Source organism: Polyodon spathula, chromosome 11, assembly GCF_017654505.1.
Source record: "Polyodon spathula isolate WHYD16114869_AA chromosome 11, ASM1765450v1, whole genome shotgun sequence".
In the NCBI taxonomy this organism is placed as follows: Eukaryota; Metazoa; Chordata; class Actinopteri; order Acipenseriformes; family Polyodontidae; genus Polyodon; species Polyodon spathula.
Window position 1 is genome coordinate 18,695,261 of NC_054544.1, and position 120,076 is coordinate 18,815,336.

At 39.1% G+C, this 120,076-nt stretch overlaps 5 protein-coding genes across 9 annotated transcripts in view; 4 read left to right on the forward strand and 1 right to left on the reverse strand.

Moving 5' to 3' along the window:
- Positions 1–4,462: 4,462 nt before the first annotated feature.
- On the forward strand, positions 4,463–11,459 carry LOC121323378 (high choriolytic enzyme 2). Its single transcript, XM_041264412.1, has 8 exons — positions 4,463–4,504; positions 5,339–5,404; positions 6,811–6,963; positions 7,058–7,175; positions 9,494–9,672; positions 10,134–10,215; positions 10,403–10,527; positions 11,325–11,459. The coding sequence occupies exons 2-8, from the start codon at positions 5,347–5,349 to the stop codon at positions 11,330–11,332; spliced, it is 723 nt and encodes a 240-aa protein (XP_041120346.1). The 5' UTR covers positions 4,463–4,504; positions 5,339–5,346; the 3' UTR covers positions 11,333–11,459.
- A 1,583-nt stretch (positions 11,460–13,042) lies between these two features.
- pcnt (pericentrin) lies at positions 13,043–63,883 on the reverse strand. 4 transcript variants are annotated; one of them, XM_041263351.1, is made up of 55 exons: positions 63,702–63,883; positions 59,986–60,192; positions 59,287–59,337; positions 58,817–58,993; positions 57,642–57,791; positions 56,997–57,161; positions 54,606–56,759; positions 54,053–54,148; positions 53,374–53,550; positions 52,717–52,972; positions 52,549–52,628; positions 52,171–52,342; positions 51,885–52,021; positions 51,251–51,362; positions 50,804–51,035; positions 49,168–49,246; positions 48,061–48,277; positions 47,440–47,681; positions 46,542–47,029; positions 45,705–46,290; positions 42,450–42,683; positions 41,956–42,120; positions 40,991–41,137; positions 38,790–38,941; positions 38,047–38,246; positions 37,469–37,686; positions 36,411–36,573; positions 33,186–33,377; positions 31,110–31,342; positions 30,898–31,020; positions 30,542–30,562; positions 28,645–28,881; positions 27,554–27,721; positions 26,574–26,726; positions 25,782–25,952; positions 24,210–25,214; positions 22,789–22,959; positions 21,986–22,522; positions 21,522–21,624; positions 20,862–21,034; positions 20,234–20,413; positions 19,715–19,888; positions 19,137–19,332; positions 18,516–18,738; positions 18,027–18,177; positions 17,040–17,759; positions 16,587–16,855; positions 16,338–16,443; positions 15,936–16,106; positions 15,515–15,682; positions 14,872–15,110; positions 14,672–14,760; positions 14,190–14,334; positions 13,611–13,720; positions 13,043–13,380 (listed from the first exon to the last, which is right to left on the reverse strand). In XM_041263351.1, the coding sequence occupies exons 1-55, from the start codon at positions 63,747–63,749 to the stop codon at positions 13,337–13,339; spliced, it is 13,377 nt and encodes a 4,458-aa protein (XP_041119285.1). In that variant the 5' UTR covers positions 63,750–63,883; the 3' UTR covers positions 13,043–13,336. The 4 variants fall into 4 exon arrangements, with proteins under 4 accessions (XP_041119285.1, XP_041119284.1, XP_041119287.1 ...); XM_041263350.1 differs by having other exon boundaries at positions 14,872–15,113; XM_041263353.1 differs by lacking the exon at positions 30,542–30,562.
- A 2,068-nt stretch (positions 63,884–65,951) lies between these two features.
- On the forward strand, positions 65,952–77,970 carry LOC121323667 (uncharacterized protein C21orf58-like). Of its 2 annotated transcripts, XM_041264859.1 has the most exons (8): positions 65,952–66,169; positions 69,407–69,467; positions 70,851–70,924; positions 72,969–73,139; positions 73,916–74,030; positions 74,502–74,644; positions 75,114–75,355; positions 77,651–77,970. In XM_041264859.1, the coding sequence occupies exons 1-8, from the start codon at positions 66,113–66,115 to the stop codon at positions 77,661–77,663; spliced, it is 876 nt and encodes a 291-aa protein (XP_041120793.1). In that variant the 5' UTR covers positions 65,952–66,112; the 3' UTR covers positions 77,664–77,970. The 2 variants fall into 2 exon arrangements, with proteins under 2 accessions (XP_041120793.1, XP_041120794.1); XM_041264860.1 differs by lacking the exons at positions 65,952–66,169; positions 69,407–69,467; positions 70,851–70,924 and adding an exon at positions 71,431–71,535 and having other exon boundaries at positions 77,651–77,969.
- A 3,229-nt stretch (positions 77,971–81,199) lies between these two features.
- LOC121322611 (sentrin-specific protease 2-like) lies at positions 81,200–102,269 on the forward strand. Its single transcript, XM_041262776.1, has 18 exons — positions 81,200–81,431; positions 83,094–83,149; positions 83,460–83,575; positions 83,903–83,987; positions 84,069–84,156; positions 87,312–87,477; positions 91,174–91,283; positions 92,937–93,025; positions 93,603–93,660; positions 94,332–94,392; positions 95,258–95,356; positions 96,060–96,218; positions 96,481–96,612; positions 96,858–97,061; positions 98,816–98,895; positions 99,800–99,884; positions 100,025–100,120; positions 101,334–102,269. Exons 1-18 carry the CDS (start codon positions 81,214–81,216, stop codon positions 101,394–101,396), a joined length of 1,965 nt encoding a protein of 654 aa, XP_041118710.1. The 5' UTR covers positions 81,200–81,213; the 3' UTR covers positions 101,397–102,269.
- Positions 102,270–118,514: 16,245 nt separating this feature from the next.
- Positions 118,515–120,076, forward strand: part of LOC121322924 (transformer-2 protein homolog beta-like) — a 10,383-nt gene continuing 8,821 nt past the window's right edge. The window contains exon 1 of the mRNA XM_041263544.1: positions 118,515–118,646. Within this exon, the coding sequence (XP_041119478.1) occupies positions 118,611–118,646 (36 nt within the window). The 5' untranslated portion in view covers positions 118,515–118,610. The remainder of the gene's footprint in view (positions 118,647–120,076) is intronic.

A 120,076-nucleotide genomic window follows, 5' to 3' on the forward strand; every position in this document is an offset into this window, starting at 1 on the left:
TCTAGGAGTTTCAAGTGTTAGATTTTGGGGTATCATCTATGTTTTCTAGTTGCAGATCACACCGAAACTACTGGTGGAACTTTACTGGTTATAGAAGTTTGGAAATTATGCTCTTTCTTTTTGCTGTTTTAATAATATTCATAAGGAAGTTTAGAGTACTGACAAAATGACCAGCTATGCACTTTTTTATTGCAGTATTTTGAATACGTTCTTGTTAAAACATTTTCTCAATTTGTATTCCAGGAAAGCGATCAACCCAAACTAGCTTGAATTTATATTTATTAAACTGTTCTAGATTGTCTGTATGAAAAAGAATATGCAACAATTTGTTCATTTGAATTTTAGATTATATATAAAATCATATTCGCCAGCCTTGTTTCAGCGAACATTTTCAGAAAATATTTTAGATGTTTCTTGATGTTGCTCAATAGCTGCATATTGGTCACTCTGTCCACTCTGCGGTTTAGCTTAGTTTTGCTTATGAAGTCAAACGGAAATCTTTGCCTCTCATTACTGGACATTTCACAGCCAAGTGTCACGTAGCGTAACCACAAAGAAGTGTCACGTAGAGTTACCGCATCAACAAAGTGATTTGGACAGAAAATTCAAAAGCTAAACCATACAGGGCTGGGAATTGATAAGAAACGTGTCTATTGCAGTACAAAACGGACACGAGGAACTAGTGGCGGCTGGTGGCCAAAATTTTTGGGTGTTCACACCTCAGATGTAGCTGACGGGGTGGGGTCTGTGGGGGTGGTGACCTCAGTGGTAGATGCTCTATCTAGTGCATCTGTTTCTTGCTGGAAGCGATACAAAAAGTTTGCTCTGCAATGTCTTATCGTGGCAAACTTTTCAATTACTTTATTAATAAAGTCAGGAATGTCAGTCGTCTTGTCTTTTTCGATTGATAACATGGCTAAAGCATTTAATCATTCAGTTTTCATACTGTTTCTCAAGAAGGTTTTTATCCGTTTGTGTTGAGAAGCACCTTTCAGCCTCTGGTGTAGTCATTGGAGTGGTAATAACTATCTTCAGTAGTTTTGTAATCTCCGGAAATGTTTTGTCCAAGTTGTTATATATCATCAGTTCAAGCATACTTAATGCATTTTCAGCACTTTTAAAATCTTTAGTTTCATACACTGTTTGTAAGTCAATGCATAAAGAGGTCTTTCCAAGCATTGGATATGCTTGAACTGTTTCTTCTAGTACACTGTCTGGGAAAGCTACCTGATACTCATCAAAATGATCACTGCAGCAATTTTGCAGCAACAAGGTGCTTTCATTAAGGCAAACCGTTCCTTGGCATGAGAGATTATGATGTCACAAATTTTCAAGGCAGCTGTGTCACAATCTTCAGTGGTATTTGGGCCTCTTCTTTTTCACATTGGTGGCAGGTTCTCAGGGAGGCTGGATTCTAGTGTTCCAACAGATGCTCGGATGTCCTGAATGCTTTCAACAAATTGACTGACTGCTGCAACAGATGTGATACTTATTGCCTGAAGTTTCCCATAAAAAAATATCCACTTTCAGCATTATCTTTTGGAACAAGTACAGGGAGTACAGAAAATCTCTGTCATTGAGGCTATGGCAAAAAAACATTTGCTTGTCTAACTGTGATGCAGTCAAAGTTTCCTGAATTGCTTATTGTTTGAGAACACTCACTGTCCTCACTGCTCAACTACGAAAATTCCACCTGGTTTGAGGAGCAGTTGGAAGTCTTTTCTTTATGACTTCATCCAAAACAGCAGTTTTCTTTGGAGAGCGAGAGAAAAATGTTGAAAAACCAGAGACGGTCTGAAAAAAAATTTGAGCCTCTGAAACTTGACTTGCTGCTTGACCCATTATTAGATTTAGTTGATGGGCATAGCAATGGACATAATGTGCATTTGGATATTTGTCCCTTACAAACTTCTGGACCCCACCAGTCTCGCCACGCATTACACTAGCTCCATCATAGCTCTGTGCAATTATTTTAGCCTTTTCACTTTCTTCTGTGAATATGGCATCTAGCTGTTGCATAATGGCAGTGGAAATAGCTTCAGCATTTCCATGTTTCAACTCAATGAATCCAAAAAAATGCTCAACAACACGTCCAGTTTTGGGAACAATGTACCTAAAAACTAGTACACTTTGGGAAATATTTATAATGTCACTGGTTTCATCCACTTGAATAGCAACACAATCAGTCTGTTTCAGTTCTTTCACAATATTTTCCCTGCAAACCTCTAACATGCAGCCTAGAAGTTCATTTTGAACAGTCTTTGAGGTGCCTTTAAAGACTGTGGCCATCTTCAAGTGTGTTTCCATGGCCTGGTCAATCTTTGAAACAAAATCTACCAGTCCAAGAAAGACACCAGGATTAGATGATGATGATATTTCATCATGACCTCGTAGGGCCAATTCAAAAGCTCCACAAAACTTTATGCACTCAATGATGCATGTAAGTATGTGTCGGTTTTTAGACACGTCTTCATTGTGCTTCTTTATGGTGTTTCGGTAAGTTGGACAGCAATATTCACTCTACCTAACACACCTAGACGCATTTCACATGTTTTATGAACTCTAGAAACCTCATGCTTCATTGATTTGGAGGACAGATGTTGCAGGTTTGTAACATCTCACGAGACCTCAAGCCAAATGTATCTTTCACTCAGGCCCTGAGTGCCCTCCACAGTCATCGAGACATGAGCACCCTTCACAGTTCATAAATCATCATCATTCATTCATTGCCATTCATTCACAGCGGATTCTCCGTGCTGAATTGCTGTATTAGTAAGACTCGTATTTTAGTATAAGTCACAAGAAGTTATCAATACAGCCAGCAATGCTTTACCTGGGTGAGTGTGCCCTGACATGTTTTATTTGTTATGTAGGCGTGTGCTTGGCAGATGATGATATGACTACGATGGACAAAATTGCGGGATACCAATGAATACCAGAGTATGTGTTTCAGCGTGACTATCACACACACACATGGTGATGATAGTATTTCTGAGTGCGCATTAACAAAATGAGTGTTTTGCAAAGCCCAGTAAACGCACGGTGTAATAAGCTTGGGGAAAGTAGGGTCAACAACATATGTCCTGTGTGATTTAAAAAGGCAAACACAAGATGTATTTATTGTTATAAATCTAGTTAAGGATTCATCACAATTCCAGTTCATCTTGTCCGATGCACAGATGTCATCCCTGCATTGAGCATACAGTACAGCTCAATTTGAAAGTTAAAATATCAACACTGTTTTCTGTTTCATGGTAGTTCCTGGCTACATTATCAGGTTTCATGATTTTAAATAAGCTCATGCCATTATGTTTTATATCCATAATCAATAAGATACCCATATGGAAAATGGAGTTCATCCTTTTGTTTCATATTTAAGCCCATGCCCCATTCTCCATGCATAGGGGCAAATAGGTTATAAATCAACATTACTGTACAACAGCATGGACATTTACGCTAAAGCCTTGCAAGTGGATCTCTGTGTTGCTCCTTCTGCAGCTCTTTTCTACCTGCAAGCACACCCTCTATAAACTGAGGTGTGCCATTATACAGCCACTGTCCTGTAGCATGGCTATTGACTGTGCAGGGAACTTGCATACATGTTTCCCTTATAAAAGATGATGTGTTTTAATATTTTTTTACCTTTCACTGATGCTGACTGAAGAAGTGCATAGCGAAGGCAAAGTGAATACTTAGCTCTGCACCCTTCAGAGTCTACACAGGGATCATTAAAGCATGTAAAGGCTGTTTAGGCTGTAACTATGCTATATCAGAGGCATAGCAAAACTAACAGCTGCCGCTGCTACCTCTGATCCTGATACACACTCAAGTCTAACCTGAGGTTATTATAAAGGACAACATATACAATACGATGCTTTATTTTGCCAGGGTCAAGTACAGGACATCCTGTGCTTAACGGTCAGTTTGATAAACATGGGACTTGAAGCCTTGAAGACTAGAAGTCTTTGCAATAAAGCAATATCTAGCGACAATCACGCAATGTGACATGTCAGGTGGAGGTATTCACACTGTTTTAATCTTACAATACCTATGGAAGGCTGATCCTCTCAAAGTGTATGGTGTGCTGTCCCTTTGCAAAGTCCCTCTGACTCATGGAGTTTTATAATGAAGGGCTTGTGGTGATCTCAGGGTATAGTTACAGTTCATCTTGAGTAGGCAATTCAAGTTTTGGGGGGGGGGTACCAGCGCATCAGCAACTCCTTTAAGAGTCAGAGTATAAATGTGTGGAGTCTGTGCAGTTTCAGAGCACTAGTGTTGGCATCACACCTGTGTGGAACTACAAGATGAACTCCACAGCAATCGTCATCCTCCTCGGTCTGGCTTCACAGACAGGCACACTTCCACTTCAGGTACACGCTGTTGATCACATCAGGGCTACAGATTGTTAATGCAGGTACTGTATCATTACTAACATATGTCTCTCTCTTTAAGAATTCTTCTGCACTGAATGAAGAATCCACAAGATTTAAAAGAGCCTTCTCAGGTAACCAGAAAATATAAATCTTGTCAACTTTATTCTGTTAGTTGTGTGCTTACATTGCCTGATTAAACTACTTTATAAGAAGTAATACTTCAAGTTGCTTCTCAATCTAATTATACAGTGTTGTACTATTATACTCCTATAATTCAATGTAGAATATTACAGATTATGAACTATTTATTCAGCAAGACTGTATAATTCAGTAATTAAGTTTGAACTGACCATTTTCTATAGAATATATAGCTGATTAATTAGAATAAAACATTAATTCATGAAACATTCTACGCTTTCTCTAATTTCTTATGCTTGAATATATCCCCCTTTATAACGTTGTAGTCAGGAGCCATAGTTAACAGACCGTACTGTTTGTGTTCCACCTTGTAACGAGAATACTAGTGTAAGTATACTGGCATTGTGGGGCAAATGGGAGCCACGCCCGTACCGCCTTATAACCTGTAAAATGGGTCACCTTACACAGGGGGAGCAGTGTCTGTGTGTGTGTTTATATATATATATATATATATATATATATATATATATATATATATATATATATATATATATATATATATATATAATATATATGAACCACCTTTCCTTTCCTAACCAAGTAATTTTCTTAACAATGGTTACTAAAGGGTGGTCAATGTTAGTTTTAGACTGAATGAGATAAAATACTAAATGAAACAATGTTTAGATTGATGTATGTAAAATGACTAAATTTCAGTAGGCCATAAAAGCAAAATTATTTCTCACTAATGATATTTCACCAAGTTGTCAAAATAGCATTCGGTGCTTTTCTCAGATAGACACACACTGACAGAATTCTGTTTGCAGATGAGCGAATGGCATTGGAGGACAGGACTGCAATGGACAAAATCCTGGAGCTGAATGAATACGAGTGTAAGGGTCCCACTGCAAATAGGGTGAAGCATCGTATGAGACCGGCAGGGCTCTCTTCACAAAGCCTTAGAGACAGACAGGGCTTTCTTCACAAAGCCTTAGAGACAGACAGGGCTTTCTTCACAAAGCTTTAGAGACAGACAGGGATCTCTTCACAAAGAGACAGACAGGACTCTCTTCACAAAGAGACAGGCAGGACTCTCTTCACAAAGCCTTAGAGACAGGCAGGACTCTCTTCACAAAGCCTTAGAGACAGACAGGACTCTCTTCACAAAGAGACAGGCAGGACTCTCTTCACAAAGCCTTAGAGACAGGCAGGACTCTCTTCACAAAGCCTTAGAGACAGGCAGGACTTTCTTCACAAAGCCTTAGGGACAGGCAGGACACTCTTCACAAAGCCTTAGAGACAGGCAGGACTTTCTTCACAAAGCCTTAGAGACAGCCAGGACACTCTTCACAAAGCCTTAGAGACAGGAAGGACTCTCTTCACAAAGCCTTAGAGACAGGAAGGACTCTCTTCACAAAGCCTTAGAGACAGGCAGAACTTTCTTCACAAAGCCTTAGAGACAGGCTGGACTCTCTTCACAAAGAGACAGGCAGGACTCTCTTCACAAAGCCTTAGAGACAGGCAGGACTCTCTTCACAAAGCCTTAGAGACAGGCAGGACTCTCTTCACAAAGCCTTAGAGACAGGCAGGACTTTCTTCACAAAGCCTTAGAGACAGGCAGGACACTCTTCACAAAGCCTTGGAGACAGGCAGGACTTTCTTCACAAAGCCTTAGAGACAGCCAGGACACTCTTCACAAAGCCTTAGAGACAGGAAGGACTCTCTTCACAAAGCCTTAGAGACAGGAAGGACACTCTTCACAAAGCCTTAGAGACAGGCAGGACTTTCTTCACAATGCCTTAGAGACAGCCAGGACACTCTTCACAATGCCTTAGAGACAGGAAGGACTCTCTTCACAAAGCCTTAGAGACAGGAGTTATTAAAGAATGTTCTTCAAAGTCAACTTTTAGAAATAAAATGAAGAACCCAACAACAGTGTACAAAATATTCATGAATATCAAACTATCAAATGCAACATGTTGAACTTTACGAACGGGCTGTTGTGCAGCTTACTGTATTTGGGTTTTGTTTTCTTAAAGTTTTGTAGTTATGTGTTGGAGTTTTAATGGTAGTTATTAATATTAGTTCTATGATCTTAAAACGCACGTATTTCAATAAATACGGACACGTTATCAAACTAAAACATGCATTAAAATAATGATGATCATTTTAATTTGGATCTGGCTGAAACTAAAAGCGAAAGGGTTAGTTGTATCAGAAAACTGCAGCCACAATTAAGAGCTGCAAACAACACTGACTTGTTGTTCTGAAATAACCCTGTGCTCTCGTTGCATTCCAGTGACTAGCAATCCAGCAGGTCTAACTTTCACAGAGGGCGACATTGTAGTCCCAAACAAAAGAAGCGCCATTACTTGTACTGGAAACAGCTGTTTGTGGCCGAAATCTGTCGACGGTTTTGTATATGTTCCGTACATAATATCACCACAGTACAGTGAGTATACTGAACACTATTTCATATCAGGCTTTTTCCCTGACCGCACACCAGCTCAGCACTAAAACACTTTGTTTTACTATTTATCTTGCAGACAATAGGGACAGAATTACAATTGAAATTGGAATGCAGGATATCTCTACTGGTACCTGTATCAGGTTTGTCCCACGCACGCACCAGGCCGATTATCTTGACATCCAACCAAGATTTGGGTGAGTCCTTTTCTTCAGAACTTCAGCAGAACCAAAAATGGAGCTTGCCTGGACTATCCCTCTAGCCAGTTACAGTACTGTGATAAAGTATTTGCCCCCTGTCTGATTTTCTGCATTTTTGCACATTTTTCACATTAAATTTGGTCAGATCTTTTTATGGGTTGTAATAGTATATAGAGGAAGTCTGAGAGAAAAAAATGACACCAGTTTGGTGCTTCTTTCATTTGTTTGGTGTGCAAGGTAAGCAAACATGCAATCATCAGGTGTGAAAAAGTTATTGCCCCCCAAGTTAACTCAACCAAATTAAAGGGATAATTAGGGTCAGCTGTTTGAATACATTGGTTAACAATCAGGCCTGATTTGGGCCAGCCCTGCCCAATACAAATCTGACTAACTTTGGCCCTTGCCATCAGAGTGAAGTTGTCAGCACACAGAGGCACAGCATGCCATGATCAAAAGAAATTCCTGAAGACCTCTGGAAAAAAGTTGTTGATGCCTATTAGTCTGGAAAGGGTTACAAAGCCATTTCTAAGTCTCTGGGGCTCTACCATACCACAGTCAGAGCCATATTGTCCAAATGGAGAAAGTTTGGGACAGTAGTGAATCTTCCCAGGAGTGGCCGTCCTGCCAAAATCTCTCCAAGAGCAAGGCGTAAAATCGTCCAGGAAGTCACAAAGAACCCTAGAACAACATCCAGGGATCTGCAGGCCTCTCTCACCTTGACTAAGGTCAGTGCTCATGACTCTACCATCAGAAAGACACTGAGCAAAAATGGGATTCATGGCAGAGTAGCAAGGCGGAAACCACTGCTCACTAAGAAGAACATGAATAATCGTCTTAAGTTTGCCAAAAAGCACCTGGATGATCCTCAAGAGTTCTGGAACAAAGTTCTATGGACAGATCAGTCAAAAGTGGAACTTTTTGGCCAAAATGGTCCCTGTTATGTTTGGCGAAAATCAAACACTGCATTCCACAGTAAGAACCTCATACCAATGGTCAAGCATGGTGGTGGTGGTGTCATGATTTGGGGATTCTTTGCTGCATCAGGACCTGGATGACTTGCCATCATTGAAGGAACCATGAATTCTGCTCTGTATCAGAGAATTCTACAGGAGAATGTCAGGCCATCCATCCATGATCTGAAGCTGAAGCGCAGCTGGGTCATGCAGCAAGACAATGATCCAAAACACACAAGCAAGAATGATTGAACAACAACAAATTTAAAGTTTTGGAATGGCCTAGTCAAAGTCCAGACCTGAGATGTTGTGGCAGGACTTGAAACAAGCAGTTTATGCTCAAAAACCCACAAATGCCACTGAGTTGAAGCAGTTCTGCCTGAAGGAGTGGGCCAAAATTCCTCCACAGCGCTGTGAGAGACTGATCAATAACTACAGGAAGCGTTTGGTTGCAGTTATTGCTGCTGAAGGTAGCATAACCAGTTATTGAGTCTAAGGGGGAGATTACTTTTTCACACGGGGGCATTGGGTGTTGCATAACTTTCTTTAAAAAAATAAATGAAAAGTATCAAAATTGTGTTACTTGTTCACTCGGGATCCCTTTTATCTAATATTAGATTTTGGTTGAAGATCTGATAACAATCAGTGTCAAAAATATGCAAAAACGCAGAAAGTCAGACAGGGGCAAATACTTTTTCATGGTACTGTATAACTTGGCAGGGAAGGGTAGGGGACTGGAGCACTGGATTACATGATTCTATCCATGGCTATCCCAGGATTACCCCTTTAAATAAGTGGTTGTTAAAATCCAGGTGGATTCACCAGTGTTGGAAAATACTCAAAATCTAGGGGTGGCTTACCCTGGCAGGATATAAGTTGATCAAATCAGCCTCTAAGTGTTTAAAGATAACAAGTCACAACTCTCATCAGCATAAAGCTTTCTTCACTATTTTCCTGGAGATAGTTTTGTTTTTCAGACTTTAGGATAAATCCACATATCTTCCCACCACACTATAGATTCAAGGGACTTGTGAGAAAGTTCTCATTCCAATGAAAGGTCTATAGGTTTGTCGTAGATCCTTAAAGAAGGTCGTTCTTTCTTAATTCTCAGGAATACCAAGAGAATCTAAAAACGAACAGAGAAACATTTCAATTTTTTTTTTTTTGTGTTGTGTCTTTCTTTGACTAAGATAACCAAGCCCCCCCAAACTTATTTCCTAACAATTGTTATTAATGGTATGTCTAGACAAACCCAGTGTCTAAGCAAGAATTCTGTAACCATTCTACGAGTAAACGTTTTATTTGTGCATATATGCACATTGCTACGAGTTTACCCCCACCCCTCTCCCACCCTTCTTTCAGCTGCTGGTCCTATCTGGGTGTTAATGGAGGCCCTCAGGACCTGTCTCTCCAATCTCCGGGCTGCATGTGGTCTGGAATCGCCACTCACGAGCTGATGCACGCTCTGGGCTTCGTCCACGAACAGTCCCGCTCTGACAGAGACAACTACGTAACTATAATGTGGGACAACATTTTAAAAGGTTGCTGTTTCACATTAAAGTTTTTGGCTAAATTTAAATGCAAGTCTGTATTGAGGATTTGGAGGGTGTGATGTGATGCACAGAACCATATAAATATTTTTATTTTTTTTGGAATTCATAAAAAGCCTGAGGTTTAACACCTTGGAGTTGTCGGTTTCAGATACCTCTATAGTCTTCCCCCCTTACTGATAATGTACAATATACTGGTCCCATTAAAACCACTATAATGATGTAAACCACCAACACTTAACAAAACTCGATCAAGCGGCTATGCAGGACAATTGTAATTTATTACTAAATCCTGGGTAGAACAAATGGTTGAAGATTGAATCTGAACTCCCTTAGAAACATAATCTAGAACTATATTTACAGTGAAAAAAGTGAGAAATTAAAAGTATTCAAACTGGGGTTTGGTTTGAATAAAACATTAATATATACACCCCCCTTCTCCTCCAAAACAGATCGCGAGCATAATTTTGAAAAGTACAAGACTAACAACCTCAACACTGGATACGACTATGGATCCATTATGCATTACGGAAGGTGAGTCTTAAAGTACTATCTATTTGCACATTTAAACAGATCCGTTGTTGCACTCTCTCACACTTCCTCGGACTGCTGCAGACACTACAGTGGACGGTCAATGGGGATGTGGGCACATTCCTGTTCTCCGATGAATCAAGGGTCCAGCTCTGTTTCAGGGATGTGCTTGTTTAATCTTGTGCCGCAGGTTTGCTTTCTCCGAGGATGGTGCACCGACGATTATTCCAAAACCTGATCCACATGTACTAATTGGACAGAGAGATGGCCCTAGTGCTACTGACCTCCTGAAAATAAATAAACTCTACAGCTGTAGTGAGTATTAACATCTGAAAACATGTACACACAATAACCTGACAATTATAGTAAGAGTGTCTCTACTATTATTTGGTTCAATTCAACAATTTACAGTATTACCAAGTTATGGATACTACAGATTATATAAGACTCATGAAAGCATGTATTTTATTAAATCATTTCTTCCCTACTAAAAGACATTTTCAACTTTGAAAGACAATATACCTCTAGAATACAAAAAGAGGTATCCAAACACTCATATACTCCAGTTGCATTTGTACTATTGGAGCTGGAACTTCTGCTTAATTTTCAAATGAAAAATAGAATTAAGTTGCAAATGCTGCAATAAATCATATATACAATACAGTAAATTAACCAATTTAACAAATTATACTTTAAAATGTCACCATTCTTTATATTCTAGAATTTATTTGAAATTTGACTCATCTGAAGCCAATCTGTCCTGCCAAAACAAAACTCCACTCTCTCCCTGCCTGTCTGGGCCACACCCTAACCCTGCACACACAACACATTGGAAACTGTAGAATGAATGAATGGGGTCCCAATCCAGGCAACACAAGAAGAGATGAGGGGAGGAAGCTAGGTGCTTGCCAACAATGAACTGGGTCAGGATTAAATGGTTTTCACTCGAGTGACAAAGAAAATAATGTCCGAAAAACAATATAAAAGCAAACCTGGCAGTGGTTCACATACAACCACTGCTATTCCTATTCCCAACAATCGGCATTAACGTATATTAATGAATACATCTTTCTATACTGTAATAATGTTTTTTGTTTTGTTCTTTTGAATAGGCATGTAATGCAAAACAAGCCAACATGGGACTGACGTAACCTCCATTCCAACAAAAAAACTACAATCCCTTCTCTGTAGAATATAGCGCTACACTTGCATTTGTGAATAAAGACTACACACAGAATTGTACTGTTGCCTAATTTGTGTACAAAGAGGAAGTTAAATTACTTGCAGTATTCTGCATTCCAGCTATATACATACAAAACGTCACCTGTAGCGACAGTGCAAGTGTGGTTTTCTGAGGGTTTGATGTGGACATGTTTATTCATGGTCTGCTATTTTCCCCACGTTTTTACAGTAAATCAAATTGAACTGAAAGCATCGCTGCACAAGACCACCAAACTCCCCTCCAACTCTCACCACCCCATACTGACTGGATGCAATTGTTTTAGAGCTTCATATGTTCTTGCTCCACATACAGTGGCTCTCAAGTATTCACCCCCCTTGGACTTTTCCACATTTTATTGTGTTACAACATGGAATTAAAATGGATTTGAATTTGGATTTTTTGCCACTGATCAACACAAACATTGCTCTAAATTAATTACAAATACAAAACCGAAAATAATTGATTGCATAAGTATTCACCCCCTTGAGTCAATATTTGGTAGAGGCACCTTTGGTAGCAATAACAGCCATGAGTCTATTTGGATAAGTCTCTACCAGCTTTGCACATCTGGACACTGCAAGGTTTGCCTTTTCTTCTTTACAAAATTGCTCAAGTTCTGTCAAGTTGGATGGGGACCTTTGGTAAACAGTAGTTTTCAACTCTCCACATATTCTCAGATGGACTGAGGTTGGGGCTTTGACTGGGCCACTCCCAGGACATTGACCTTTTTGTTTTTATGCCACTCCAGTGTGGCTTTGGCTGTATGTTTGGGTCATTGTCCTGCTGGAAGATGAATCTCTCAAGTCCCAGCTCTCTTGCAGACTTCAGCAGGTTTTCCTCCAGGATTTCTCTGTACTTTGCTGCATTCATTTTGCCCTCTATCTTCACAAGCTTTCCAGGCCCCGACACAGAGAAGCATCCCCATAGCATGCTGCTGCCACAACCGTGCTTCACGGTAGGGATGGTGTACTCAGGATGATGTGCGGTGTTAGGCTTGCGCCAAACAGCGCTTAGCGTTGAGGCCAAAAAGCTCTATTTTGGTCTCAGACTACAGAATCTTCTTCCACTTGGTCTCAGAGTCTCCCACATGCCTTCTGGCAAACTCTAGCAGAGATTTGATGCAAGTTGAGAGCCACTGTAATGCTAATTGTTCTGTGGTATTTAAATTGCAAATGATGGAACTCTCAGAAGAGACTGTACATTAGTTAGACATAAAATTTAAAAAGTAAGACAACAGGCCTAACTAATAAATACACCCACCTCAAAAAAGCGTTTTACTTGTACAAGTCTTGAAGAGAAGCATGTACAAAAAAGTTAGAGAATACTGTTGTACGTTTACTTTGCACTCATTCAGGTCAGTTTACAAACGCAGTTTGCTGAAATCATACCAAAACTACCTACAACTTTAGTAATTAACTACACATCTGGTACATTCATCACATTTAAGACATTAAATTTGACCACAAAAAAGAGAAAAGGTTTTCTAAAAATATTTATTTGCTTTCTAGAAACATGGACAGAAAAAACATTTAAAAAACTGTTTACACCTCATCTGCCCTTCAAAGATTTTGGCTTAAAGGACAATACAAACAAATACAGTATATACAAAAATGTGCAGCAACCAGAAGATCTCGCATGAAAACAGTGAAAGTATTTAAAACACGCTCAAAACACTTTTAAACAAAACATACATGGTTTAAAAGGTGAAAGTGACCACCCGCTGTGGATAACTGCAAAACTTCAGTGCTTAATTATATTTGTAAAAAATGTGATTATTGCATATAGTGTACAGAAAATAATTGCCCATGGCTACCATTAAATCCCCTAGTATCTTATGTTTACAGTAACAGAACACAAGGGAAAGGATGGATTCAGTGTTGATTCTTCATAATAAAAGTTCCTTTATCTTTTAGAAATTCTGCTGTAAGGTGGTCCTGGGGAGGGACCTGCAGAATGAAACAGATGAAACAGATTCACATTCATACCCAAACGAAACAAATATTAAAAGTGAATCAGTCCTACGCATGGCTAGGATTAGGCAAAAGCTTTACACACCGTAGATACTCCACATTAGCATAGCATTTACTTATGAATGACACAATTTTGAAGTTACATGAATAAAAAGCAATAGTTTACTGTTAATGAAAGTGGTTTAACTTTTGGCTTGGTTTTTTACCTGATGAAAGGCCTCCTAACTGCTGCTGGACCACTTCTAAATGGTGAATATAGTCAGTCAGGGAGTCCTGAGAGGTGAATGATCGGGATGGCCCGGGAGAGTGGTACGACCTGGGCAACAGGACAAACAATCTCTTGAATTGAATTTCAGATCAAGATGCACATACGGAGGTAGGGGTACGCAGGCAGAAACAGCTATGCAACTTGCCTGTAGAACCAACAAGGACCACAATATAGCAGATTGCACCTATTTATACAGGAAACAAAGTTCCTGAAATCTAATCGATCATACTTGGGTCACAATCTAGAAATTCCATATTTCTGATTCCAATATACCATATGTTTTACCTTATTTTTGACTGTCTAAGAGTGCTTGTACATCAAATACATGTTTACTTCCTACAGCATTCATTTTTTAAAAGAAAGGTTATTCATGTTTTTCTGCATGAACGGAAATCTGTATCAATCTTAGATGATATAAAATATTTTATACTGTAATAATGGGTTTATATAAAAATCCATAAGAGTGGAGGATTTTCGTATCAATTTCTGCTCAGCTGTAAGATGTCTGAGTAGTTACCTGTTGTGGAGCCTGTAAGGTGATTTAGGGGGCTGATGCATGTGTGCAGTGGCACTTCTCTGGAGAATTTCAGCTTCTCGAGTCGGAGGAGAGTTAAAGGTAACTCCAGGGTGCTGCCTTAAGACTTCTGTCCTGAACCCAGGACCTGGAAAAGGGTTTCACAAAAATGAGGACTTAAGCGTGGTTAAACTATGCAGTATTCAAGTAAAATCTATTCTCCTTTTTGCGATTCAATATAGTTTATTGGTCACTAACATTTCTATGGATTGTTCCTTGCAATGACGACATTAAGTAAAACATCTACAAGTGAAGGACACAGGTTGCTTTAGCAACCCCTTGTGTAAGCAAACATTTCATCTTATTGTACATCCATGAAGCATGACAATGTTCTCTGGGACAGGAGCATAGCAAACCTTCTGCAGAGATTCACAAGCCTTTCTAAAATAGTAAGTTTGTTTGGGGTGAAAAAAAAAAAACTCTACCTTCACTGTGTGTGCTTCCATTCACAGCAACAACTTGGATCTGTCCTTTTTTGGTGGCTTTCTGCCATTTCTTCACCAAAAATCTCAACCTGTGGGTGAAGACAAAAGAATGATTGAAAAGTGAGCAACATTCAGATTAGAAAAGCCACTCCCATTGTCAAAATTAGCGGCGGCCTGTTTACAGTACACAATTAGATTACCGAGATATAGCGATGACAACTCGGACAGCAGATCTGAATTTGTTGATGGGTAGGGAGCGCGGTGTGGAGTCCTGGAGGTCTGCTGCAGAGGGATACACCCCCATTCTGGCAATGAGGGACAATGTTGCTTGCTCACAATCCTGAAAACCACCCAAGAGGAGCAGCAGGTATTTCTTCTGGTACACCAGAGCCTTCCTGAAACTCTCTGCTCTCATGTATCTCCCATACAGTCGGTTCATCTGCTTTCAATACAAAATTGGTTTCATGCAGTTCAAGTCACAAAAAACGTACACAAAAAATGCGTAACAGGATGTCCCATTTTGCAAGTGCCAATCCAACAAGTATTTAAAAACATACAAAAAGTAAATGTCCTTGTTGAACAACTCCAGTCATGATAGGAAAGACACAGGTCTTACAGTGACACACTGTTAACAGGTGCTTCTGTATCCAAGAAGACAAAAATTAATGTTTCACAAGGAAAAAAGTCTCACAAGCAAAAGACACAAGAAAGAATGGGAATAGGAATCTACTACTGACAGTGACAGGTGTTTTTGTCTACAGGCTGTATATGTTTGATTTCCATGCTCACTGTAGTAGACAATAAATACCAAGACTGCATGCTCTTGATTGAGGACAGGCTTACCTTAGCGTGGGAGACGTCAGCAGCCAGGGGCCTGTTTTCAATCTCGGCTGTCACTCTTGACAGCTCAGACTCTGCCTTCTTGAGGGCACTGTGCAGGAAGGCTCTTTCCTTCTGCCAGACTGTCCTTTCTGAGGCCTGAACTGAATCAACCATATCACGAGATCTGACCTGGAACAATAAAACCAAAAGTTAATGTTAGTTAATGTTAATGTTAGTATAATTTTACAAAACAAAAAAACACAAGTGTGGCAGGGGAGGAGGTAGCAGAAATTACTCAAGGTAATGATGTTTGTTATTTAAACTATTAAAGCTTGGGTTTATAATATTACTGCAACAGAATACTATAATGTTCAAGTCAATGGTTAATTGAGGGATTTTTTCAGGCTTGCAGAACCAGTGATGACTCCTCTATCCAGTTTACCTGTTCACTGCCTGCCCCCCTCTGCTTGTGGATTAGCAGTTCCTTTTCCAGTTTGGTTATTGTGCGTTTCAGGTCAATCTTTTCTTCGGTCAAAGCTCCCATACAAGTAGTCAGGTCTGCATTCTCCTTCAACAAACGCTCTGCAATTGTTGATGAGGTTTGTACCGGCCTCTGCAAGAGGATTTATTCACATCAGTAGCAGGTAGAAATTAAGACTTGGAATTACAGAACCATGTAAACATGCAGTGGGATCTCTATTGATAATCCTATGGCAACAGCTAATGTAGTGTTTTAAAATGATAAATTCTTGCAATGTTACAGGATGAAGACGTTTGTTAATGTAACGTACAACATTTCCTACAATCTTAAGATTGTGTTTGTGGATTAATTCTCTCTACCTACCTGTGTGCTTGAACACAGATTCAGTAAATCATTGTCCAGCCCAGTCAGTGTTTTCAACAAGAACTTCATATCCTCATCTTCAGTGTAGTTGCGACCATCCGCAGTCCTAAGGAAAAATTACAACTGAATTGTGTGAGCCTTACTAGTGGTAACTGACAATAGAGTGACATCTCAATTAGGTTCTTGTTTGTAGGAAACAAATTACATTACCAAGTCACGCAACCAGTTGTAAAAGTAAACATCACTTACCTAGCACTAGAACTGTGTACCAAGTCCTTCAGTCTGAGAATGGCCAGCTGTAGCTGCTGCCGAGTGAACTGCAGATGCTGCTGGTTAAGGAAGAAGCTCTCCCTGTCCGGAGACTGGGGGAAGGAGCAGCTGCGGCCCGTGCCCAGGACACCAGTCTGTTGCTGCTTACGAGAGGAGAGGTCTCGCTCCTGCTCCTCCAGTTCTGCAAGGGTCTGCTGTAGCTGTTTGATCCTCAGTTGGTCTCTTTGGTGCTGCAGCTCCATCTCATGCTGCAGGGCAAAGCATAGCACAACAGTTACTATCTCATGAATTATAACACTGTAGTCAGGCTTCCTCCCAATAAGATTTAGAAATGTGAAGCACCAAATCTCTATAAAAAACACAACAGAATTCCCTTACTATTTACAGATATTCAGACCAATAGTAAAATGACAGCAGTAGGGATGTGTTTACCAGTTTCTCACTGTCCCTCTCATGTCTGCGGTCTTTCTCAGCAAGTGCCTGGCGATCTTGCCTCCTCTGCGCCTCCCTTTGCTCCTCCCTGCTCCTCTCCTTCTGCTTTACAGACTGGATCTTTCCCTGAAGCTGCTCGAGATCAGCCTGCAGGCGGGCCCCCTGCTGTCTCTCCGTCTCCAGGCTGCACTCCAGCTCTTGTTTCTGCGTCCGCAGGGTCTCTAGAACAGTGCGGAGCTTGGCAGCAGTGTCGTGCTCTCTCTGCGCCTCCTCACGGCTCTGCTGAACTCCTGCCTCCAGTTGTCTCTTGGCCTGAATGGCCTGCTGCTGGGTCTTCTCCATCATGGCTGCCAGCTCCACAGTGTGCTCCCTCTCCTGGTCCAGCTGTGCCTGCAGCTGCTGGATGAAATTGTGTTCCTGAGTGGCCACCGTCTCCCTGCGGAGAGCCTCCTCCTCCAGCCTCTGCTTGTACTCCTGGGCTAGACGCTGCTGCTCGCGGGCCAGGCTGTCGCTCAGCTCGGTAGTGCGCCCCTTCTCAATCTCAAGGAGCCGCTGGATCTCACCGAGCTTGCTGCGCTCCTGGGAGAGCAGGGCCTCGCAGCGGGACTGCTCGATCTGCAGCTCCTTGCGCAGGTTGCCGTTGGCAATCCGCTCTTGCTCCAGAGCACTGCACAGCTGGCTGTTCTGGATATTTCGGTCTTCCAGAGATGTCTGCAGTAACTAAGGATTACAAAAAATAAATAAAAATTTCCGTAAAACTTCGAAACACTCAAACAAAAATGTAAAGCAAATGTATAAACTTTACTTGGTAATAGCTATCAACATCCAATCATAATTAAAGACTGTCATGCAGTACATAGAGAATAACTTCCCTAGAATAGAATACAAAAAGTTGAAATTTGTGTTCCACTTTTTCAATGCAGTATACCTGGATGATCAATAAGAACCAAAATAAAATAAAAAATAAAGTATTAGTTAAAAAAGTACCTCATGTGTCTGCCCTTCCTGAACGTTCCTCTGGATGTTTTTGAGTCTTTCCTGATCCAGGACATCCTGGATCTCTTTCACTCTTTGCTTCTCCTTCTCCAGACTCTCCACAGCTGAGCACAGGTCAGCTTCCTGGCTCTCTAGGTTAGCCCTGGGGGAGGAAATCCATACAAAAATAAAAGGTGATCAATTAACTCAAATTGAAATCAGAATTCTACAATAAAAGTCAGTCAAGCACACTGTCAAATGAAGTACACTTAAGGCAGCACTAGCCAAAATATTTGTCTCCTTAAAATAAATAAATGAACAAAATAAAAAAGATCACTGAACTAAATTACTGCTCAAAATCGCAACAACTTAGTGGGTTTAGGAGTTACCCTTCCAATGTGGGGATCCTTAGAAATTGTCAGATACTTTGTAAGGCAGGCGGTTGGTAAGGAATAAACTACAGTCTCTCATACAGAGGTCAGGTTGGAATCTACAGGTTACCTCAATTTTCTGATCTCCTTCTGCAGCTCTTGCTGAGCCTTCAAGGACCGTTCCAGCTCCTGACTGGTGACAGACAGCTCCTGTTTCAGGTCTGTAACTGCATCCAGTTCAGATCTGAAGTGTGATCGCTGTTCAGTTGATCGTGCCTGCTCTGCTCTGAGGGAGTTCTGCAGATCGTTCACTATTGCCTGCTCCTGCTGCAGCTTGTATTCTAGCAGCTCCACTAAAATAAAATAAGAAACACAACATTTGACATGTAGGTAGAAGAACAAAATTGTAGCACTTTCACCAATAGGGTCACCTAAACCTACTGCTTGAACCTACAACTAATATTTTGGTTCCTGGCATAAAATCGGAAGTTATCCATAACCTTTCCTCTATGCGGATCCGCCATAATTTCAGATTGGACACTATCTTTTGGTAATTGTCCTTCCCTTAATTGAGCGGTTCTGTTTTTAACATTCCTGGTAACATTACATTGAAAACAGAAGTCAGACTTGTAGGCTTTTCATTAAGCACATCTATTCTTTCCTATTGTTAAGTTGACAGGAAATTATTAGCACAGAGCACAACACAGACTCGAATGCTGCGGACGTCTCTCTCTGACTTTGTGCCCTTCACCTTGTCTGCGGAGCTGATGCTCCCGCTTGCTGGCCTGCTCCTCAGCAGTGGTCAGAGAGGCCTGCAGCTGCTGTAGCTGCTCCTGATTCTGCAGGTGGGAGATCCTCTGTTGGGCCTGCAGGCTCTGAATCTCTGAAAGCAGGCTGCTCCTGTCTGCAGAGAGGAGCTGCTCCAGAGCAACACGCTGCTGCTCATCCTAGAAGACAAAGCAAGCAGCAGAATTACAGCAGGCAGAGGACCACAGGTCACAAACATTCCCACACTTATTGTGCTAAACTGGCTGCCACTGAAAACACCAAGCTTCCTCTGTGACTCAATTGTCTTGGACTCTCTAGCAGAACTCACCCAGAACATTATCCATTCAAAACAGCTCAAGACATCTTACTGGTTGTGCAACTTGTATTAGAAGACGTACAGCTTCAACATAGATTTACTGTAAGAGAGGCCTAATTGTCAGAATGCATTTTAGTATCTTGCATATAAACAAAAAGGCCCACACGTAATAAGGCATGCTTTAACCTAGGGCTGTAGAGATGAAAAGCTTGGTGCACTAATCACCTGCACTAGTTTCCCCTCACCTGTTCTTTAACAATGCTCTCCATTCTTTCAATCAGGATGCTCATGTCCCCAGACCCCTGGCTGCACAGGTGGGACTGCAGCTCTGCACGAAGCCAGTCCCTCTCACCATCAAACACACTGCGCACTGCGTGGAGCAGCTCTCTTCTCCAATCGCTGTCTCGATTAGCAGCTACCTAAAATACGAACAGAGACAAAAAGCAGACACTTGTCTGAGCAGACTGACTTGCATTACCAGTTTACGAAGTGCATTCCACTCAATTGCATATTTATCCTAAAGCTTCTGAATATTATGCATGTCTCGGTTCTTGACAATTCCATATTGTAAATGTATGTTGAGTAAAAGGCGTTAGCAGATTAGTGTTATTTCTTTTTTCTATTCAGGAGGAAAATGGTCTGTAGCCAGAATACAATACAAATCAAGGGCTGGCAGATGTTTAATCTAGAGCCACACTCCTACTAGTACTGGTTCGAAATATGTTAAACTCATCTTAAATGCACATGAATGTAGCAATACATACATCGTCTCCTTTATCAACCATTTTGGAAAGGAGCTCTTTAAGAGACTGTATGGTTTCCTGTAGAGCCTGTTTCTCCTTCAGCCAGCTGTCAGACAATGTGCTGGGGAGAGAAACTGGCGGGGCCCGCTCAGAAAGAGCAAGCACTCGGCAACCCTCTTTGTAAACCTTCTTCAACAAGCTCTGAAGGAAGAGAAAACATTACAATATAAAGATCAAAAAATTGCTGTCTGCATATTTAAATATAAATAAAATACAACTCCTCCCTGTGCAGAGCCAGACTGGTCCCAAAACATGCTTTTTAACATTTAGGCTTGAACCTGGCAAGGTGCCAGCATACCTTGTAACTGGCTACACCCACAGGGATTCAAGTGACACTACTAGTCAAAGAATGTTACAAAAATACATCAAAGCTTACTAAAAATGAATTTAACAGAGCTGGATCAAAACCTGTGAAATATTTAGTGAAGTTTACCATTCTAAAATCACAATAATATAGAGAAGTCTCTAAAACAAACATGAGCAGGTATGGATGCTTGGTGGTCCAGCGTCTCCACTGGTACACTCAAAAACCTTCTAGAATCAACAGCCCTGTAGAGCTGTGGTTTACTTGTGCAGCCTGATGCTATACCTGTAGCTCATGAGAAAGCATGTCCTCACTCCCCAGTGAAAACTCTGCTGGCCTGTCAGGGTTGTCAGCAAGTGACATGCCACGCTGCCGCAGATACTCCACAAAATTAGCATCCAAGCGTTCTGTAGTTTCCAGCTCCACCTTTAGTTTTGCCCCCAAATCTGAACTTGCATCTAAATCATAAATAAAATTAAATTACAAAAAAGTGCAGAGACTTCATATATAACAAACATACTAAACCGTACTGCCTCAACTGCAATAAGTAAACTGGATTAATTCATTGCATCTTAGTACAGTCACTAGTTTATAAATAAAAAATTTATATATATATACACACACAATTGTTCAGCAGCAAGACAAATGATTTTAACCCTTTCAGTTCTGACGCCGTATGTGAACTTAAAGTATTGACGGGAGTCCCACTTACCAATATATATCAAATATTTTTGTCCTATTCTCTTGTATACTCAATAAAAGGAGGTTCTTTTCAGAATTTTATACCTTAAATTTCACATTTCTTCAGCTTAAAGAATTCAGGACCGAAAGGGTTAAGGACAATGTTCATTAACATTCAACCACCCAGTGTAGAAGCTAAAACACAAGGGTACTCTCCCAGTCGAAACCCCTGATAGAGACAGAACGCTGCTTGGTGCTACTCACTGCTTGCATATCCATCGCTGACACCCTCGTGGACAGAGAGTGTTGATTCTGTGCAAACAGGAGAGGCTGATGGAGTCAAGTCGAGGTTTTCAAGAGCTTTTGCCTGGGGGTGGGGGGTGGGGGGGAAGAGTTTCATTATTTTATAACTTAACTGGTATTGGATTACAGGGTGACTGTATTGAAATGCACCATGTCCAAAGAGGCAGACACTTTTTAGTTCTTCAGGTAAAACTGATAAGGACACAAACTATTCTAAAATATTCGTATTGGCATGTATTAAACCCATAAAGGGGGTCTTTCTGGGCTTGCTGCTTGCCTAATCACACAGTCAATGTGAAAGGCTATAGGGTGCACAATACACAATGGAGAGTTACAGGAAAAGCAGGAAAGGCTATCAAGCTGTAAAGCCAAAACAAATGAATATTATTTCTCTGTTACAAAATGCAGTACAATGTTTAAACAACCTTTTCCGTGTCAAGAGAGCCCAGGACGGAGTAAGTGCCCTCAGAGAAGGGTGGAGATGCTGCTGCCAAGTGGCTGCTGTGCTCCTCACTGTCGCAGGTGATGTGATCACCGGGCTCTGAGCAGTCCTGGTCCAGAGTAGGGGATTTGCTGTGCAGGTGATTCAGCCCAGTGCTATGCAAAGCGCTGAGCTCAGAGAGGTGGGTGGACTGGAACCCATACGTGTGCTCCATGCTGGCATCGTATTTCCTCATATGCTCAGGGGACCAGAGAGAGCTTTCGTCGGAGAAGTTGTACAACAAGCCAAGATGTGTGCCTGAGCCGATCTGGCTGGAGCGTTCCTCAGGTTTCATTGTATTGCTCTGTATTTTACACTGCTGATGTGCATGGAGTACATCCTGAGCTCTCAGCTCCTCCACCTCACTCTTCTGGTGCAATAGCTGCTCCTCCTGCTTCGTGAAATCTTCTTGGAGCTTTCTCAGTTCCGATTTTAAACTTCCGTTGTGGATCTCCAGGTCGGCAAGGGATCGATCTTTTTCCTAGTAAAGAAGTTGGAGGATTTTTAATGCGCTGTGCAAGAGATGCAATTCAGTTGCATGTATTTATTTATTTTAACTATTGTGATGTCTATCAAAAAAGGAGATTTAAGAGAGTCACTAATGTTCAGGCAAAAAGGAAAATCAAATTGAGGACAGGGGAAAGAACACAACATCCAGCTTCATGTAAAACTAGTAACTGGAGGAAATGATTAGAGGTCACTACAACAAAACATCATTCAATTATTTATTTTTATATCCCATCATACCTGTCCCTCCTCCAGGAGCCTCTGTGTCTTCTCTGTGCTGGAGCTCAGCTCCTCCTTCACAGCAGACAGCTCTGCCCTCAGCTGAGAAAGCACTGCTTGCTGGTCTCTCAGGGCCTCCTCCTTCTCCTTCAGGGCAGCCTCTGCTTTAGCCAGCGTTTCTTCAGCACAGCTCTGACAAAAAAAAAAAAAAAAAAAAAACACACAAATGTATAACTGACATAAATGTATAACTGTTAAACTGCCGCATTAACAGGCTCCTTAGCCGACAAGTAGTGAGGTTTGAAAAAACTAATTCCACCGTGCTTGCTCCACAGAACAATTCTAAAACCTCTAGATCAAAAATAATAAATAATAATAAGTAGTAGTCGTAGTAGTAAACTGAATTAATACCAATGGTTCTGGCTAGACAAGGTACAAAACTGGTTTGTTATCTTCAGAACAGCCAGCCAAGCAATAAAAGCAAGACAAAATGGAACGAATTCCATATATTGCAGAGATGTGAACCTCCCTTCTAAGAAGTTCCTCTCTCAAGGCCTATACTTCCTTTTCCTGTGTGTCAGAGCCAATAACTCCTTAAAACCCAAGCAAACGTGCCCATCCAAAAATTTAAACTGAAATTACATATGAAAACTATCAATACCTGAGCAACAAGTCATTGAGCTGCATCTGACACCACCCACAACACATAATTAACTTGCCCTGAACAGTGTATCTAGCAGATACCCGTCTGTCACTGACCCTCTGCAGTTCTGCTCCAGTTAGTTAATCCCATAATATAACCTGCCTTGAATCACTGCCTAAGCCATTTACTCTGCAATCAGGTACTAACATACAACAGGTTAGTCTGCTCTGGCATAACAGAAATACTACATTCACCTGACCTTGTAACATACTGCTTTGTAGCTTGAGTATATTTTAAGATGGCAGACTTGTAAACAGACAATACTAAAGCTTGCTCCAACATAGTACTTTTGTTTAGTTTAAGTTTAAAGCACCACTGAATACACATACTTTAGTTCCTATGTGTTTATACTGTGGTTCTGTTAACCATATTATTGCCAAAGAATCTTGCTTTCAGGCGTTTTATTGAATTTATTTTTTGAACTCTTAAACATGCCCCAGAAGCTGGTTACTAATTCCATTGGTAAGATTTAGCTGGGAGAGTCAGAAACTAGTGTTGCTTAAAAAGCTTTTGTCAATAGATGGCTTAATAAAACCTTGACAGGGTGTATTTTAATATTTCAAGTTCCGTAGCTGTTAGACACAAGACACAAACTTGTTTTACTGCTGTTTACTTGTTACTAACCACATGATCTTGAAGCAAAAGCTGTAGCCTTAATTTAATAAAATATTACTAAAAACTACCACACCAAGCCACTGCAAACAACCCTGAAAATCTGGACAATACAGGATGCACTTACCAGCACTTCTTTCTGTGCTGCAACATTCTTTGCTGACTTGTCTTCAAGCTGCGCACTCAGCTCTTGTACCAGTGTGTCCTTCTCGGCAACCTCCATCTTCAACCTTTCAATCTCTCCCTGGAGACGTTCCACATTCAGCTGAAGAGCCTGGCACTCCGAGGACAGCTCTGTCTTCTCCGAGCTCAGAGTCAGAATTTCCACCTGGCTGTCCTTCATGCGAGCTTCCAACTTCGCCACCTCAGCTTGCAGCTTCTCAATATCTCTCTGCTTCTTTACCTCTGCCTGCTTCAGATCCTGCAGCTGGGAGTGCAGCAGAGACTTCACATTGTGGAGCTCCTCACACTCCTCCTGCTTCTTGCTCAGCTCAGCCTCCAGACCTGCCCCCTTGGCCAGGATCTGCTCCTCCAGGGTCTTCACTTGCATCTCCGTCTCTAGAAGCTGATCCTCCCTCTCTCTCAGGATGTCCTCAAACTCCCGAGCCCGGGTGGACAGCATGCCCACCTCGGCTTCCCTCTGCGAGAGGCTGGCTCTCAGCAGGATGGACTCCTCTTGCAGGATGGAGAGTTGCTTGCGCTCATTGTGAAGGTCCTTCCCCAGCTTCTCCACCTCCGACCGGAAATGCGCTTCTTGCTTTTGTAGCAGCTGCTGAACTGCTTCTTTCTCTGTACACGCAAGATCGAGCTGCCCCTCCAGCTCTCTCAGCCTTGCCTTGGAGGACTGCAGGTGCTCGCTAGCCAATTCCCTCTGCAGGCTGTCCTCTTGGTTGGGGTGCTGCCACAGCTCACGCTCCAGGCTGTGCAGGGGTGACTCTGGGCTGTCCTGTGAGTCGCTGACCTCGTGGCAGTTGGGCCCCAGCTGGGCCAGCTCCTCCTGCAGCTTCTCAATGACCTCATGCAGCTGCTCCACCTCCTCGTCCTTGTCCCTGCGCAGGCGTTCCTGATCTCCGCGGAGGTGTTCGATCTGAGATCTCAAGTCCTCCATCTCCACATTCTTCTCTTCTAGAGCCTATGACAAAAAAAATAATAACTTGTCTTATCCTCCAACCACAACCAGTGCTGAAATACAAATATGAAAAGTAACAGTATGTATCTATTAAAAGGAGTGCAAACTAATGCTTCAAAATACATGTTCTTGTTTCTCTGAGAGAAGATTTTTAGTTCTTGTTTTATTTTTATGTTAATTCAGCATATGCAAATATTTCAAATTTGAACTAGAACACGGTAATTAGGTACTAGGAGGCAACAGCAGCAACGTTGTTATCTATAGCATTGTTTGACATATTTGCAGATTAAAACAAAAATAAAATATATATATATATATAAAAACCTGAATGTGTGTCTTTCAATTTAGTGGTCACTGAATGTACCACAGAGTACATCCTCTTGACGTGAACAAAAGACTGCATTGCTTTGTATGCATAATCATCATTTTCATCTCCTGCATGAAGCTTCAGTGTGGACAGGGAACTTATACAGAGAAAGACTGGAAAGTGGGGAATCTGTAGAACAAAATTAATTCAAAAGGACACTCAATAGATCTTGAGACAGGGTAGAGAGTGAAGAAAAAATGTACCTTGTTGTCTGTATTATTCTTCAGTTCCTGCTGTAGCCGAAAGATCTGTTCATTGAGATGGTCGATTTCTTGGTTCTTTTCCTCCATCAGTGCGTGTGGAAACTGCAGCATTGAGGTCCTGCTCTCATCTGTATCAACCCCCAGTTGCTTGTGCAAGCTGGCTACCTTCTCCTGGTAATGAGAAAGGGAATGTAGTTAACTGCAATGTATAACTGTACTAGAATAAGAGACATTCACCAAAGATATGTTCTCTTGACCTGAACTAAGCTTGTGTGCTGAAAACCTTTAAATGCATCTTTAAAAAAGCACAATAGCAGTCTTTGGCCAGTAGGTGGCTTCAATGATTACAAAACACAATAAAAAAAAAGTCATTCAAAACTACAAACAAGTACAATCTACTTATGAATATATATATATATATATATATATATATATATATATATATATATATATATATATATTGCTTGTATTTTTTTTATTTTTTTTTTATAGCACCTCAAAAGCATTGTACATAACTGCGGCCAGAGACACCAGACCTCACAAGCCACTAAGCTCTTGCCTAGTTTCATTATAGGTCGTAAATCTGAGCCATACACCATTACAAGGAAGAGCAAGCCTATCTGCACACAGCTCAGGGCAGTAACATTGGACTGACATTCAAGGCTAGTAAATGCACTGGATAGTAGCAGAATCATTTTCATATCGATTACATGCTGCTCATTCTTCCTCTTCTGTACCCTACTCCAAATCAGGATCCAGAGGTTCCCTATACGGCTTCTCCCTTCATCCTACCTTTAACTGCTTGCTCTCCTCCTGCACCCTGTCGATGCTGGCAGCACTCTGCTTCATCTGAATCTCCAGCTGCATGTTGAGCTGCATCACCTCCTCTGATTTGTTCACCAAGTCCTTCTGAAACTGATCCAGCTGATCAGCAAGCATTTCAACCTGGAGAAGTAAACTTCCAATTTAGCTACATGGATTCTTGCACCATTGTGGGAAGTACAAACCCAGCAGGACAGACGGCATATGCATTGGGATATAAAAAAAAATGTTGTTCATTTTATTTGGCACTACTGTGTGATCTAGTGTGATCTAAGTTAAATTAAGTTAGATTGATATTGCATTGGGTGATGCAATAAATGCAACTGCAATAAATTAAATGTTAAGCAGTTTGTTTTCTAGAGTACTGTGTGCTTATGGAATGTACCTATTCAGTATTGCCATAATACATTTATCAATGGAGACAAGTAGACAAAGTGTACTGTTGTAGTTAGAGTCAAGGGCTGGCAGCCATGAGAACCCAGGTCCAAATGTGTGCTTACGCAATACTCAACCCTTACAGTATTACGCGCATCAAATCTGTAGATTGCTTAAACGTAATTACTGCAAGGATTAAAACCAGTGGTCTAGAGTGTTTAAGACATAAATAACTAACTAAGTTAAAATGTTTTGTAAGCATTTACTTAAAAAAAAAAAAAAAAAAAAATTGTGTATAAGGCAATGAGTACAGCATTTCAGTGTACCTGGAAGCGACTTGAATAATCATTGAAAAAATAAGTGTACGACTGAGCACCCCTATATATGTACAATTGTTAAACAAAATCAATTTTTTTGGACACTTGGAAAGCATTTAAACTATTAACCTAATTTAAAATAAAATACAATACAATACTGCATATATCTTTTAGCACAGATGCACCCTTGTGCCTTAGTGTGCAGCAGAACCACTGGACTCTACATTACTGTATTGGCTTCACTTGGCATGAGCCTACCTCCTTCTCTTTGTTGAGTAGAGCCTCTCGCTCTGCCTCCAGCTGCTCCTTCAGCACCTGGTCAGAGGTGTTCTCCGGGAAGCGGTGTCTGGTCTCATCTAGTTTAGACTGCAGAGCAGAGATCTGCAGCCGGTTAGAATATTGCTGCTGCTGTAAAGCCTCCTTATCCTGCAATTGATCAATAAACAATATACAAATATCATGCGAATGGGACCTTAAATATATTTATTTATTACTTTAATACATCAGTTTACAAGTATGGCCAGCAAATGAATGCTAACTAGATTATATTCACATGAAATAAATGGAATTTGTTATCTAGCATCTTCGAGTGTCCCCTTGGACATAAAACTAAATTAAGTCAAATGACCCATTAGGTGCCCTGTTGAATTGACCAAGACCCAGGTGTATTCACACCTGTAAAGACTGATTACACCGTGTAACAATTTTTTTTCTTTTTGTTCCTGGGTAGTAAGTTATTTCCTAATTGCTTATGCCTCAAAAGTATAGAAAATGGTTATTATTCCCCACAAACTTTGCTTTTGTGACCAGGGCAGTGATATTTCAAAATATCACTATTTCCAATGGGAGAACGGGCAAATGTGTCTTTTCGTTCACATAAAGTCAGAAAACATATGAATCCAAATTAACATGTATTTATACTAAAGTAATACAAAAATGACTACAAAAGATTTAGAAGTGAGTAGTTTTGAGATTTACGATAAAAATGTAAATACAGTATAATTGTTTTTTTCTGACTTTATGTGAACGAAAAGACACACATTTGCCCATTTTCCCATTGGAAATAGTGATATTTTGAAATATCACTGTCCTGGTCACAAAAGCAAAGTTTGTGGGGAATAATAACCATTTTCTATACTTTTGAGGCATAAGCACTTAGGAAATAACACTTACTACCCAGGAACAAAAATTGTGTTACATAGTGTTATAAACACATACTGTGTGAACCAAAGAGCCACAAAAACTACCCAAATGCAACATGTTTTAAAACGCCAGTCCGTGACACCTGGAAAACACTCTGCTGGCTCCTATGTTTGATACACTGTTGTAATTGAGACTCTGTACTCTACCTGAAGATAATCTTGCTCCATTTTCTTCATCTGCTGCAGTTCTTGTTCTAGCTGGCTCACTTTCTTTGCTGCCTCAGCATTGCTCAGTGCAGCCTCTTCCAGCTCGCAGATTCGGGCTGCCATTTTCTCAATCTCTTCATTTTGCTCATTGATATCCCTCGCGTACTGCTCCTTAGCCAGCAGGAGAGTGTTGTAATCATCCATTTTCTCTTTGATTGTAGCCTGCAGCGTCTCCACCTTAACAGAAGGACACCTCACATCAGACTCTCCTCCTAGATTAACCCCTACCTAGCAGTGTCCTGGGTCTATCCGGGAGCCAATTTCTTTTTCTGGCTGACATAACAGATGACTTACTAAAAGGTCTCTTGTTTATTCATTTTGCATCTAAATGTCAGTACATCCTGGGAACTTTTTAAAACTCCAAGTACAATAATCAATAATACAACACACTGTCTAGTAGATGCAAGTAAATACATCAGTAAGTAATGACACCCACAGGGGGCAGCATGTTGTAAGGTGGGCTGGTTTATGGTACCACTCTGGAGTAACAGTTGCAGTTGGAGGGTAGACATGATTCTGAAAGCTGTGTTGAGGCCACAGGGGTGTTGTAAACTTCGAGTTTAAAAATCCCAGGATGTGAAGACAAACAGAAAATGATACACAATGAATCGAAACAAGACAAAAGACAACCGGGATATTAACATCTTGCTCTAAGCAACTAAACATTGAATTCTACTAGATATAAAATACTACATTTTTATTTTAGAAATAAGATGAAAATGTAAAGAAATCTTCAGGTCCTCTCCAGAGTAAAAAAAAAAAAGCTTCCTTTCATTCCCTAAACTGCCCCAGAATGTATCCATATCAAGTACTTTCCTAATTTACTGATTTCTAAACAATTAAGCAATATACATGTTCTATTGAAAGAGAATTAAAAAAAGACCCCCCCTCCCACCAATTTTGATTTAGCCGATTTGAGTAATGCAGCTAAAAGGATTATGTAGGCACTAGAAGAAAGAAAGCAGAATTAGGCTATGCAAGAAATTAAGCAGTGTAAACAGGCTAGAGACACTAAGATTTTTTTTTTGAAATGGCAGTCTTGTGTATTTTTGCTATGTACAGTCCTCCACTCCAAAGGCAGAGTGGCTCTTGAACAAAGGCTGCCATGAGACAGAACTCTTAAAACAAGGAGGGAGCACTGCAACATATATTATAAGCCATGTCGCTACAAAAGAATGTCGTGCATCAAATACTTAGAAAAAGCCAATAAAAACTGGCAGAAACTTGATTGAAAACCTCTAACTGAAACGTCTTGGGTTTGCCTCTTGGCTTCATCCATTTCGGATATAGGCTACTGTTGTTCTCGACTGATGTCACTAGGAGACTCAAATCAAGACAATTAAGTTTTAAATCCAAAATGAACGATTTACATTTTCCACTTTGGCATTTATGTTGCCAGTACAGAGGAATAGAGGTGTAATACATTAAAAGAGGGGAAGAAACACATGCTGGAAACAAAGACCACAATACAATATGTATCATGATATGTATCAAGATGCATGTGATCGTATACAAATATTGTGGAACATTCATTTTAACAGCAGCATTCAGGACTTGGGACTTCTGTGATGCATCCAGAACTTAAACGATTTAAAAGCTTAATGTCTCTAACTGCACCTTACATTCACGGTCCTGGTCACTGGGCTGGTAATGTCAAAAGTATTCAAAAGTCTTAACCAAACCACCGACAGGCCGCTGCTGTAAAGACAGTCACATGAGATGCACTCTGCTAAGCAGCGATTTAAAAAATAGTTTGCCTCAAAAAATGTGAAGACTTCTAAATCATGCAGAAAGGACACTGACTGGACCAAAGACAGGAACCAACATATTACTATACCTGGTAAACCAAGTCATCAATCTACAAAAATGTATTAAAAAAAAAGAGAAGATACATATTATATATAAGGATACTTATAACATATACATTCCAGCATAATTCTACTTTAAGTAAAATTCACAAAAGTCCTTTCAAGATCTGCATTTATACAATTCTTAAATCACATTATCCTTCATACTTGTTCAATGAAAAGCACTGCAATACTTCACTTCCTAGAAAGGTCCGAGCCATTTTAAATATCTGTAATTGCCACTAAATTGTACATGAAAAAAACAGTGTAATTTTCTCTGCCAGGCAGACAAATAAAAAGCAACATGGTTGCACTTTAACCTGCCTGAATTGACCAGAATATCTACCTTCTGCCCCTTGTAGTCTTCTCCTCCGGTATTAGATTTCATTGGATTCCTTAGCTGGGCTTCCAGTTTCTTAATTTCGATTTGAAATTCATCCCTCTCGTGCTCACGCTCCACTGCTTGTTCCTAGAAAGAAAACAAACCAGATTTGGTCATCTGCTGTGACTGGGCAGTAAAACCTCAGGAGATGGACATGCAGGACAAGTGCTCCTTACGTCTATGAAGTGTCGATCATTGCGCAGCTGTTTCTCTAGCGCCAGGATCTGCTGCTGCAGGTCAGCCAGCTCCAGCCTGTGCTTCTGCTCCAGCTCCAGGTTGTGGCTGATCTGCTCCTCCAGTTCAGTCTCTAGGAGCTTCAGTCGGGAGGTGAGGTTGGAGCGGTCCTTCTCCGCTTGGCACTGCAGATCCAGCTTCTCCTTCGCCAGGAGGTCCGCTTCCGCAAGCAGACCTGGAGATATGACATCAACCCAAAAATCCAAAAAAAGCAGTCAAAACACCCCTGCAGAATTAAAAAGTATTTCATAGCACACAATAACCGGCGAGGAGGAAAAGATTGCGCATTGTCTTTGAACTAAATTATAAAATGATAAAGATGGATTTTGATCCCCCCTCTAATTTGATAAGCAGCTATAAAATAAATTGAAGGACTCAAATCTGATTCCCTCCCCCTTCCAACACACATCTAAGACCTAATTAGCAATGCTCATAAATAGAGCAAAGCCACTTAATTTGACATATATTATCTAAATGTGCCATTATTGGGCGAGCTGCAGTGGCTATATATATATACACACACACACACACATTATATATATATATATATATATATATATATATATATATATATATATATATATATATATATATATATATATATATATATACACACACACACACACACACACACACACATACATATATACATACACACACACAATTATAAACATAATACAACGTAATAAAAAATTTAATCACATGCAGAATATCATGCACAGGGACACACAGTAACTTGGTATGTGACATGAAACCTTGTTAATTCATCAGAGCTGCACATGAACATCTACCGGTATTTAAAAGCACACCAATTTAATTAGTCTCATTAGCAGGCTGTTGTACCAAGTATCATACCCCACTGACAATACAGTATGTAAAATGCAACTTATAATCTATTTAAAACTACAGGAAAGGTAATGTGTTGATCAATGACACTATATAGCTTTGGATTGAAATTCACAGCAACACCATGCATTAAGAGAGCTTATTAAAAGAATTTCTGAAAAGCATATGTGTAAATTTGATTTAAGAACTAGTATAGGATTTACCCTGGTCCAAAATTAAAACAATGGATATCAGATTGATCAAAAAGGCCCCAAAAAAAGGCACAAACTAACAAAAAGAGAATGTAAATTACCAAACCAGTGAAATCTCTGTTACCATCACTTATGTTATGCTTATAATTCCCATTACTGTAAATCAAACTGTTTAATAACTAAGTGATTCCAGCAATGTTTTGTTTGAAGGAGAATGGAATTAAAATTGTTGCCAGTTTACTGTACAAGAGAATGTACCAACCACAGGAAGGTCTGCTATTACAGTACATTCTGTCTCCCCACAACTGCACTCTCAAAAGTGCAAGATTACTCTGTTGAAATGTTAGATTCCCTGATTTCTTTAAATTCAATTTCAATTGAATTAAAATCAATCAAAACCATAGCAAACCACGTCAAGACATGTTCAAAACCACAAACCTGTGTCCTTCACTGCAACTGCAGAACATCCTACAGACCAAGAAAACACAGCTTACTAAATTATTCATTGAAACACTGAAATAGTTTCTAGTTCATCATATTCTTTTTTATAAAAAGCTGGACAAATTCACTTCTGTTTTCTTTAATCTACCTCCTCCTAAATTTGATCAGACAAAGTTGTTCAACAAGTAAAAAGTATCAGTCTGTAGATCTTTAAAATGATTACAAACTGGAAGACTAGTCCTTTGGGTGAAAACATACCTTCAAAAAGTCCATTGTAAATTTAGCATGCCTTGATTTCTTAAATTGCCCACTATTCAATGAAAATAAATGTGTCCAGCCCTGCATTACCGAAAATAAATATGGAATACAAAACTGTAAATATTGCAAATATATATTAGAAAGAAATCTTGCATTGGATTACTTGAAAATGTGATGGGTAATTTCTTGGAGCAAGTGTCAAATTAATAAAGCAATAGTTGTGGGAAGTTCTGAAGCCAGGCATCCTTGGCAGGTGTTGGTTGCTGGTCTCGACTCCCTTACCCGTCTCGCGGTCCCCCATGTTGGCAGTGATGGCCTCTCTCTGGCGGACGAGCAGGCTGTGCTCCTCACTCAGCTCATGCAGCTGTCCCCTCAGTGTCTCCAGCTCCAGGACCAGACATTGCTCCGCATTCTCCTTTCGCTGAAGAGCATCTTCTAGAGTGGCCTTCTCCGCCACATAACCCTCAATCAGCCCTGAAACACACAGAGCAGCAGTCAAGAGAAATGATCAAAGTCACAAGCACTGGTTCCCCCCCCCAATGGCATCTGGTTTCAGATTCCAGATCATCCCTGGCTTATCACAAATCAATAAGAGTTATCTCCATGTTGTCTTATAATGACTAGGACTCTACTTAAATCGCGGTACGTATTTTTCACAAGTAGGTTGCGGAATAAAATTAGGATTTTGCGGACATTTTGTGGACCTGTTTAAACATTAAATAAACAGTATTTCAGAACACTATAAAGCCTAAAATAGTGGTGCTTGCTTCCTTACTAAAACAGAGTGCTGTCATTTGTTAAAGGAAAGCATGCAGCATCCTCCTGCAGTTGACTTGCCCATACACGTTCTGCATCTACTGAATTGGTTGGAAGTTAAGGTAAAGCTTTGCTAATTTATCCAGATGTGGAAATCAATAGGAAACATCCCCAAAACTCATTTACCCAAGGGTATCTGGTATACTTTATTAAAGGCAATGTATGCAGCACGTTTGTTGTCATGTTATTTGTCCCATCCGAGTCAAAACATAGAGAATGTGGCTATTCGGGTCTAAAATTCCAACTGCGTAAAAGTAAGCGGCAGGTTCAGAGGAGGTGGCTGTGCTAGATCGTTTAGTACTGATTTAACTTGCAGACAGGAATACATTGTCTGGGCTGACTTTCCAGTTTGGTTTCTGAAAGCAGTTTATTTTATATTCTGTTCAGCAGCCTCTGTACTAGCCTTGTTTAACGTGTGATTCTGAATCTAAACAGGGATCAATCGTATTTTCTCCAAATACATATTAAGATATGCAAAACAATTACCTCAGTCTGCATGTACAGTTTCTTTGGGAAATATCTTGAAACGATCATCAGCCAAAATACACTTTGGTTATTTTGGCGTCCATTTCTACTATTTTACCTCCAATGTTGAAAAATAGATTTTTAGCAACCTAAATCAAAACAATGCAGCACCAACTTTTGTCCCGCCCCTTACTGCACAGTACAGGTCACAGAAAAGCAGTAAAGACACACTGATAGGCACATTAAAACTGTTGTCATTTCAACTGTAAACAACATTTACTGCTTTGGAGAATTTTTTCTGTAAATGTTATTTGTAGACTTTGTTTTTTGCTTTAGTGCAATGCACACAGGACAGCAAAGGAATAAAAAAAAGGGCAATCTAAAGAAGGAAGATACATAGTTTGCATTGTTAGCATTGTGCAGTAGTTCATTTATAAACAAGGTTTCTTTTTTTTCCTCTTCATAATTGTTTGTATGCATTGGCCCCTAAAAGAGGTAATTTTCGCGGTGATCCCTCAATTTCACGATTTCTGTGAAATCGCAATTTAAGTAGACCCATAATAATGGCAATACTACTAAAATCGGTAATGGCTACAGCAACAGGCTATACAACTGTTCTCGCAAGCAGAACACATACTTGCTATCCTTGTAAATGCTTGATGAATCACCTGCCAATCTATATCCTCCCAGGATAAGCCACAGCATTTTACAACACCAGCTATTCCAGCAGCACTGCATCAAATCCCTTTTCAGGGTAATTCTAGCAGAGTTGGGGTAAATCCCTACTTAAGTAACACGTTACTGTAATAATACTTTTGTCATTTAATAACCTGTCCTCAGTTTAGCAAACTATTTTATGTTTTTATAACCAGCAGAATCTAAAATGAGCAAACTCCATGACAAACGCAATTATCGCTATTTCTTATCCTGCAATTATCATTTCACAGATTTTCAACACATTGTCCCAACCCTAGTTGTACTCTTGGATTGGTGATCTTTTCTTTAATCCCGACATGCCAAACTGCTCTAATGTTAATGTCTCGGTACCAATGACATGATCTCTCTTACGGGCAATAAAATCAGGCTTTGAGACTTGTACTTGAACAAGGCTAGGCACCTGACCAAAAAAAAAATCAGTATTCCTACATGGCAGCTTTGATGCAACACTTTAAAAACAGGTCACAGGAAAAGTGTCTGCCACTGCATATTTTCGTACTTGATTGTACGTACCACTTCAAGTTACAGTGGTGGCCACATTTAGTTTGTTTTTACTGCAGACCTTTTTTTGTTACTGTTGATTCACCTTTGGGGTTTATTGAATTCTAGCATTTGTACGATTCTTCATATTGCTAAATTATTTTAAGTCAGGAAATACAGCATTGTGTTTATACGCCAACAATGAAATGTATTTATGCTACAATCATTTTAAAAACCAGTTTGACAGTTAGTAAATGACTTAACAGACATAAAGTTAAAGTAAACAATAGTCTGTGAGGGTGAGCCCCTCATTAATATTTAAATGCCTGTTATTGTGTTTATTATTGTTATTCTACTGGCAACAGAGCTGTGGTTTATGCATCATGCCTGCTGTTGAGCAAGTGTACTTGATATAGAACGGCATTGCTGCTTTAGCGCGATTAATACAGTGTCTTTTTGGGTCATACGTGATCTTGTCTTTGTGAACATCAGTCATTTTGTGTTCAGTGTTAGTCTGTGAACATCAGTTGTAATTTGTGTAATGTTTTGCCAAAATAAATATTTATGTCTGTGAACACTGTCAAGTAGCCGTTTCCTGCGTTCCAAAAACCTCTGTTCCAAAATGTGAAATGTGTAATATAAAACACACTACTTTTTTATATTAAGTAATGAAGAACATTATATTACTTATTTCTGAAAAAACTAAATAACTAGTAGCAGGTTACTTTTTTTTCAGTAACATGCCCAACCTTTTAATTGTAGCATATGTGCTTAATGCAAACCAGGGGAATTCTCTAGTGCTGTAAAATACTGAAATACTAAATCCACCAGTTTACTTGCGACAGGTGTGGCTTATGTACAGACTGAAAACCCACTATACCCCAAGATTCATATATTCTCAACAAGTCTGTCAATTGGATAAGCAGTTCTCTAGCTCCATGTAACAATGTAAATGTGACAACAAATCTTTGCTGGCATCTCTCCATGGGGTATGAAACTTGCATAACTGATCTAGTGAAAATCACTGACCCTCTGCTTTGTGAAGCTCCAGCTCTAGCTGTGTTTTGGCCTTGGTTTCCTCGTCCAGTTGCTCGAGGAGGTTCTGGTGCTGGTTTACAAACCGGGCCGTTTCCTTGTTCTGACGACTGAACTGCTCCTCCAGGTGGACGTGGATACCGTGAGTCTGCTCCAGCTGCACAACCAGCAATTACAGTCAGCACTGTACACTCCCCTTTCAACTGTCACATGGAGCTAACAAAGCAAATACCTGGAGTACTGCATATGAGCTGCACTTCACAGCACTAGAGACTACAAACAAATATTTAAAATTGGTGAGGTAAATAAAGACCAAATATATCATCCTTATATCATTTAAAAATTGTAGTGAGGTATTGTTTGGATTAAAACAGTTAAAAAAAAAAAAAAAAAACTGCTTTTGCTGGTTAGTGGTATGCTACTGAATATTATTTGAAAACATGAAGCATCAGCAGGGCTCTTCGTTTTTGGTTTTTATTTTTGGTCACGTGATCTTAGTTTTCATAATTAAACTCTTAGAAAAGCACTGATTGTGAAACAAGTTCACTTCAATTTTTTCTCCCATAACTTGACTGATTCTTGTTTTATTCATAATGTAAAAAAAAAAAAAAAAAAACGCAGCTCCTTATTTTATTAAAAAAAGAACACAAACAGTTCAGTTAAATTTATTTTCCCGGACTTAATGACTTGTTGCAAAAACGTTCCAACCTGTTTTGCAAATAGTTCTCTTACCGATTTAATTCAATTAATTTAATTTCACTCACTGTCTACATTCAGTTTGAATTCAAAATATGGAGCTGCCTTTTTTAAATATACATTATCAATGAAACATAAAAGTAGTCTAGAAGTTGTGGGAGAAAAAACTAAAAAGTGAATTTGTTTCACAATCTCTTTTCCAAGAGTTTAATTGAATAGAGACAACAACAACAAAAAAAAAGGGGAGTTAGTTTAAATTATTATTTTTATATATACATATTAACAGGTAAACAAGGAGAAACAGGACTCTGTTCATTCTCAAGTGTATCTGTCCATTTTGTTCACTGTGATCTCACCTGTCTGGTGGACTCTGTAACCAGATCCAGGAGTTTCTCCACTGCGCTCCGGAGGCGTTCGCACACTCCCAGGATCATCTGCTCGGTCTCGTGCTCCAGCTCTGGGCCAGTAAAGATGCTTTCAGACAGTCGCTGGGACAGTTCAAAGCCTTCGTCTGTCAGGGCTGACCACAGGCTGGTTTCAGTGGCAGCTTCACTTGCTGGACTGTGGAAGTCATCTGTGAAAGAAATTGAAAACAGAGGCTGTCCAGGGTCTACTGGTGTGTAGGGAAGCCAGCCTTCTCCAATACATGCTCATTTTTGTACTTAAATGTAATTCACAAATCAGATTGTCTATACACTAACGCCCTTCCTATTGCTGGCAGGCAAAAATACAAAAAGCCTTATTACTATGCATTTTTTGGCCTATTAAAAGACTAAAGGTCCATCTGTTGTAGAACATGTCCTTTATCACAGGTCAGCTCTCTGACGAGTAGCCACTCAAAGTTGTGGTTTCAGTTCTCTCATATATTGCCTATCTCTGCCTTCATAACGAATGATGTTCGAGTGAGCTCTAATAACGTGTCTCCAGCTCATACCCTTTTCTTGGCCCTCTGGGTTCTTTCGATGAGGTTGTCCAGCTGTTCCCAAAACACTGAGGTTCTCTCCTCCAAGCATCTGACTACTGTCCACGCAGATGCCTATTCTTTGGCTGATAACATCTTCAGTGGCAATGGTACTCTTTGCAACTTCTAGCAGGAGTTTCAGTACTCGCTCATGAGCTTCTTGCAGACTTTTTCTTAATTGGGAGGAGGGGGAGAAGCAAACAACTTTACTCATTCATATGCATTCGGACATAAATATGGGAGCTTAAAACAAGCAAATAAAATGTCATGTAAAAACCCTCCACCACTGAACTGAACCCAGTTCAACTGACGGCTGAAGTCTGAAATCCTGTACAAAGATGCACCCTTTAATAAGACAACTCATGCAATCGGTTGTATACCAACACATTTATGCTAACCAGATTTCAGATAAAGACTAAAAAAGCTTGCCTCTCTCACGGGAATGTATGTTTGGAAACAAACAGTCAGTACTTTTAAACATGTTATGGCATGGAACTATTTTAGTTCATATGAATGTAAATATGTTCATGATGTTATTTAGTTCTATAGTTCAGTGACATTTCTTCTGTAATATCCAAGTAGACAGACATTTCAGCTGGTGCCTTCTTCAGTGTACTGACTTAGTTTCTTACAGTTGAACCTTACTAACAAATGCCACACTCCCATGAATCTCAAAGCAACAGGTCTACAGTCCCCACCCCCCCACAGGTCCTTACTGTTCCTCGGTCTTTCTGCTCAGGTCGGATCTCAGCATGGTTACCAGGTTTTCTCCCTCTTCGTTCTCCCTCTCTCTTCTCTGCAGGAGTGTCTCCAGCTCAGAATCTTTCTCCTCCATCTCCTTCTGGAGCACAGAAACTTCTTCCTTTAACTGTGAGAAACGCAACAGGGAGACAAGAGACAAGAATCCAGTCATCTCACCTTTGTGCTATGCAGGGGAAAAAAAGCACCCCGCTAAAAAAACCCAAAAAACCAACCATACACCAACAAGATCTGCAAACAAGCAAGCAGCTCTTAGGAAAAATGCAATTTAGCGCAAGCAAGGATAGCAGAATGTAGTGCAAATGTTATTTCAGTTCGCCACTGTTCAGAAATGTTTTAAAAGGGAAAAAAAACCCTCTTCCCTGCTAATGAAGCAGCAAAGATTTCCATATTCAACAGTTTTTTTTTGTGTGTTTTTTTTTGTTTTTTGGCACCAAGCCAAAAGAAAAAAATTCCTGCCGTCAATTCAACAAAGTAAACTGGTTTCTTCCTGTGGAGCAAAGCTTGGAGGCAAGCTTGTTTAAAAACGCAAGATCACAAACACCCACTTAGAAAGGAAGACACGGAGGATGAATGTACAGCAGAGCTAGCAGCTGAAGTTCTCATTCATGCCATTTCCAGAGACATTTGTTCAAAAAAATGCCTTTTAAAAACAGCTTGACAAGTTTGAATTCTTTGTAAACTAAAAATGTCAAAACACCAGATTGAAAACCTAGTATCTGCTCTTCCTGTACTTAACAATGCACTCCTGACCACCTGCTTTGCGTATCTACATTGATATTGCCGCGGCAACAGTGAGGACAAAGAAATAAGCCACAGGCTGACACCAACTGTACTGCAGAATGTTAAACACTACTCTGAATCTGCTTTGGAGCTGAAAGATTGCAAACTGGGAGTAAATTATATTTACTTTATACCCCTCACACAAATCCAACAACAAATGTGTAACTTAAGGAGCTGCTAGGTTCACTTGCATATTTAACCAGGTATTACTTGTTACTCATTAGCCATCTAATGAAGTTATCCACATACAGATAGACATTAAGGAAAAAAATGCAAGAACAGCTACAAAAAGTTTTTTGAAAGATCACCTTCCACGCAGCAAATTGCAAAATTAACCTAATAACACTAAAAGCGACACACTAACAACAAAATCAAATCTTATTAAAAAGCAGGAAACCACACATGTAGGCCCAAATACATAGGTCCAAAAGTTCTGAATATTAAACTTTTTCTACTGAAAATACTCTTAAACAAATAAACAGTTATCATTACACTTCCATATATAATTTTTATGCCCTTCTTAACTTAAGTACTTAAGTGCGTAATTCCTTAAAAGCACATATAGCATTAATTGTAGTGAGGGTTTTTTTGAAGCCAAGTGTGTTCTCCCACAGAGAGAGTAGCCACGCAAAACAAGCCTGTCTCAACTTGTCTAAAATCTGTGAAGGAGAGCGAGAAGGCTGTACTGTAACTTGAGAGGATCACTCTGGACAATGCTTCCAATCAAACCTGCTCTTCTCAGGATCCTGGGAAAGCTTTGAAACAAAGCAAAATTGCTGCTGGAGCAATTGCCCAATACAACAGGAACACTCACTCTACTTACAAACCCATTCCGAACCCGTGATTTTTGCAACAGGCATATTGCCATTTCGATTGTGATTTTGTTGTAATTCTAAAACGGAGCCCCTGTAGCTATGAAAGTTTTTAAACAAGAATGTGAAAAATCTGTATTAAAAATGACCAGAGGGGAAATAAAAATGAGAACTCTATACCAAATAGAGACTAAATGTAAACACCTCCAAAAAAGAAATATCACTACCTCAAATGGACTCTGACAGTGTGGTGATGGCAGCTTTCAAAAATGACATCCAGAAAGGAGGTGATGTTTTTTGTACAATACCCATGATTTGAAATTGTTTGTGTGATGGGAGCAGGTAGAAAGTTTATTCAGGAGAGACCGTAACCCAGTCATATTATTTATTATTTAATATATTTTTAATTTTGAATATTTATATTTATTTAAAAAAATTATAAAAATTATAAATAAATTAATTATTAATTTAAAAAAAATTTAAATAAACTTTACAAGGTTTTTTTTGTTTTTGTTTTTTTTAAAAGCAGGAAGGCAAAAAAAATTAACCAGCAAATGCATTACCTGTGTGAGCAAAGCTGCCTGCTCTCTGATCTGAGCAGTTAACTGGTCCTTCAGTTCTCTGTGAGTCTTGTCAGACAGCTCATGCTTTTCAGCAAACTCTACATCCTGTTTCTCCAGTGCAGCTTTCTTCTCTGCTTCAAACTCCTCCTGTATCAGATTGTGTTATATAGAAATGAAGGTGGTACACAAGGAGAGGGCATTCTACACTTAAAAAAACTGACTTGGGTCCCAAAGTATCAGAAGAACAGGAAGAAATTAATATTAGCACAATGCCATCAAGTTGCAGTAAATCAGACTACCAACTCATTTGACTACCTAAAAAACAGATATGAAGACACTGGAAATGAGGCTGTTGGCGATTACAGTTTACACCTGGCGTAGTTTTGCTATATGTGAATTCCCCCTGGAGAACCTGCTGATGCAATACAAACCACATCTACAAACTCAGTGTGCCAAGCTCATTATACAAATGAAAAGGCTTTCCATTACAGATCTGTTTCCCAGCAGCAGAGACACTACACCTAGTTAAAACAGGAGGGCACTGAAGGGAATGATCAGGTTTAAATGAAAGTTAGGGTATTAATACCTGTACCTAATCACAGCATGCAAATGTACAAGCCCCAAACGAATTTCAGCACCTGTATAATTATCAGTGCACTTGGACAAAGACAGAGGTTTTATGTTACCGTGCATTCAGTCCAAACAGATATTTAACTTATATATATATATTTTTTTAAATGGTAGATTTGCACACTGTCTACCACCATCAGCATGTATTTGCCAACTTGTGAATTTAGGTTTGAGCATAAAACTAGACACATTGTGTACGACAACCAAAAGAAAACAAACGTACAAAAATGAATATTGATAATTTGAATGAATAAAAATACATTTAGAAGAAATATTCCCGAACACAGGTACTATGCAAGGTCTTGAAACATTGATTTAACAGGTCTTTCTCTGACCTTGAGCTGTGTTATCTGCTGCTCCAGCAGCACCTCTGACTGGCACTTGAGCAGCTCAATCTCCTCCTGGAACTGACGGTACTGGCGAGATCTCTCCTCCTCAAACTGGGCTGCAAGCTGTTCCTGGACAGCCTCCATTTCAGAAGCAGAGGCAACGGAAAACTCCTGGAAACAAGACACAGCACAGCAGTATCCATGAACAACATGCCTATGGGTCTGAAAAGTTCAAACACTACATGGAACAGAAAAGACCTACAATGCTACAATGGTATAACATCTTACCAAACTGGTCTGCTGGTAATGCCCCTTGTATTGGGGCTTACTACATAAATTATACAGTACACCTGTGAACATTCCTTTTCTGATAAAAGTATAAAAACCTTTTAACACATCACTACAATGTAATACTTTTGAAATGATCACCACTAACAGCAATACGTCTCAACCTGGGTGAACATTAGAGTTTTGGACTGATTTGGAGAAATCCTCCTGACCCGTTGTTGTTCTTGGTGCAGTATTTTCAGCTTGTCTCTCTCTTGCTGCAGTTGCCTGCTGTACTCGTCCTGCTGCCTGTGCACCTCTGTGGTGTGGAGCTCCTGCAGCTCCTGCATGGCTCTCTGGTGCTGCTCCTCCAGCCTCAGCACTTCTGCTCCCAGCACATCCAGCGCCTTGCCCTGCTCCGCCTCCAGAACACTCCTCTGAGATTGCAGGGCAGCCTCCAGCTCCACCTGCACAAAGGCACAGTCGACAATGGGACCGGTTAGTTCAGGCAGTGCAAACACCATAAGGTTCAAGCCTCAAACAAGCAGTGAAATACAGTGGTTCCCCAACCATTCTACAGGCCCGGTGGCTTGCCGGGTCAAAAAGGCAGCCGTCGGGCCTACAAAACTGGAAAAAAAAAATTCGTAATTGCACGTGTGAAGTTAGTTTTAGCAGAACAGGCTCTGCAAGGCTCCTGCGCCACCTCGTCTCCCCACAAGCACCACTGGCCCGGTTACATTTAACTAGTAGTATTTGTATTTTTGTGTGTGTGTGTGTATATATATATATATATATATATATATATATATATATATATATATATATATATATATATATATATATATATATATATATATAAAGCTCAAAGAGCCAGCTGCCCTACAGATTGCTACAGTTTCATGAATCCAGGAAAATGGGCCAGTGTGCCAGAAAGCTGAAAATTAAATCACAAACCATGTTTTAAAAAACATAACTACTAACTAATCCTAAAGTCATATTTATTGTACAGACTCTGAGACTGCGTACCGGTGCTGTCTTGGTGGTACTCGTTCCCGTGACATGGCAAATCTTTTACAAAATCTGGTTTTCTATAACTAAGCAACCAATAAGCCATAAGGAAAGCGCTGAAATCAATAAATCATAAAAATTATGAAGACGAACAATTATACCTCGTTTCCAGTCAAGCCAACTCGAGTGCACTCAAATGCTCCCGGGTTAGCCTGAATTTTCAAAAACTCGAGTTAAGGCGCAACGTGAGTTGGCTATAAAAAAATAAATAAATAAAATAAAAAATAGCATTTCCAGGGTTTGAGTTATTACGTGAGCTGGACAAGTCTCACTCATGTTATCGCGAGAGGTGGCCAGATAGTAACCAGATTACTGTATCACCGTTATTGACATTGTAACACTGTTAAATCACCAAACAAGGCAATGGATGCTTTTCCAGAAAATCCACTGCAGACTATCTTGTGGCAGTGTCCTAAAATCACATCTAATCTGTCATAATAGCGGAATGTTTTGTGATTGATTTTTTTTTTTTCCCCTACATTGGAGCGCATTCCTGCTCACATCCATAAAGTAGAACTTGACTTGCACTTTGAAACACACTTTGATTTTGAAACTATCCTTGAAGCTGACTTTGAATGACCCGATCTCCCCAGACAGTAATCAGTGATCACGTTTCATCATGATTCCACGTTGCATAATGTGCTGTTAAATCGTTTTTTTGGATTAAATTACAGATAAGCTATTTTGTTTTTTCCAACCATAATTTGCAACTGGCTTTCATAGAGATTGTTGCTAAGACCAGGGATTCCATGATTAGCAATGGAATTAATTCGGGCCAGCCTGCATAGTGAAATGGTACCAAAGAACTCTGGTAAGCGCCCGAATTGGAGGCCAACTCGAGTTTTACAAAAACCATGGAAACGCAGCATTGGGGGAGCAATTAGGGCGTGTACTCAAGTTGGCTTGACTATGGAAATTAGATATTTAAGTGAAGGCTTCATCTGGCTTTTTTACGACTGGGGGAAAAAAAAAAAAAAGAAGTAGTTTCCCAGACTTGCAGATAAAACAGCAGCTTTATTTGTTATGAATTCAACATTTTGTTTACATTGTATCTAGTCTCACATTAAGATGTCCCGATGGATACTCAGATAAGCGATCGAATTGGCCAAGTTTTTGATTTGGGAGCCGATGTGTTCAGGTCCAAAATGCCATTCACAAGCTTTCCAGGACTCGTTCGTATCACTCAGCAAGATTGGAGCTGACTTGGGAGAGGCTACACAAGCGATAATGCTCTGAGAAGGACTTATTATTCTGTAATATGAATATTGTTTTAATTGTGTTTATTTCGAATAGTTTCCTATTTGAAGACACAGGGCACAACATTTTGGTGTATTCAGTTAAATGAACTCTGGTCCCTTACGCTACCAAGAATAAAAGATAAATGCGTGTGCACAAGCAGACAGCATAACAGTGCAAAACAGATAAAGTTCAGCCGGGTTCAAAGTGTACAAACAACGTCCAAAACGAAATTTCTTCGTTCAATACCCTATTTCCTTAGGCACAAGTTTCCCTTTGTTTACTGAATTAAAATACTGAACTCAATGAGCAGCAATGTCAATATTGTAATATTGTAACCTGGCCAAAACAATAGAAAATACATTCCAACATTACAATAGTTTAACATTATTAATTACAATTAGCCATCAAGTACTGACAACAGATTAATCCAAGTCAAGTTACTTTCTTTATTCAATAACCTGTAAATAATTAAAAACAAGGATACCTGGTTGTACTTTTAATGTTTAGTGCAAATGTTGACGTTACTCCATCCATTCACAGAGAGTCAACAGTAGATATTTTACATTGAACGGCAGTCAACACTGACCATGATATGTTTACAACCTTTAAAAAAATAAATAGGCTGACTTAACTCGAAAGGAAATGCTTTGTGTAGCTAACAATTCTACAACGTGAATAGCGTATATTACCAATAAAGTGGTATAATGCTGTTAATTTATAATAATTACCTATTATACTGCTTTGAAACAAATTTGGATTTGCATGCATATCAACATAATTACAGAACTAACTACATATTTTAGCAGTTTAATTTGAAGAGACAGCTTTGCATAGCAATTTAAGTTTTTAAACAATAAAGCATTAGAAATTCCCAACATTCTGTTATTGCAGTAAGAGTAAAGACAGACTTGCTCCGACTAGGTACCACCTAGTAACTAAACAGTTTTAGAAAAAGACATTGAAGAAAAAAAAAGTAAAAATGTAGTTTTGTGATCTTCATTCTATGTAATAAATGTATGAAGTGTTCATTACTTGTATATAACTGGCCTTATCCTTAGGACTTGAGACACTTAACTATCATTAATTAATTATCTACAAGGTCCTTACTATTGCATCTGACACTTCTGCTTAAATGCAGAAGAAATGCATAAAATGCTGGGACCAGTTAATTTTCCTATTACCTTATGAGCTTCCTCCAACTCAGCTGCCATGGCTTTGAATTTCTCCATGTAAACTGCTGCTAGCTCCTTCCTCAGCTCTTCTGTGCTAGACTTCAGCTCTGTCTCGTGCTCTCCCTTCAGCCTTTCCAGCTCCTGAGCTAGAGTCACCTCAGCATCCTGCTTCTCTCTCTGGAGATCCTCTCTGTGCTTCTGCAGCATCAGGTCAAAAGAGGACTTCAAATCCAGGACAGCTTGCGAGTGCTCATCCCGTATGGACTGGATTTCTGACAGGTAGGTCGTTTCCAAGGTGTCCATGTTAGACAAAAGCCTGGCCTCCAACTCGTCCATCTCAGTCTTGTGTTTAGTCTGGAGCTCTGTCTCCAAGGCTTCCATCTGAGCCCTGTGCCCCTCCTTCAGATCTTGTTCCAGTGTCTCCATGCTGGCCTGGAGCCTCTGCTGGAGCTCTGACAGTTGTTTCTGGTGCTGCTCTTGTAGCTGGCTGCTCTGGGCTTCCAGTTCTTCTGTGTGCCTTTCCCTCAGCTCACTAAGAAGAGTTTCTTGCTGTAAGGTGAGCTTTTCAGTTATCTCTTCTTTCTCTTTTGTGAACCTGAAAGAATAGGCTCATTAGGGGAATGTTCAGGGGAAAAATAGGATACTTAATCTTTGACATAACTTTACATTGAAAGCGCATTACTAACTAGACTCATTGGCGGTACTAATCGAATGTTGACTTTGTAACCAATGCCTGCCTTCTACTAACAATAAAAAGGATCCATGGTTGGTTATGTACCATTATAAAACTTGGACAGTACTGCACCAGTGTAAATAACAGGTCTGGGTTATGAACTTTATTCCTACCTGCTCTGTGCCTCCTGCAGTTTGGCTTCAGACTGCTCCTGAAGGTTTATGTTCAGCTGTTTCAGTTCCTCTGCCATGGTGGCTTTAGCAGTGGCGAGCTCGCTGTCACACTGAGCTTGGATCTTCTGCCTGAGCAGTGTGATCTGAGGAGACTGTTCATTCTCCAGGCTGTCCTGTAGCGCCTGCAGTCTGTTGCATTCCTCCTTGAGCTCCTTCTCCAGCTCTGTGATCACGACTTCCTGACCGGCTTGAAGTTTCTTCATTTCCAGCTCTCTGGCTCGGAACTCCTCCATCTGAGCCTGCCTCTCCCCCTCAGCAAGGCTGGTGAGCTCCTCTCGCAGGTCAGACAGCTTCTCTTCACAAAGGGACTGCAGCTGCACTGTCAGGAGCGCCAACTCCTCGGCCTTCTTCTCCGAGAACTCTTCAGCTTCTTTCGTTTTAGCTTCATCTAATTTTAGTTTAAGATCCTCCAGAAAGTTTAATTTAACCTTTGTAAAAGAAAAAAAAATTATTAATTCAGCGGTTAGAAATTATGTCTAACTATACTGTGTATCATTAAGACTTTTAACCATACACTTCATTAAATTGTAATGGTAATTTACATCACATATAGTTTTTCAGCTTCTGCCTTAAGGAATAGGAAGGTGGCAAAAAGGTATGTACTGTAGCAACATACCAATATGTGCTTGCCATTCTTCATTCAAAATAACACAAGTTCTAGTATTAACAAGACAACAGTATAGATGACATGTAGGGGACAATTGACTGTACTGACATTTACTTGCAAGCTTCTTTATTTTCAGTTCAGAACACTGAAAATGAGTAGGTATAAAGCCTCTACTACTAGACAACATGTGGATTTCTCTCCACCTCCTGCAAATGTTGATCTTTGTTTCACCTGTTCTATGCTTTGTTTCTGCTGCTCTTTATGCTGGGCAGTGATGCTCCTCATGTTTTCAGCATGCTCTTCTTGAAGATGCTCAATTCGTTCTTCCAGCTGTTGAATGTGCTCTTGCTCAGACTTCATCAGTGACAGTTTAGTGTGATGTTCCTCCTCCAGGGAGCGAACCCTGTTTATCACCTCCTCCTCAACCTGCCGGGCAGCCTCCTGGGCACTCTGCAGACGCAGCTTCGTGATTTCTGAAGGGACAGACATATGGTTAAATGGCAACAGCACTTACTCCCTTTTAAAAAGTAATGAAGACATGATTACCTGAAACCAATGCCATGAGGATTCTGGTTTCACAGCAAAGCTGTTGGTAACAAAACTATCCACTCTACCAGTGAACTGATGGACTGGCAGAAGGAGAAAATAAGTCACTTCAATTCAGGCTAGAGAAGTTTTTCTGATTACAAAATGTACCACCACAAGCACTGGTTATCAAGTTTTGTTTTTATAAATTTAAATGATGTAGTGTGCAAAAGTAGTTCAGCTTGTGCAAAACTGGCACTATATATTTACATACAATACCATGCTCATTAAACAAAACAAGATTCGCCTCCACTGATCACATCTAACCTTTGACATGGTTGTCTGACAGTTTAGCCCGCAACTGCTCCAGCTCTAGAGAATGCTTTGTTCTTAACTCTTGCATTTCTGAGAAGTAACGATCTGCAAGATCAGTTTTCACTTGCAATAATTCTTCTTTGTGCTGAAGGGATAAGGAGGATCTTAAGGTTTTCAGTTCATTTCTGTGTCTTTCTTCAAACTGTACACGAAGGGACTCCAACTCCATCTGTATAAACAAAAATAAAAAACACTGAAAGCTCATGTATGCAGTGCTCCCTTTTTATGTCATTCAATAATTTAAAAAAATTGGTTAATTCGCAGTATGCTGAGAGTACACTGACATGCAGTGTAATTTACAGGCCTCAATATATTTCACTTCGAGCTGAATGACATCACTATGTAACACAATTTTTGTTCCTGGGTAGTAAGTGTTATTTCCTAATTGCTTATGCCTCAAAAGTATAGAAAATGGCTATTATTCCCCACAAACTTTGCTTTTGTGACCAGGACAGTGATATTTCAAAATATCACTATTTCCGATGGGAAAATGGGCAATTTCCAATGGGAAAACAGGTATTTACAGTATAATTGTAAATCTCGAAAAACTACTCACTTCTAAATCTTTTGTAGTCATCTTTGTATTACTTTAGTATAAATACATGTTAATTTGGATTCATGTTGTTTTTTTCTGACTTTGTGAATGAAGACACACATTTGCCCATTTTCCCATTGGAAATAGTGATATTTTGAAATATCACTGTCCTGGTCACAAAAGCAAAGTTTGTGGGGAATAATAACCATTTTCTATACTTTTGAGGCATAAGCACTTAGGAAATAACACTTACTACCCAGGAACAAAATTTTTTTTTTTTTTTTGTTACACAGTGTAATTAAACAAAACTCTGATGACAATTAGTGAATGGCTCTATACAAAAGATCTATCGATCAATCTCTCTCTATATATATTTTAAATCCGATTCAAGACAAACATTTTCTAAAGCTTCCAATGTTAAAGCCTTGCCTAGTTTCATACTGTTTTCCCACAAGTGAACCATTTTGCTGCTAATGATGCATTCCATGCAGCCATTGGTTTCTGTAACAGCTGCAGCACCGTACCTTGTGTTGTTCCAGTTGTTGTGTTAGCTCCCCTAGAAGATCAGTTTGTTCTTCATTCAGTTTCTCCTCAGGAAGAGAACTACAATATATAAAAAAAAGCATAATTAAAGCTACCGTCATTGGTACACACCATTTATATTGAAACAGCTACACCAATAACAACTCCAGACATTGAATCTGTAATAGTGATACCAAATCTACCCGCTGTGTGGCCAATAAGTTTCTACACAGCAAAATAAAACCTAGACTTGTGAAGTGTTATGGATTTCCCACACACTAGGTTATTTAGGTTTGAAAATACATACTTTTGGAGAACACAATAATTGTTTTGCTTTACCACCATTATACAACTCTTAGCAACATAGACGTTAGTTGTAACCGCGTTTCCGCTAGTAAAAGCCTGTCACAGTGACCTGTTACTAAATATCTTACCGGTCACCACACAAAATGAACCGCTTATATCCAGTTCTGTTTCTTTTCACTTGCAGCTGTATTAGAAGCAGCATGTTTGAAAAATGTCCCTATTAATCCTTAGCGGTCCATTTATTCAGCGTCTGTCAGGCACGTCAGGTCCAATTTATTTTCACACACACCATTTAAAATATTCCCCCTCCCCAAAAGTAAAACTGGTTTAAAGGGCATTGCAATGCTAAGCGACATCAGTACTGCATCTCCAGCCAAGCCCCACCCAGTGTTCGCTTTATTTTTCACATACCTCTTTATAGACGTGCATACTGATAAATCCTCTCCTGATAACTTGTTTTATCAGCAAACTCCTCAATATTGCGATCCAAGTCATTATTTTATTACTGTAACATCTCAAAAAGCTCTGCAAATGTCGGTGATATTCTTTGAGCGCTGGATGCGGAAGCAACTACCTCCTCTGCTTGTCTCTGTATGGTGCAGCTGCAGCTGCTAGGGCTACTGCTCACACGCCCCCCTTTTTTTTCCCGGTTTCATTCGGCTCCTATCGGTCTCACTCGGCCATTGAATGGTTCTCTCTGCTTTTTCCGGCGAAAAAACGACTAGAGACCTGTACTTCACCTCTTTGATGATGTCGGACAGGGTCCGACATTGGACCGCAAAGTTTTAAACAAGACATATCGGCGCAGAACCACAGACATATGCTTAGGCTTACAGAAATGAGCGCTGGCTGATGGCAACTGTATGGGCGCGTTAAGTAAGAGAGCCACTCAAAAGAATTATTTTGCTGCCTCTTGCACATTTTGCTACCAGTCAATGTGACTCGAGGCTTCCGTCTCTGCCAGTCAACGAGCTTTTGAAACTGTCTCTGACCGGAATTTACCAGTTAACAGAAACTCTGTTGTAAGCATGTAGACTGCAGCAAATTAATTTTCATTTTACAAATACCATCCTATTGAGCTTTAACCTTTTGCAGCGAACAAGGGTTGCGGCTTGGCTGGAGATGCAGTACTGATGTCCTTTTTGCCATGCAATGCCTTTTAAACCTGTTTACTCTGAAAAAGAAAATATTTGAAACAGCTCGTGTGAAAATAAATTGGACCTGACACGCCTGACAAGCACCGAATAAAATGAACTGCAAAGGGTTGAAAAACTATACAAAGTCAAAGTGCTTTTAAAATGAAGATAACACTATTTTTAATTAATCCAGTACCTGGTGTCAGCAGTCTCCAGCACTCCTTCCTCTAGGCGCTGCTGCAGGTGTGCAACCTCCTCCTTGTGCCTGTCCTCCAGTTCACGCAGTTTCTGTTCAAAGTAAGTCCTCAGGTGCTCCAGTTCAATCTCATTCTGTGCCCGGAGCTCGAGGCGCTGCTGGTCAAACTCTTGTTTTAACTGTTCAATGTCATCAATGCGAGATGTACGGGCCAACAGCTGCTCTTTAAGCTCTGAAAAGTAACAGACCTTCAGCATTATGTCAGCTTCATAAATTGATAGACCAAAGAACTATATAAAAACTGTACGTTAGAAGAAAAAAAAAAAAACAATATTATATATATATAGACACACACACACACACACAATATATATATATATATATACAGAAACACACACACACACACATATTTGAATTCAAAGCAATATCATCACACACTACACATACCACCCAGCTCCTGACGGCTTGTCCGGGAGTTCTCAAGCTGGGACCACAGGTGTTCAATCTCCTGTTCTGAATGTGCCTTTAGATCATCATACATGGTCTGCAGCTTCTCTATCTGTTGACAAACAGAAAGGAGGAAAGCAGGGTAACATTAACAGCAGGCTCTTATCTATCTGCACGTCATGCCTGGATTAATAAAACCCTTCATCTTCGACTGCAGAAGTACCGCAACCATAATGAGCTGCTAATGGCCAGGTAGAAAGAACTGGTGCAAAAAAAAAAAAAAAGTTACAGGTAAGACTTTTCTGAAACAGAACTGGAAGTAAAATCATTATAAAAAACAATAAATAACTTAATATATTTTTCCAATACCAACTATAATAAATCTGCCAGAAAAACTATTTTAAATGCTTATCTAAATTAAAATACACAAAAAATAAATAAAACATACTAAGTTTTGCATGCAAGGCAAAACAAACACTGAAGATCAGGAAAAAAAAACCTAAGTGTAAAAACATGCAACAGGGATCCATCTGAACATGTTTTTTTCTATCCTTTAAAAGGGCACTAATTAATCTGCCTTGTACAGTATTTAACGGACTATTCATTTTATAGATTTCTTAAGAGCTTCTCTTACCTGTTTATGCAGTTCCTTTTCTTTTCCTTCAGTTTTTGCACTCAGTTCTTGAACACTATGGTCATACTCTTGCTGTAACTTTTCCTTGAGATCCACCATTGAAGTCCTGTGCAGCTCTTCCAGGTCCTTGAGCATAGCTAAAAAAAATTTTTTTTTAAATTAAAAACAGACAAGCAGTGCCACTTTGATAGTATGTATGCCTGCTCTGTGTCTAAATTGTGTTTCCTTGCATTACAATTCTGTAGAGCCCTTAATTTTAAAAAATCAATCAACTAGATAAACTCACATGCTGCCAGCTCTTTGTCAGCCTGTAGACGGCTCAGTTCAGCCAGCAGTCTCTCACGCTCTGCCTCCTGGGTACCCTGCAGCTCCTCCAACTCTGCTTGTTTTTCAGACAGCTTTTGCTGCAAATCCCCAAGGCTCTTCTCAGCATTGTCTTCCCACTCTTGCAACAGAGCCTACACACCGAACAGGAATGCAGGAATTTCAAGATTTTTTTCTTCAGTGCCATGCTTCCAGAAAAAGGCTTCAGCAACATGACCTGCCCTGTGCTAATCCCAATATCTTAATATGAAACAAGCTAGTTCTATTATTGTAATGGAAAAATCCAATACCAGGCTATTTAAGTGATAGTCTGGTATTGGCAGTACAATCATTTTTCTACCTCTATTTTCTGGCTATGTATTTTATCCATCTGGGTTTTCATTTCAGCCACTTTCAACACCCAGTCTTGCTTCACTTCATCTGAAAAAACAAACGAGCAGTAGTCACTTCAACATATATCAGTCTTTAGAAATGAACAAACTACTGATTAGGGGAAGTTCATACTGACCCATCTCCTGCAGATGTTTGTGTGTGAGCTGTTCAGTCTCAGCTCGGCGTTGCTCTTTAATTCGCTCCAGTTCAAACTGCTGCCGTGTCTGCAGCATTGCTATTTCCTGCGCCCGCTTGTCATTGAGGCTTTCCTGAAGCTCACTCAGCGCAGCTTCTTTCTCCCGCTGCAGGTTGGATTGGGACAGCTCCAGCTGGGCTGTGTTCAAGTTGGTCAGGCTGAGCCGCAAAGCCTCCAGCTCCAGGTTTTTCTCAATCTAACAAGACACAAATAGGAGGTGCCATTAAGTTGCTGAGAGAGTTGAATTGCATGCAATAATCCAAACCAACTGACACTTTAGAAGCTAGACACATTTTCAATGTTGCAGCATTCTATAGATAAGAAACCAAGCCAGAAAGACAAATGTTTCGTGTGGTATACTCTTTATTAATGAGGAACTATTTATTAATAATGTAGTTTATCGTTTTAGAATTCCGATTGAGTTCTGCAGTTACGGATGATTTTACTACAGATCTCGCTCAAATTCAGGTTTTCCAATATTTCTAGAGCTCACCTATGGTGACCTGGATTAGTACCAGAAGTGACACAAGAAAACTGTGGTGGTGGGGTGACAGGAGACGGCAAATGACAGTAGTGAGGGCTCTAATCGACTCTGACCTGGGCCTGCAGCTGTGTTTGATGGAGTTCAGCTCGGTGTGCTTCAGCCATTCGCTCTCTCAGGTCACTGAGCAGCTCCTGCTGCTGGGAGGTCAGCTCTGCTCGCAGGCGTTTCATCTCCTCCTTGTGTTTGTCAACGAGGACAGCAATCTCGCGGTCAAAGTCCCGCTCATGCACCTGGCCCAAAGAAAATAAACACCTCCAAATTAAAACAGGACCCTCCCGGACTAATAGCTGGCTTTAGAGGCATGTAATGCAATGGGTCCCATTTTGCATATATCGTACATCCAAACTAACTAAAAATACTTTTAAAAGACTTATAACAAAGGACAACAGTAGTCACAAAAAGGCAAAGCAATATTACTAAACCACTTAGATTTGTGATTGCCCTTCGTTAGTTTATAATTCTTATTAACACCCTTGGATCTCATACAGATTTTTTCTGATCAACTATTTAGCAAAGGGAACCCAAGACTCCACTTCCCGTCAGATGCACTCTCAAGGTCTACCAGTGTGAGGTACATGTCAGACCATGGAAATTAACCTTTATCACAGAAAGACAACCAGCTATGGTGTTGCCTGTGCTAATAAGAAATAACTAACTTTAAAGCCGTGGTTATTACTTTTAGCAGTCAGTTTCTACGGAGAAAGGTTCACTTAAGGCTGAAGCACATCCTACCTGTTTAATAAGAAGAATCTGCTTCTTTTGTTCTTCATCCAGTCCAGTCCTAAGGTCAGTCACCTTTTTCTCCATTTCCTCATTTAGTTCTTTAATCTGAAAAAACAAAATGATACTGCTACCTTTGCTGCTTTAAAAGGTTGCCAACATTTCTATAGAACAGCTAGCCTTATGCAACTTGGGATTACTTCCACCTGCCAGATTATGAAAAACCCTGTGATTAAACTAGAGTTAAAACTATTTGTTCACATGGATCTATTTCCATTTAAAAACGCATTAAAAACTGGTGGCCTAATTCAAATTCCTAAAATAAATGTTCAAAATCATGGCCTTCAAATGTGTATTCTTATACCATTTTTAGTCTGGGTGTTGATTCAATGCAAACTTTGGGATTTTATCATTATGATGCAGCCTTAAATATTTTCTTACTTGTGATTAATTGTTTTATCACTTATTGTTTCAACTGATTTTTTTAAAAATATTTATTTAAAATAAAACAAGTTGAATTTTGGTGAATAGGGCTGATACTACACTTAAATATCAGCTTCTTTACCTCAGACTGATGGTGTTCCTTCAGCTCGCTTTTCTCTTCCTCATAGCGCCTGCAGAGCTCTTCTTGAGCCTCACTGTGAGCTCTTACCAGGTCTGTGATGGACTTTTGAAGTTCAGCAACCTCTGTTTTCAAAGCACTTTCCTTTTGAAGATACTCCACTTCTGCATTCTTGAACTCCACTTCAATCTTTTGCAGTTCAAGACTCTTGCTCTTCAGCTGGTTTCCCAGATCTTGCCTTTCTGACTCCAGAATGTTTTCCAAGTTCTTTACCTTGATCTCCAGCTCTGAAACATTTTGCTCCAGTAGAGTCTTCTCTCTGGAGTTCTGATTCAGTGCTTCATCCGCATTCAGCAGATTTTGTTTGATGCACAAGAGTCTTGATTCCAAGTCTGCTTTCTCTTCTGCAAGACTCTTCAGAAGATCCTCTCTCTCGCAGCACTCTGTTTTAAGCAGATGAAGCTCTTTGCACAATGAATCCTCAAGTAAGGTTTTTTGACCGAGGAGCTCAGAGGTAGTTTGGTTTTTAGCTTTCTGGGCTTCAAGCTGCGCCTGAAGCTGGTCTCGCTGAGCTTGTAGAGCAGCTAGTTGTCGGCCAAACAGAGTCTGAACCTCACTGGTGACAGAATCACCTGCCAACTTCTGTGTCTGGACATCCTTAACCAGCTGTTCCTGCACCTGTAGCTGCGTCAATAGAAACTCTTTTTCCTGAGTCAGCTCTTTGATCAGGCATTCCATAGCCCCAGTATCTGAGGTGATTTTGTCCTCAGCAACAGCTCTGTCAGCACTGACTTTCTCATTCTGCTTTTCAAAGATTCTTAGTTTGTTCCTCAAGTCTTCCTCCTCTTGAGATTTTAGCTTGATAATTTCTTCACAATTCGCTCGCTCAAGTTTTTCTGCCTCCAGCTCTGAACACACGGCAAAGAACTCCTCTGTCACTTTCTTCCATTTTTCATGAACTTCCTGGATCTCCGTTTGAAGAACGTACAATTCTTTCTCTTTCTCATCCAGCTGCTCAGACAGCTCACTACATCTCTGTATTACAAATGCTTTTTCCACGTCAATGGCATCTGTACTTTCGTCCAGCTTGTTCATAGCTATGGTATATTTCTGCCACTGCAAAGCCTCTTCATCTGGTTCAAATCCCAGTTTATCTGCATCTCCATCAGGAAAAGACTGGCCAGTTAGATCTGCAGACCTCTCAAGGTCATCTTTGGTTGACCCAGACATTTTTTGTTCAAGAATCTCGCTATCTAGCTCAAACCTATAATGATCAGAATGCTCATTACTGCTACGATCTTCTAGACTGCCCTCAGCCCAATAGCTCTCCTGATGTACTGATGAAGCTAGGTATTTGTCCATGAGGATATTACCTTCCTCTGCATGACCCGATAACTCCAAGTTGAATTCCTCCCCTTGTGATTCATCAGTGGCTTCATGGTTTACTTGATCTTTTCTAGCTTTGATTTTGTTCAGGTTCTCCTTGAGGTTCTCTATTCCTTGCTTGTAGAAGACCACTCTGTCGTCATGTTGGGATTCCAGCTGCTCTCGAAGCAGACGGATCTCCTCGTCATGCTTGCTCAGCACCTCCTCTTTTTCCTGCTCCAATGCCTGCAGCTGCATGTTGTAGTTGGATATGTCTACTTCGTACTTTGCCCTCCAATGCTTATTGGCCTCCTCTTCGCCCGTCAGCCTTCCATTCAGCTCCTCTATGATAGTGTTGAGCTTGGAAATGTCCTCGTTCAGCATCTCCTTCTCGGTTTTGTATTGCACAGCTTCTCTCGCTTGATATTCTGCTCGATTCAGATCCTCCTGTAAGTGCTTCAGCCGGTCCTCCATTTCAGATCTCTCCCTCTGAAATTCCTCCATCTGCTCTTCTAGTTTTCTAGACAGCTCCTCATTATGGCAAAGCTCTGTACCTGGGTGTTGAAGTCCGACTGAATGTTGCTCTTGGTCTGCAGTCAAAGCTAGCATCTCATTCTTTAACTCCAGGACCTCCTTGTCCCGGAGTGAAAGTATACGGTGTAACTGGGATATGGTACGATCCAGTTCCTGAATCAGTTCCTCTTTTTCATCAATTATTTTATTTAGCTGGGCTTCTGTATTTTCCAGCTCATCTGTCATGTGGATAAGCAGATTTTCTTTATCCTTGGCATTCTATATAAAAAAAACATTATAAACAAGGATGTTTATTTATTTTTATTAAGGAATTCATACTATGTATTATTGGAAAATTGAATCACAATAGTACCAATTATAAGAAACGGTTATAGGCTTCCTCCAGCATGATGTTTTTTTCATTGTGGCAAAGTCCTTATCATTCAGTTTCCAACATACTAAAAAGGCAGCTCATGCCTTTACATCTTTCAGGCAGTAACTGTTCAAACACTTTACCTCTCGAGAGTCCTCTAGTTGCTGCTCCAGTTTTTGTGCCTTCTGTTCAAGAGTTTCAAGGTGCATGCTCTGGTCTTTCAAATTCATCTGAAAGACCTGCATCTGTTGCTGGGCTTGGGCAAGCTCCATTGAACCAGGGCTTTTGGTCCTTAGGAGTTCACTTGCCTGCAATTAAAGCGCAGCGTTGACTACACAGCAAGAGATTACTTTGATAAATAAAAAATCACTACAGAGCAATGGAACTTTGCAGGTGGAGACAACATATGATGGGCACCAGGATTCTTGAATCACCAATACAGGTTTTTGTTATTGAACTTACTTATTAAAATAGGTATAGTTTGTCTTGAGTAAAGGTTCCCCTGTTGGCTAGGAATTAGTTTTCTACAGCTGCACTTGAAATTATACTACTGACTATCACCCTGCAGATACAATACATTTCATGAATAGTTAAAAACATGCTCCAAAAGTTGGTTCATTTATATTATTTAATCAATAGAATACTGAAACAAATGGTTTTGTCTGAAACAGAACTAATTTGTATATATCAATATCAAATAGAAGACTGTGTTGCAAGCAATATATTTTAACACTTAAAATGCAAAGCTGATTCTGTAACCAGCTGAAGCTGTCCTGTTATAGGCTCACCTGCTGCAGCTGTAGCTGTAAAGCTTGGATTTGATTTGTGAGCTGCAAGGCTTCCTGCTGAAGTTCATCTCTATTCTCAATGGCCTTCTGTAGATTTGTTGTCAGCTGAGAAATGATATCATTGCGGTTCTGCACAGCTGTCTCTAGTTCCTATAGAAGTTAAACACAGCGACATAATATATTAGCCCCATCAAACACATAGGTTAATTCAAACATACATTGCACATTTAATTTATTCAACATTTTGCAAATTATAACAACTGATTGCAAAGCAGTTTACAATAAAGGAAGGTACTGCAAACAGACAGTCACAAAAAATACAGCAATTGTAATGTTTCCACACTTGCCAGTGTTCCTAAACTGACTTCAATGAACAATCTCTTATGCACAGACAGCTACAGTGAGAAGCATGCCTAATACAACCATACATATAATTCATGGTTCCTCAAATACCTTAGCAACTAATCTTATCTTTAGTGCTAAACACTTGGTTGCTTGTTGTTCAGCTCTCCCCAATTCCAGCAAAAACACCCTGCCCAGTCCCTGCACACTTCTATAAGCAACACGTGCCGCTTAAATGCAGTAGTAAGCTTTTCTCTGCTGGTATACAATCGTTGGCTGCATTAGGCTCATGTTTACTGTTTCAAGGTGTATCTCAAAGGGCTGTGGATATTGCTGTGAACTTTAGATATTTACTTGTGGGCTCACTAACTGATGGCTGAAGAATAATGTGCTGACGATTCACACTGAAACTTGAATTGCATACATTTCCTCATACCACAATTTTTTTAACAAGATAATGCCTTTAGCTTTAGATCCATTTTGAAAATAAACCTTGATTATTTTTATTTTAAATAACGTACATGTGTGTTAACTGTTAGTTTGTGTTTTATCTACAGTATACTTCCACGTATTAGTTCAGTGGATGCCACATCGATGCACAGTACTGCATGCATTTATTTTTTTAAATAAACGGATAAAAAAAAAAGGAACTTAAAATACTGTACATACAGCACTACGTAAGACATTATAACTGTTTCTGGAATGACAGTTACACTTTTCCCAAGAAGTTTCTTTTTTTTTTTTTTAAACTCTTATGTAAATATGTAGACAATTAGCTGCTCTTTAAAATACAGAAATACTTTAGACACAAACACACTTCTCTTCTCAGTTACCTGAAGTTGCTCAGTGCCTGCCTGAGCAACCAGTTCCTCTTGCAGCCTCTCTCCCTCTACAGTGAGCTGATCAAGAGTAGTCTGCTTTCCAAGGAGCCTCTCCTCTATGGTTGTTATCTGACCACCGCAGTCCTGAACCTCTAACCGAGCAAGCTCCGCCAAGCTCGAGGTCAGCTCCTAAACAAAAGGTTTCAATAAAACAAACCATATATTGCCTTCACGAGCATAATCACAAGCCAGGGAATAATCCACAAGTGTACCTGTACAAGCTAGAAGCTCTGATAAAGCAACTGGAAGCAAAGAGCTGGAACATCAACTTAATGGACTCCATCAAAGGAGTAAAAAAGAAAACTAGGAAGATTTGCTGAAGCAATCTCTACAGAGTCTGACAGAGACAGAGGTGGGATTTTTAAAAGAAATGCAATGAAAATGATAAGTGGTATGATTTTGAAAACTGTAGACAAACTTACTTCCGTAGTTGAGTCTCCCAGTGTACTTGAGCTTGAGAATTCACCATCAGTCTTTAAATTTAAAAAGATGCATAAATCATTAAGTTTAAATATAAAACAGTTCAATAGGGATATTGTGTTTGCTGAATAATTAACGGGCGTTATGATTAACTTCACTGCAGAACTATAGAAATTACCAATGACAAAATGCACAATGCACACATACAATTTCTTGGGCCAATCTATCTGAAATCCACTGTTCAACTGTACCTTTTACACTCACTTGATGTTTTGATGTAGAAGAACAAGCCAATCCTCCAGTTTGGAATGGTAATTGCATTGTATTTCAATTGGCAGCTTGGCTTTCAACAAGCTATATACTCTGTAGCAAGGCTACACCTCTCCAATTAAATTGCAATGCAAAGTCACAAGCAATGAGCTCAAATTGATAAGTTGATAAGGCCACGGTGAAGTATGATAGTTACTATAACACATACTCAAAACAGCAACTGACAAAAGTACACCATAACTACTGATACAAATATACTTGTATTATGCAAATAGACAAACGCATGATTCTTAGTAAATATGACAGTATTAACTATATGCATCTTCCTATTCTGAGTAAACCATAAAAGGACCTTTCAGTAAATAAAATAAATATCTACTCAATTGCAGCAATTTACGCTTTTTCTATAGATTATAAAAATGACTCATCACCTCAGTTGGTGTTGTGCTCTGTGGTCTCTGCGCTTTTTTTTCTACCTCTCCCTCTCTCTCTCTGTCACCCCCATCCTGCCCAGCAGCTAGTGGGCACTCTTGCGCTGGAAGGTCAAGCGAGTGGAGCGCCGTGCCCTTCCTCTTCGGCGTCTTTTTCGGCGGATTCGGGCCGTCACTTTTTGCTTTTCGTTGTCTGAAGTGAGCAAGCTGCGGATGAAGGTGAAGGACAGGTAGAGAGACAGGTAAGTGAGGAACAGGCAGCAAGACCAAAGGACCAGCATGGTTGCTGGAGACCACCTTGGCTGAACCACGCATACAAACAGAGGGTCATTCAGAGACGGTTGAAAGCCACATTGCAACAGATACTTCTGTAAGTACAGTCTCTGTAAAAGAGGTCAATCACAGCATTGCCATCAAAGACAACAAAGAATAAAAAAAACTGCTTTAAAGCAAATCATCCAGTGCATAAGTCCTCATTCACAGCACACATGCCATGCCATCTTATTGCAAACGAGCCAGTAGCAGATCCAGAGGCTTGTGTCAAATTTTCAGTTCACAGGAACAAGTTTGCAATTGATTTTTCCAAGACAATTTAAGGTTTGTTTAGTGGCGCAAATATTTGTCCGATTACCGTACAGCAGCAGAGTCTAATTCTGTTGCCCATCTCTCTACAGCGCTTTAAGCTGCTTAGGACAGATTACAGCATTTGAAACAGAGGCACTTGTGTGCAGGCAGCATCTCTCGTGATCGTCTCCCAGACAAAAAGATCTTGATATCTATCCAACAGGAAAACCTCTCCCAAGGTTAATAACAGTATATGTAATTGATAGATACAGATACTGATACTGTGCACCTCCGTAACAGACTGCCAGGGGCGAATTGGCATCTCTGCAAACGAAATCTGAATGAGAACACCTATTTTAGTATGACAAGCACTTCTAGTAATTACTGTACAAATGATGAACAATTCATTTTTTTAAATCTGGGGTCACAGCACACAACTGGTCAGGTGTCAGTGGCTTTAAAAAGTAATGCCCTACAGTCACCTTCATGCTTTTAATCACAAGAGATGCCCAAACACAAGACATTAATTGAAAAAAATGTAGACCTAGGTGGGACATTTGAATTATTGCCATGAAAAAAACATACAAAATGTGAAATTTTAGCAGATTGAGTTAAGCAGTGAAAATGTTTCTAAATGAGCTCTCTTTTTTAAACATACAATCTGGTATTGGTCGCTACTAAACTTACAGAAGGGTACATTTGATTACTCAAACTTGTTTAAACTAAAACACACATATATGGTTGTGCATCTAAATGCTTCACAAGGGTTTCTATAATGGTGACTACAATGACTGGTCCCACGTTTAATTCCATAGCTCTCTTGGTATTCATCATAGCTAAAACAGAATAGAAATGCATTTTTATACTAAAAGAACAAATTTCCCACCTATTACTGCACTGGTAATGAATGGCCTGCACAGCATATCATTTTGCAATTAAAACAGAAATGTATAGAAGGACATTTTAAACTGTGAGGTAAAACAGGCAACAATAGATTTATTAATTCCCAATACTGGTGTGTAGTTTCCATTGCAAAGATATAAGGGAGTGGGAAAACCACCAAAACTGAATTATACTGTATACTGCAGGTCTGCATACTGTATTGTTTTTAAAAGTAATGCTTAATATGTTGCAGTTTTGGCCATCAAGACATATCAATATGCACCATATGCTGGTGGGTGAATGGTTTGCATAAAGCTTTGTGATTGTATGTAGTATAGGCCAGATGTAAATCACAAAGGAAATCACACAGCTGTCTTTACACAATAAAGGCATTCATGCACCACCTACAGGGACTACCATGTAATGGCAATCAAGTACGGCTTAATGATCTCTCACAATTTAAGAAGCTGTTTTCAGACGCTGAGCTGTTTCAAGGTTTGAGAGACCAGTGAACTGAGCAGATATCAAGCTAGTATTCTTGCCGGTATGCACTAATTACACGACTGTGCTCCAACACTACCAACCCCCTGTTCACCACACTATTCTGATAAAAGTTATTTGCTGACATACAAGTTTCACAGTATGCTACGGAATTATTCCTCTGCAAATGAGAGAACAATTACAGGATAGAACTTAACAAAAAATGGCTTTTGGTAACTGCTTCAAGCATCTGCTCAAGGCAGTCATTCCCTCTGTAGCCCCACCTCTCCACTTGCGTCAGCTGTTACAATGTTACTATATTTACCAGCCACCTGTGGGAAGAAACGGTCTTACCCCAGAGACAGAAGTGTGTCAGTTTACTTGGTAAATACATGAGTGACCAAGACCAGAATAAAGCCAATCTCTGATGCTGGTAAACTTCAAAACACCAAAATACTTGTATACCGCCACCTCCCGCCTGAGAGTTATTCTGATCTAGACGAGTATTATCCAGTATGATTCTGATTCATTAAACAGCTGCTGGGATACTGAATAACCAAGGGGTAGGGGGTGCCGTTATGCTTTGAGCAGGTTTTGGCATGATGGGAAAGACAATAAATCTGACAGTGGGCTGATAGAGGGTGCTTGGCTGGCAGGCGTTTCCACATCCAGGTCTGCAAAAATGACTGCTGTATTAATAGGAACAAAAGCCTCAAAAGCGATGTAAAGCAAACACTGACATGGAGCTTCTTATTGTGTAGAACGGTTGCAGATACATCAAGAACAATATAAACACCTTGCAGATGTAGTCTTAGCTGATTATTATGGCAAGTGTGTCTTATTTACCACCCAACCTGTTCACAGTGGTTTCTCAATACAAGTAAAAACAGTGCTATGTAATATTTATCCTTACTGTATACTAAAAATACTTCTTTAAAACCTAACCATTTACTATTTCTCTTGGGTAGAGTATGAACTATTACTCCAATGCTAAACAAAGTTATATGCTACCAATTAAAAGTACTAGCAGTACAGTGTGCTACAAGAACAATAACCTATTGCACTGCATCAATATAGACGATTTAATTAGCTCATCAGAAACAAGGGCTTTGTTGACTGTAGAAGATAGGTATTCTGAAAAGTAGGGACACCTATGGTTTTTGAAAGTTTAGCAAAGTGGAAGTGTTGCATTAAATTACAAACTCAAGAGAACTACAAAAACTCAATAGCATATAACAAATAATAATAATAATAATAATAATAATAATAATAATAATAATAATAAAATACGGTACCCATACCAGCAATACACAGATTTATTGTTGGCAAGTAAAAGTAATGCATGCTCAATTTCATTTCGTCAAACAATGAAAGGTGGTCATTTAAAGCAGCTTTTGTTTATTGTTCCATGTATTCAGTAGCAACTTTACATTTCATATTTGATTCAAGTACCACAGAAACTCGAACCTGAATTCAGTCGGCAATCCGCACATCATAACAGAACTGTGGTAATGTATGGGTTTGTTGTTAAAATAAATGCGACGATTATACTGTTATTTAACACGTGACGTACAGAGGGTAAATTGTGACTTCAAGACAAAAAAACATTCTATTCAGTTAAACAATATCATCCATTGTTCTGTATAGGGATGGATTTTAAATGCGCACAAAAAATATATATTATTTCTTAACGATGCAAAAAATATATAGGACATGTTTTATCCAAATAACATGAATTAAGAAAAGTTATTTCTATTTTGCAAAGTTTAAATAATTATGCATGTACACACCTTGGCTCTACTGGCCTCCAGCTTCTTTTGTCGCTCGTCTTTATCCATTGCTAAACAAAAACATATAAATATTTATATATCTATAATAAATATAAAATATTGTTCTTTGATTTCCTCTGAAGTCTTTTCTCTGCTGTGCCTTTCCAGCGCACACTCAACTCTTCCCCATATTAACTGTCACTAACAATTTCAACATGGCCGCCTATCAACGTTAGCCACGCCCTTATAGAAATTTCGTTTTTATTGCGAGCCAATTGCGACGTCTTGGCTACCACTGCCCACCAATTAAAAGGGCGAACACTGTCTTTCTACCTGCCTTTTCAGAAAAGCTTTCTCTGCCTATGCGGAGTGTTGACTGCCATTGAATTAGCCAATCGCCACCCAGACTGTGTGGGACAAACTGTTGAAATTATTTGAGTGACAAGAACCTGGACCTATTGGATTACACAATCTAGAGCAAGTTTGTTTTTAAACAGTTTGTTCAGTTAAACTACACATTGTGGGAAATACAGCACTAAACAGCGTAGCGTACAGACCTTTTGGCCAAGAAAACGTTTATTATTATTTCACTGAATAGTTAAATAACTTTATATAGAAAATGTATACTTAATGTTATTGACAAAGCACATTTAATAAGTGGTTTGGTTTCACTCCCCGTTTACCTGAGCAAAATACACAATACATATTTCAGTTCATTCAAGTCACAGACACACAGACACACATACACTCGCATTGTTTCTCTCCTGGATAGGTAACCCGATCTCCCTCCAGTAACCCCGCCACTGGTGTACTTTAAATACATTTTCAGTGAACTACCGTGGAGGGAGGAGCGTAAGTATTTTACCGCCTTTTGCTAGCGCCAACCATAAATTACTCGTACAGTGCAGTAAAAACAAAACCGTTAAACCAGAACGTCATAAAAAAAATCATATGGTGTTTCTATTCTGTTTATTAATTATTTTTGAAGCACTAGAGAAATAAATTGTTTAACTTATGTAACTTATTTTACATGTAGTTCTACAGGTATTTTTTGTACTGGTATTTAAATGTATGTTCTAGTTTTATTTTAGAAGAGACTTGAAGATGAAGACAATATTACTTATTTTAATTATTAGAAATGTTACTAAACGTTTCTGATATACCTTACCTTAACTTTAATAGTGCACTTGAGGAACTTCATACAGTGATTCCCAAAAGGATTAAATCACTCCTGTCTTTTCAGGGCAAAATGCTCTAATCCAGGTGGATATACATGGGCAATGTGGATGGATATGTATGCAGGCCCCACAAAGTATGAAAAGTCTTGTAATTATTGATTTTTAAATTAGGAAGTGATGTTTGCTATAACCAGGGTTCTTTCGAAACTGCACATTTGAGACAAGAGGAGATGCAAGTCAGGTGAAATGTTTGGAATTATATTCTGTTAGCAGCAGTCACTTTAATGATTCTCTTTGGAACCCAGTGCTCCGTTGCTAAATTATATAGAATAGTTCACTATAGAACAAGCTAAATATGTGTTCCAGAGAAAGACCTGTAGTTCTATATAACCACTGGAACCATATATGACACACCTGTAAGTAGAGTATACGAACCATTTGCCTATTTGTGTAATTATACAGCATTATAAGATTAGCTAGGAATCCTTGAGGTTTTATAGATATCATTAAACAATGAACTCATTAAGAGCTGGTTAGAGGTTACGTTTACTTCTGTACTGTGTTTAGAATTTTTGCAATCATTTTTAGATCTGTTGTACAAATTATGTTCTTTTTCAATTTTCTTGAAATGGATTTTAAAACCCTGCTCCTCACTTGTAAGACTGTTCACGATTCTGGCCTTGCTTATCTGCATGATATACTTAATCCCTACAAAACTACTCATACTTTGAGATCAGCTAACAATGGTCCTGTGGTAATTCCAAGATCTCAATTAAAAAACTATGGTGCAAGGGCCTTTCATTCATACCCTAGCTTCATATCTGTGACTGTACCGTCATTCATCACGGTGCACACAGAGTGTCTGTTGACAGTGTATGCAGGTTTTATGTTCCTGGAGATGGAGTTGTTTACAGGCCAGTCCAAGGATAGCAACCAGCAACCAGAGAGCTGGGCTGGTCTAGGGGAAACATGCAGTGTCTAGCAACCAGGTGAATGACAAGGGCTTGAGACACGCAGAGAGAAACACAAGAAAAAACACAGGCAAGATCCCCAATACAGCGGCTTAGCTATCAAAGTGGTCCTTGCACTGCTGGCATGTTGAGGGAATAACAGCTTTGGGGCAACACAAAGGGGGCTTTCAGCTTTCGGTTTCTAGGAACTATAAAGAAAAGGTATTCCAAGCAGGAGAAGAGCTCCAGTGCATTTGAAGATCTGTTTAAAGATTTGATTTTCACCTTGCCAGCGTCTCGCATAATGGCTGATGCAATGATGGACCAGATGACGAGACTAAAACTCAAGCTTTTAGAAAAGGTAAGCATTTGCTAGTTGTAATTTGGCTCTTTTTTATTTTAACCACCCGTATAAATGACAAAACAAATTTAGGATATGTCAATTCTGTAGCAAATGTATATGTAAAAATGCAGATTTGTGGCCACTTTGGTATCTGTAGAGTATGCAGGTATGCTAAGCAATAAATATAACCCTTTCAGTCCAGGGGGAGATGGGAGGAGGGATCAGGTCAGTACATCCCCACGAGAGAAACACAATGAAAGCTCTTTTGTAGAAAAAGCAGAAGAATATATGTGCTTTCTGTCCATTTGAAGAAACATCAGCTGGTCAAACAGTGTTTCCCGACATCTATTATAGCTAAACCATAAGTCAATAATGCACATTGGAACCACAATGACAAACAACCCGAACCTCATGAATCAGTATCTGTATGTGTATTTGGATGGCAGTTCTACACACGTCATCATCTGTATGTATCATGCCTTCTGTATTCTTATCAAGCTTTCACATGCAGACTTGAGCCATGCTTTGTGGTGCTTTGCTGTGAAATACCCTCACATGTCTGATTCGTTTTTATGCAACTGGCATCCAATCAGTCAATCAATCAAATTTATTTTGTATATCACCTTTCATGCCAAGGCATCCCAAAGTGCTTCACATTACAAATAAATATACTATACAATAATATCATATAATATAATATACAATAAAATATAAAAAAGACATCCAAAAACAAATGGGAAAAGTAAATAAATAAATAAAATAAATGCATTCTAAACAAAATTCTAAAATAGGCCATCCAATCTTCATAAAAGGCCTCTGCATAAATATGTGTTTTAAGCTTTGACTTAAATTTACTGAGTCAGCATTATGGATTTCAATTTGAAGACTTCCACAATGACTAAAGGCTCTTCCACCACAAGAGCTACGCTTTAATCCCTGGCACCCTATAGTCAATTTCAGTCACAATGGGAAGACAGCAGATTTTTAAAAAGACTTTGACAGATGGCTAGCATTTGATTCCATAGCAAGACTGCACAAATGATCTTCTCATAGAGCTTTCATTCTTGGATCTGTTGTTCACCATAGAGACTGATGATAACGTTGTAAGTCATAATAGAATTACAATATGTTATGGCAAGGGTTGAGGTATTGCAAAGACACAATAGTGCCTCCATATTGTGCCATTAACACTGCTTCCTGCAGCATCGAGTTTTCCTTAGAAGTTACCCATCCAGTCCAGGCCCATTGTTGCTTAGCTTCTGTTCAGCTCTAACAACTTCGGTTGCCCTCAGCAAGCAGTCTGGTGACACCAAGTACTTTCCTCTGGCAACAGGGAGCTTCCAAAGCCATAGTTAGTTAACACTGCTTTTAACGTGTCTAACAAAGTCAATACAGGTGTTCTCCTTAACCAAGCTTCTTTTAGTATAAGTTAAGATCTTCCAAAGACCTGGCCGGTAGTTTGAAGGAAGGCCTGCAATAAATCCCAGGTGCTGCAGTACTGGTGGCGGCTCTGTAGGGAGCACGCTTCCCTATATCCAGACATCATGTGCTGGTGTCATTCACTACTTTGTGAGGACAATCAAGGGTGCAAACTCCAGTGTCTTAGATAAATATGATTTGTTTCACATTCCAAAAATCGGCACTGATGTCTTGGTCAAAAAACTGGTTGATAATGCTCAATGTGCTGACAAAAATGTGCAACCGCACAGCTCTTTGAGAAGCTGTCAAATGAAAAAACGCTTTAGAAATCAAACTTCTCTTTCCTTCTCTTTCACTTAGATTGAGATACAACACACACAGTCACACCTGAATCTGTTGGTAGATACATTTCTGGGCCTTGTTTTCATATCGAGCTCTAATGTCTGTTCAGTTCTTATGAGGTGAACTTGACTGGCCTTCACTAGATTGGCACCGCACACCAAGCTATAAATGACAGAATTCAACCAAACATCTAATATGAAAGGCAGAAGAGTCTAGTGAGTTAGCCACCTAGCCCCATCACTTCTGCAAATTCAGAGCTGTGCTCAACAGAGGGGTAATGCTTTGGGGCCAATGTGTTTGTTCTCCTCACTTTTGTACTGTGTTGGATACAAAGTGAGATCCCAAAAATTACAACATTTCCATGATCAGCATCCCCATATCAATCAGTTTTGTTTTCTCAGTAAATATTGGCACGACAGTCAGAGAAACCTGGAGGCCTGAGTCATGTTGCCATGGCAGCACTTGGCTTGTGTTTTAACACTGGCAGTCTCTTCACAGTCAACATAGCCAATCAGATGCAAAGATGTTTCTCTCATGCATTTTATCCCCTGTACATGTGGAAAAGGATTCACAAAGAAACGCTAAACCAAGTTTTGCTAAAGACCGCAATTGACGTTGAACTCTAGTTTGTTGTATGCTGAATTTTTTTTTCCTGAAGTCTTTTGTTTTGCTATGTTCTGAGAAATCACATGACACTGTGACTTCTCAACTCCGTCCACTTCTATACCATGAAACATCTTCTTTATCGAGATTGTGTGTTACTGTACTTAAAAACGGCAAAATAACATTCACTCTGTGTCTGGCAGTTTTTACCTCCTGGTGGCACCATTTCACTGAACAAATAAATAAAAGTGTATTAGGAAAATAATTATGGTAATGATGAAAAATTGCCAAATTAGTATTCAGTATGCACCCACCACTAATAACAGCACACCTCAATATAATGCATTTATTTAATATTATGGTCTAGTATTTGGCTCCCTTTTTAAAATTGATTTTCACATTTATCAAAAAATAACTGATGCTGCATCACACCCTAGACCTTAGAACATGGTGCAGTAATAGCTATTGACACCATATTTTATATTTCTTACCATGCTGTATTGAAAGCTGCATACAGTATAGGTGATTTATGATTTATTGTTTAGTCTGATAGATAGTATAAATATATAAAGTACATGTAGAGTAAGTAAATGTTTTGTTAAATAAAATATTGTTTGCTGACTTTATTCTGGTTCTTGATACATTACAGTTCTTGAAATATACACAGCAGCTTTATATTGGTCTCTGGACACCAGTGCTGTACACGATTAACAACTCGTAGAAACTATTTGGTGGAAAAATATAATTGCCAAGATTAAAAAAAAACTATTAAATGGGGTTTCCATCTAAATATAACAGAAAATGCTGAAATGATTGCATTAGTAAAGTGCTACGGTACAATAATCAAACTGCTGTTTTTTTCCAGTTTAATCCAACTCTCTTATTCCACAGAGACTGGAGAACGAGAGAGATAACATGGATGAGCGATCGGAAACAGCAAACTCCACAGCCAGTAAGGAACTCTTTTGCATTCAAATATTGTACCATTGTCAGTTCAGATTAGTAGTACTGTACAATACACACCTTTGTAAAAAGTTACCTCAGTAAATGTAAATGGCAATTTTGCTATTCTCCAATGCTTTTCACATGGTTATACTATGCATTTATCATAGCTTACCATGGTCAGCTGTGCAGACCTATGCTTTAGCGCACATTCACAAAGCTTTATTACACTTTACTATGCTTTTACTATGGTACATTTTTATGAAGGTCAAGTAAAAAGTACACATCCACACTTTAGAAAATCCAGCTAAATCAATGAGTGTACCTCAGGTTTATATGACAGTATATGACAATAGCAGTAGAAACACCTGCGTAACTCACTGACAGCAAATGGCAATAAGTCATCAAAACAAGCATTTCCTGTTATAACAAATGACATGAATGCAACTGAGCTATGAGGCCCCTTGCTCATGCTTCCTGAGAAATTGTATTTTGGTAAATTCGGTGCCAGACTTGACTTAGTACCTTGTGTCGTTCATTACTTTTTACAGTTCTATTCAAAAGTTTCATGTATACAACTAATTTGTAAAGTATAAAAAAACACACATAGTTTGGCCTGTTATAAAATAACAGTGCACAGCAGAGATAAGCTGTCCTAGTGTCGCACTTCAGTTTAACATGTATCTTTACTGGGTTTATTTCATGCATAAGGAATTGCCCTTTTAAAAGTTTCCCATAGTAAATGCATGGAAACATGTAATAAAACACAGTGAAAGCATGGTAAAGCCAATATGAGCTTTTTAAAGCCCAGAGAGGTATGATAAAGCATATTTAAAATAAATAAATAAATAAAATAAAACATGGTAAATGCATAAACCAAAAGCATGGGAAAACTGCAAAGCTACTGTGCAAAGTAGTTGTGGAAAACTTGTATAAGGGCGAACCCACCCACAGCATTGATCTTGTTAATAATCAACAACAGTAAAACAATTCATGAAATATGTTTTGTTAAGAACGTGGTCATCCTTTACTTGAACTGGACACAATGTAGCATTCACAAAGGCTATGTCTAACTACAGGCATAATCCTTCATAACCACTTTGAAACCTGCGTGAAAATAATTATTCATAACATGTTGCCAAATGTGTTGCAATTACATCTTTCACTATAATGGGACAAAATGTAGATATTTATAATTACAGTTAATGTGTTAATTGCTACAGCGAAAGCATACAGTGTTACATAGCCTTGGTGAAGGTGAAGACAGGATTGCTGGTTGTATAAAATATATATATATATACATACAGTATACAAATCCACTGTTACTGCCAACAGTGTTACCCTTCTTCTGTAATGCTGGAATCTTATATCATTGCCTCATCTCTTTGTACAGGGAGCTATGATGGGCAGCAGGATGCATTGCACAGTGCTCTGAGAAGAAAGAAGGATTTGCTCAAGAAGCTGAGGGTAAGAGTCCAGTTGAACTGTGCTGAATATTGCACACAGTTTAAACAGCGCTTAATGACTGCTCAAGAGGGGTCTTACACAAAGGTGGATAACAGTGTATAAACATGGTGATATATCATCACTGTGCTCAGAGGCTGCTTCTTTACAGGCTGCTATACAGTTATCTCTCCCTTCACTTTATGTTTGAGACCTTATTTTATCTGTGATTGATGCAAGAAAAAGCTTATATTTAATCCCAGTGCAAACATGTCGAGTATAGGTGGGCCAAGTGTCCTTTCCTCGTTCTTGAATGTCTATCAGGTGCCAAGCACCTGTTCATTGAGGTTATCTTTAACTTAGGTGGCCTGTGACTGCTAGAATGATTATGCTGTCAAGCCAGCCAGTCATAGAAAGGTATTTCTTGTTTGAAACCAGCACTTAGCAACCCAAAACACACCCAAGCTGAGTGAGTGGAGCTTTTTCTGAAAATTTTGACAGCGAGACCTGGGGTTTTAACAGAAGTAAGATACCAGAGAAGACAGCGAGGAACATTTTTTAAAAACTGGAATAGCTGGTGACAGTCTTGTGTTCTGTTGGATTCGATGTCTGGTTTATTTTATCAAGATCTTTACGTAAGTGACATAAGTTTCTTTTTGGGACTATGGAGGCCTGGGACTGGTTTATCTGATATAATACAACATAAAAAGCAGATGCATTTGCACACTTTAATGACAAAATCTCCAACAGTAGTTTTTAAAAATAAACTGACAAGACTGATTAATTTGAGTGAAATGCCAGTTGTGTCAGCTATGACTTATAGGAAGCATAGGGAGTTGATATGATCAGTATAAACTCTGCCGTATATAAAGTTTTCCACTGATAGTTTTGACTGTGCATCCTTGTCACACATTCTGAAGTGCCGCAAATCTTAAACAATTCTGGGTTTGTGTGTCACATACAATGAAAAAAATTATTTGGCAAACATCTAAATCTAAACACTTCTCTTTAAAAAAAAAAATTTGTGTTTTCTACTGTCTACTGTATATAACCACTTTGATTTTATGGGTTTGTAATCAAGGTGTTTAAAAACTTTTTAAAAACACCTGAATTTCTAGTATTTTCTTAAAGAAAATGTAATTTTCCCTAATAAGTACGCATGAAGACCACTTGTTATGTTGGTTTATTTTTACTTCAATGTTTATGAAATCAAAATCATCAAATGAACTTTGAATAGACTTTCACTGACTTCAAACACTGAGGAAATACACCTAAACTTTTCATATATATATATATATATATTTTTTAATTTAGTAGTCGCCGATTAATTTTACCCCATTTTTCTCCCAATTTGAAATGTCCAATTTTATTTAAGCTCAGCTCACCGCTACCACCCCTGCGCTGACTAAGGAACAGCGAAGACAAACACACGCTGTCCTCCGAAGAGTGTGCTGTCAGGCGACCGCTTCTTTTCACTCTGCAGGCCTGCCATGCAGCCAGCCCAGAGCTACAGCGTCGGTGGACAACGCAGCTCTGGGTAGCTTACAGGCAAGCCTCCAGGTGCCCAACCAAAATACATTGGTCGCTGGTGCACGATGAGCCGAGGACATCCTGGCTGACCTATCCTGGCCCCCCCCAGGCAGCACTCGGTCAATTGTGCGCTGCCTCCTGGGAGATCCCGTCCAGGGTCGGTAGTGGAATAGCCTGGACTCGAACCGGCAACATCCAGGCTATAGGGCGCATCCTGCGCTCCATGCAGAGCGCCTTTACTGGATGCGCTACTTGGGAGCCTCCTTGAATTTTTGCACTGATGTGGTAAACTTACTTTCTAATCACCCTGTACATCAGCATTCCTTTACAAAGTTTGCATTACAGAACACCTTTTATATACTGGATGGGTATGCCTATATTTTAGGGCTGAGACACAACATGCTGTACCTGCCTGTTGCTTTCATGCTGAGTTATTAATCATGCATAGTGCACAGTCAGTTCCACTCACCTCCGCCCACACTCACAGTATGTGACAGACTGCAGAGCTGAATCTCTTCTTCCTGTTTGTGTGACTCAGGAGCAGCACATGCTGGAGGAGATGAGCCGGCCTCAAACCTGGGGAGGGACTCAGAAGAAGTTCCACAGGCTGGATTCAGCTCCTGCACACCAGCCCGTATATATCTACCAGCCTCCACCACCACCCCTGCCACCACCACAGCCCCAGCCTCCCCGAATCATTCAGCAAATGGTGAGGGGACGTGCCCTGCCTCCGTGCATCTTCTGAGCTGTGCGCTGTTTGAGAGTAACAGCGGTCACTCTGACCAAGTCAGAATAAAGGGTGGAGGAAACTGCTGTGACTACCTATACAGGACCAAGAATTATGGGAAATCAATGGTATTGCAACAGCTATACCAGTTGTATCAGTTCAATTCAAATGATGTGGCTTGTTTTTCATTACATCTTTACAGGGCTGACCCTTGGTCTGTTTTGTAGCTACATCTTTATATGGCTGGTGTCTTTAGTCTACCTGGCCTTTTTTGTACAGAATGTCAAGGTATTAAAGTATTTTTGTTTTGCAACCCCTTTTAAAGTCCACATTGCACAATTTGCCCAAAATATGTTCCTGGACTTGTAACTATTGGGAGCAGTGATTGAAAAAAACCCCATAGAAAATGATCCCTTTGGGATTTTTAATACAGAAGATGCCAGTGTGAGCAAGATAAAAATCACTGTAGAGTAGCCAGACTGCTAATTTTGACGAAATGGTCAATTTGGGAATAGGGAAATTCACTGAATCATTCATAATATTATATCTGCCTGCACTGAGAGTGAATTATTATGATTGAGTAATATTATGAATGCATTGTGCCAATTGAAAGATGGCAGTCAGCTGTCTGCACAGAACATGAGTCCCTAGGTCCAGTAATGAGATTTTAAGACCATCTCTCTCTCTCTCTCTCTCTCTCTCTCTCTCTCTCTCTCTCTCTCTCTCTCTCTCTCTCTCTCTCTCTCTCTCTACCACAGGTGCCACAGCAGCCAGCTACAATCATCCAGCAGTTACCGCAGCAACAGCCACTGATAACACAAATCCCTCCTCCACAGCCCTATCCTCCAATCAAATCCGGCAGCATCAAAGAAGGTAGGTCTTGCTCACTGCTTTAGGTTCCACCGTGTGAGTAACGATGTGGCGGGCCATTCCATGATTTGTTTATTTTGGACGCATACAGTATATATTTTAACGTTTAAAAATGCTTTTCAAACATATAATTTTAATGTAATTTATGGATTCATACTACCTGTGGGTCCTCTTTGCTAACAAAATAATCTCATTATCATAAAATTCCCTCATTCATTAACCTGAAATACATTTTCTTACTCACACACTCCCCTGAAAAGTTTTTGGATAGGTGTGATTCTAATGTAAAGTATATTACAGTAACGGTGTTCAAGAAATAGCTAAATATATGCTCCTTTTTAGAGAGAAAACATATTTTCAAGGTTGTTACAGCCGACATCTTTGGCAAATGCTTCCAGTGTAAAAAGTCACAGCTACTTCATTATTTTCAATGAGTTTAACATATGTTCCCTATGCCTGTCTTTCCCTATCCAGACATGGTGGAGTTGATGCTGATGCAGAATGCCCAGATGCACCAGATCATTATGCACAACATGATGCTGAAAGCCATTCCTCCAATGGCCCTCTCCCCCCCTGGTACTGGGAACCCCCCTCCCCCTCCTGCTCAACACAGCCAGGTAGGCTTCAACAGGGCTTTTCCATCCACACCTGCTTCTGGCTGGATCTTTTGCTTCCGTGCAGTCTGAGCATGAGCCTTGGTGCTTCTGGTTCTATTCCTCCAGAATTTCTGCTTCTGAAACTTCTCTGCTCGACAAGTTTGCTTCCCTGTTCTCCCTGCCTCGCATCCTGGCTCTGCTTCTCAGTGCCAGTGCCCACGTGTTTTCAGCCTCTCATTGTTATGAAAAGTGACCCTTTGAAGCACAAAAAAGATGTTAATATAAACTAGAAATACTAAAAGAAATGTAATAAATGTAATGTCAATTGTTTTGAGTATAAGTCTTTTTCAATGACATTGAAAAAGACCTCGTCATTTATTTTAGTATTTCTAAATGTAGTACTATTTTGTTAGGTTTTGATGACAGTATATCTTTTGTGAACGCAGACACTGATTTGAAGCCATTTGAAATAAACACTTCTTTTTTTTAGGACCATCACTTTGGGGGCCCCATCATAGTGAAGTCTGACAAGCCCAGGGGATCCTCAGTACATCACCATCATCACTACAGCCCACCCGAGCTCCAGGGCCCGCCCCCTCCCGCACAGATTCCACCCATTGGCTACCCTATGTGGCCGCCGATGATGCCACAGAATCCTATGGGACAGGCAGGTGGCTACCAGCCTGCAGTACACCACATGACCGGCCCCACAACACTTCCTCCACTGCATGCGTAAGTAGCTACAAAACAGCCATGACAACGTGTGGCTTGACAAATAGTACATGCAGGTACTTCAGTGGCGGAGCAGTAGCAGGTGCAGCTGCACTCGGGAAAATGCCCTCAGAGGGCCTTGGAGGTGTTCAAATGTTTTTATTTATTAATTTAATTTTTTAACAATGATAATATCCTTCGCATTTCTATTTGCGGATGTTACACATTTGTATCACTGTAGCTGGCCGTGTGCAGTGCCGGTAATTCAGATTGTACCCTCCCTCATTTCAACAGGTAACGCTATTGCCTTCATGGAAGGTTTTTCGCTACTATCTATTCAGCACAGACATTTGCAGTTATATTCTCTGTGCACAATTCATCCTATAGTATAGACAGAAGCTATTGGGTGTTGCTGCGGGCACCAAAATAAACTACAGCAAATCAACATGCCTGTTTTTCAGATTTAAAAATAATAATAATAAACAAATGGTTTCCTATGTGAGACAATTTCTGCAAATGTCTGTGCAGAATTGTAAATTCTGTAATCATTTCTGTGATCACAGAATTGGGGAATCCTGGTGGGATTGGTGATTTAAAGCTTGTGCAAAAAGCTTTTGTTTGTGCAAAATAAAATAACACAGGCGAGTAGAAAACGTTCTTATTACATACTGTTTCATACATGCTAACATTCTGACAGTTGAATACAGTTCAATACTGAACACTTGATTTGGTGTGTTTGATGATTTTTCCAGTTTTTATTGAAATTTAGGCAGTTTAATGTCTCAGTGTACTCTGAAATTTAAGCATAGAACAAATAAACAATTGGAGATAAAAAAGAAATCATGGAATCGTTTTGTTTAACAAAATTTAATCTAAATATTTGACTCATCAAAGTAGCCACCTTTTGCAGATATAACAGCCGAACACACTTGTGGCATTCTTTCTACAATGGAAATCAAATATTGTTCGGAAAGTTCTTCCCAACACTGTTGCAGAAGTTCCCACAAATGTGTTGCACTTGTAGGTTGCTTTTGCTTTCTTGTTAGCCTCAACTTTCAAGGCTTAATTTACTTCCATTGCTGCAGAACAGTTGTAGTTGTTAACCCATTACTTGTTCCCTGAAAAAGGCCTTTTTGTATAACTCTGAAATGTACATTATTTTTCAGTTTTTGGTAACCTAAACTTTGTTTTTAACCTCTGGCAGTTTACTGCTTACCTTTGTACGATTTCAGGTTATTCACTGGACTTGAACTGCTTAAATTTCAATAAAAACTGGAAAATGGGGGTATTCTAAGACTTTTGACCAGTAGTGTAAATAAGGGTTAAATTAACTTTTGGGGAGGGGGAACCACAATAAGGTCTTGCAGTGGAGCCCATCTTCCTCTTCCTCCGCCACTGTGAGCAATGTTGGCAGCAAAGCATCTAGAAATCAAACGTAATGTTGTACAGAAATATATGGTCCATGGTCGTCTTTGCTTAGGGTTTAATACATGTATTTTCCTTAGGATTCACCAGAACAAAAAGGATTACCTCCTTCCTCTCGCTTCCATTGCATTCCTCTTCACCCCCTTCCTCACCTCAGCCACACTCACACACACCTATAATATTTGTTAAGCCAGAACTGAAAATAAAGTTTAAGAGTATTTTTTATGGGTATGAAAAGTTATCTTTACTAAGTTTAGATTCACTTTGTTTCATTTTCTGTTTCAGTGATCACTTACTAGAGACTTTTTAAATCCCAGAAATTCAAAGTTGTGGCCTCAACATAATGACTCATGTCATACCTGCAAATACATCATGTACATCAGAGTGTAACCATTAGCCTGTCCCCCGGCAACACTCTGCATCTAGTAGCTGTAAATAATACAACAGGAAGGAAATACCACATAGAACAGATATTGTATTTCTTCTATCTGGTAGGGATAGAATGTTGCAGGGGGACAGGCTAATGGTTACACACGGGTATACCTGATGTACTTAGAGGTTAGACATGAATGTAGGCCATGGTCACTTTTGCATGAGATCTGTTCTCTAAATTGGGTTATTGAGGGATACCTGTATGTTCAGTACCGTTTGCCCAAATGTGTTAAACTGCATCAACATTTGTTATAGTGTGTTCCTCATACAGTGCTGCACCAGGCTGACTATATCTTGGAAACAGATTTGATAAAACTAAATATGAGGATGTTGTGTATGTAGGTCACAGTGAACTACTTTTCATGATTCTGACGCCTGTCATCCATTATTTATAACCTTGTCAGGGCATATTAACATTATTGCATATCTGTTTAATAAAACACTGTTTATTTTTGACAGATCTTACAGGTAAATCTAAATCTAAATCACAGCTTGAAACAGAAGATGGAGTCAGACATTTACCTGTGCAACCTACAGAAGATAACCTCAGTATTCAACACACTATTCACTGAAGGTCTAAAGATGTATAACACAGCCCCTTTAAGGACCTTAATCTAAACAAAAATGACTGTTTAATACAGAAAGTCATACAAGTGTATTATTGTGTTAACATTTAGCAAGAATATGTTTTGCTCATTTATTGATCATTCATATGACTGGGAAGCTGAACATAAGAACATAAGAACATAAGAAAGTTTACAAACGAGAGGAGGCCATTCGGCCCTTCTTGCTCGTTTGGTTGTTAGTAGCTTATTGATCCCAAAATCTCATCAAGCAGCTTCTTGAAGGATCCCAGGGTGTCAGCTTCAACAACATTACATGTCAGCTTCAACAACATTACTGTCAGCTTCAACAACATTACATACATCACATGAAAAGATTCCAGGAAGCAGATCTATAGTGTTGCGTTTGTAAAATATGCATTCTGTTTCTTTAGGTGGTTTGCTGCATTTGTTACAGCATATCTTTTTACACAACCTCCAACATACAGAGCATGGGTACATTTATATACCTTTTTTAATTTTTCTGCTGATATCTGTATAAGTTTTGTATGTGTTTGTCATGGAATGGACATGTTAGATTTTCCAGGAAAAAATAGATTGGGGCATTTCCCCACAGTCATAAATGGACATTGCACATTCAATTAAATGCTATTTTGTTATTAATTTACATGCATTTGAAATAACATTTTTTTTAAAAAAAGAAAAAACACCTTAAAGCAAACAAAACAAAAATAATTTAAGAAAACAGAAAGATGAACAGGAGAGCTGTGATAATGTTCCTAATGCTAATAATGCTAATAAGAAGTTAGAGTGGGTTTGAAAGTCTTGCTTAGCACTCATTTAAGCATGCTGTATCTGCTTTGTCTTTTAAATACCTCTATGCATTACAACACACAGAACTGCAAAGTGTGCGAGTGCATGTCAATGCTTTGTGAATATAACCCAGTTATGGTTAAATGGTGATGTATTGATGTATACAATGTTTCATGTTGGTAAATTACTTTAATTTTAATTATGATCTTTCATGTTCAAGTTCAAAATTCACAACTGGATAAACTGATGTTTTGTTGTGAGTGGATTGACGTGAACAACAGAACTGTGCTCAGTTCCAGCCTCAGCTATCAGGGTTAGCACTGAATAGTCGTCTTTTTCGACAGAAAGGTGACAGGCGACCTCAGAAACTGGTCATCAGATTTGACTGTGATTCTGCTGCTATCGTCTATATTGAATGAAATAGTGTTGTTTACGTCTGAATTTGCGTTCCCTTCTTTGGCCTGTCAATTTGGAGGGTTCAGTAGGGCTCACCTCTGCTCTTGACACACTTTACAAGCTATTGCAACATTGCTCAGATTGTGCCAAATTCTACACTATCAGCTTCCACTCAGGTCTGCCGCGGCCATGGGCTAAGGACTACTTATTGGACCATGGGGCATCCTGAACTGCTGCATGACTGGATAAACTGTTGGGGACTGTATTTACATAAATGTAGCAATTTGGTAGGTCAGGACTATATAAGGAGGCCTACAAGTTTGTTTACTGTGTACTCAATAAAAGAGCACCATTGATTTCGATGACCTGTTTCCAGTCTCCTCCTTCACTCAAAAGCTGCTACACTACAATAATGAGAAGAACCAAAATGTATGATGAAACAGCAGCAGCAGCCATAACAAAAATAAACACATATAAAATACACAGAAAATATATTTTGCAGCTATAATGTCCATATACAGTTGCTATTCATAAATGTATGTGACCATAGATATGCCATTTTAAAAACGTCAGTAGTTGACGTCGGCGTCCCTATAGCCTACACTCTTTTTTTTACGTTCCTGTTGAAGAAAACAGACCAGTACAGGTCTAACAAAATTACAAAAAAAAAAAAAAATCAGGAGAACCAATTCAATCGATTCAGAAAAAGGGTAAACATGAAGGTAGTAGCAGCAGTTCTTGGACTGTTATTTAATTTGGGTTGATTATGTGTTACTCAGAGGTGAAAGTAGCTTTAATTTCTTGCCGGTACTGTATTACTGCTGAGTGGTCGGTGGCTCCCTTGATCAAGTTGAGAGTGTACTTTCTCTTGCGCTCTTTGTAGGACTGGTTTCGCTGACACAACAGTGAAATACGCTCTCAACTTGATTAGAGGTAGCCTCCGAACATTAAACATACAATAACTGCATTTACATGGTAGCAGATATCGGCACATGAGTGATTTATTTTTACTACACAGGCTTGCCTACCGTTTTGTAGTTTGTGCCATTTATTACTGCCCCCAAATCACGTTTATATTTACAATGAAGGGAACATATAATGTATTGCCCAAATGGTTATAATGAAAATATATGTTTTCCCTCCACTGTAAATAAAAACGTGATTTGGTATAATTTAATTAAAACGCTATAATACTGTAGCGAACTTGGTTAAAGCTGACAGGCGCATCACACAGGACGAGGCAATCCACACATAGAGGGAAGGCGGGCGCGAACCCGGTACCTCTCGCACGAAAGCATAGCGCTGGATAAAGGAGTCGGTGCATGCCTGCGTATGTGATTAAATCACCTACCAGCCCTGCTGCTGTTTTCCGCTGTGCACGCTGCAATACGTTTAAAATGACATTAGTTACAGTGGGATTACCACTAAAAGCAATTTCTATGGCTTTGAAACCACAGGCTGATGCTCGTCTCGTACGATCTGGGTCTATTCATCTTTTGCTAGACTGAACACTCAATGCCAAGTCCGTATACCGCCACGAATTGGAGGGGAATGATAGATGTGAAACGACTTCTAATTGGATAATTTATTACACTGCTACTTTCTTTAAAATTGGTTCTCGTTTCATTTTCAGCGATCTGATTGGCAAAACGATTGTATATTATATTTGTTTATTTAGCAAACCCCTTTATCCAAGGCAATTTATTGAGACTAGGATGTGTGAAAGATAGGTTTTGTCTTCAGCCAATCCCTACTGCTTGGCGGCAATGTCCCATGCCTTGATGGTTATTTTTGACTTGAATCAGCTGCAGAGTCACTTACAATAACGTCTCACCCAAAACAGGGAGCACATGGAGGTTAGGTGACTTACCCAGAGGCACACAATGAATTAGTGAATGAGCCAGGATTTGAACCGCAAACCTCCTGGTTACAAGCCTCTTTACTTTAACCACTGGGGCCACGTGGTAGTATTTGGATTATAACACCTACTAAAGACAAATGAGAACGTGAAATAAATATTTGAAACGCGCACAAAACGAGTTTTTTTACCTGGGTGGCCTTCCATACCCGTCTGCAGAGACACACTTAAGTAAATAACACAAATCAAACACTGGGATGCCAGCTGTCCACTCAGTTACTCAGCCACATATCTACCTTTGAAATGCCACCAATCAGAATGTTTCTCAGGCTGCAGCCACTGTGCAATCATTTCAATATGTCTTCTTGTGGCGTGCGTTTGTGTTTTTAACAATGATAGATTATGGTGGACTATTTAACACAGCTTTTCCTTGGCTCTTTGTGATGTATGAATGGATCGTTAACAATCTCGGTTCATTCTTTGTCCCCAGTTCTGGGCAACCGGTGCGGAGGCAGTCTGCGGCCGGAGAACAGCACAGCTCTGTAGCGGGCTCCTCTTCGCATCGCCCGCAGACAAGCAAAGTCAGCCCGGCTAAGAGAAATTACCAGAGGTCGGTGTGCAGTGGGTCGGAGGAGACAAAATTGAGAACTAACAACATTAACACTGACAAAATTGCGGTGTATCGGCGGCGTATCCTTGGGTCCCTAAAACCCAGGGATTTATACCGATATATATATATATATATATATATATATATATATATATATATATATATATATATATATATATATATATATGTATATATATATTGTGTATAATATGTGGATATATGGTATATATATATATATGTATATATATATATATAATATATATATATGTATATATATATTATATATATATATATATATATATATATATATATATATATATATATATATACATATATATATTTAGTAGAATAATAGTATATATTATATATAGATATATATATTAGATATAGTATATATATATAAAAAAATCGCTACATATGTTTTTACAGTTATTGGGGAATACACATAACAGCGATAACTTTCATTAGTCATGCGTTTTATGTGTTTTAACTTAGTTTATGCGGTAAATATCTACTGCAGTAAAATAGCTAATTTATCCTATTGTCACAAATAAAGCATTTTCAGCAGTAACATATTTTTGATATATATATATATATATATTATATATATATATATATATCAAAAATATGTTACTGCTGAAAATGCTTTATTTGAAATTAAAGATATAGTTATTTATTTATTTATTAATTATTATTTCTCCCCCTGGCTGTGTTATGTAAGGCCTTCACCTAAATTCATATTTCCCTGCTGGGAAATGTGTAGTAAAAGTTTTTGTTATTAGGGCCCTACCAAATTCACGGTACATTTTCTTAAATTTAACGGTTTCAGCTATTTAAATATTAAACTTCCCGATTGTGTAACAAAGCATTAACATGTAGTTAAAAACTGCAAAATATAAACATTTAAAGCCTGAAGTTAACAAGCACGTGACTAACAGTAGAAACGCAAAAAAGAAAACGACACTGAAATCCAGAGGATCGCTCTTGCGTTTGTTATTATTAAAAATTAAAAAAAAATAAATAAATAAATAAATCATGATTTTAAACGTGATTGTATGCAACAGTAACTCCAAAACTGTTCTGAAACGCTGTTTTTCTTCATTCCTGTCTGAGGTGTAAATATCATTATGTATTTAGACACAGCTCTCTCTGCATCAGTTGGAATTGGCAGACAACGCGGAGTTTGGGATAGGTGTGTAGCTGAACAATATATCCAGTGTCTGAAAATAATGACATTCAGTTTGTTTATTTATCTATTTGTCGTGCTGTGCTTTTAGTGTATTTCTGCTCATACAACTACTTTGTTTATAATTAGCTTCCAAATTATTTTACATGATCCGCTGCAGTAATAATTGTAGCACTTTCTGATTTATTTTGGGCAGTCGTTTTAAAATGTAGTTCAAATTTGACTCGCCTGACCGTACTGCAATACTAAACCCGCCCCGGGTGCTCGTGTCTACCAATCAGTGAATAGAGCCCAGTTAGTGGCTGTTGTCCAGTGTCAATCAATAAGTCGTGTCCAGTTAACGATGGGCTTTCTTTTTTAAAATTAAAACAAACTAATAATCTCATCAGGAACCTAACGGTACATATAACTGCATTGGATTTGGCCTTGGTGTAATCTGCTGTAATATACTGTACTCTAGCGCTGTCTCTCTGCAGCATCCGTTCACCATTTGATGACACGGAATGGATACAAATTAAAAGACCACGACTGGGTATGCTCCTTTTAAAATTATTAAAGGTAGATTTAATTTGTTGTGCTTCTGCAACAAAGAGGTTGGGAAGAAAGGAGGCTACTGCAGCCCCTTTGATGTAGCTACCAATGAATGAATACGTGTTGCTGTAGGTGTGTCAAGTTTTAAGGTGTAAAACTAAACGTTTAGATTACATTTATGCGATATTGGCCACCAGATTATTTTTGCACATTAATAATTTTGTACGTTAACTGTGTGGTTGATTTTTGATACCTGATTTATAATATTGCGCAAGCTGGAATGTAACGGTATTACCTCTCGGTCTCCCTAGATGGCATTGTCAGTGTTGTGAAAAGGAGGATGACAGGAGTCACAGGCTTCTTCAGGTTTCACAGTCCTCTGACTGCACCCAACAGCGACTCCCAGGGTGTGGACTGGGATGACCAGGTTGGTTCACAGATTGTTCGAAACCAGAAACATTTACTGGACAAATCCACTTGCCCAGTTGCAATTACAACACAATGTCTAAGAGATTTTTATTACTTCAATTACCTGGGACCTGCTGAAAACTCTGAGATATCGGGCCCATACGTTATCTTCAAAGCAGTCAGCAAAGTTAAATGAGTCCTAAAATAGTTCCCCAAACTTCTGAATGCAGTCTACCACTATGAAGTAATTGTAAAATATACTTTTGAACTTAATCGTCCATTATGGTAGTCATTCCCATGAATACACGTGACCACCCTTTTTTTTTTTTATTCATTTATTCCAAAGGTTGTCCCAAAGCCATTGTTTGGGGTTGGTGAAATTCAGAGACTCAGCCCAGAGAAGTGTTTAAGCAGAACAGAGTTAAAACTGGGTAAGATTAAGCTATTAAACTTCTAATGACTTGGTTGAAAAGTGATATTGGGTTTGAGTTGTGTGCTGATTCTGTTCCCAGAAAATCCAACAGAAGGAGGTTGCGGCCGTTCAGAAAAGACCTGGCTGGTTTATCGATCCAAGGCTGTGCCGTCGTTCACAAAACCGAGGTGGGAACCTGCCATTACTATATATACCTTTACTTTACGGCTGGGACAATGCATCGAATCGTTGGAATAACGATTGATGGATAAAATAACCATCGATGGTTAACCCCCCCCCCCCCCCCCCCCCCCCCCCCCCCCCAAAAACGCATTAATATTACCATTTTATAAGAGGACTGGCAAAATGTAAATCTACAGTCATATTCCTTGACTTTCATTTGGTTCCTTTTAAATAATAATAAAAAAACCCTCCCCGCGCACTACTATATTGTCATTGTAAGCAGGACAAAAAAAAAAAATCTAGGGAAAAGGCTAGAGGTAAGCTTCCATGCATTTCAGAATCAGATTTTGCTAGTTAAATTGTTAATTTAATTTTAAATAATGCTGTCAGATGTTTGGAAGGTTTTTTGTTTTTATTTTTTGTTTTTTTACAAAATAATAAAATTTAAAGGTGAAATGCACGGTTTGCTGAGTTTTAATGAGCTTCTGTGGCAATACCGCCAAACTGCGGGATCATTTAGTAAAACAGCACCACACAAAATACAACAGCGGGAGCACAAGTAAAAAAAAAAACTAAACAACACCTTCAGTGACTGCTTATTTTGGAAAGAAAGTTGATCCAAAAAGCATCGGAGCAAAATAAATAACAGGCCTAATAGTGGATGTTGTCACACAAGATGTCAGACCTGTTAGTATAGTAGAGGGAGCTGTGTTTAAAAATCTGATTGGGAATCTTGCTCCGGGCTATGGAATGCCCTGTGGAAACACAATCTCCAAATTCATTACACTGGACCATGAACGTGCAAAGTAAATGCTTTCACAGGATTTAAGTCAGGAGTGTAATTCAATGTCTATCACTACCGATGTGTGGACAAGCATGGCACAAGAAGCGTTTAACAGTCACCTGCCATTACATTAAGCAAAACTGAACTTGAGTCAAAAGTATTACGACACGAAAATTACATGAGAGACACATGGCTGTGAATTTTGCAGATGCAATTAATCAGCTAAACACATAGTTTGAAGTGGCTACAAAAGTAATAGCTTGTGTTCATAAAAATACGGCCAACGTGTAGAGCAATGTCTTTGCTTTCTGCAAGCGGGTGTGCTGTTACTTTTTGGTAGCGTTGCAAGTGTGCATGACACAATATAAATCTCTGCATTCAGAAAAGCTTGAATGATGTACGACAAGTCGATACGTTAGTGGCAGCAACAAGGAGACTGGTTGCACATTTTAAAAAGAGTGAGATGGCAACAAGTGTTTTTAATAGAAAACAAATAGAAATGCTGAACACAGAAAAGGCACCACTTAAGTTAATACAGGACATACAAACAAGGTGGAACAAAGTTTATTTTATGTTTGAACGCCGCCTTGAATTAAAATGGCCAGTTATTGATTTGATGAAAAAATAACCAGACACGCTTTCCCTACCTAGCAGCCTTGGCAAAGAGCATGTTAAGTATCCCTGCAACATCGGTCCCGAGCGAGCATGTGTTCAGCAAAGCAGAGATGCTTGTGAACAAACTCTATTCTTCTTTGAAACCGGACAATGTGGATGCCATAATATTTCTGAATAAAACAGAAAGTAAGCTGTGGAGAGAGTACAGACTTTGTTACATTGGATTTGTAAAGAGTTATTCTTGTGTTCCCCGTTGGAGTTTTGTGGGTTTTTTTTTTTTTTTTTTTTTTTTTCCTCTAATCCAGTTGCTGTCAAGACATCTTAAGGTCAGACAGTAATATTTGTAATGTTTTATTAACTTTTTGTGGGGAACCTCGTCGACAATGTGACTAGACATAAATAATTAGAAATGTGTAGTTTTAAGTTCAACTGGAGAAACATTTAACTTTTTGTGATCATTAGATTTGATGAAAATACACCACCCACTCTATCGCGGGTGTGAGGGTCCAAAATAAATCCGCTATATATTGTGGACCGCGATATAGCGAGAGACCCATAGAAAAACAAGTAGGCTAATAAATACTGTACAACCACTCCCTCGTTTTATCGGATGCGTAAGGGTCCAGTATAAATCCTCAATGCAACCTGCTTTTTCTCATTTTTTGTATAAAAAGCAGCACACCATTTTAATTCGTACAGCAGAGGGTAATTGCTTCTCATCAACTTCAGTCTCCAATTAATTTCATGAGTCTTCCTCTTCTTTCTCAAATGCACAGACCTGCTGTATTGAAATAATCAATTCCCAACAACATAGGAGGCTTGTTGCTAGGGAACTGACATCACTGCCTTGTGGCTTTTGCTAGTGCTACATGTGAGCACCATGTTGGCTAAAGTAAAAGCCACTTCAGCAGGTAGATATTTAATTTGCTTTGTGTTATTGTGAAATACGTGTGTCTATGATAACAATACAATAGTAATGCTTTGTTTTTAATTGTTTTGTATATTTTTTGTTTATGATGTGCGAAATAAAACTAACAGTAATTGTAAGTGCCTATGTATACTGCAGCTAAGGCATACGCAGTTAGACAGTAAAAATGGGGAGCAAACTTCAGGATCGATCCGAATCCACAGTATAGCAACGGGCAATATAACGAGGGGTGGGTGTATATGTACTTATTATTTACACGCTTCTTTTGTGTTCTGAAAAAACAATGCATCGATGCACCAGGTCTTTATGAAAATTATGTATCTATAGTAAAAAAGAACAGCTCTTTTTCAACTTTAGGCTGGTGCTTTCATATAGACCCTTTTAATATGCATAAGAATCCATGGCACCGAGACACTAAAGCAATAATCAGACTTAAAAAGCCCAATAGTCAGTGAAAATGTCAGCATTGAAAACACATTGCTGTGTTGGCCAGTTAACTGAAGTGCAGACAAATTAAAAGTACTGTATTCACTCCCAAGAATAGTACACCTTACAAAATGCTTTACTAGCTTAAAGTAACCATCAAGCTTTACTATGTTTTGCTAAAGTTGATTTGTTTTTCAGATTCACAGGGTGTGCAACGTTTGTGTTTGCTAACATGTTACGTTTATGATGAAAATATACTTTTAACAGTTCTCTGGGCATAATAAAAATAAACTCAGTTAGAATGCAATGACTCTCTTTGAAGCAAGCGCAAATGCAAATTTTCTGAGGCGTATACAACCATTTTAACGATAGAAAATGATCAAGGAACAACCTGTTTTGTTCTGCAGTGTGACCAGTGCAGAGAGTTACTCAGTGAAGATGCAAAGCAGGAATCTGCGGAACTGCCTTCACCAGGGCCTCCTGCCCTCTCGACTCCCCCAGGGCTGTGCAGCACAGTCTACAGCAAACACAGCCAGCCACACCCAAAGGAGGCGCTGCCTGGCAGCAGAGGAGGTGAGAGGAGATCTTCAAAATATGACAGATTTCTGTTGCTGTCACCATATCTGACTTAATGATCATTTCCACTTTGACATCATAATAAAACATTTTTGGTTTAAAATCCCTTTTAATACAATTTGGGTTTTCATTGGTTTTGTTTACATAGGCACAACGCAACATTTTGACAATCTCTCGCTTGTTTGAAATCCTGCCAAGAAAAGAAAACTAAGGAAAACCTTATGCAAAAGTTTATTATCCATTTAAAAAGATAGTATAACGGTGGATATGTTTTCCTGGAAGTTTACCTCAGTTACTCCCATGAAACTGTTACCGCTTGTAACGGAGTGTACATTCCTCTCTATCGGAAGGCTGCAGACAGCTTTCAGAACCTGAATGATTTGAGACGAGAGCCATGTGAAATTCTGGGACGAGCCACCAGCTGCTGGTTCTTTTAAACGGGGAGCCTGATAGCTATGCAAACAAAAGTTACCAAGGCAGAAAGAGGAAAACCTGTAAAAGGAGACAGACTGATTGTTCGAAAGTCCAAGGCTAATTGTTTCCTAACCAACACTCAATTTGCTGCTGAGTTCAATTCCATATTAAATGTCTAAAATTTGGTCTGTGGTGGGTAAATTTCACGTACTCATACGCCACAGTGGAGAGTATGGTTTTTGTACCCTTAACACTTTGAATGCCAGGGGTGTGAATTTGCGACAGACCACTGTACCTTTAATAAACAAAAGCTGTTGGCTAAAACAACAAGAAACTTGAAAGTTCTGCTTTCGATTGGTCTATTATTTAGTGTATGCTGTGTTTTGTATTTATTTTTTAAGCAGTCACATATGAAAGTGATGTTGCTGACAACCAAACAAAACCGCGAAGGTGGTGCTTGCGCTGTGAAGTGGTAGGGCTAGTTTTCCAGACAGTCTGTTAGCATCTCTCTCGTTTTAAGGGTTAGTTTCTGATATTTACTTAATTTAAATATAAAAAGATTTTTATAAATCGCTTCTGTTAATAGGATAGCATAAATGTCATCCGTCATTCTTTAGATGTAAATCACTGTTAATGAGAACTTGTAAATACTGCTTTAAAAAAAAAAAAAAAAAAAACAGCTTACTGCTGAATTTGTTGAAGTAATGTTTTACATGTTTTCTGATTTGATTTACAATTTTTTTTTTACAAATAAAAATGCTACCACAGAACAGCAAAAACAGTTCAGAAAAAGTTGCTGAAAATGCTGAACTTGTTTATTTAATTTTAGAATGGCAAAAAAAATACACTGCAATGCAGGCTTCTGGTTTTTTATTTGCCGACCAAGATAGTCCCTGAAAGTTGTGATCCTCAGGACAGTTTAGTTAGAGATAGGAAGAGATGAGGTAGGAGAATGGGAAAAACTAACTAAAAAAACTGTATTGTATAGAAGTGTAATCATATTTGTTCTACATATCTACCAAATGAAGACATAAACAAACTCTAGGGTTTTCTTGAATTGTTGCATTATATTTGTATGGCTTAAACGCATCTATTTACATATTTTTAGGTACAGTGTTCTTATTATTTATGCCACACTTTCTGTTAGAACCTTTCCGATCTGTAATTTACACTCATTCTATTTTATTATATTTTATAACAAAAAAATAAACTAAAGTTTAGCAAGCATTTGACTCACTGTTCCCATGTTGTACATTTTTTGGGGGTAACTGCAGAAAATAATGATCAGGCTTGTGAATGAATATTAGGCTACTGACAAGCTCACACTGTCCAGTCTGTAACACCCCCATTTCTCAGTGTGTGGAACCTTTTGTGTTGAAAACCAAAAAATGTAAGGCCAATTAAAGACTCAGATATGTAATTGTTAGATAAACCAGTAATTTTATTCATTAATGTATTTGTATTGAATGAACTATGAATTATATTGTAATACAGGTCTCTACAACATTTAGTTTTTGGGTTGTACAGTGAACACTTTTAAATATGCATCTATGGTCTCCCTATATAAATTAACAGCATTGTTAAAATTTATTGTTGATGTTTTGTTAATTAAAAAAAACAAAGATTAATTTAAAAAACAAATACATAGTATATTACATAGTTTTAAAAAACTATCCTCTGCTGAAGACAGTGTTTATTTATTAGGAAATTATTTCACATTTACCTATATTGGATGGATTACCCAGTTTTCCAATCAAATAATAAAATGCATTTACAACCAACCATTTCATAGCCTGCAAGTAGGGGACATATTACTAAATCACGCAGAATGTTGGTGAAAGACAACACTGTACGGGAAAACAGTGTGGCATTCAAAGTGTTAAGACCGGTTTATATTCCATCGTTCAACTGCATTTGAGAGCAAGGCGACCTGCGAGCATCGCTGTCGTGTCGCCGTGCAGTTTATACTTTCTAACGGCAGTCGCCCTGCTCAAACTGCAGTTGTTCAAATCAACTGAACTTTGACCTCGTCGCAATGGTTATTACAACGCCAAAATGGATGAGCGGTTGTTTGTCGAGAAGCTCCTCTGTGTTTATGCAGTCCATAGAGCTGAATGTGAAGATCAGATGAAAAAGGAGAACATACGGGTACAACTGCAATCAACTATTTTAACCTCACAAAGTGTAACTGGTAAAGTTTTAATTTTATTATTTTATTATTATGACTGTGCTAGAAGATTTTTTTTTTTAAATCTAGCGTAGCCCGTCCAATATTTTCTATAATAGTAATAATAATAAACATAATAATTATATTTTGCGAGCTACAAACTCTGAAAAGGGGATTCAAATGAGTGCTAATAAACTAATGCAATCACGTTAAATAAAGTAAACTCTTATTTGGTATTTAAGTTAATTTTGGTGAATTTACTATTTACTGGAATCCGTTGTATCTTGAACTGACTTGTTTTAAAGCTTGAGAAAACACAGTAAGTTAATGTTTAGCAGATCCTCGGTCAGAAAGTGTGACAATGGAACATAGCATTTATTTATTTTTAATTTAAATTATTTTTTAATAGTATTGGGTTGATGAACAGACCGGGCTAAATCTAGGAATGACAAACAAGCACATTGCTGAGGTAGAAGGAAGGCAGCTGCAAGAGAACATAAAAGGGGCAAAGTTCCTGTCAGTGATGTCAGATGGTTCAACCGATAGCGGTGTCATAGAAGAGGAGCTAGTATATGCATGCAGTCTGTGCCCAACACATTTCGGAAGCTATATCTTCATTCATGAGGCAGACTGCTCATGAATGTTAATTTTCTTTTGTCGTCGTCGCCCCACAAAAACGCTGTTGGCCGGTAAAATGTCTGTGTGGCCGGTGGATTTTTCTATCCACTAGCCAAAGTTAATCTCAAGCCCTGGTGTCCTCATAATTGACCATGTGTGTGTAATATATATGTACACTTTACAACATAAAGAAAATGTAGGGATTACCAGTTCAAAACCTAAATTAACCATACCTTTTTTTTTTTTTCTGCACTAAAATCAACTTTTTCTTTTTTAGCAAAAAAAGTCTAAAAAATATGTGGGGATATTAACTTTATATTTGTCCTACCAAATGATAGCAATGCCATGTAATTGGTGATTAGATACTCTTGAGGTTCCGATGAAGGACTCCTGAGCTGACAGAAGGGTTCTGTGAAAGAGTGCCTGTTGGATTCCTGCTTTAGATACCCAGGGGACTGGCAGAGGCAGGTGATTGGTTATGGTCTGTCTTTCAGAGTCTGCAGGAGAGTGGTAGAGAACAATACAGACGTCTACTGGAGCTGGTATCTGAAGATTACTGGAAAACTGGCAAGCAGGTGCTGTTTAACAGACCAAAGCAGTCCATGTAAGTATGGCTCAAAGAGTAGGAAATGGTGTTAAACACAGTGGGTCTTTTTTAAATATCTGAACGGCCCCTCTAACTCTATAGTAATCCTGCAGATGTTTTCTGCTAAGGGTGGTTTTTATGATTGCCTTATTACCATACAATTTAAAAAAATTCATAAATAAATAGACCCCCATGATGGCGAAGCCTGGCAGATTGTTTTTGTTATTTTGGTTACGTATCCTTGGTTATGGTTAGGCTAGTCCAAATATTTTATGATTGGGTTTTTTTTCCTAAGAGACCAAGAAGTATTTTTAACAATATTGTTTTGAGAATGGTGCTGTGGCAGTAATAGTTCTTGCTGCTTCTCGAATACCTCGTTTCCATGGACAGCCAACTCAAGTCGACTCGAGTGTGTTTGAATTGGTCTGAATTCTTCCAGCACAACAACTCGAGTTGGTGAAAAGGAGGCGTTTCTGTGGTTTTCTGGTTTTCAACGTGAGTTGGGCAGGAGTTTGCGAGTTAGAGGTCAAGACGTGCATTCGCTGCAGATGGTATTACAGTCAAATTGTCAATGATTTCTAAGATAAATCCACATAGATATTCTTTCGCATTGTTTCGTGCAGTACAGATATCTCTGGCAGACTGGTGTGCAGAACGGGGAAAGAAGCAAGGGACAAGGGAAATAATGTGTCTGGTGTCAAAGTGGATTTGAGAATGGCAGTGATGTAGCCAATTTGCTTGAAAACCATTAAAAGTAGACCGACATTTCCATCAAAGATTTAAAAAATCTGGAATTGATCTGATGCGATCAAAAACCCAGAGGCAGTGTAAACTGCGCCTGTTACTGCAGCAGGACTGTTCTTTTTTATGTTAAGTATCTTTGGGTGTGTGTGCTGTCCTCATCCCCCGTCCCCCCCCTTCCCCCTGGGTTTATTTAAGTAACAGACAAAATTGTTTGCCAGTCTGTAACAAAATGATTGAGTGTTAGTGTCGATACGCTGTAGATATTACTAAAGACACCCACCGTGCAGGTATCTCAGAGTCCATGAGTAAAACATAAATAAATTAGTTCGCACCATATTAAAAGGAGCTGATTTTACCAGTGTTTGCTAGTCTAACTGATTAGAAGGCCTTTTTTGTTGTTCAAGTTGCTGCAGTGACATTGTAGATGCTAGTGTAACAAGTTACTTTAAATGAGATACTGTTTTTAGTGGACAGATTTCATTAAGTAAACATTTTAATCTTTTTGGAATTTAAAGTATAAATGCAAAACTGCATTGCATTTTTGTTTGTGATTGTGAGAAGTGAAAAACGACAATTCAATTCAATCCCCCAGGGTAGCAAATCTGCCGAATTTAATGGTAGCCAAAATGTCCCGTTATACAATATGTTCCCGCCCCCTACAACATTTTTGATTGACATTTAGTGATGTCATTTCCTCCCAGCACCAATTCAGACTTTAAAATTCAGGCCAGGCCGAGGAGTGAAATCGGTCCAGAGCATTCGGGCTCCCGTCTGAACTGGGAGCCAACTCGAGTAATTTGAAAACATGGAAACGGAGGTGTGGCGGGCAACTTGAGCACGTACCCGGGTTTTGTGGTTCATGTTTACTATCTCATGTTGGAATGTATACTTTAGCTTCTCTCCCTGTCTGTCTCTTTGTGTCGGTAGATCTTCAGCTTCTTGTCAGTCCAACAATTTCAGGCCAGTCGACAGAAATGCAGCCTGTTGCTCGTCATCAGCAGTTTTGCCAATGCGAGGTAAAGCCCCATCTGACTTTGTACAGTTTATTGACACTAGTTCTGTGACATCAGTTTGACAGAGGCATGTTCACTTAGACAAAAGTCTCCTCATGCATGGTGTGATGGAACACTGTTTTGATTTGGTTTCTGTTTATTTACCTCCTGAATTTGAGTATTTTTAAGTTCTGGTTGTTCCATTGGACTGAAACAGTGCGTGCAGATTGATCAGTGATTGTAGTTCTCTACTTGGCGTGAATAAGGATGTGTGATACCAGCCAATAGTCAACCGAAATTAAGGCTGTTAAGGTTTAAACAGTAAACAAAAATACAAGTCCTTTTACAAAGTGTTTTCCTAATCCGTTAAGTGAATATGTACAGTTAAATGAAGATCCTGGATTGATTTTTTTTTCTTCATTTTCTCATCACTTAAGGTTATCATGATGCATTGTAAATCACAGTAATTAATAACTGAAAATAAATATAGAATTTGAAATAAACGTAAAATATATAGGTGAATATCAATACTATGTTTTTGTAATTGAAAATGTAGATTTACAGCCTTACTAAATGTAACATGGATTTTATTTTGTTGCAGCAAACTACCGTGCTTCAGTATGGGGGGATGGTAGTTTTTCAAGACAAAGTCAGGATCGGTAAGGTGTTCTGTGTCTCATTAAGTATTCTTGTGAGGAAATGCTTTTATATTTTAGTAAGGATTCAGTCACTCTTTCTTCCTTATTCAAGGAACCGTTTGAGACTTTGTTTGCAGGGTTTATAGAAACTGCTTGGGAGATGTGCTATCATATTGCTGTTGTGTGCTTTTTTGTGTTATGGGTGATAAAGACCACATCCTTCAACACATTGAGTTTGTCAAGTTTGAGTGTCCTCTATTAAACCAGTATACGCACATACAGAGGGCAATCCTAATTGTGTAAAAAAAAAAAAAAACACAGTACCTGAAAGGTTAAAACTATTTGTCTAAAATGTATTTAGTGTTTATTGGATTACAGCCAAATGCAATCACACATGTATGATGCACCTTTGTGTGTGTGTTTTGTTTTTATTTTAAGCGTCGTTTGCCACACGTTTATCCACTCATCTCTGGCACTTGAAATAGTCTTTGCGTTGCTATATGTACACCTTGCATGTGTGACTTTTATTTCCTGATAAGAGACCATTATGTGTGTTTTATTTGGTTGCTGTTACAGGGATGCTTGCTTTGTTCACAAAAAGGCCAATATGTAGAGTGAATGTAAGCATGCTTTCTAATAAGTGGAAGCTACTTATGATTCTCAAAAACAGGAGTCTCTATTTCTATTCACAGAAAGATTGATTCACACATTCTTAATTTGTGCAAGCAAGCCGCAGAAAACAAACCAAATATGGTAAGAATTTATTGCAACTTTAGACCAAAAAAAACCAAAATAAAAATATCTGGTACTTCTTTTGGTTAAAGAAATTGGTTTGCAAAACCATACGTGTCATTTCACCAGGAGGGTAAAATTGTCCCCAACCCTTCACTGACTTTTTTTCCTGTCGATAGCCAATCGGCTACTTCCCCTATTTGACTGACATGCTTTCATCCAGTAACATGCTTTGACCCAGAAAACATTGCTGAGGTGAAATCACCCAGGACATGCAAGTGCAGTCAGAGAACCTGACCAAAAGACATAGAAACTGAGAGCTTCCTTTAACCTAAAGTAGCACCAGCTATCATGTTTTAAAATGAAAATACATGTGTGGTATAACATGTATTTCTTTCAAAACTTCACCTTTTTGCTAATGGAAGCACAAAACAGGTAAGATTCATAATTATTTTGTTAGCTACAATTTTAAGAAACGCACATACAGTATACTGTAAAATAAAATGAGTTTACTAGCATCCAGCAATCTGACTGATTTTAAGTCAGAGATCACTCCTTGCACCTTAATGCTGGCTCAGTTATTACATTGAGCATGTCTGGTACCAGCATGAATCAATCAATCTTTATTTTATATAGCGCCTTTATCACAAAGCGCTTTACAAGATGCAGTAACAACAAGAAAATCCATAATACTTTAAATACAGAGAAATGCATAATACAGTAAAAAACTAATACTTTTGGTGATGTGACCTGACCTAAAAGTACAAAACCAGACCTTGTACATAAAGCTACCGATAAACTTGCGAGAAAGAAAAGATCTGTTTTTTTTGCAACCGTGTTTTTGTTTATTTGAACTTTTTTTACATTTTGTTTGTGTGGGCAACAGGCAGGAGATGGTATGGGAAGACTCGGCGAGAGGCTTCCCACCACTGCATTGTCATCATCAATCCTCAAACCTGATCGAGGGAAACCTGCCTCCAAAGAGGTAAGAGGCAGGGTTGGGGATTTGTGTTGATTGAACGGGAATAGGAATTGACCTCAACAGTGGAAGGAGGGTTTGTTTATGCCTGTGTCTGTGTGCGGTGGGTTGATATTTTAGAAAATAACACTATGTAACACAAATTTTGTTCCTGGGTAGTAAGTGTTATTTCCTAATTGCTTGTGCCTCAAAAGTATAGAAAATGGCTATTATTCCCCACAAACTTTGCTTTTATAAATACAATACAGTATAATCGTAAATCTCGAAAAACTACTCACTTCTAAATCTTTTGTAGTCATTTTTGTATTACTTTAGTATAAATACATGTTAATTTGGATTCATATGTTGTTTTTTTTCTGACTTTTTATATGAACAAAAAGACACATTTGCCCATTTTCCCACTGGAAATACTGGTATTTTGAAATATCATTGTCCTGGTCACAAAAGCAAAAAAAAAAAAAAAAAAACTGTTTCACAGTGTAATCTGTTGTTATTTACTGAGTCGAAATCTATGCTTTTACGTCCAGTAATCATCTTTCTAAAAAAGCAAAACCTTTCTTGATTCTTCTCCAGGATTGTGATTTGTACAGCCCTGCTTTAACAGAAAAAGACAACTCTGTACGGTGACTTTGTTTTCAGTGGTGAAATGCAGGCACTTTCTATAGCCATTGTCTATTTGTAACTTTGTGTAATGGTGCTGCATTAACAGAAGCAGACTCTAGATGTGGACCTGTCTAAAGATGTTGCAGCTGGCTTGAATCTGGGTGACAGTGAGCCCACTGTTTCAGCTAGAGTACCAATCACCCACAAACAACCAGCTCCAGCAAAGACTGTTCAAGTAGCTGAAGAATTCCCTCCACTAACTCAGGTAAAGTTCAATTGTAATGTAGGTCCTCCTTTTTTAATTTCAATAACTTATTTTAGGTGAAATTGAAGCAGATATGCATGGTGTCCTACAAGTAGGCCTAGCAGAGTTACATTTTAATTGATGTCAAATGGTACTCCCTGCTTTTCACACTGGTAACAGTATAAAATACTGGCATTAATATAAAAGGAGTATGGGTGGTACTTGCTGCTGGTTCTGAAGGTGCTACAATAACCAGAGTTTTATTGCTGTGTGTTTCAATAAGGAAATGGAGCAGGCAATCCACAAAGCGGTGGGTCACAGAAACCCTGACGAGGTCCTCAGTAGCTCTTTCAAATTGAGGATAACCCGCAGAGACCTCAGCACCTTGACTCATCACAGCTGGCTCAACGATGAGGTACAGCACAATAAGGGTAGACTGTGGTGGTCTTATTGTGAACACATTTTGATCTTCAAGACATACTCCATGATAAATAAATAAAAAAGTTGGTGGGGGTTTTTTTAAAAGCTTAATACGAATTAAAAACCAATCTCATGTTGTGCTTAACTACGTAAACAACATCAAAATTGTACTTTAAGCTGAAGTACAAAAGGAAAGCAGATTTTTCATTTTCGAAAAGAGTGATATTTGTGTTCTTGCAGGTCATCAATTTCTACTTGAACCTCCTGATGGCCCGCAGTGAGCGGGAAGGATGCCGGCGAGTGTACGCTTTCAGCACCTTCTTCATCCCGAAGCTGCGTGCCGGAGGATACCAGGCTGTGAGGCGCTGGACCAAGGGCATGGATTTATTTGAGAAGGATCTCATCCTGGTGCCTGTGCATCAGGGAGTACATTGGTGTTTAGCAGTAAGTTCATATATACAGTGCCTATAGAAAGTCTACACCCCCTTGAACTTGTTTCACATTTTGTTGTGTCAGTGCCTCAGAGTTTCATTCATTTAAATGAGGATTTTTTTTTTTTTTTTTTTTTTTTTCCATTTATCTACACACCATACTCCACACTGTTAAGGGGGAAAAAAGTTTTTATTGAGAAAAAAATTCACCTGGATTTGTTTAGAGACACCCCTCCTTAACACATACATATTATTTCTACGATCGAGGTTTTCACTTGGCCTGACAAGGGCTCTTTTTGCCGAAGTGCTGTCCAAAATTGCCAGCTCTCATGAATATTCATGAGCACACAAGTCGGGTGTGGTTTGATCTTTGGCTTGGTTGTCAGGGATGGGATAGGCAGCAGTTGAGTGTGAACGAGATTGGCGGCACTTAGTTCAACTTTTTTCATAGAGGGTTAATTAGGTCTATTAGCTTAATTAGGTATATTTTTAATTGATTATTATCATAATTTAATATTTCAGTCACTACAATTAGGCTTAGGCCTACTATTAATTAGGCTTATATATATACGTGTGTGTGTGTGTGTGTGTGTGTGTGTATATATATATATATATATATATATATATATATATATATATATATATATATATATATATGCTATATTGTTTATGCCTTAATTATTTAAGTGTCTTATTAAAAAACATACATTGTATGTCTATGTAAATTAATAACAACTGTTTCATTTTAAAAAGTTGCAAATTGACATCTAAAAAAAAATCAGTATTGTATTTAGCTCAGTTGTCTGAACATTTTAATACAGTAGTCTAAAAGTACACAAAATCATTGTCACTTAATTATAGTGCAATAGTAGTTATGAATGGATTATATGGATTATGATGAACCGACGCGGGACAGGTGGAGCCTGGTAGATCGCCAGCTCGTTACTGCATCCCCAGGAAGCTACAGACAGACACAAGGCATTATCTGCATCCATGGATGCTCCAAGGCCATGTACATTACGGTCGGTTTAGATTCAATTGAACAAGTATTTCAACAGAACTAGAGTTGCTATTGTAAAGCATGGGCTTTAAATTGTGATTCTCTTATACAATATATAAAATATACAAATAAAATAAATACAGTTCACCTATTATAATCATTCTGCTGCTTTACGTTGTTCATAATAACATTTCTGCTATTACATATAATGTCAAAATAAAAATATTACACGGCATGTGGACTACTCCTTTTTTTTTTTTTGCGCTGAAACTCACCTTTGTTAGTCACACACAACGTCACGTTTATTTATTATTCTCTTAAGCTTTATATTTGATCTATGAATGTCAATGTAGAATTAAGTTTTTTTTTTTTTTTTTTTTTTTTTTTATATTTCTTCCAATATTTTCAAATCAAACATTACTGCAATCTACCCGATATCAAGGATGTAGAAATTAGGATCTTGATCACTGGCTATCCCAACCCCTTGACAGCCTGGTGCTGGACGCATGCTCTGTTAAATACTCCTCAGTTGTTCCCCCAATCAACAGTCTGTCCTGTGACCTCTGTGATGTATTTGACTGTGATTTCATGCTCTATCCAAGTCGTAATTTTGCGAGTTGTACTCTTAACTTTTTTTGATTTGTACCTGTAATTACAAGTACAAATTCTATTTATGCATACAAATATTTTTGACTCCCGCCATAGAAAGCTATTTGCTGATATTTGCTTTTTTAATGTATCCTCCTTTTTTCATTTTTAAATATTAGGTAATAGATTTCGGAGCAAAGACAGTGAAATACTACGACTCGATGGGCCAAAGAAATGAAGGTGTTTGTCGGATTTTATTGTAAGTTCTAGTTGAAGTGGTATATCTTTATTTTCTTTTCTCTGTGTTAACCTCTGTTCCGACTGAATAGTATTTATCTAACCAAGCGTTCATCTGTTGGACATTGCTGTACAAGTTGTATCTATAACGATCAGAAAATATATCTGAAAAGTTGAAAAATTATTCCTTTTGGATACTAGATGTTGCAGGAGGCTTTTGCATAAGCGTTTTACTGTTTGGAGGTCCGAGTTAAATCTGTCTTTGGTTTCAAATAGAATAAGTTGGGTTGGACAATTATTTTTCTTTTCATTGATGCTTGGAGAAATAATTATGGTACGGAACAAGTAGAAGGAATGTGGCTTTGCAGTCCTGGATGAAACAAGAACTAAAAACGGACATGTGCTTTTACTGATGGTGCTGTACTCTATTGTTTTTTTTTTTTTAAATTTAGTCGTTGCCAATTATTTTTATTTTCTCCCAATTTTGAAAATGGCTGCGCTGACTCGGGAGCGGTGAAGACGAGCGCACGCTGTCCTCCAAAGCATGTGCCGTCAGCCGACCGCTTCTTTACACACTGCGGATTCACCATGCAGCCGCCCAGGAGCTACAGCATTGGAGGACAACGCAGCTCCCGGGCAGCTAACAGGCAAGCCCACAGGCGCCCGGCCAGACTACATGGGTCGCTGGTGCGCAGTGAGCCAAGGACACCCTGGCCAACCTAGATCCCCCCCAACCCGGTGACACTCAGCCAATTGAGCTCCGCCACCTGGGAACTCCCATCCACTGTCGGCTGTGGAATAGCCCAGACTTGAAACGGGGACGTCCAGGCTATAGGGCGCATCCTGCACTCGCGCAGAGCACCTTTACTGGATGCGCCACTTGGGAGCCGAATAGAAGGTCTCTGTCTTGTGTTTTTTTTTTCTAGGCTTTACTTAAAAGAAGAGTTTAAGAGCAAGAAGAGCAAAGATCTGGAGGTTTCAAAGTGGACTGTGACTAGCGCAAAGTCAAACGTATGTGTGAAATATTCAAGTTGAAGGTTAGATGTCTGTCACTACTCTTATCCTTCCTGTTCATTCCCAGATGGTGTGTGTGTGTGTGTGTGTGTATATATATATATGTATATAGTTGTGTGTTTATGTTTTCCTCCTAGGAGATCCCTCAGCAGATGAATGGCAGTGACTGTGGGGTTTTTGTATGTAAATATGCAGATTACATCACAAGGGCCAAACCTATGACTTTTACACAGGTATGTAAACACTTTGCCATCTTACCAGCGGCAGAACCAACTAGGCCTTATTCTGTGCGACCTGTACGGTCAGTTTCACCAACCCTGATTACCTTACCTGAATTACTGATAACATTACAAATAACATTACTGACAATCACGGTCTGTGAAACTAGCTAATGGTGTAGAGGAGGGACTATATTTATATTAAAAAAATATAAAAATATACAAATTCTGCTACATAATTATAACTCTTTCAAGACTGATCGATCATACTGAAGTGGGTACATACTTGAAACGCATATCAATGGATAGGGGAGTGACTGACATTCACTTCTTTCCCCCCCCCCCCCCCCCCCCCCCCATATAACATCACTGAGAGGGTAATTTAGCGTCTAAAGGGAGTAGACAATTTATAGCAGCCCGGCTGAGACAAAGGCATAAACATAATATCACAGGAACTTGTTTAGAGCTAATAAAAATGGGAAACGCTGTAAATCTGATGTGTTTGACTTAGAATTATATTAGAACATGTATTCTGTCTCATGTATCTTAATATATGTTTTTACAACATTTATAAATCTCAAGAAACAAGTGGCTATAAGCAGATTCTATTTCAGTAGTGTGAGTAGTGTCCAGTATTGCTTATAAAGACCCTGAGAATAAACGTGTATTATGTAATCGCAGTCACTCAGGTAAAACAATGTCTTGTGATTTGCCCAAACATCAATATTTGTCAACAAAATTTTCAGGGAGTATTGTAAGGTTCCTTGGGTCATAGAATAGTGTGTTTGTTTGTGTTTTTTTTTTATATATATATATATATATATATATATATATATATATATATATATATATATATATATATATATATATATATATATATATATATATATAATATATCTCCAAGCAGAGTACATAATAAATACTTCATTTGAAAAATAAAAAATAAAAGTTTGTATGGTTACTGACGTACTTTATAATGTTCACCAGAGTGTTCTGAATAAAAGGACACAGTTTCCAAGATGCTACTGGAATAAAGGATTGTTTAGTGACACCTTTTTGTTTTTGTTTTTTTTAATAGAAAAATGGTCCTGGGGGAGCATCAGACTGAAATGCTTAGTCCTGAAAGGGATACGTTATTTAACCAGGTGAAAAGCCATTGAGAACCAGTTCTCATTGTGATCCATTTTTTTTGTTTGTTTGTTTTTGTTTGTTTTTTTTTCTCCTATAGCGCCACATGCCCTACTTCAGAAAGAGAATGATCTGGGAAATCCTGAGCCAGAAGTTACTTTAAAAGCCTGAGCGGAGCCTGAACCATCCACCACTACTGTGATGTTCTTGAACCTGGATTTCTCCTCATTCAGGCACAAATCTCTGTGTGTGTGTGATGGTGACACAGCCAAAGCATTTCCAACAATTCTAAAGCATCATAACCCAAGGTTCTGTGTGTGGTGTTAGAATTGTACATACTATATTATTTGAAAGATGAAGGCTTTTTGTTTGTTGTGAAATCGAGAGCTAACAGCATTTGTATTTGTTATTTATTTTTATTTTTTTTTTACTATCTGCAAGTGTTCATAATCATAGCTCTAAAATAAGCTAACCAGAGCTGTAAACGCAATACTTTGCTTGTATTTAAAAAGGGTGAGGCATAAATGATTTATTTTAAATATTACACCTGTATATTAGGTGAAATCCAGCTCTTACCACACTTTTTTTCCTCTTGTACACTAAATACATTTAAATACATTGCTTTGTTTTACATTAGTTTACAAGGTACAGATTCAGTTAATGTATTTAAACTATTCTCCTCCCAGTAGTACCCCTGGTGGCTATCTTGCTAAAACTAAATTGCTATGTAAGTTATAATATTTAAGTTATTTGTAATAAGCTATGTTATTTATCCACAAACGTCTTTATTTTGTGAAACAAAGTGTTCTGTTCTGGAAAGAGTAAAACTGAAGCGAGGATAACGGGTCCCTGGAGTATTACAAAAAACTAATAACATTGATAAAACGATTGTGCAAATTTAACACACTTCAGTGAATCTGTTTTATATTTCTATAAATTCTATTTTTTTTATTTTAGAAAAAGTATATAAGGCTATCAAGTATTTGTTTGGTTGTGTGCAATAGTGATTTCTAAATAAATAGTTTATTTATTTGTGTCTCTTGTCCTGTGTATTATGTTTTGCAGATTTCTCAAACTTCATTTATTTTGAAATTGTTCACTGTCCCAGCAGTGTGATAAACAATCTTTCATTGGCCCTATGAATATGTTTTCAAATAGTATCTCCTTCTGTTTCTGTGTCTGGATCAAGAGTAGTTTTGTCCTTGTCACAGATTCGGAAATCTTGGTAGAAAAGTACTCCCAAAAATAGTGAAGTCAACATTGCAAAAAAGAATTGCAAACATTGATGTTGTAGGAAATTGTGATAAGGTTAGAGAGAGAGAGCGAGAGCGTGATTACACCCCCTTTCAAAATTTTCACCTTGTTGCCTTATAGCCTGGAATTAAAATAGAGATTTATCTCATCTCATTTATCTACACATCATACCCCACAATTTCCAAGTAAAAAACCTATTCTTGAAATTTTTAGAAAATTAAAAATAAAAGGCGAAATAGCTTGGTTGGATAAGTGTAATGGCAATCCTAAATTAGTTCAGGTGTAACCGATCGCCTTCAAAATCACACACCAAGTTAAGTGGCCTCCCCCTATGTTAAATTGTAGCGATTCACATGATTTTAGGATAAATTCAGCAGTTCCTGTAGGTTCCCTCTGCTAGGTAGTGCATTTCAAAGCAAAGACTCAACCATGAGCACCAAGCCGCTTTCAAAAGAACTCTGGGACAAAGGTGTTGAAAGGCACAGATCGGGATGGTTATAAAAAAATATCAAAGGCTTTGAATATTCCTTGGAGCACGGTCAAGACAATTAAGAAGTGGAAGGTGTATGGTACCTAGATCAGGCCGTCCCTCCAAACTGGATGACCGAGCAAGAAGGAGATTGACCAGAGAGGCTACCAAGAGGCCAATAGCAACTTTGCAAGAGCTACAGGCTTTTATGGCCAAGACTGGTCAAAGTGTGCATGTGACAACAATATCCCAAGCACTCCACAAATCTGTCCTGTATGGTAGGGTGGCAAGAAGGAAGCCATTACTCAAGAAAGCCCACCTTGAATTCCATTTGAAACATGCAAAGAAACATTCAGGAGATTCTGTAGCCATGTGGCAAAAAGTTTTGTGGTCTGATGAAACTAAAATCGAACTTTTTGGCCTAAATGCAAAACATTATGTTTGGCTCAAACCCAACAAAGCACATCACCCAAAGAACACCATCCCTACGGTCATGGAGATGTTTCTCGTTGGCAAGGACTGAGGCACTTGTCAGGATAGAAGGGAAAATGAATGGAGCAAAGTACAGAGAAGTCCTTGAGGAAAACCTGCTGCTCTCTGCAAGAAAGCTGAAACTGGGACGGAAGTTTACCTTTCTGCATGACAACGACCCAAAGCACACAGCCAAAGCTACACTGAAATGGCTAAGGAACAAAAAGGTAAATGTCCTTGAGTGGCCCAGTCAGAGCCCCTACCTAAATCCAATAGACAATTTGTGGCCTGACTTAAAGATTGTTGTCTATCATTGCTCCCCAAGGAACTTGACAAAGCTTGAACAGTTTTGTAAAGAAGAATGGTCAAATATTGCCAAATATAGGTGTGAAAAATTGGTAGAGACCTATCCCAACAAACTCACAGCTGTAATTGCTGCCAAAGGTGCTTCCACCAAGTATTAACTCAGGGGGGTGGAGACTTATCCAATTATGATCTTTCAGTTTTGCATTTTCAATATATAATTTTTTTCTCAATAAAAACCTTTTTTCCCCTCAACAGCGTGGAGAATGGTGTGTAGATAAGTGGAAAAAAAATCCACATAAATGTATGAAACTCTGACACAACAACAAAATGTGAAAAAAAAGTTCAAGGGGGTGTAGACTTTCTATAGGCACTGTATGTGTGCGTGGATTGTTTTAAGTCTGTAATATATAGTAGTGAAACTACTGCACAACTTTCATATATTTTCGTTTCAGCCATTTGTACAGTAGAGGGTGTTGCAGATCTGTGGCATGTTCCTCTGCAATAATTAATCTGTCCGTGTGCGCCAGTACTTAATAGGCACTGAGATAATAAAAGAAAAATTAGGTATAGTCTGTCTCTATTGATTTGAATGTACTATTACTCTAATATTGAGATACAGCTAAATTAGCTACTTCCAGTCTTTGATTCCATTGTTCCAGAAAAGCATGTACAATATTTAATTGAATCAACAGTTTCATATGCATAGCCTCACAGGAAGACTTGGGGAATGGGGAACTGGGCAGTAGTTTTCATACCGGGAAGGAATATAATTGAAAAGTGATTGACAGCTTCCAGGAAAGGGAATGCATGTCAATACATTAAAATTATGTTTGAAGTGATTAACTTTTTTTTCATGCTTCTACTATGTAAAAAAATAAACAAAAAAAAAAAAAAAAAAACTTGCTTTTAGATAAATAAGTTGTTCTCAGTTATGTTTTTGGCAGTGTGGGTGAGATGCCTTGCCTTCCAGTACAATCAATCCAAAGTGAAATTGCTCCCCACTTTTAGCACACTAGGATAATGCAATTTCAATTGATAGTATATGTTCTATTGAGGGATGTTTCACTGTGTACAGAAAGTTTTTGAAGGACAGATGATCTGTTTGCTCCTAGACAATATTGTGGTCTTAGCTTTTATAGCCAGGCTAATTGAAGGAGCTGCTCTGTCTGAAACTTTCTGACTTTCTATTCTTGCATGTTCATGCAGGCTTTTTTCAGTCAGTAAAACCCTTTTATTTAATTTTTGTTTTTACTTATGATTACCCTGGCAACAGGGACCTCCCTGTCCATCTATCATTAAAATGTGCTGCATGATTACTCTTATTACTAGTGGATGGAATGTAATCTACTTTTGCAAGGGGCAATACTAAAAGAAACATAGAAAACATAAAAGTCAATGACTAGACACAATTAAAAAATACTTCTAGTCCAAACCTTTGTCATATATTTATATACATTTATTTTAGCTGCATTACAAATGCCACCATTGTAGATGACATACTTGTAATGTTTGAAAAGCTGGGTTTCAGTGAATAGGGGGTACTGCATGCTAACAGATACAGTCACAGCATATATAAGCTCAGTTCAAAGAAAATAGGAAGGTCTTCCATAATCTTTTTATGAGTAACCTTTTCCAAGTCGAACAATTTAATGGGTTGCAACAGGTTTCCATAGGGAGTAGGATAGTATAGAGCGTTGTTGTGTTAATAATGAGTACCTTAAACCATCTTTCTCATATTGCTTCCTTCTGTTGGCCAGCCGTTACAGGAAAGAGCGGCCACCGAGTCTTTTGGCTTGAGAACTACTTTCCAAAGATATGCCATGACTGAACCCTCTATAATGCAATTCTCTTCTAGAAAGGGGGGAGCTTTTACAGTGGTTACCTGGCTTACACCACCAGCTTTTGAGGCAGAATCTTTGAGCCAGTGTCAACAAGCACAAAGCTGTAATGACCAGGGTATCTATCTAAGCTTCAATCAATACTGCAGCAGAAACTTGGGCTTCATTTAACAGTGGGGTGCTTGCAGTATGAGCTGGTAAGCAGGTGGAGTGGGGTGCACCCTCCAAGCTGTTTGTTGCCGGCAGGGTCTGTGTTCCTCATGCCTCCACATGTGCAATGGAAGTGGAGAGAGGGAGCTGAATGAACCCAGCAATACAGTCCCGGAGAGGACCTGGCACCTGGGCTGCGTGCTGACAGACAGCCTTGATGTGGTCAGTGCCAAAAGCACTTCCAGGCTGCAGCACTGATGCCTGGCATTATTTCCAACAGGGCTGCCAGAACCCTGTTTTACAGCTTGGCTCTGTTCAATGCGGGTCAAGTCAAGGTTGGGGGGAGCCTTCAGGTTTTTAAACTTCAAACCCCCCCCCCCCCACACACACACACTTTACTGCTTATATTTGCGGGTGCATCTACAGTTCACCTTCCATGGGGTATTGTGATTCTGTATATAAATTCATTTTATCAGTGCTGTATATTAAGTGTTCTGATCCTGGAGGGCTGGAGGGTTAAGATGCCCTTTTATAACATTTTGTTCCTTGAAACTTTTTACAGGTGTGCAGTTTATTTTAACGCGTGAGCTTCCAGGCTGGCAGACTCACCGCTAAAGATTCTCCTTAGTGACAGACATCATGGATGAATCAGTGTGTTAAGGTGCAGGTTTTACAGGGAGCGCTCTCCGTCTGATGTGGCTGCAGAGCTCCTTGTGTGCAGAATGTTCAGCTGGCTGCTGCTGTTCCGCTCCCTGGTAGAGACGCTGCCATTGTACGAAACCCTCTGTGGTCCATCCACCCTGTTAACTGTGCATTATTGTACATCTCTAATAGGCAACAGGACCTTACTGTAGACTTACAGTAACTAATAATGAGCTTGGCTAGCTGGACCAACAGGCTTATTTTCTAGCTTTTCCTGCCTCCACTTTGGGGTTGAATTGTGTACATTAGTCTACAAAGCAACCACCCACTTTGGCACTATTTGCCAGCCTCTGCTTGAATGGCTGGAAGTGATCAAGTCAGGATTGAGGTATGCTGTGAGGAGGCTTACCAGCACTGTTCCTTTGTGGCCTCAATTCTATAATTCTGCCAAAGTACAAATAATAATAATAATAATAATAATAATAATAATAATAATAACGACTACATATTTGATTTAAGATCATGGAAGGGTCTCCTTTTTTCTTTTTTTTTTTTTTACTTATATGAGTCCCACACATTCTGTGACACGTTAGTCCCACTTGATCAGTTTTATACTGGTGTTGTGATTTTTGTATTCCTCTCACTTTTGTCACGTTGAATTTCTGAAAGAAGCACCTTTGATAGGAGTGTATATTGTCTGCCACTGAGCAACTGGAAGGATAAATAATAATCAGGATAATTCCCAGAAAACGAGTAGAATCATCATTTCTTAAAAAGGGTGCTTACCTCATGGACAGCGCTGAAAAGGTGAAATCATCCTTATGATAAAATGTCACGCACTTGATCAACGCTGCTGGTTGCTCTCTGGTGTCTGGCTTGTGCTCTGTTGTTTATTTGAGCACAATATTCATGGAAATGCCACCAGTCATATACAGTAACCGTGAGTCAACTAAAGCTAACAAAATGCAATAAAACAGCTAATTTGGACTTCAACATATAATAAATCACTCCCTCATTATTGTTCTGTCAGACTCTCACACAAAAATATGTTTATAGTAAACATATGGCCTAACCAGCCAATGTCGAGTATTATATTAAAACACTGTTCTATCTTGATTTAAAATTAAACCATATTTAGGTAACCCTATAGTTGTTCAATGATAAGAGTGTTAAAAAAATTAATTAATGAATGAATTAAACAGAGAAAATGTACATATATGTATACTATGTGTACTTATTTTGATAGTATATTACCAGTTTTGCGCTCCTCTTACACAAAAGACACCCAGAAATATACCTGACCTCTAAGACAACAAGGATTTCTGTTGCTAATGCTCACAGGCTTTGTGAGAGTCAGTCAAGGTTTTGAAACCTTGTTTAAAGACGTTTACGTTTGATCAGGACTTTTCAATTCAAGAGGTCCATTCATACACATAGGGCCCTATTTAAAAACTTTGAGGACTGTTTTAAGAAAGGTGTTTTTAAGGACTGTTTTTAAGACGTGATTACAATCATTCTCTCGTGTTAAACAGTGTTTTGAAAACTGAGAAAAAAATGTACAACCTTCTCAAAAGCAGTTAAAAAAAGGGCAAACTTGATTTAATTAATCAAAATGGGCTCTAACAAAACAGTCCTTAAAATTTTGAAAATGGAGATGATAGTTTCTTAGCTCCTGTATTGGGAACTTCTTGAGGAACATAGCTTTGAGGTTCTATTCTGATTTCACCGTGTAACAATTGTTTTTTTTTTTTTTGTTCCTGGGTAGTAAGTGTTATTTCCTAATTGCTTATGCCTCAAAAGTATAGAAAATGGCTATTATTCCCCACAAACTTTGCTTTTGTGACCAGGACAGTGATATTTTGAAATGTACCTATTTTCCAGAACATTCCAGATAGCTTCAGTGCTGAGTAAACTTGGAGTAACTTCTAGAACTTTCTAGAACTTTCCAGTAATATAAATAGTAGTATAAATACAGGGGCCTTAAGCCCACCAGTTCAGTTTAGTTCCAGCTGCCTAAGTGGATACATATCTGTATTTTTCTGAGATGGCATCAAGAGGCTGCAAGCATCCGGCAGATGCATTTTGCTATGTCTGCGGCCAATTTATCAAGACAAGAGCGAAAAAGTACTCCGTGGAAGCATCTGCTAAGATGTGTGACCCTACAAGGCATATTTCGGCATGCCTGTTGGGGATCAAGACAAACCCTGGGCACCTCATTTCACCTGCGAGCGCTGCAAAAAAACTCTGGAAGGTAAGATGGACAATTGTTGCTCGGAATTTAATGTTATAAAATTAGTTAAAATTTTTAAAATTGTAAAAGTTTTTAATTTTAAAATGTTTTTCAATTTTCAATGCTATTGAAAAAATATATCATACATGAAAAATGTTGTGAGAATCTCTTACACATTAGTCATGGGTGAAATAAATGTATTTTTGTAGGATGGTACAGAGGGGAAAAGAGAGCCATGAAGTTCACTATCCCAAGAATTTGGTGGGAACCCACTGACCACTCAAGCAACTGCCACTTCTGCATGGTGGACCCTTCCAAATGTCGGATTGGCAAGAATGCACCTGCTATCACGTATCCGGACCTTCCTTCATCCATCGCCCCAGTGCCACACTGCCATGAGCTCCCCGTACCCACTCCTCCGGAGAGAGAGCAGTCGTCTTTAGAAGAGAGCAGCAAGTCAGAGAGCGAGAAAGACGTTGTAGATCCAGATGACAATTTCAGAGGTGGAGCTGAGGAGAGAAACCCATACTACCCCAACCAAAAAGACCTCAACGACTTGATTAGAGATCTTGGTCTCACCAAGTCCAATGCCGAGCTTTTGACGTCTAGGCTCAAGCAATGGAACTTGTTGGATGAAAGTGTGCAAGTCACAGATCAGAGGAAGCGTCACCACCTTTTTCCAGCTTCTTTACCCGTCAAGATGGACTCTGCTTCTGCCACAATGTGACCAGTCTGTTCGAGGCAATCGGAATTGCCTGTAACCAGAATGAGTGGCGCCTTTTCATTGACAGCTCATCCAGGAGCCTCAAAGCCGTGCTGCTTCATAATGGTAACAAGTACCCGTCTCTTCCCCTGGCACACTCGGTGCACCTCAAAGAGGATTACAACAGCATCAAGACCTTGCTGGACGCCTTGAAGTATGATGAGTATGGCTGGGGGGTCATGGGAGACTTCAAAATGGTGGCATTCCTGATGGGTCTCCAAGGTGGTTTTACCAAGTTTCCCTGCTATCTTTGCCTTTGGGACAGCAGGGACACCAAGGCGCACTACCACAGGCGGGACTGGCCACAGCGGACCGAGTTCTCTGTGGGGAGGAACAACGTCAAGTGGGAGCCACTGGTGGACCCCCGGAAGGTGCTGATGCCACCACTGCACATCAAATTGGGCCTTATGAAACAATTTGTCAAAGCTCTAGATAAGGAGTTGGCTGCCTTCAAGTACCTTCAAGACTTCTTCCCTAAGCTGTCTGAGGCAAATGTCAAAGTTGGTGTCTTCGTCGGACCACAGATAAAGAAGATCCTTGAGTGCAATGAATTCCCCAAGAAGCTCACTAGTAAGGAGAAAGCGGCTTGGAACAGCTTTGTCGCAGTGGCTCGGGGCTTCCTGGGCAATCACAACGCCGAAAACTATGTGGAGCTGGTTGAGACTCTCGTGAAGAACTACGGCGCAATGGGCTGTAGGATGTCCCTCAAAGTCCATATCCTTGATGCTCATCTTGAGAAATTCAAGGAGAACATGGGAGCGTACTCGGAGGAGCAAGGCGAGCGCTTCCACCAGGATATACTGGACTTTGAACGCCGCTACCAAGGACAGTATAACGAGAACATGATGGGAGACTACATTTGGGGACTGATATGTAAAAGTGATTTACAGTATAATCGTAAATCTCGAAAAACTACTCACTTCTAAATCTTTTGTAGTCATTTTTGTATTACTTTAGTATAAATACATGTTAATTTGGATTCATATGTTGTTTTTTTCTGACTTTATGTGAACGAAAAGACACAAATTCGCTTGTTTTCTCATTGGAAATAAGTAAATTTCATAATATCGCTGTCCTGGTCACAAAAGCAAAGTTTGTGGGGAATAATAGCCATTTTCTATACTTCTGAGGCATAAGCAATTAGGAAATAACACTTACTACCCAGGAACAAAAATTGTGTTACATAGTGTTTTCCACCACAGGGATGTATATGCTTAGATAGTGGAGCCACTGTACATGTAGAGAAGCATTTACCAATGTGTGATGAAAGTTGTTGAGAGTATCATAATCTTTGGCCTTAGGGAGTAGTCTGTATGTCTGAAGACACGTACGTATGTTTGCACATCTAGCACAAGAATGCCACATTCATACAATGCATCTACAGAACAGCTTATTCCAGAGATTCAAATAAGTCTTCAAACAAAACAACATGTGATTTTCCCAATAAGAAGAAATGTTTACACCACAGACCTCCAGGGAAATGACTCAGTACCTTGCGTACCTCAACCACTGTTAGCAAGAAAGCCAGTCTCCACAATATTGAGCTCATCTCCTGTTGCGGCTTCAGATAGAATTCCCCCTCCTGGTCTGTAGAAGGCTCCCTTGTGTGGGCATCATTGGACAACAGCTCATATCGCACCACACTGGCTTACAAGGGTCTGGAGGCCAGGTTGCTTGCAAACAGCCTTGCCAGGATATGTGCTTGCAAAGCAGTGACAGAGCCAGATGGAATGTTGTTGTTCTCACATTTTATAATGCATCAATTTAGTTACCACTGAAGTAGGGCCGGACATACTGTTAATAAAAAAGTGTGGCATGTCAGTTGTAAAAAAGTAGAGGCAATAACAATGGCCATGGAAGTGGAGAGTACACATCTATGGAGGTTTGGTGGGGTTGTATAATGAACTGGTGAGATTACAGTTATTATTCTGTGCTCAGTTTATTGCAGGCTTGGTGATTGTCCATTGAATAGCAACCAGATTAATGCCAGGGTAAAAAGGCATGAGCTAGGAGGACTTGTAAGGTTTGCTGAAATGTGATGAAGTGAACTGCGGCCAGCCAATTTTTCCTACCTGACCAAGGCAGCACAAAAGGCCAAAGCAATTATCTCTGTAGCTCACCCATCACTGGATGAGCCACTGGGAACTAAAGTAACAATATTTTAAAACAACTGTCATGTGACAGAGCAGAAAAAAGAACTGCATTGTATATCCATTTAATCCAGAATTGAAACTCAGCTCAAGTGCATAGCATCCTGTTCTGAAGACATTGAAGAAGACTTGTTTGAATGTACAAAGTTTCTTTTGGTGTTTCTAAATGTGTGGAATCCCAGCTAAAACAAGTGCTGCCGTTACATTTCTTTAGTTTGATGGCAATTGTGTGCTGTTTAATAAAAACTAACCAGAGGCAAAACTGTCTTGGAGGCAGAACAAAAACTGAACAAAAAGCAGCATGTGTACAAACTACCCAAACATTGTGCGTCAGGGGAGCCAGTCGCTGCCTAAGACAATGTGCGACAGCTGAAGCCATCAGCTCAAGTACACGTTACCTCAAGTTAACTGTGTCAAAGAATCAGCCCCCTCTGAGCAGTGTTTGTGGTGCCTAGTCAGAAACAAATCTGTTACATTTACACAATTAACTTGAAACTTGTTTTACTGTTTCAAATGAGAGGGACTTATCCTGCTTTTTTTTTTTTTTTTTACCACTATGATTGTTCATAACCTACAGAATCATGGTGGTGTTCTATCATTTGATGTGCACAGGCATACAAGAGTTCCAGTGTTGAATACATTTTTTATTCATTTATTTTGACTACTGAGCTCCTGTTTTCCTTTCTGTCAGCAGTACTTCTTAATCTGATATAGCGACCCTTGTATCTTTATTCTTTAGAAATATACAGTAAACAGCCACTTTTGTGTCTAAAACTGAGCCGTCATCGTGGGACACTGCAGCTTTAAGTGGACAGACAGATGAGTCAGACTGTGGAAACATCTGACACTTTCCTCCTGTAAACCTTCAAATACAGTCATTAAAACTGTGGGAGGTTATCGGAGGCACTTCAGACCAGTTGTTATATGTTTTATTATTCTTGCTAAAGCAGATCTGTGTTCTTCACAACAGCAGACCCCCGCATAGTTATAGATTGCCTGGCTGTGTCTAGGTAACAAGACTATGGAAGATTATACAATACTCTAGTTTGACCCCACTTAGAATACTGTGTGCAGTTTCAGTCAATCCCCTTCAAAAAGCCGTTCTTGCACAAGAGAACGTACCCCTATGACTTGTGGCATTAACTATATGGGAAGATTAAAGAATGAAGGGCCCTATTCACAAAGATTTACCCCATGGTTGTTTATTCATATAAGAGCATCCATGATAGTTGGAGAAACCACCAACACTACAGCATGGTTTAAATTATTATCTGTTATTATCTATTATCTGTGAGTAAGTAGCTGGGCTCCGGAAAATATGACGTAATACGTCCCCATGTGTTGCTACAATTTTTTTTTTTTTTTTTTTTTTTTTTCTTGCAGTGATTTAAAGGACAGATCTCAAACCACAGTGCACTAGAGCGGGCATTTTGAAAAGAACTTTGAAATAGACTTTTAAGTTCTAAGTGTAAAAAGTTGTCAGGATGTTAACCGAGCAATTTAATCATTAATAGCTTTTGTCAGAGTCAGGATGTCAATGGGAAACAAATCTCATTAAATGCCAGTAAAAAAATGTAATTAAAAAAAAAAAACACAATAATTTTTTTTTTTTTGCTGTGCATATTTTTACAACTACACAACCTCAAAGAAAAAGTAATATATACATATATATATATATATACACACACACACAACACACACACACACACACACACACACACACACACACACACACACACACAGTGCTTATAGAAAGTCTACACCCCCTTTCAAAATGTTCACCTTTTGTTGCCTTATAGCCTGGAATTAAAATGCATTAAAAAGGATTGTGTTTTTTTCATGTATCTACACATCCTACCCCATAACTTCCAAGTTAAAAAAAATATTATAGAAATTTGTAGAAAATTAATAAAAAAATTAAAACTGAAATAGCTTGGTTGAATAAGTGTCCACCCTCCTTGTAATAATAATCCTAAATTAGCTCAGGTGTAACCAATCGCCTTCAAAATCACATACCAAGTTAAGTGGCCTCCACCTGTGTTAAATGGCAGTGATTCACATGATTTCAGGATAATTCAGCAGTTCCTGTAGGTTCCCTCTGCTAGGTAGTGCATTTCAAAGCAAAGACTCAACCATAAGCACCAAGGCGCTTTCAAAAGAACTCTGGGACAAAGTTGTTAAAAGGCACAGATCAGGGGATGGGTATAAAAAGAAGTCCTTGAATATCCCTTGGAGCACAATCAAGACTATTATTAAGACGTGGAAGGTGTAGGGCACCACCAAGACCCTACCTAGATCAGGCCATCCCTCCAAACTGGATGACCGAGCAAGAAGGAGACTGATTAGCGAGGCTACCAAGTGGCTAATGGCAACTTTGCAAGAGCTACAGGCATTTAAGGCCAAGACTGGTCAAAGTGTCCATGTGAAAACAATATCCCAAGCACTCCACAAATCTGGCCTGTATGGTAGGGTGGCAAGAAGGAAGCCATTACTCAAGAAAGCCCACCTTGAATCCCGTTTGAAATATGCAAAAAAAACATTCAGGAGATTCTGTAGCCATGTGGCAAAAAGTTTTGTGGTCTGACGAAACTAAAATTGAACTTTTTGGCCTAAATGCAAAGCATTATGTTTGGCGCAAACCCAACACAGCGCATCACCCAAAGAACACCATCCCTACTGTGAAACATGGTGGTGGCAGCATCATGTCATGGGGATGTTTCTCGTCGGCAGGGACTGGGGCACTTGTCAGGATAGAAGGGAAAATCAAGTGCCCTTCCCCCCTCCCCACTCAGCACCCGCTCCCACAGAGCCAGCACAATCTACCACTCCATTCGAAGATCCCGCTCTGGACCTCCATCAGGTACGTTCAATGTTTTAAAAAGCTATCCAGCCCATTACAAATTATTTAACCAGTGGCGGCTTGTGACTTTTTGATGGGTCTCATCACAGAACTATAGTTCTGTGGGTCTCATAGCTGCTCCAACGAAACTGCTGTACTGCAATCCTCACAGACCGTGGTTGTCACCGCAACGCCATCATCGAGTATCTACGGGGAGTGGTAAGTTGCCATGGTGACCAGGCAGCTTATTCAGGCAGTGTGAGCCTGTGCCTCAGTACTGCAATCTTCTGGCTCCTGCTGCTGCGATTTTGCTACGTTAGAGCGAGTCCAACTCACCGAATTGTGACATCTAAATAGTGTAGAATCACCTTGTAGACCTACGTTAACTTATTTATATACATCACTAACTGTTATAAAACATGTCTCGAAATATTTATTATTCAAAACTAAAAAGAATAAGCAAATGTTCTTAGATAGACAAGAATTTTAATCACAATAACCAAATACATTCTACCCTGCTTCACTGAAGCCAATAGTTTCAATTCCAATCACAACCTCTATATGGCAGAATAACACCACAAGCTCTACATAATTTAAACTGGTTTGCTATCGCTGTGAAAACTTTCTATCCATTTCTGCAGTTCATCGCCACTCCAAGGGATTCTCAATCCCCTCCTGCCTCAACCTTTTGCCTACCTATATTAACTGACATTCTTCAATTTCAACTGAGTTCACTTTTTCCATTCCAAGCAGACATGATGGTAGCAAACCGCTGATCAATCCTGTATTAACTAACACATAGGATGGTTGGCATCTCGCCTCTCTGCCTTCGTTTCCAGAATGGGATGCAAAGGGCGCTCCGCTTCCTTAGCAGTCGATTCTTATATTTGTTCAGCTGCAGCTGCCACCACGGCTCTCAATTCCAGCACTCCCCCTGCTTCCGACTCGTGAACTGTCATTTGAATGGAGTCCTTGACATGATATGTTCTGCAATATATAAAGTATACATCTCCTTGCTTTTCAACAGTTTCAGTCACAATGGACAAGGTAGTACGTCTGACAAACTTTGATAGTGACAGGAGCTCCTGTATACTGCAGAGAAACAGACCTCGATGAAATTAGAGCCAGCAGTTAATCAGACCAGTCCAAGCATTTTGCCATGTTGAGTGGGTGCCTTCTTGGGTGCCCTTGTTGGTCATGTAGCAGACTATGAACAGTGCTGTAGTGCTTTTTGAAAGGAATTCTTCATTCTAAATCTGTCAATTTCAATTGTTAGCAAAGAACAAAACTGAATCGAACAAGATAAAAGCAGCACATGCGTATAAAAGTACAACATCAAATGACAACATGAAAATTGGAGCAATGTCATTGCGGATGTGTATTTAAAAAAAAATAAAAAACTGCCCCCCCCCTCCCCCCCCCCCCCCCCCCTCCCCCCAGACTCCCCAGTTTCACCAGCTACTATTCGACTGAATCCTACTCTCAGTAACTTCCTTCAAACTTCTCAGCATTACATGTATGCAGCCCTCCCCCCTTCTTCAAGAGCTTCCTATTCTACAGCCTGGTCAGCATCTCAGCTTTCTGCACCCAGAACCGGATTCATCCTGTTCCTTCAATCATCATCCACGCTAGGGATTCTCTCCATGTCTCCTCTGTATCTATTAAATCGTACATTTCAGGGATCCAATGTCACTACCGTACCATGTATATGCATCCTCCCTCCATTCCCTCCATACCAGCAATTTACCTGACCCTCCGTGGAATTCTTATGAGCCGTCCCTCTGCCTCACCTTCCTGCTGCCTATATCAATTCCCCTATACCCCTTTCTATTCAACAGCAAGGTATATCCAAAGCAGGAACCCCGCCCCCAGTCTCTCTGTTCATTGATTCCCCTCATTCTATCAACACTCATCACTGGTTCTCAACCCACCTCTCCACCCCCATCTTCAGATTCTTACATTCATTCATCCTCCTCTGATATAGTTGCAGCCATTTCTAAAATTGCTAGTATGCCCGGAGTAGGGGCTTCCTGTCTGCTGGAGCCACCAGAGGTTTTCCCCTAATTAGCCTCAAGAGTTTTTTTCCTCTCCACTGAGCGCAGGTATTCACACCTACTAATAATTCCTAATCACCTCTGTTCGTCCTGTTTGTCCCTCTAGTCTTTTGTATATGTTATGCGTCGGCATGTGTTTTTTGTTATTGTCTCATGGTGTAGGTGTTTCGTGGAGAGCCGGGGGTCCATACTTTGGGGAAATGGGATCACTTGCCCCCCAACCTCAGGTTCAGGCATCCACCTACCTTCCTTCTAATAGGGGGGGTTCTCACCGCGGTGAATCAGAGCGGACCCCCAGCCACACTCTATCCTATCGCAGCTCATGCACTTATCTTACCTCACCTAGTGAGGCTCTGTTCTATCCATCCCTCTCTCTGTGACAAGTCCCATACTAACCTGCATGCATTCTCTTTACTTCAGGCCCCAGGCAGCACAGAGTCTTGGCCGGTCAATCAGAGGGTTGACTACTAAGCCAGCTACTAATTCTGGGCTCCTCTGTCCGTTCCTTCAGCGGCACTCTGTCCAACTAACAGCTCTTTCTGCTTCCTCTGCACTATCCTTACATATCCAGCTAACACCCTGTGAAATTCTCTCTCTCTCTCTCTCTCTCTCTCTCTCTCTCTCTCTCTCTCTCTCTCTATCTCTCTCTATCTATCTATCTATCTATATATATATATATATATATATATATATATATATATATATATATATATATATATATATATATATATAGAATTAAAATACTGACAATACAAAGATGTCTCAATCAATTTCTGTCCCAGGAACAAACAACTGAAAAAAAAAAAAAACTTATGATGTTTCCACCACTGAAGAGTGAAGACTGCAACTCTTGCTAATGAAAAACTTATATCCAAATAAAGCTAACCTGTTTTCACATATTGTCTTCATCAGAGCATGTTAAAAAATTGAGTTCATAGAATCTGTTAAATTCAGCTGATATTCGTTGTCAATGAACCTCATTGTCTAATTGCATAAAATCACAGTCTAATCAACTGTTTCAAGTTTCACCTTTAGAATGGAACACATATCTCTTATATATGTTATTAGACATTTCATCATGAAACACACAATGTATTAACAATTTATAAATATCCAAAACAGATTGTTAATTCAACTGAAATGAAAAGAATATGCCCAATGCATTACATATCCCTGAGAATGGGAATTAATAACATTAGAAACAATATAATTCATTTTAAAAAATCACCAATCCTTTAATTATCCTAAGATGTCCAACAACAGTTGAAATACAATATTCATTATTATGTCAACATTAGAAAAATACCTTTAGAAACTTACCAATATACTTAACCTATTATAAATTTAATATTGAAAACAAAATACAGAAACGAAACATTCCCTATATATATATATAGAGAGAGAGAGAGAGAGAGAGAGAGAGAGAGAGAGAGAGAGAGAGAGAGAGAGAGAGAGAGAGTATGCATAGCAAAATAAAAAGAGAAGAAACTAAGAGATAAGAACATTGTTTTTTAAAGTATTGGATAACACTCCTTTAATAAATATTGATAAGAAGGAAAATGAGTTATTTCTATCTTTCTTTCTTTTACTATGTGTTTCGTATACAAGCTGAAAAAAGTTATAAAAGTATAACAATAAATATTAATTAATAATTTAGATGTATCCCAGATTCTCATAAAATGCATGATCTGAGACAAGAAAACATACAGCGTGTTTCAGAGAGAATCACAGCATACAATTTTAAAATAACTCCCTTATTAATGACTTGCTATTTATGTACTTTCTACAAATGCTCAATGTGATGTACTGTTAAAATGCAGTCCCTTTGCTTGGGTCTGTTATTTATTCAATATTGCATTCTTTATTCACAGTATAGGTATTACAAAAGAGCAGTGGCGAGATAATAAAAACAACAAGCTAAACATAACAATCTTTTTAATTGTGAGATTATTTTTTTTTTAATTAATGTGATGACAATTTCTTTGCCAGGGAATTCAAACGTCCTTTGTTATTTCTCTTGGCGGGCACTTTTATTGACTATTTACGTCACTTTCGCAGACGCTAATGCGGTGCGCGCAGCACGGCACGTTCTTTTTTTTTAATTCGTCACTTCCGCCGACCAGGGTCTTGTGGTTTTGAGAGAGAAGGAATTGCTGAGCGTTGTTGCGCAGCAGTTTTCCTGGCAAAAAAATAAACATCAACCGAGAAGACATGAGCGACAACGAGGATAAGGAATATGTGGAGCGGGTGCGTAAAGTAAATTGTTTTGGAAGACGTGTATTTGGTTTTATGAAGAAAAGGGATTTCACGAAATGTTCTCGCGTTTATTTTTAGAAGTCGATCGTTTTTCAGTCCGCCATTTCCGAAGGCCGACTAACATCTCGAAGTTTCTTCGTGCACCCGCTCTAGTGGCGTTTTGCGTATCCTAATTGGATGTGTGATCGATCAATCTTATGATGGTCTTTTCTGATACGGTAACGAATGGTGGCGGGAGGGATATGCGTTCGCGGAGCGGCGCGTATTGAAATAGGGTTCCGAAAGGAATTTATGTAATATAAAAAAATCAAATGGTTTATAAATATAAATCTAGACATCATGTTTTTAAAACTTTGACGTAGAACAATATTGTTTTGTACCGTATTTTATGTAGTAAACTCGTAAATATTGACCTCTCTGAGATGCAGTTGCTTGTGTCGCAGGCAGGGCTTGGCTGCAACCGCAGTATTTTATTTTGCTTCCCGTTGTTGAAATGACATCCATTTTAATGAATTGATTGTGTTTTAATGAACACATGTGTTTTGTAACTAAAAATAAATTGTGTCCCGCGTATTCCTCATATCAAACAAAATGTTAAAACGTGGCTTTTTCTGTTTTGCTTTAATGAGATCAGTATTTCCAAATTAACCATTTCATGCATGAAATACTGAATAATTTCAAGAATTTAGGACACAAATATCCTTTTTTTCTTATGGGGGAAAAAATGGCAACCTGATAGTAATAGAGGCTATCATGCATTTGTGTCGGCAAGCATGAAAAGGTTGAAACAGTCTTTTACTCATCCTGTATGAGGTGTTCTGTCCAGATATTTTTGAGAATTTACTTGCTGCAGCGGATCAAGACGGATTTTCTAAACACGAATGCTTAACCTCACATCAAGTGACTACTCGCCTTTTGTAGTAACATTAAAATCAGTCCCTTCCAATGGCTCAAACGCGAATACAATTCAGTAATCGTTTGGAAAACGTGCTTGATTGTTTTACAATGTGGATTTTAAATAGGTATAGCTTTAAGTACATGATTATTTAATGACAACCGTAAAAGTCGATGTAAGATTTTGCGTATTCAACATTCCAAATGGCTTTAGTAACGAGATCAAATGTTTAAAACGCTGTGTCTTGCTGTGGTGACGACAGATTTTAGGATATCTGGTAATCGGAGATGGAACAAGATATGAATTACTTTACACCTTTTAAACGGTATGAATCTTTATTTAAAAAATAAAATTGATGCTTGTATAGAATGTTAAGCATTTCTTTTAACTGTATATTTACTGTACAAATATGCAAATTTGAATACACCTGAAGGCTTCCTCCCACTGATTTGCTAGCTTTCAAAACAGAAGACGGGTGGAATTCAATGTACATTACTATCTGCAGCGGCAGGTATTATAGGGTGAT

Bases quoted from the DNA above. Each gene is read 5' to 3' on its own strand.
- pcnt (XM_041263350.1), bottom strand. From the start codon at position 63,749: ATGGATAAAGACGAGCGACAAAAGAAGCTGGAGGCCAGTAGAGCCAAG. The intron at 48,278-49,167 runs GTACGGTGCTGC...TTGTTTATACAG, and splicing joins AACAACTGGAACAACACAAG to ATGGAGTTGGAGTCCCTTCG. The intron at 31,343-33,185 runs GTAAGGGAGTCG...TCATATCTCCAG, and splicing joins CATGGGGGACCGCGAGACGG to GTCTGCTTGCGGAAGCGGAC.
- LOC121323378 (XM_041264412.1), top strand. From the start codon at position 5,347: ATGGCATTGGAGGACAGGACTGCAATGGACAAAATCCTGGAGCTGAAT. The intron at 6,964-7,057 runs GTGAGTATACTG...TTTATCTTGCAG, and splicing joins CATAATATCACCACAGTACA to ACAATAGGGACAGAATTACA. The intron at 9,673-10,133 runs GTTGCTGTTTCA...CCTCCAAAACAG, and splicing joins GTGGGACAACATTTTAAAAG to ATCGCGAGCATAATTTTGAA.
- LOC121322611 (XM_041262776.1), top strand. From the start codon at position 81,214: ATGATAGATTATGGTGGACTATTTAACACAGCTTTTCCTTGGCTCTTT. The intron at 95,357-96,059 runs GTAAGAGGCAGG...CTGCATTAACAG, and splicing joins GGAAACCTGCCTCCAAAGAG to AAGCAGACTCTAGATGTGGA. The intron at 97,062-98,815 runs GTAAGTTCATAT...TTTAAATATTAG, and splicing joins GAGTACATTGGTGTTTAGCA to GTAATAGATTTCGGAGCAAA.
- LOC121323667 (XM_041264859.1), top strand. From the start codon at position 66,113: ATGGCTGATGCAATGATGGACCAGATGACGAGACTAAAACTCAAGCTT. The intron at 69,468-70,850 runs GTAAGGAACTCT...CTCTTTGTACAG, and splicing joins AACAGCAAACTCCACAGCCA to GGAGCTATGATGGGCAGCAG. The intron at 74,645-75,113 runs GTAGGCTTCAAC...TCTTTTTTTTAG, and splicing joins CTCCTGCTCAACACAGCCAG to GACCATCACTTTGGGGGCCC.